The sequence below is a fragment of the Aulostomus chinensis genome, chromosome 2, assembly GCF_037954235.1.
Source record: "Aulostomus chinensis isolate RoL2024-O1b breed Wild chromosome 2, RoL_Achi_v1.0, whole genome shotgun sequence".
Taxonomy (NCBI): Eukaryota; Metazoa; Chordata; class Actinopteri; order Syngnathiformes; family Aulostomidae; genus Aulostomus; species Aulostomus chinensis.
In genome coordinates, this window is record NC_141321.1 from 24682571 (window position 1) to 24825576 (window position 143006).

Genomic DNA, 143006 nt, shown 5'->3' on the forward strand with positions numbered 1-143006 from the left:
TTACCGTGGATTTGATGGGTCCTTATTTCCTGTATTCATGTTTGATTTGATAGGATTTGTAACGTGCTGAGACATGGAAAGTATCTTCTGTCTAACAATATTTCTAACATCAAGTACATCAATGTATGAATGAATTTGTAGTAATTGATACTTCCCTCTACATCTCCAGTACCATAAAACTAGGATGTACTTATCAAATGTACTTGTTGTGCCTGTGGTACTACACATATATTGGACTCATGCTTCTGTGTGGTAGTGACATCACTGTGTGCTCTGGGCGAAGATGTCCCGCAGCCACGGTGAGTCCTCGTTGAGGCGAGGGTCCCCCAGATACTCTGAGGTCCTTTTGTAGAGGTAGAAGTACAACACAGAAGCTGTCAACAAATATTTCAGGAGGTTTGCAGATTTCAAAAACATCAAAGTGCAGGAAAGTCAGCGATGTGGCTCATTTAAAGCTGCAGGAACGATGTTGATGGTATTAATCGGTGCTGAGCTCTGAGCCTTTTAAAGTATTTTTGGACAGTCGCCATCACGACCTGTACACTAAGTTGATGAGTATTTTGTTAACCTTTCCACTGAGGTGGAACCATCCTGGGCAGAAGGAGAGGCCAAAACTCTCACTCTCTCTCTCTCTCTCTCTCTGGCATATGGCAGGAATTTGGAATTTTTACTTTCCAAATTCCAGACACGGTGCATTGGCACCAGATGAAGATCGCAGGCCTCCCCTGCAATGACTACAATCCTAGAGGTCCCAGGTGACAGGAATCCTGTACAAACAGGGTTGAAGTTGGGATTCAGCACTTTTGGTTTGAAAGACTCGTCGTCGTTGGAATCGTCCCGCGCTCCTGGGTGAGTTTAAGCTGACGTCTGTTAAACACAACCTGCAGATGGATGTTGTTTTTGACCCAAAACACTTACAATACTTCAAATTTGTCCCTTAAGAGGAACTTTACTCTTAAAGTGGACAGGCAGACAAAGATCAGGGGAAGGTTCAACATTATTTTCACTCATCCTACAAGGACAACAAAAAGGAATGATTTCTATGCCAGCAAACAACCACTAGGGGGCAATCCAGCAGTGAGTGAGTGACCTGCATGTGTTACTTTCTGAATCTGGAGGCTCTTATTATTAGAAGTTATTCATCAGGACCCAGGACCTCTACCACTTTGCAATATGCTGCAATCCATTCATTCCGGACTACAAACTGGACCACTGGCCAAGTGAATCTGTTGCCCACCTCCAAGGACGGTTAGAATATTGTTATCTTATTTACAGATTCAGAACTGGTAACCCTACTGACTGTACACAAGATATTATACGGTATTACTGCCATCAGTAACTTCTCTGTTGTGGGACCAGTCAAGGGTAATAGTGTTGGTAATTGTTTGGTTGGTCGCACAAGAGTGAGAGAGAGAGCATAAACCATAATAACAACTTCAATAACTGTAATTAACAGAAGTAAAACATGGATGTAATAAGAAAATAGAAAAAGCGCATTTTGCCTTCTCAGTGGCGGCCTGTCACAGTGTAGGCCTGTCACAGTGACCTTTGACCTTTGACCATCACAATGTTTGTACAAGATTCAAGAAATTCCCTCAGGGTATTCAGGAGATATTGCTGTCATATGAGAAGAGAGTGACTCTTATGAATTTACATTTATGAATAGTTTTGCTATGTATAAAACTGTACAAAACTGAATGCTTTTAAACACCAGGGTTTTTTTTGTTTTTGTTTTTACAAGTTCGCTCCTTGGCCAGCAGCATCTCATACTTATATAACTCCTCTTGTCTGAGCTTTATGTAACATCTACTGGTAAAATCTGGTAGGAAAAAAAAAGTGCTGCAGTATCAAATGGGCCACTCAGGGCTCTGAATCGTACTAATTTAGTCAAAACTAAGCACATCCAATGATAGAAACCACAGAACTTAATAAAAAAATATACGTAGTAGAAACAAGGATACAGCAATTGATCTATTTCTATTTTGCTCCATGCAGGGTCATGGGCGTGCTGTCGTTGGGACAGGAAGCAGGGTAAACCTTGAACAGGTCCCCTGTCCATCATAGCCATGACCTCATGAAATACTTTTAAAAATTTTCAGAAATATCACAGCACGAGTCTCAAATCCAAGAGAATTCTCGAGTAACTGGTACTCGAGTCAAAGGTTCGGCCCTTTTAAAGAAGGTATGTGGTATTTGAGGTAAAAGGAGTCACTTTTTCACCTCACTCATGGTTTGCATTTGTTTCACATCTGTCTTTCACCCTCTGGAGTAACGCCAGACCTACAGTCAAATTTTTGAAACTAGAATAACTGTGTTGAGATGCCAGCACAGCAGCAAAGAGAGCATGCGCACATGCACACACACACACACACACACACACACACACACACACACACACACACACACACACACACACACACTACTCTGCCCTCAATAAGAATGACAAAGCATGCCACTTTTTGAGGCTCATCCCCAACGGATTCACTGCCCTCTGAGCTGAGAGTGACAGCATACCAGAGCTCCATACAGATCTCAGCATTTAGGGGTGTTCATTGGTCCTCGATGAGAAATATTTATAAATTTGATTTAGAAGTTCTCATTTTAAGTGTAAAAAAAAAACCTATACAAAAGCAGTGACCACCCTTATGTGTCTGAAGTGTGTCTGCATGCATTTTAGACAGACAAGAGACTCAAAGAATCCGACAGAGGAACTGAACTTGTTAAAGATGAAAAGAAACAACTTCCAGATACAAAACAAAACCACACTTGTACACCTGCAGTCAGAGACACCTTTAGAAGGGTCAAGCAGGGAAGTGTTAGACATCCACAGGAGCTGTGAGTGACCGGAACCAGTTGCATCTTTACAACCACACACACAGCAGCGCGTAGTCACACAACTACCAAAACGCTCTCCAACAACATCTCTGTGCGTGACTCCCCGAGTGGCTCAGCACACTGGTGGCTCATTATTTCACAGCTGGTTGGTATGAAAACATCCTACTGACACTCACTTACAGGAAGAAAGATTACCCTGTAATTGTTAACACAAGCTCTACAAAGAAATTGTGTGTGTGTGTGTGTGTGAGTGCGTGTGTGATGGTAATGCATTTCATTCAGAAAAGACTTTTCATCCTTGTGCACCGCAGGCAAAGACATGATGCAGAAAATTGGATGGTCAGGCAGTGAGGTTGTTCTTATCTCTCAGTTGATCACAGCACACAGACTGTGCTGTTGCTGTTAACGCGAGGGAGACTCCTGCTGTCCTCATCGTGTGTGTTTTTAGTTGGAAACAAAAAAACAGTGCAATGCTGAGAATAATGAGGTTGATTGCGCTGTAGGATGATGTGGCTTCCAGGACCTGCAAACAAAACAAAAAAAAAAAACCCTCCTTTTTTGGTGCCTGATCTGTCTGTTACACTCTTGATTCAATCATCTTTTACTTTATCGTACAAAATCCTCCCAAATCCTAATTTTCCGATGTGTCAATTAGATCGTAAAGACATTATTTATCAATGTATACACACCTGCAGTGTGAACTGAACACTCACAAAATGTGCTCATACCAAGGGCACAAAACTCGATCAAAGTTAAGTTGATCCTTTTCCGATTACTAATTTACATTTAGCACAATGAAGGATATCTCTTCACAAAATAACTCGCGTTGTTTCTGACCTGTTCTGTTGACCAAACCAGATGAAGGTGAACACTGTGTTGTTGGGGTTTTTTTTTTTCGGCCATGCGTTCTATTTTTAAACACTCCTTTTTCCTCCTGTGGGTTCTACTTTGATCATCATCCCTGTCAGCGCAGATGGCAACTCTGCATTTTAAAACCCTCTTTCCCCTTTCCTGTCCAGTCCTCACGTCCCCCCACTCGTCTCCGTTCCTGCTCCCTCAACTCTTACTATAATGAGAGGTGGATTTCACTTGGCAAGATAAAGGAGGGAGCGAAGAGAGTACAGGAAGTAAAGAAGAGAGAAAAAAAAGACAGTTGTGACCCATATTTGAGGTGAATATAATAGGGAGCAGATCAACTTGAGGGGGTGAAGACTAGAGCTCGGTATTCAGCGTCGCTAGTTTAATAGCACCAACTGAGTTATCTCAATAATACGGAGTATCTGAAGATGCCTCGGCATTCAATACCCGAGTTTTATGAGATTGTGCTAAAAACCAGCAAGTTGATTTTAATCAAACTTAATGGAGGGGTGCAGCATGGGCCAAGGAGGAATCCATCACATTTTTGGATCAGATCCATTCATTATTACTGGAATAAGTCCTGCGTGAAGGGAGACAGAGAGAAGGGTAATAGCTAGAAAACACGGACAAATGTGATGACTGGAAAGTCGTGTCTCATCATCGCTCAGGCTTAACATCAGAGGATCTCTCCCAAAGCAATATGACACATCAAAAAAGACAAATTAAGGGCATTACAACGGGACAAAAAAGAATAAATCAGTACGTGAGTGTTAATAAGACGTGCTATGTAAAGTGACAACCAGAAATTTCCACTGAAATTACACGTTTGTACAGTCAGAATAGACAAGTCCTTCTGAGGAGTTTCAGCACTGTTCGATTCACAATACTATTGCAAGATCTCTAGAAAATGTTAAGATCTAATGCTGCAGTTGCTCATTTTAAAACCTGTGTATCTCTGCGTTTGTCTTTGCTTTGTTTGAGTGTAATTATTGACAATGTTATCATTCACGATAACCTGTATTTTTTGCCTCAGACCGACAACGTGGACGTTGCCTCAAAAAATGAGTCCTTGTGGCCTGTTAATGTGACGACTGCTACACTTTCACCTTCCCAGTCATGGAGGAGAGGGAGTGCATTTGCAGATATTCCATATTCCGGCTTCATTTCGGGAAAATTTTTTGGAAATTGCTTCTATTTGGAAAACTGACAGGATTTACAGCTGTTTGCTACACACGGTGTTTTCTGTTTTCACTTCCCAGTAACGTGTCACGCAACTACAGGCTCTTTTAGTTCTCAGCATAGCCCAAGTGCATTCACGTGTATACGCGCACATGCACATACGACACACATACATGCACCGGTCCCATTGGGTAGCCTCTGCTCTATCCAGTTATGTAACAAGGATTAGGGTCCACTATTTTGTGGCCCCAGCCGTCACAACCGTGCAAGCTATTTTTAACTCTGGACCCCAACATAATATCAACAGATGCTTACCCTAATAATGGCTACATGAGCATTAGCATTGCTGCTCATGTGAACATTGATATTCACTGCAGGGGCCTCACATAGCAACACACACTGCCATTGTCACCTCATGGATCCATCTGAAGCTGCAACTCAAAGCTTCGGTACTCGGCGCCGTGTTACACCGGGAGATCTGGAGCTATTTTAAGCCCATCAATGATTGTGTTTGGACTTCTTAGTGTTGAATAAATCAGTATCGTCTTACTGAATTTAATTTCCAACATAGCTGCATAAGTAATAGATAATTGTCTACATTATTATAATTATGATGTCTACCAATAATAATCATTGAAATCAAAATACTGATGATAACAACAATAGTGGATAATGATGAGGATCGTGGGAGTAAAACCCCAAGCCTCTGGGAGTGCGGCGTTCTGGTGAGGTATCGAGGTACGATGAGCTCCAGATACAACGCTGCCTGAAACTTCAACTCGTGAGGTTGCATCTTTCATCATGGGAAGTTGCGTGCACATGCTTATTCATGCACGTTGGAGTCAGAACCTTTTGCAAGGCTGATGACATAAATGGATGAGAACTTGCTGACCTTTAAGAAATTGTGATTTTTTTTTTTTGTATCTCAACTTTATGAGAAGGAATAAGAACCAACAAATAAAAAAAAAATCTGAAAAATGATTGAGCCCAGTCATTTTGAAATGTAGGTTATGGTTTACTTTGGCTTGTATTTATGCAATTGTGTATTTGACTTTCTGCCTGCCCTTTGTGATGTCGGTTGATTGAATATCAACAGTCCACTTGAAAGGCAGTTTGCGGTGGATGAATGGGTCATTTTCATTTCTGCCTGTTTTCTACTGCCATAATGTTATGTGACATGACACCAAAATTCCTGGGTTAGGTTTAGGAGAAGTTCATGGTTTGAGTTAAAATACACTGACAATGTGAAGCGTGCAGTTGAAAGGTTCTGTGGTCTGCTTTCTGAAAGACTTTCTGGCAAATCCACAGGGGCAAACATCTCCCATGTGCCACAACCTGAACTCTGAAATGTCCTCTGAAGTCTGACGTGAGCAGAACATGATGAAGCTTCACTGGAGAACACCGTCTGCGCCGATATGATGTCATATAAGGAATGTCTCCTGACTTTACTTTCCAACATTTACTGTGTCACTCCAAGAGAGACATAAGCTACATTGTGGTTAAAGAAAAAAAGGTTTTGCCATGGTTGAAATATTCTGTCATTTAATTCACATACCCATGGAGGTTACATGTTTGACACAGATTGGAGAATTTTGAATTCATTAGAATATACAAAAAGCTTTTCCCAGGATTTGACTTGATCTGACTTCTTAAGAGACAATGCAAAAACATCAGACTGAACTAACTCTGAAAGCATTTTGACCAAACAAAGCATGTCAAACAGTTTTTTGGGACCCCACAATTGTAGTTAATCAGGGCTACACACACTCACAACCACACACTCACCCACCCACGTACACAAACACACGCGCGCGCGCACACACGGTTTGTTTGAAATAGTTGCTGTCACATTCCACAAGCTAATTCTTGTGGGTTTCAGGTCATTACAGCTGGAGGACCACAAAGCGCTAATTCTGTGACAGCAGCTACGCACGCACACACACACACACACACATAGTTTAGTTTCTTCTCACGTCAGACTGTCACAGGGAGGATGTTTCTCTTGCACATGGGCAACTCTACTGTACTTTCTGTTCACACACACACACACACACACACACACACACACACACACACACACACACACACACACACAGTGAGAGGGCAGTTCTGCTTCATGGGTGTCTAATTGCAGCCTTCTGTCCCACCAGGACATCATGTCCCGACAACCCTGGGTCATTTCTCCACAGGTATCTGAGGGGGCACCATGTCAGGACCAATCACCAGTGTGAGATCACCTCTGCTGCTTATTAATTATAAATGGGCCATATGTACTGTATACAGTGCATGTATTAGTACACACGTACCCTGTAGCATTTACACAGACTGCACACACACACACACACACACACACAGACACACACACGAGTGTAGATTTCTACTCAAAACACAGGCATACAAAGGCACGTACAGAAGCAATCAAGGTTTTTAGTGATGGAAAATTCTGCGGAGACCTTCCGTGGTAACTGAAACGGTCGTGTTATCATGGTAATGTTAGAAAAGGTCAGAAGGGATCAAAGCTGTTTTCCAGATCAGAGCGAGGTGAATGTTTTCCTCTGGTCCCTCTTCTTCCATCAGCTCATGTTTTTGAAAGTATAGGCTTCAGTAAATATGCACCAAACACATGAAATAACAAATAAGAACAGAAGGTCATTCATAAAGTAAATAAAACCGCCGGAGAGCTCGTGTGGTACAGCGTCTATCTCTCTTTAATGGGAGGGTAACAGTCTGATCCCATGGCTCCACAGAGACCATGTTGAGGTGTACTTGCACAGCAGCCTCCGCCATCATGTGCGTGATCTACAAATGAGTTTCCAGCTCAACAACAAGAATGTCCAAGTCAATTTTTCCAGTTGATTTTAAACAGAAATATGTATGTGTTTCTGCACTGATGAACTTTTGAATGGTTGATGAATGTGCACAAATACAGCTGCACACAATCACAGAACATCCTCATCCATTTTTGTTTTTCTTTGTTAATTTGGTATGAGTGAGTTTAATAATTGCCAGACATAACCAACAGTTACAAAGCTGTCTTGCCTTTCTGAAGGACTTCATAACGACGATGACTGACGATGGGAAAACAAGCTGAACCCTGAGTTCTATATTTGGTCTCTGCTGTGTAAATTGACTGTGACTGAATAACGCCATTGAGGATGATGACACACCAGACTGACTGCTATAAACAATCAATTTCTAAATTAACCTCTGACACGCAGGCATGCAAGCCACAAATTAAATAATAATACTTTATCATGGGGGCAGCATGGTTCAGAGGTCGAGCGGCCGACTAGCAACCGAAGGGTCGCTGGTATGATCCTCATTTCCCACGGTGACCATGTCCAAGTCATCCTTGAACAAGATACCCAGCCCCTAATTTCTGTCCTGCGATGGAATGGTGACCCGTCCAGGGTGAACCCCTCCTCTCACCCAATGTCAGCTGGGATAGGCTCCACCCCCCACCCCTGCAACCCTTAATGGAGAAGCAAAAAAAAAAAAAAAGTGGTCTAAGCAAATCATCTAAGCCTTTAGTTTAGCATTGCAACCATCTCATCTTGTGTTTTTGGGCCAGAAGTGACCATATATGGACTGAGACCAGTGTAGTAGTCACTTGTCAATCATAGTCATGCCCTCATGCTTACTCTAATTTATCATACACATTCTAAATGGGGCCATAGTTTACGAAATGACCATAAAGCTCGGTTGAACAGGGCTTGAAACTAATGACTGAGACCAAGTTTTGACAAATGCTTACTGAGGAAAAAGAAATCTTTTCTCATAAACTTTTATACCATTTTCCCGACTTGTAGCCAGTGGATTTCGGCTCCTGCCGACCAGAAGGACAAATACAGGCTTAAAGCTCTTCTGCACTGGCCTGCTTTCTCAGGTTGTGATGCTACGGTTCTATATAGTCTTACATGTACAAAGGGTCCACCATGGTGCACTGACTTGGGTAAAAGCTAATATCCCAGTGCATCCTGGTTATGATGCATTCTCTCAGTGTCTATACCTGCTTAAGACACCAAGCTCTTTCTGAATCTCTGTGGTTAAGTGGTCAACATTGACTCCTCCAAGAAGTAGTCGGTGACACAGAGAGTCCAAGAATGTCCCTAAACCGTCCGGCTTGAAACGGCACATGGCTTCGGTGCAGTGGTGATTGCAAGCCCAGTCAGCGTTAGGAAGCAGTTGACTGATAGAAACTTATTGAACTTGCAATATTGCAATACTCAAGAATACTGATGAAAGAATAATGCACACTTCCACAGAAAACTTTCGAGCTTGAGCAAAGAGCATGCAGCAGCTTACCACGACTGAAGTGCAAAAACTTATTCGCTACTCACTCGGGGTCTCTCTCTCTCTCTCTCTCTCTCTCTCTCTCTCTCTCTCTCTCTCTCACACACACACACACATCTATATTTAGCTATCTAAATAGGCATGCAATTAGTGTTTAGATGTTGGAGTCTTGAGGTTGGAATGTGATTCTTTAAACTGCTATTAATTTCTCGTCAGGGAGACAGAGAGAGGGAAGGAGGCAGGTGGAGAGGGTTGGAGGCACGGAAAGACAGAGAGAGAGAAGAGAGCAAGACGAATAGAACACTGGAGATTTCCTCAATCAATATGGAAATTGGAAGCTGATATCAAACAGCAGCAACAAATTATTTCATATATTATTCAACAAAAACCCATTTAACAAGCAGCACATGCACAAGCAGATTTGTGATTCATCCAACAGGTTGTTTCCATCACCAGCATAACAAAATATGTTAATTAAGATGTGATAACCTCTGCATAGGAGAAAGTGATCCCTTACACGTTTTCTTTTTACACGAAAATCTTGATTCTTCTGCTTATAACTAGACAGGTTAAGTGGTGTAGTTGAATGGTCTCCCTTTGCTGTTCAGAAAAACAAATAAAATACAATCTTTGCTTATACAGGTCAATATCCTGTTTCCATACTGCAGCCAGTGGGATAATAAACCTCTGTGTTCATGTCGTCATTAAACATTTACAGAACATTTCCACCGGACAAGTCCAGACCAACGGTATCAGCACACAAGATCAACTCTGGTTTGTTGTTTTCCACTGGACAACACGGTAAACAATCCAGCAAAATCTCAGATATCAAATGTCAGATGTTGAGTATCCAGACAAGACAGACTCTTGTCAATAATATGTGATCGTGTTTTGTTTTGGGTTTTTTTGTTTTTTTTAGAATTTTTTTTATTTTGGGTGGTTAAAAATTGGTAGAGAGAGTTGTATCTTGCGGTCACTCCTCGGCTACGTGAGATTCATTCAATGCGTATTCAAACAGAAGCGGATGACGGTTTGGGAACAACCCCTCAGTGTTCCGAGCATCCACCCGTCCCTCCCCTTCTCTCTCCACCCATCTACCCCCCACCCCCCTCGGTGTTCTCCCATCGATCCACCGGCGCGCTCAAAAGCGAGAGCGCAGGCGGAGCAGAGTGGATGTCGGCGAGCAGAACCCGCTGCGCTCCGGGACATGTGCAGACCCTGAGACCGCTCTAGTAGCGTGGCAGCGGGGCAGCAGGGAGGAGCAGAAGACACACGGAGCGATTGTTCGTCGCAGGGAGGAGAGACGCAGAGGAGGAAAGATTCCTCTAAACGCAGTTAGAGCGTCGGATGAGGAGACAAGGAGAGCGGAGGGCATCGGATAGGCCGCACCGAGTAGTGAGTACAACTTCACTTATGGTTAGTGGAGGAGTTTTACAGCGCACTTACGAACATGGATGCTTTACTTTTGTCACCTAAGTGAATTTAATACGACATTTACATGCGAGTGTGAATACACAACTACATGATGAAGGGTTAGACGATCGTCTCTCACGGCGTCCCACTATCAGTGTGAGGACAAGATCGTTTGAAACTTTTGTAGTGGGAACGTTGAAGCTTTCCACAGGCCGGTTCTGAATGAGGTTCAGGATGAGAGCAGAGGTTGGGTTCAGTCATTCAGTCCTGATGGTTGCGGCTGGTCACCGTAGGGAGACCAACGTGTGTGAATAAATCTGAACTTTACCAAAATGTTTTAACTCTAAAATGTTTTAACCCTAAACTGAAGCAGTTGTTACAATTATCCAGTGACCTCAAATATTTCGGCGGCAACCTGAACCAGGACAATTAGACTGAAGTGTAAATTGAAAACCAACATATATGAAGTGCAACCACAGTTTATTTGCAGTGGACTGACCAGAGAGAGATAGAGAGATGCTCTTAGTTCCAGCAGCAAATAAAAAAAAATCAATTCATCACAAGGCTATTCTGATTTAATTTGTTCTCAAATATAAGATTCGCTTTCTTGTCATCCAAGACCAAAAATAAAAAGTCTTTGAACGCATCACAAATGTCTGTAGGAGACACAGTAAGTCCACGAAGGCGACCTGATGAAAGCTGTCACACTGTGAATTACACCAGCAGCTTGGGCAGATATCCAGTGTATGTGATATCCCAACCTGTTATTTCTCATTAAAACCAATAATTCACATCTGTCCATTATGCTAGCTTTGTTCAGATGTAATCTTGTAGATTTTTATTTCAATTAGAGTTATTGTGCAGTTTTATATTTCAACATAACCTTGTTTCTCATTTCCTTTCTGGTTAGCTCACAATCTCACCTTCGCACACATGCTCCGCGGTGACGGAACAAGTGTTGTTGTAATGTTTTTGCTTGCAAATTATATGCGATGGTATGGGAGTTAGGTGATGTCTGCCATTGCTGCCTTACATCTTTGAATGATTTCTTTTCATGATGACGGCGGCGTTCGTGTATATACACACACACACACACACATATATATATATATATACACAGATGTAGCGTACATATATTTGCCCCCCCCCCCTTATTAGATAGCCACCTTCTATCATGTTTGGTTTCAATCTGATTTGAATTGAACAGAAATACAACAATTTCCATTCGAAATATTGTGCAAGAAACAACTTGAAGTACATTAAGCATTACGTGACACTCAGGATGCCCTTTTTTCCTCATGTTGTGACATAAAGGTTCCTCAACCTAAATGGGAAAAAAGCGGAGGACTGAATGCGAGTGTGTGATGGATGCTTGTGCCTGTCTGGGTATGAAGGCCGTGTTAGTCAGTGAGTTCTCAGCACCTCTGAAATCAACAATCACACACCCTCAACAAATAAGCAAGGAGGGCCAAGAGTGAGTTGAAAATAAAATTCAGTCTAATCTGTCACTGGTTTTTCTCACACAGTGGCAGCTCCAGACTTATTGGACCCTAAATCCGCCACTCACAACACCAAGCCCCGCCTCTCCTTCTCCACAAAGCCAATCACACTGACTCCCCGGGAGGAGAGCGAGGTTAGAGACAACACAAAGAAAGTCGTGACTTTAACCTTTACAGTGTTTGCCATCAAATTTTCCCTCAGCACATTTTAGGTTGTTTCAGGTCTCTGTCTGTATGTGTGCGGGTTGACCGATGAGTTGAGGTGTTTCAGGTGGTCGCCACAGTGATGAAGAGGAAGACAGTGACAGCCCTCTTTCTCTTGGTGGTTCTGTACCTGGTGATGGGAGCAGCAGTCTTCAGATCCCTGGAACAGCCTCACGAGAGGTACTATGTGTTCACCTGTTGGCCTCGCGTCCCCAGCACCCGTCCTCGGCGTGCAATACGTCAGTCCTAATAACACAGACAGTGGTAAATGTTAAATATATTCATCCAACCATCCATTTTTTACCGCTCATCCTGTCAAGGGTCGGGATGGGGGGGGGGGGGCTGGAGCCTATCCCAGCAGCCTTCGAGCAAGAGGCGGGGTTCACCCTGGACAGGTCACCAGTCCATCACAGGGCCAACACATAGAGACAGACAATCATTCACACTCACAGTCACACCCACAGTCAATTTAGAGTATCAATCAGCCTCGTCCTCTCTTGATGTCTTTGGACTGTGGGAGGAAGCTGGAGTACCAGAGAGAACCCACACAGGAACAGGGAGAACATGGAGACTCCACACAGGAAGATCTGGAACCTTCTTGCTGTGAGGCAACAGTGTTAACCACTGCACCACTGTGCCCCAACATAGACAGTGGTAGATATTGAATATATCCTTAATAGGAAATGATTAAGATGAGGTTCATTAAAAATCACTGCATTATTCCCATTCATCCCATTCAATGTCACATTTGTGTGTGGAAATCTTACATGAATTGTTTGTATTTTACCTATAAATGCTAAATAACGGAGTTAAACTGAAAGTTTACACTTAACCATGCCATGTTATACCAGTCACCAGCGATACAGCTGAATGTGGATTATTGAGAAAACCTCACAGGCTGATATTTTCCACTAAAGTTAAGTTCTTGCGGCTGTGTGAACTATTATTTCCCGAGATTTACTCAACTTTGTGGTTTAAATGAGTTTGGTGCCTCAGACTGGCTGTCAGTTCTGGAGAAGGTAAATTCTTGAGAGGAACTTCCCTCAGTTAATTAAAGTGAGACTGGTTTATTTAGTTGACAGAAGGAAAATTGCAATTTCTTAAAGCAAACTTATACTCTGGAGGCGTTCTTTTTCTAATCATTTTTTAAAAAATATCTCTGTCTGTGTTTCAGTGCCCAGCGTTTGGCCATCCTGTCTCAGAAGCTGGAGTTTCTGGCCAGACACTCCTGTGTCAACCAGAGCCAGCTGGAGGAGCTGGTTAAGGTGAGACAGATGTGAACTGTGTTTCGGTGAGAGTGTAAGAGTGCGCACGCTTGGAGGTCAACGCAGCTACAGTGCTTTCAGCACCATGGACAGCTCCCATGTCACTCCTCTTTGTTTCTGCTGCTAGTCCAGTGCTGAAACACTTCTGCATCAGGTCAGTATCTTAAAGTGATCCTTCACCCTAAACATGTATTTTGGACTTACAAATACATCTCTTGAGCTCACTCAGATGTTTTATTTAATTAAGTTTTTTTGACTCCAGAGTGCAGAAAAAACAGCATGTTGGTTCAATGGGATGTTGGAGCTGGTAGCATCGGTGCTGCTGTGATTGAGGGATGAACCTGAAGGTTTGTAGTTGGTTCATTTTTGGCTCAGATCAAAGTGTTTGTGGATAACAATGGGGGGGGGGTGATAGTTTGTGAGAGTTCTCAGAGAATGGACATTTTGCTGGTTAGTAGTTTGTGGCCATGGTGCACCTTTAGCTTCAAGCTAAATATACATGGCTGGCTCTTTCTGCACCCCATAGTCACAAAGAAGTGATGCAGAAGGAGAAAAAACATCTTTGTGAGCTCAAGACATTGAAATACTTGAAGGGCAAAATCTCCCTTTCGGTTCGGTGAAGTATCGCTTTAATGCATTCAATTTTTCATTTTCATCCGAAATTTGTTAAACAAGGAAGCATCCAGAGTTCCTGCACCACGAGACAAAATGCGTCCTTTACTTGTGCCTTCTTCATCAAAGAAGAATGTTGAATTTTCTCAAACTTCTCTGCCTCTCTCTCGTCTCTCTGTGTCCAGCAAGTTGTGTCTGCTATCCGATCAGGAGTAAACCCTGCAGGAACACTGACCAACCACAGCAGCCTGTGGGACCTGAGCTCTGCCTTCTTCTTTGCTGGGACTGTCATTACAACCATTGGTAGGAAACACACACAAACACACACACAAACACAAACACAAACACACACACACACAAATATTTTCATTTTATTCAGTGTAGTTGAGATTGAATACAAGTAAAACCCCAGAGCACATTTCCTGGTAATGCTGTGTATTTCTCAGGTGTGTGTGTGTGTGTGTGTGTGTGTGTGTGTGTGTGTGTATAATGCTTTGTATTCATTTGTGAGCACGCTCCCTCTGAAAGATGCTGTTATGTGTGGTTATGTAACAAGACTTAATGCTATAAGAAGTGGAGGAAGTTTCTTTTGTCATCAATTGTATATCTGCTTCCTGGATATAATCAAACTAGTACTCAGCACTTCTCTCATGATCATAAATCTAATGTATGTGTGTGTGTGTGTGTGTGTGTGTGTGTGTGTGTATGTGTGTGTTTGCATGCGTGTGTGTATTCATGTGTCTCAGACTCTCTTAGCAGTTTTTTTTTATTGTGTTCACATTCACTGACAACAAGGAGCATGAGGAGTTCAGCTCTGTGTTATGGCAGCAGGGATGGTGCTCACTCAATGGCATCTATTCAGGCAGCTTTATGAATCTAACGAGGGGCAACACACACACACACACACAAAACAGCATTTAGCAAACAAATAGCTTACACCAAGAAGCTAAATGCAGTAAAAAAAAAAAACACAACAGGTGAAATCTAACTGTTGCTGAAGCGGTTCTGAGGCTGAAAACACTTTTCAACTGATTGTATAGCTGTGGCAATTTAATCTTCATGCCCTTGTATGACCCTACGTATGGCAAGCCAGTCCATCCCTCAGCACATTCACAACCTCAACACACTGTGTCCACAAACCTGTTTTTCTCTGCAATATCAAACAAAACTGAACTATTGATTTCCATGTAAAAGAAGTTTCGCTTTTATTTGTTACACAGCGATGTTGCACGTGATGGTACAAAAACAATATTTACTGGATGCAAAGTTGCACGTTTCTTCATCAAGTTTTTAAAAAAAAAAAAAATTTCTTACATTGTCTGTCACTGCCAAAAAGAAAAAAGGCCCTGGTGGCACAAGCCAGTCAGAGCCAGGATGATCTTTATGACATGAAACAGGCTCACGAGAAATCATGTTTTGGTAAAACACTACCCCTTTTGGCCAGAGGGGTCGCCAAATTTAGCACAAACTGAAAGTTTATAACAATCAGAAGTAACAAGTGCATCACCTCACCAGGGAGACTACATGGCTATGGAATATGAACATCTATAATCTGTTCCAGATTACCTCCAAGAGTTAACATCTTGCTCCTTGTTCACACCAAATTGAATTAAAATTCCCCCTTTGGTATGTGAGACAAACTAGCACACACTGATGATCACAAAGTTAAAAAGATGCTTTACACTCAGTCAAGAAATTGTGAAATGAGGTACTTCAGCCGCATTTTGGCTTTGTGGTACACAAACTGCTTTGTTTTGGAGGAATATGCCAGTGAGTCAAAAAGACAACAGAACAACAGTAAAACTTTAAAGGTGTTTAAGTTCACTCAGGTGCATCCCAGATAGGAAGTATATAAGAGCATACAGTATAAACAGCAATCGACGGAGAGCAAATGTTCTCCCTGACCTCTGGTGATACATGTCGGCAGGTTTTGGGAACATCTCTCCTCATACAGAAGGCGGAAGAATCTTCTGCATCGTCTATGCACTGCTGGGGATTCCTCTGTTCGGCTTTCTTTTGGCTGGGGTCGGGGATCAGCTCGGCACCATATTTGGCAAGGGCATCACTAGAGTGGAGAAGATGTTTGTGGTGAGTCTGGAGTTACGAACAACATGTAAACACAGAAACGTAGCACACAGGTACGTTGAACAGACCCATCCCTCCTCTCTGTCTTGCTCTCCTGAAATGACAGAAAGTTGCTCACCTGCAGGCAGCATGCTCATGCAAGCTGATTAAGTGATTCATAGAAAAGCGCTCTTAACAAAATTCTTTTGGTTCAGCTACATCTGATTGAACTCCTGCAGCTGAGCGGCTTTGCAGCACTTTGTTTTTTTTCACCACTTAACGATGAAAACAAAGCAGATGATGATGCGTCAGGAGAATCTCTCCAAGCTGAGCTGGTTTAGAAATTCATGAGATGAATCAACAAAGTCAACTGTAGAAATTCTTTGTGGAAACACATTCTGTGGACTATAAAAGCTTTGTGTTATATTTGTGTAAATGACCCATCTTGAGTAGTGGACAGCAGGACTTGATAAACCCGTGAACGGTTAAGACTAGGTAGTTTTACTGTAGTTGAACGTGAAACAGTGATACCCCCAATTGGTCTATTGCTGTGAATATTTTAAAGATATTGGCGACATCCATGTAATTTGAATTAATTACAAGATAAAACGAGTCCTAGAAAATGATTCAGTGTGTTTTAACAAAGCCTATAGTCAGTGTGGAAGTTTTCAAAGTTGAAGTTACTGTGGTGAATAATTTACTCTGTAGCCTCGAATCAAATGAGCAGAAACCTGAGTTGAGGATGTGTAATTTAGAGTGATTTGCTCCCTCTGCGGCTCTAAGGGCGCCTGTGGGACTCTGTAATGAATATTATGATTAAAGCTGAGGATGGAGGACAAAAGTTCATTGTGTAAGTGTGTGTGCGTTTGTGAAAGCCTTATTGATCTGTGCTGAGATTGTGTAAGACTGCTGTATTATTCTCAGTGAGTGCTATTAAAGTCTGTTCTGTTCTACCCGCCCCAAGGGAATAATGAAAGGAATAATAGGTGTGTCTGTGTGGCAGTGGCGGTGGACGGGATTAGGGGAGTTAATTGGGGTGGCTTGTATAATTGGAGACAAAAGGGGTGTCCCCAGTTGTTGAAATGTTGAATTTTTGAGCATGTTTACGGGGTGGCATAGCTCCAGAGATGGAATAATGGCAAAGTTACTGGTTTGTTCCCCAGGTTTCCTTGAGCAAGAAACTGAACGCCTGTAGCAGCGAGGGGTTGACATCAGTGTGTGAGTGTGGGCGCATGTGTGAATGGGAGAATGAGGCAACACTGTGAAGAGATATAAAAGGAAGCCAGTTTCTCTGTTGCTTTTGTGGGGGATCAGAAAAGCTGGATGAGGTCTCTTTGAGTGATTAATTTCAAGGCAGGTGTCACAAAGGGCTCGTGCTAGTTGGCTGTGGATTAGAGGGCAGGTCGCTGCAGGTGGATCAGTCTCCGGTCCAGAGTGTGACGTATTTTGACAACTATCAGATGGACCACCATGGAATGATGCTCTGACAGTCATACACCCTAGAGTAAACATTCAGCTGGTCCGGTGCCAGGTTGGTGTTTGTGGTTTTGAGTGAAAAGCTTCTTTAAATCCTGACTGGATTGCAGAGAAGTTTTCGTCCAGGTTCCCCTCCGGATGAATTGTTCAATAAATCCCCTTTTCCATCTAGCACCATCATTAAAGGTTGAAAATGACACGCTGTCCGAGACTTTTGTTTATGGTCCAAAATCTGCAAAACGGATGACATTCCATCACCTTCAGCTGCACTCTTTAGCGTTAACTGGCACGGATCAGCAGTAAAAGCACGTTTCCCAAATTATTAGACAAACTCTTCCCTCAGAGGAAAGTCGTGTGTATATTAAACCACAGCAATGACTGGCAGACCAAACAACAGATTTGTAGAAGGTGTAAATGCACCACCTTGGTTTGTCCTCTCTGTCCCCCCCGCAGCACTGGGACATCAGCCAGACCAAGATCCGGGTCATATCCACGCTGCTGTTTGTGCTGTTCGGCTGCTTGCTGTTCGTGGCTCTCCCAGCGGCCATCTTTAAACACATCGAGGGCTGGTCTGCTCTGGAGTCTCTTTACTTTGTGGTCATCACCCTGACTACCATCGGATTCGGGGACTTTGTAGCAGGTACAAACACAGTTGCTGAATGATCGCACCCACTCCTGTCATCATGTGACTCCCCGTATCTTTGCGTCTGTGTCCAGGTGGGTCAGAGATCGAGTACCTGGACTACTATAAACCAGTGGTATGGTTCTGGATTCTGGTGGGCTTGGCGTACTTTGCTGCCATCCTCAGCATGATCGGAGACTGGCTGAGAGTCATTTCTAAAAGGACCAAAGAAGAGGCAAGTTGGTATCGTCACACGGCCGCTCCTTTCTGCCATTTTTCCTTTTTCTCTCTGTATACCTCTTTGACAGCATATACACTCCTCATTCACCTCTCTGTCTTTGAGTACAGTGACACATAACTGACCTCTGCACCTACTTTAGTTAACTGTGCCATGATCTGTGACCTTTCATACACCCCTAAACACAGTCTCAGTCCATTGCTGGGATTCCCTCCAGAGAGCAACAGGGAGAATTTGGATGAGTCGTGATGATGCTATCTGGCAGGGCAGCTGATTTCAGAGAAACCTTCTTGTCAGGCTTCAAGTCGTTCTATCTGAACATGAGTGGTTTGATGAATCGTTGTTCTCTGAGGAGGGACAGCACTGGCGTGATTTAGGAGTAACAACAGGGAGAAGATCAAACTAGTGATGGCTCTTGAAGAGGTCTGCATAGATGCAGCTATGGCAGGAGTTGTACCAGAACTGGAAGTATTTCTGCCTTGAAGAAGAACACCACTGAGGGGTTTTCTCTGTGTTTTCTCTCTTTTTCCAATTAGCTTCAGTTTATTGATCTTACCGGCTGAAGTTAGCTCATGATTGATGGTGATGGACAGATGATTCATCCAATTATCTGCCAGGTTTTTGAAATCGTCCGCCATTTTCCAGTTTCTATGGGTGACTTCTCTGATGCGTCAGATTAATGATGATAAATGAGAATGGTGTCCTAGTCAGAAGATGTACCAACCCTGTTCTCCAAATAGAACAGGTTTCAGGTAAATGAATGCAGCTTTCACTGGGATACTTGTGTGTTTACTAATGACCCTCACATCTCCTCATGCTGAAGTCCTGTAATATTTCTGCATGTGTGTGTGTGTGTGTGTGTTGTGTATGTGTCATAAGGCTGTGTGATATAAAGCCTGAGTCAGTAGTGTGTGTGTTCTCTCTTACTCTGAATGGCTCCAAGCTAAAGTCAGTAAGTGTCCCATTATGACACATAAATAGCCAAGTAGAACACACAGTCAAAAAAAGTGTGTGGGATAATGAAAAACTCCTTGGGCTCCATTCACAGCTCTGTTCTTTACAAATATAATTTTGTATTAAAAATGCTGTTCTGATTGTGTGCATGCCACATTTTCCATGGCTGATTCATGTTCTGCACAGGCCCGTTTAGATGCAGATGCGTTGCTTGAATGCAGTTAACTTGACTTCCTGGTCAGTGACATCATCTGCCTCCTCCTTGCTCTCACTCACCTTTTATTCTCTTGAGGTTTTCTGATTGCATCTAAATTGAGTTTTTTTTAATTTGGGGCATTAAAGGCTTTGAATATGATATCCTTTTTGCACTGGCGATCTGTTCAGAGGGGAAAAAGTAAACATTGATGGTGTAACAAGGATAATGTTTCAATTTCATTCATCATGTAGTTTAGAGGCAGATGTTAGAGAGTCCCTGAATGCACCAGGAAGCATTACTCAGTTCTGTTCCTGGTCTGGTAAAATGTGTTGCAACAAAGTTTAGAGTCTCTGCATGTTTATCCCATAATGTGAAGTAAATGAAAGGGAGTGGCTGATGAGGATGATGTCACTCTGACCCTGATATGGGAGGATACTTCAGGACTTACAGTTCAGTTATGGTACTAGCAAATGCTGTGTAGGTAAACTGTAATGAGCCAGGCTTGGCTTGAGCCAGATGTGGGCCGTATGAAGTGGACCTGTGGGTACGTTTAGGCTGCCACACATGGGCCATAGGAAGACTGAGCTGGATCAAAAGATGTGGGCCACATTTGGGCCAAATATTCATCCAGAGATTTATTATTCAATGTTTTACTGATTCCTAACATACTATGTCTCTATATTAATACCTAATATTATTTTTTATAAATTCATTTTAATCTAATTTTCAATCTGTATATCAAATATTCTATACTTTTAGGAACTACTTATTTTGCTCGGCTGTAAAAATCAAATTCTTCTGCACGTGCTTAACTGCTCCCTTATTCATCTCACAGGTCGGAGAGATCCGGGCTCATGCTGCAGAGTGGACGGCCAACGTCTCAGCAGAGTTCAAGGAAACACGCCGACGTGTCAGTGTCGAGATCTACGATAAGTTCCAGCGTGCAGCGTCGATTAAACGCAAACTGTCTACAGACCTGGGATTCAGCGCTGCCCCTGAGCTCACGCTGCCCAGGCGGTCTGTGTCAGCCAGCGATGAACGTGAGAAGAACGAGAAGGAAACTGGGCTGCAGGGCTTGACCACGCCGCTAGCTAGAAATGGCGGTCTGTTCATGAACGGTTTGGACCTTGAGAGAGGAGATATCTCTGTCGTAGAACACCTCAAGTAGAAGACCTTGGCAGGCTTGTCAGTTCTTCAGTGAGAGAAACATCCTCGTGCTGCAAGTCATCTCGTGTGGCATCAGAGAGCAGACTTGCTTGATGTAGTTACTCAGTTGTGCTGCTTTGTGACTCCAGCATCTTCACTCCTCTACTACCAGGAGGCTGGAGGAGGTGCACGGAACCCTGCTCAAAAACACTCCAGTGGATTTCTAACGGTGGACGACATCCTACTTGAGCTTATTGCCCGATGAGCTCTCGGATAGAGTCACAGGACCTGGTGGAATTGAAAGAAGAAAAAAAAAATCTTGGAATAAAATAAATCTGCCCGCTGATGCTGATTTGGATGACAGGAACAACAGAAAGTTACACTTGCAGTTTGCTGTAGGGAGGCCCGAGGTTTTTTGCCTCCAAATTGATGACAAATTCTCCATTTGAACGAGTAGAAATCCAGCAGTTACGCCACCAAAGGTGACCTGTAAACAAGTTTTTAAATTAAACTCACGATGTTGCTGCCCAGAGTGCTACATCATTATACTGCTACTCTCTGTCACATGGTGCAGGTCTGTCAAAATAAGCCTTCACACCAGCACCGCGTTACGTGATTTCAAGAGGCTGGGATCATTTTGCATGCTTCTCTGAGACCAGGCGAACACTTTCATACGACTGCAAAACACAAAGCTGCTTACTGAAACCAAGAGTTTGGATGTCATTTGAAGTCATTTCTTGGATTTCACTGGCAGCAGGTCTTTCATATGACTTAAATGAAAATGTTACTTTTTTTTAATCTTACAAAAGGAAGCTTCACGAAAGTGAAATGTTTGTATCTCTGACAAAACAAACTTTACATGCCAACCACTGCAATCATTTGACATAGCTGAACGTATTTTGGATAGTTTTTTTTGCTTATTTATATCATTCCAACAACTATAAGCCATTATTTTTATATCTGTCGTAATGAGTATTTTTAATCAAGCAAAATCTCTTTCCCGCCATTCAAAAATACTCATGACTAAATGACGACTTCTATATTTGCGCTTGTCTCTCTTAGTCTGCAGAATGTCTTTCAACTGAAGGGTCAGTAGTTCCTGAACCAGTAACAAGCCAGTACATGCTAGCGTTGCAGTGCTTAGCAGCCATGACAGTGTGGTGAAGAGCTTGGTACTGACTCTAACTGTAGGACATCTCTTAATTATGTTGTTGCGATACATCAGCAAGTATTGCATTTGCTGCCAACTCCTCCTAGTTGGATAGCAGAGGCAGTACGAATGTGCAATTTCTGATTCTGGACGTGGTTTTAAAAGAAAAAAAACAAAACACAGTTCTGTGAGGAGTTTTGTTAAACCATTGCTGTGCCTTAAACTCTTCATTTTGCCAAAAGGCAAACACACAAAAATAAATACATTTAAAAAAAAAAAATCTGTCAGCAGGACAACCCATTTGACAAGTTAACCCATTTAGACCCAAAAGGCCAAGACAGACTGTGGACATTTTTCTAAAAAAATGAAAAGATTGTCCACTAAAACCTGACTTAAAAACTACAAAAGTTAGGACCTTCTGCATCTCTGTAGAGGAACTTCGCTCTGCCTCACTGTTGGTGGATTGAATCTGGTCATAAAGGTGGAACAACCTATTTGCTGCATTGGGTCTAAATAGGGTTTGCAAAGCTATCCGAACAACAATGTGGAGACATGAATTTTCTTTCAGTACTGCTTCCTTCAACTGAGGGGAACTTTTAGAAAGCCGTGGCTACATACCACCATGGAACGTATCAGCCGCTTGAGTTGAAATGAAAATCGTAACTGCAAAGGTCCTTGCTTTCACGTCAGATGTTTACGATCCACCCAGCTGACAAACTCAAAGTCGATACATTTCCTGGATATTTCCTTTGATTGTAGTCTGCACCAATGAGAAAGAAACATCCTCAACTGTCATTTATTTGGTGCCGTGGAAAGAAATCTCCAGATTTAAGGGACTTAAAGAGAACGTCCTGGGCCTCAAGGATCAGCCAAAATACTGGTGTGATGATGTAAATGTCAACGAAGCTTTCCGTGAAACTATTTGTAATCAATCATGGCTGACTGTGTAACGACATGCACATATTAGCTCAACCAGGGTTCTCTTACACCTGCAGTTTAAAATGCACTTTGATTTAACAGCATCAGAACGTGACAGCGAGCTCCAGCTGGTACGACTGAGGGGTTTATCACACTAGCAGATGCAGACTTTATGTGGAGTTCATGCGGAGAACTACATACTTTGTAGTTGTAGGGTTATGACAGTGACAGCGAGTGTGGCACCGCTCACACAACGTGGAACATCTCTTTGAAAACAGTCCCTCTGTCAAGCCATGAGGACTATTTTTCTCAAGTCCAGAGTGCCGGCTGTGATTTCTCTCAGCACATTCTTCACCTGCAACAATCGTGAAACATGAGAAGAATCCAGATCTGGATCTGGGCCCTTCAGATGTTGTAGGACTTGTAGAACTGATGTCAAATGATCTTATCAAATCAGCAGAAAGATGGTAAAAGTCCTGAGGGTTTTGCTGCTGAAGTCTCATGAAAGGTTTAGTCTTTCTGTAGTGTCATGGCAAAGTAGAGTTTATAGTTCTGCACTAACTCAGGCTGTTTTCTAGGAACTAACAAGGACTGGAGATGTTGGTAACCACACACTGTGACGGCTGGTGGGCCCAACTTCTTCTTGGCAAATGTATGACATTGTTACACAATCATCACCTTTTTAGCTGTGCTAAAATGAAACTAACTTTGAGAAATGTTGCTTTTTCTGCCAGATGTGCCGGATATGTTGATGCTTTTTCTGACAGTTTCATCAAGGCTGTGCTTTTTCTACTTCGTATGCTTGTGCTTGTAGAGGATTTCTATACTGCTGTCAGTCTGAACAAAATGTAACAACAGTTTTGTATGATGTACAGCTTGAAAATTAACCAGTTTTTCCATTCTTCCCTGGTGTACTGTGTCATTCATTCAACTTAATCAAAGTACTTTAGTGTCACATTTGAGGTAGAGATTGAGATCATAGCAGACAAGAAATGTAACAAAGACAGTATAAGTATTCCATGGATGCCTGTACTTAAAAAATACTTTCACTAGATCTTGTTCCTCTATAATACCTGATTGTTGCTCCCTTGTTTGTAGTTTTTTCATGTAATAATGAGGAGGAACTAGTAAGAACTATATCAACGATTTCCTACACAGACTCATATAAAGCACAAGCTGCACAATGACCGTGTGCAGTTTGCTGAGCAGTATTTACTGATGTGAGTAGCTGTTGGATTCTTTTTCAAATTTATTATTTCTCCAGTTCAACTTTAAATATATGTTTCATAAACTATAATACCATTATTTAATTGCTAAGATCACACAAGGGAGGCAGAACCATCATATAACAACAAAAGCCAAATCAGAGAGTCGCAATGACGGAGAACCAGTGCGACAGGAGGTCGTCCCCACCCGACAGAACCTAACTGTACCAAGTGTTTGCAAACACAATACTCGGTAAATTCTGCCTCTCTAACTGCTGAGTAATGATTAAACTTCCTGGGTGATAGAGAGGTCTGATGAGAATGACTTGCTAGTGGCTGGAGGTCTTATGATCCGTGAGATAAAGTTAACCAAACAGGAAGTGCAGACCAGAATCAACACAACACAGTTGAGCAATTACAGTACACAGGCTCAGTTCTCCATTGTAAGAACCCCTATAGCCAGCGGGACCGGTCCAGAGAGGAAACGCATGATGACACACAGATAAGAATCTGTCCTAAATCAGAGGGGGAAATGATGGCAGGAGTTATTTTTTCCATTCACACCACTGCAGGCTCAAGAAAAGACTAAGAGCGCAATAGGCACAGGTACAGGAAGAGTGACCCTGCCACAGGTACAGGAAGAGTGACCCTGCCACAGGTACAGGAAGAGTGACCCTGCCACAGGTACAGGAAGAGTGACCCTGCCACAGGTACAGGAAGAGTGACCCTGCCACAGGCACAGGAAGAGTGACCCTGCCACAGGCACAGGAAGAGTGACCCTGCCACAGGCACAGGAAGAGTGATCCTGCCACAGGTACAGGAAGAGTGACCCTGCCACAGGCACAGGAAGAGGAAGAGTGACCCTGCCACAGGCACAGGAAGAGGAAGTGTGACCCTGCCACAGGCACAGGCACAGGAAGAGTGACCCTGCCATGGGAAGGGTGATCCTGCCACAGGAACGGGAAGAGTGATCCTGCCACAGGCACAGGAAGAGGAAGAGTGATCCTGCCACAGGCACAGGAAGAGGAAGAGTGACCCTGCCACAGCTACAGGAAGAGGAAGAGTGACCCTGCCACAGCTACAGGAAGAGTGACCCTGCCACAGCTACAGGAAGAGTGACCCTGCCACAGGGCACAGGAAGAGTGACCCTGCCATGGGAAGGGTGATCCTGCCACAGGAACGGGAAGAGTGATCCTGCCACAGGAACGGGAAGAGTGATCCTGCCACAGGCACAGGAAGAGGAAGAGTGATCCTGCCACAGGCACAGGAAGAGGAAGAGTGACCCTGCCACAGGCACAGGAAGAGGAAGAGTGACCCTGCCACAGGCACAGGAAGAGTGACCCTGCCACAGGTACAGGAACAGTTCTCCTGGTACAGGAACAGTAACCCTGGTACAAGAACAGTAATCCTGGTACAGGAACAGTAACCCTGGTGCAGGTACAGGCTACAGGTACAGGCAGACTCAGGGCATTAACAGATAATCAGGAAAACTTTGGAATTTGGTTGAACTGACCTGTTGAGTGAGCAGACTTCACAGTGGTCCAGACAGCGACCTCACTGACCCCACTTTGTCCGGCCACACAAAGACTCTGGTCCGGCAGAGGTTTGTAAGGTGGAAGGTCTCTGCAGATATGAACAGCTCTGCTCTCAAAAGCACATTGTGCAGAAGAACCTGGCAATGATTGTGATTTAGTTAAAGAGTTAGTTCAGAGAAAGTGTCATTTTGGAGAATGTTAGTGCTATTCCAAGTAGATACCATTCTGTCTTCTGAGACCCAGTGCTAATTAGCTTAGCCCAGTGAATGGTAGTGGGTGGTTAGGGCTTAGCCTTAAGGAGGCATTGCAAAACTGCAAACTTCTTTTTTTTTTACGTAACTCGCGATCTTTCCGGCCCAAGATGACTAACTTACACCTTTCAATGTCATCACGGTACTCAGGCTGACGTTACAGTACACTACTGATATTTTCTCTGTCACTGGATCTGCTGCTGTTGACTTTTTCAATAGACCAACAAATGGATTTGATTTTCTGATGTGGTTCAAAACCGGTTCAAGTCCTGGTAATTGTAGATAAGAACTGCTCCCGGGTACCACAACGTCCAATTCTTGGACTTCTGTTGTTTGATGTTCATGTGTATTCCAATGATATCTATCTATCTATACACACACACACACACACACACACAAGAAGAAAGAAAGAAAAAGAGAAAGTTAAAGTCAGTACTGAACTCAGGATGGTCACTTATGTGTAAAACTCCCCAAACTTGTAACTTTTGTTGTCCTCGATTGAGACCTGAATTTCAGTAGTTGTATAAAGGCAGTCAAAAAGAAAAAAAATATATATCTGAAAAAAATTGACATACTGTGTTAGTACTTGTACATATCGAGCAATGCTAGCACTAAAAGTGGGGCTGAGCATCTTAAATCCAAATTTAAGAGTCCTCTTTGGGTTTAAAAATTTAATTATTTTAGTTTGAAAAAAAAAAACTTATGTTCTTCTAGCTGTTCTTGGTGGCCTTAATCATGCAATCATTTTTTCCCCCCTTCTTCTGTGGCTTCATTTCTACAGAGCTCTTAGGGTTGCCATGTGCACCATGAGGTGTTACATAAATAAATCTGCCTTGCCTTTTTGCAGTAGGCCTCTATGGCACTGTCCTTGTCCAACCTGGGTATTTGAAAGCGATTTCCCTGAGGGGAACATGATGTTTGAAAACATTGTAACTATGGAGGCCAGATGAACTAAGCACCCAGGAGCTTTTCTGTGCATTCTATTATCTCGTTTAGCTATTTTTAGTTCTGTAAATGTAGAGGCAATTCTTTGCTGTAAAAAAAAAAAGCCAGAGGACACTGGTTATCAAATATTGCTCACAATTTGTGTGTAATTGAACTTAACAGGCGCTGTGTATCGCCATCCATGTGTACAGGGAGGCGAGTCATAATATACAGGGAAATGACAAATTAAAAAGGAAAACACTGAATTGTTATATGTCAATACACCAGATCTTTTAATGCTTTGGCAAAAATGTAAAGGATGTGAATCATTTGCTATGATCTTTGCACTCACCTGATCTCATCTCACCTCCATGGTCAGAAGGCGTGTTCAGCAGCATCAAAGCTGTTCTGGTGAACTTAGTGAAGAACACTGAAAAAGCACAACACGCCTTAAATACCCAAAGAGAACCTGCGTGATCTTCAGAAAGGCCCAGCAGCACTTCTGCTCCATGGCTGGAGGTTTTTGGCACTTTGAGCACCACAAGAACGACACTTTTTGGAGAAAAGGCAGACATGATTATGGTTACTGGTGTCTCCAAACTTTGGCATCTCTTGCCTAAGTGATCTAACACTACAGGCAAGATGATTTATTGTATTGTGAGATGAACTGCCCTTTAAGATAAATAAAATGTAGCACCATGAAATGAGTTCTTCTCTGCCAGTGACTCTCTGCTGGCCCAGAGAGGTGCTGCTTACATAGTGTTGCCGGGTAAAAGAATGGGACAAATCATGCATACAGCAGGGGGATCGGCAGAGAGTCAGTCTGTCCGTTTAACAGACGGACAGACACACACACATGCATGCATACACAAACACACATTCTTCAGTCTGGGTGCCAGTGATAACATAGCTCAGTGGACCCATCTCTGCATTTCCCGTGTCCTCGGCCACAGTTGGTTCTGGCATTGCAGCTTCCGCTAGCAGCTCCAGCCAGAGATATCAGAGCAGGACTGCATCCGCTCTGAGGTGTGTGACTGTATCATCTCCTCTCAGTTCCCATAACCCAATATGCCCTACTGTCCCCTCATCTCCCGACAGCCACAAGAGCCACAGCACGCATCAACCAGCCAGGTGGATGCACGAAAAATCATTTGCTTCCTCCTCCCTTTGATTAAAACTGTTGTTGTCTGTTCTAGTGTGCACTTATTAGGTTTGAGCAGGGCCAGAGGTCAGAAGGCCAGTCAATACTGCTAATGCTTATGTCTTTACACCAGAAGAGATCTATGCTATTGATCCAGAGGGGTGTGTTAGAATCACATCACAAAGGCTCACCCAAGAAGTGAGTCTGTATCAAGGACGCCCACAGGTGTGCAGTGGTCACCTCTTCAGGTAGACTGTACACACTCGTGTCCTTGGAGATCATTTTAAATGATCACTTTTTTGAAACGTCTCGGGAACAAAATGCCACATTGTTACAAAATCGGAGGTGTGCAACAACACGAACATCTGCTGTTGGTGGAAGTTTAAATGGCGTAGACAGGAAGCAGCTGTGTGTTACTGCGGTACTGTGATGATTTATGAATTTTACTGTTAAATAAGTGTTATTATGTTGCAATGAATTGGACACTACGTTTTTAATTAAAACGTGATTTTGTGGTTTTTTTCGCATCTGAAAGCTGAGGAATAACCCAGTACCTGACCATAGCAAGCAATAACAAACCCACTCTTAAATTTCGAATCCCCCCAGACTGTTCAAGCGGTCCCGATACAGCTTCAACAATTTGATATTGCAGTCTTTTGAGGTGTGATGATTTGCATCCTGATTTTAGTGTTTAAATGTTGCAACTAGTGGAAGACAGATTCATGTTCTGTTTGAAGACTTGGACAAAAAAAAAGAAAAAGAAAAAGAAATCACACAACGAAGCTGTGCTTGTTTAATAAAAAGGTGTTTTCTATGTGCTAGTCATTATTAAAAGGTTTTCACTTGTGAGATTTTTTATTTTTATTTTCAAAATAAGGACAATTCAACTCCACGCTCAAGCGTTTGTCTCTGGTTCTCCACCTTGTGGTTGGGGTGGTGTGTTTGACAACACACTCATCTGTGGTGTCACTGGAACAAAGAAGGTTTTTCAAAATGGTGTTCCAGATTCTTGGTGACACTGTTACCTTGACGCTGTATTTTTTTTTTTGTTTTTTTGAGGATTTGCGAACCCTTTTTTTCCTCCTGAGGTCAGAAGCTCTGGCAGCAGAAATGTAATGAAATGTGACGAAGACCACACACACACACACACCCATTGAAAAAGGTTTAGTAGAAAAGGGCATCCTGACATGAAATACTTACAATGATCGAAACCCTGAAATGCCTACACAGTAATGGTTTTTCCTAAGAAAATAAAAGCAAGAAAACTGATAAAATGCAGAAATGCTGCGAAGCAAAGATTAGATCAAGTTAGAAAAAATTAAACATAAATCCAGTTATAAAACTCTAAAATACCAAAAGAACAGAAATCTACACAGTAGTAGCTGCCATTCTCTATCTGGTGACGAGACAGCTGGAGCATCGTGATCATCTATGTACACGCCACGAGAGACAAAAACATCCGAGGATGACAACAAAGTTGAGATGCCACATGAGACATAAGTTGATCATAAAGCGATTTGCTGATTCAGCTACTTTACTTAGAACAGCTCAATGAAATGTGGCGCTATGAAGAAAATCAGCACAATGAGATCCAGGGGAATGCAGAGAGGAGAAATGAAGTTTCTTGTTTTCTGTACAAATGCATCAGTTTTCCTCATCAACATCTCTCCAAATTTTAGAGCAATTAAGTGGTTTGGTTTCAGTTCATGAAGGGAGTTGAACTGAAAAAACAAACAAACAAACAAAAACCAAGTGACACAAAAACACCCACATAAATGAATAAAAAAACGGTGCACTGATGTGAATTAGAATAAAAGTTTTGTTATGACATTGAGTCTTAATCTTTAGTGGATTTGAGTGCATTTTCTACAATTAAATTTCAAGTGCAAACTGTGTGTATGTGAGCGAGAGTGTGTGTGTGTTCTACTGAATGTGACAGTTTTCTCCTTGCTGCTCTGGTTCTTTGACACCTCGTGTCTCCTCCAGTTCTGTCTGTTTCTGCAAACTGAGTGAGGGAGGGCTGGGTTTCTGCTCACTGGAGCCGTCTGCTGCCACGAGAGCTGAAGGACTCTGGAGGACTAAAGACCCCAAAACCTGGCAGACAAAAACAAACAAACAAGAAAGATGAGCTCAGCTAAAGAGAATTCATGAAACAGAAGTTAAAAGGGAAGAAGGTAAAACAGTTACATGAATACATGTTAGCACACAGCCGGGCATCGGTCAAACGTACTTGTGGAACATTCTTTGCTCTTGACCTGAAACCTCTACATCCCTCAAAATTGACAAGTGGCGAACCTCTGTTGCTATGTAGCTGATCTGACCTGGACACTCCAAAGTGGGAGGGGTCCGGATATCCTGACAACATATCAAAGGGACTGACAACCTACCTAACACACACTGACACAGGAGGCTGGTGGAAATAGTTGACTCCCCCACTGTGCATTCATGTGAGCAGGCTGCCTGATAGTGTCTGTATAACTGGGTCCACTGTAAAGATCCATGACGCAGGAACCCTCATTTACATTTCATCCAGACTTAATGGTGCATCATCAGCATGTAAGCTCACGTCCCTTTTGCACAGCCTGTTTCAGTCAGGAAAACTGTGCCTCACTTACACATGGCTGCCTTAATTAGAACAGCAGAGACTTAATGACTGACACTTGGTTCTGAGTAAACAAGTTGAGTCATTTCAAGATATCCTTTCTGTAGGTGGAACTTCAATTTGCAAGTCATGAACAACTAGAAACATTGGTACAAACAACAGTCCAGTAACAACTTCCAAAGAGTCACGTGACTGCATTAATGACAGGTGCTGTGACGACCTCTGCTGGAACAGCCTGTCCTCCCCAGTTACACAGATGACGAGACCCATCGTGGCAATATTTTCTCAACTTGTAAAAGAGGCGGTTAACTACAGACACCAGTGTTACAGAAACTGACAGCACATTTATTCCTCACTGTGCCTGAAGCAAGTTCAACTCGTTAATGAGTTTTTTTGAAGTGTGTTGATATTAGTGTTGAGTGTTAGGCAGCACAACCCCTTGAGTGTATTCTGTGTGTGTGTGTGTGTGTGTGCGCACGTGCGTGCAAGTGTGTGTTGCTCACCTTGCTGTCTGATGCAGATGTGGCGCAGCTCTGTCTGGCAGCCAGTCGAGGGCTGCAGCGCCTCACTGTGGTTCTCCTCAGGATGAACGGACTGGCCTCCCCCAGAGGAATGTCAGCAAAACCTGACGGCAAAGAAATCATCTTTTTTTTGCAACAAACTCTTATTCCCAGCAGAAAAGAACATTTGATCATTTGTGCTGGAAATATTTTCTACTCAGGGATCCTTTGTGATTGCACCTATTCACGTCTTCAGAAATGTGAGAGTCTTTAAAAACCAGCAGAGAGCGGTACTGTGATCATCCCGGGAATACGATCACCTGAAGGTTGTTCAGATGAAAGTTTTGTCTACGTGCAGTCAGAAAACTAGAGGTGTCTTCTCTGTCTGGGCACGTGATTTCTGAGCACACCTACATACTAATCATTTATTTAGCAGATGGCATTGTGGTTATATAATCAACTTACCTCTCTGAACCAGCTCTGGAAGTCCCTCAGGCCTAAACTCCTCATCCTCCTGCTCAGTTCTTGGTTTTGGTGTGGTCACAGAGTTGGCTTTGATCTTCTTTGTCAGGTTGTGAAGTGCCTCTTGGACACCGTCTTTATCGCCGATATCCCCGTGACCTCGCTTCCCCGAGGACAACCCCTGAGGTGTTACAGGAGCCATGTTTTCTGAGTTATCATCTAACTTTACTTCCTGATGTTTGGAGGATTTCCTTCCTGAGCGCCGGCGGTTGTCAGTGTTGCTTGTTTGGATGTTTGCTTCATTAGCATGTCTGCTAGCTGTCATCTGCTGCAGCCGAGTGGTCAGAACCTCATTGCTCTCTTCTAGTTTGTGGACTTCGATCATCAAGCTGCAGTATTTATTCATGCTCTCATCGGCCTCCCTGCTTTTCTCCTCCACAAGTTGGTTCAGTTCTTGCAATTCGCTGTTTGCCTCCTCCAGTTCTTTCTTCTTTTCATCGAGTGCAGCCTGAAGTTCTTCCACCTTCTTGTTTCTTTCTTCAGACTCCAATCTTTTCGCAGTCAGGGCAGTCTTCAGGTCCTCGGCTTCTTTCTTCCCCTCCTCTGCCTGGATTTGTAGTTGGTTCACTTCTGCCTGCACGTCTTCATCGCTCCTCTCATCTCCTGCAACACAAAATCAAAACAAAAACTGTCCACTTAAATTTACTGATTTTATTTTCTCTGGCAAAATGCAGTGTAACTGTAAAACTGTCAGTGCATTCTTTCAGAAAATGACTTTATACAAGAAAAACCATCAGATTCAACGGGATAAACAGATGTGAATCTTTTTTCACACCTGGGCTGTTGATCATCATTTGCTTTTCTTGCTCCAGCTGTTTGCAGGTTTTCATCCAGAGGTTCATCTTGCTGAGGGCGGCGTCTCTCTCTTTAGACAGACGAGCAGCACGAGATGACAGCTCCGACACCTGGAAGAGGCAGAGAGAAAGTGAAGCGGTAGTTAAAGAACATTTGTCACGCTCACTCGTATCATCGGCTGTTATTTGGTGTTGCTGATGATTCCTCACAGGTGGCCCACATCAGAAAACTCCCGTTTCATTACATCCATTATGTCAAAGGGAAATAATTCTGGGAGGTTGGCAGTCTGTTTGCTGTTAGCAAAGTCACATAACTCCAGCTTTAACTAGAAGACTGACTTTTCTTCAGCGCCTGTTATGTCGTCAGAAGCCGCAACATCGTGCTTGGTTAGTTTCTTGCACACACAAATGCATTTTCATTGCTTTATTTTGAAAAGAGAAAAATAAGAGCACAATTACCACAGAATATTTTTCCTCGTTTGAACACGCACCTGCTCATTGAGCTTTGAGATGGACAGTTTCTGAGTTTCCTGCTGCTTCTCCATGGAGGCAACTGTCGACTGAAGGTCCTGTTGTTCTTCAGAGAGGTTCTGCTTCTCTTGTTCTAGTGAAGACAGAGCTGAAGACAAGTTCTTCTTCTCCTCTTCAATCAGCGACAGGGAAGACTGCAACTTCTGTTTGTCAGCCTCTAAACTCTGTCTGTCCTCCTCAACTTTGTCTTTCTCTTGTTTCAGTGCAGACAGCATTTGCTGCATGCAATTAGTCTCTTCACTAAAATGAAGCTTCTCATTCTCCTCTGCCAACATCATTCTATGCTGCTCAAGTCTCTCTTTTTCCTCTTCTAAAGTTCTACTCAGGTTATCTCTCTCTTGTTCAACTAACAAAAGGGTCAATCGCAGTTTTTCTTTTTCCTCTAACAGCTGTCTATTTGCTCCTTCAATCCGTTTTTGCTCTTCCATAATAGATGAGGCAGATTTTTCTGAGGCTTGTCTCTGATCTGCCTCCTTCTGTTTCTCCATTTTCAACACTTCTTTCTCTTCCTCTCTACTCTTTAAGAGCGTTTCAAGGTTGCCAATTTCCTCTCCGAGATCCTGAATACGAGACAGAAGATTATTTCTCTCAGTCTCCCTCTCCTCCACTTGAGTCCGGAGCACCTCTCCCTCTGTCTGCCACTTCATCAGGGAGTTTTGCAGACATAGTTTCTCCTTCTCCAGCTCGTCGAGCTGAGACTGCAGCTTCTCCATCTCTCCAGCTGTTTCTGCACTCATCTGCTCCTGGGAGATCTCTCGCTGCTGAGAGGCCTCCAGCTGTGCTTGGAGGTCATCTACTTGTCTCATTTGCCTCTCCGCTTCCTCACGCATGCCTTTCTCCAACTCATCCACCCTACACTTCTGCCTTTCTTCCTCCTCTCTTCTATCCCTTTCTGCCTTCTCCAACCCTCTCTCCAGCTCCTCTTTAGCTGCCTTCAGCTCCTCTATTTCTCTGGTTTTTGTTTCCAGCTCACGCTCCATCTGTTCTTTCTCAGCTCTCAAGTTGTCCAGAGTGGCAGACAGCTGCGATAGTTTCTCATTGAGCTCTCGCTTTTCCTCCTCCACCTGAGGGCAGGAGGTGACAGATGAAGAAAGATGGCAGAAAAGATTAAGTACAAGTCAGTAGAGTAGAAAGGAAAGTTAGGATGACAAGGAAGGCAAGAGTGTGAGAAAAGAGGGAACGCAGGAGAGACTTGATGAATACACTGCCTGGTTTACAACATTGTATTGTTAAAAACGTAGATTAATATGAAGGCACCTTTCTACTTTCCTCTTCCAGCTCAGCCTTGACCATCTCAGCCTGTGTCAAAACATAGAAGATTAGCAACTGTAAAGAATTAAACAATTTTAAATACTAATACGCTGTGATGGAAAATATAGCTGTCTTTATAACGAGTATGGCTTCTGCAGGGATTCTACACATTTTACCAGAAAAATTCAACAATTTTCCCCCGTGTTTTTCATGACAGAATAAACCCTTCTGTTGTGTTTGTCCGACACGTAAGTGCTTTGTTAGATTACCTGTAGCACTGCTTGTTCCAGGTCTTCCTCTGCTTCTTCTTTCTCTCGCTCCAGAGCATCAATGCGGTCTTGGAGTGAATCTGATTTTCTCTGAGCATCTACAAAGACACAGTGTCAAAGCCAGAAAATGTCTTAAAAAAACTCAAGAGGGGATGATATTTCCAAAGATATGAGGAGGTCACCTTTGAGCAGTTCTCCCATCTTCTTCTTCTTCCTCTCATCAGACTCAATGCGGACCTGCAGCTTCTCAATACCACTCCTCATCTGCCGGACCTCATCTTGTGTAGAGTTCAGACGAGAGGCGATCTCTCCTTTTTCCAGTAGAGAAGACTCTAGAGACTGTGACAGACGGCTCACTTCTCCCTCTAATGCCTTGGAAAGGAAAACCATGAATAGAATTAAATTATGTCGCTACTGCATCAGTAGTTATTTAAAGCTTTTATTTTTTGGCTTCATTGATAACTTCGTAACAGTCTGCATTTCTCATTATCGAAACACAAATACACTCCACAACAAGTCCACTGAATCATTTAAGTTTTGTTTGTTTTTCACTCACACGAATCCAAACTTTGAAACAAGACTTCAACCAAAACATCAAATGGAGCCATCACTCACGTGTTATATAATCAGCTGTTTGCTCCTGCTCTGTTATCAAGGCTTTGTTTTTACCACCAAATGTATTCATTATTTATATGTTTTCACGGCGGTGTGCAGTGAAACTGAAGAGGGTTTTATTTAAGTGACATGCAAAATCACAGGTACGTATCACAATTCATTTATCATCAGACTGATAATATGAGATGCTTTGAGTCCCACCTGGATTTTGCTGGCCATGGACTCGGTGTTCTGATTGGTGGAGGTGCGGTCTTCTCTGATCCTGTCAAGCTGCCCAATAAGCTGCTCTTTTTCTCCACTCTGCTGGGAGATGTCCTGCTCCAGTGACTTTATCTGCTCCAACAGCTTTAGAGAGGAAAAAGTTAATTAACTATTAATAAAGAGATCAAATCAGTGAAAAGAAAAAAAATAACTACGGTATGTATCTAACATATTAGATATGAGACAGACACGATCATGTTTTTGTCATTTTGGCTTGTGATTTGCCTCATCACCAGGACTCAGAATCCCATGCAAGTACCTGCAGCTTCTCTGCCTTCACTTTCTCCATGTTGCTTTGTAGAGCTTCGTACTCCTTCCTCCCTGCTCTGATGTCCTCCTCCAGGATGGAAATTAAGCCTCTGGTGTCACAGTTTGTCTTCTCCAGACTGCGAACCTTCTCTCTCCACTGGCCCAAAGACTGGTTCAGCTCATCTCGTTCTTCAGTGCAGAAAACCAGTTCAGATCTCAGCTGGGTTACCTGGAGAGAGAAAAAAGTCAGAATTAGGCAGTGAAGACAAATTGCAATCCCAAAACTGAGAGTGTCATTTCTGTTAAAGGTCATCTTCCTCACAAATAGATGGTTATTATATGCCAGCAGACAATGTCATAACTTAAGGGCCTGGCACAAAGCTCTCACCTCAGTTGAAAGTGTCTCTATCTGCTGCTCCATGCCTGAACATGTCCTCCTCTGAGTTTCTGTCTCGCCCTTCAGCCGGGTCCTCTCATCCTGCAGGGTTTCGAGCTCTCCTTCCATGCCCAGGATGTGCTGCTCCAGATTTGCCTTTTCTGAGCGAACCCTTTTCAACTCACTCTCCTGCTGAAGGAACTTCTCATCCCATCCACCTACAGAACAAGGACAAATAGCTCAAAATGAGCAGAATACAAGATGGAATAAACCTTTAACCCAGTCATGATATGCTCTTAAATGCGTCCTATAAGCACAAATTTACCTTTGGCCATTTCCAGTCCTTCCAACATCTCCATAACATCAACCAGCTGGAACTTGGATGTTTGCAGCTGCAAAGTTAATGTTTCCCTCTCCTCTGACAGCTGAGCCAACTAAATATAAGCACACAGTATTGGTCTCAAAGAAATTCAGTGACAATTACACTCAAGAGGTCTCTGGCAGTCTCTCCACTACCTGATCAGCGAGGCCTCTCTTTTCCTCCACGGCACTGTTCAGCTTATGTGTTGCACAACGTGCCTCCTCCTTTGCTGCATGGACTTTCTTCTCTAAGTTTTGAACTTGGACTTCCAGGTCAGATGTCAGCTCCTTTCTCAGTGCAAGGTCAGAGATCAGTAGGTCATACTCAGAGTGCAGGGTCTGGAGATTAAGTTCTTGTTTTGAGATTGTTTCCTTGAAGTGTTCAAGGCCATGTTGTAACTGGACTGATTCCATCACTGGTAGAATGCAAACATACAAGTTATTTAATTAAAAATAACCACGAAACTTCTCCCAATCATGTAAATCAAAACTGAAGTACTCACCAGAAGAAGTCAACTCCCTGGGCTCATTCAGGGCAGACAAAGGCTGAGGCAGCTCGCAGTTTTCAGGTGCATAGTCATAAATGCCCTCAGGGCAGTTATCCATAGAAACCTGACAGAGAGAAGACAAAACAAATAATTCAAATTGTACAATTAAAGAGGGTTTTTTTCACCTTATCTAAATAGTGTCCATATTTATCATAATTTATTTTAGAATAAAAAATGCTGAAAAAACAAAACAAAACTTTGTGATGTAGAGCATCAAGTTCTATGATTGCATTAAAAACAACGTCAAGGTCACTTGTTGAAAATGGAATCAATGACAGGATTGAACAACCATCATGGTCGTCTCTTCTACCTGCTCCAAGGACTGCTGCTGCTGATCCTCCTCATTTCTCCTCATTTCCTCCACATCAGCCATGCATGCATCCTTCTCCAAAGGTTCCTGGATCACCTCTTGTTCGACAACGTCCGTCTTGACAAGTAGTTCTGTCTCACTGATGGGTTTGAAGGTGACTGGTTGTATTTAAACCTTGAAGACACTGTGCAACTGTTGACTTCTAATTAGGATAAAAGTCTTTGTACCTGAGAGCCTCGTCAGACTGGTGGGAAAGTTCACTCAATTCAGACACCTCAAGGCTCAGCTGTTCCTTTACTGGAAGAATTACTTCCATGCTGGGCGCCACATCAGTGCTACTTGCTGCTTCAGCTGAGATAACCAAGACAGAAAAGGAAAGAAAGTCTGAAAATGTCTTGACGAGTATCTGCACTACTTCTGTTTCGGGTTACACTCACCACTGATTCTGGTCTCTTCAGACTCCATGCAGCTGAGCGTTTCTCCCTGACTCTGGGTTCCCTCCGACAGTGACAGCTCCTGTATCTTGTTATGTTGTTGACCCACCTGCTCCAGCAGGGAATCGTACAGCTGTTTGAACGCAGTCAGCTCTTGTTGTAAAGCAGCCAACTTCTGATGCAGCTCAGCCTGCCCTGCCTCAAACGGTTGGTTCCTGGGACGCAACATAAAAATTGTGGAGTTATAATTCAATCTAATATTAGAAATACAGAACAGCATAGCTCAAGTTCAAGGTGGCAAGCAGATGAAATTGTACCTGTCTCTGCTCTCTTCCTCCACTCTCTTGTCTCTCATTTCAAGCTGATCCTTCAGCATCTGGTGTTCCTGCTCAGAGGACTGAAGCGAGCTTTGGATGAACTCTTTCTCCTCTCTGAGTGAAGACATCTCATTTTCACATCTCTCTACTCTCTCTTGTAACTGACACTTCTCCTCCATGACTTGATCCAGACTGGACTGCAGTTTAATGTTCTCTTCGTGTAGAAGGCCTTTCTTCATTTCTAGCTGAAGCTTTTCTTCAACTACATGATTCAGTTTCGATAGCAATTCATCTTTCTGAGAAGTGAAAACACTCATCTTGGCTTCAAGTTGAGATTTTTCCTCATTTACCAGATTGAGAGCAATATTTAGATGGTCCTTCTCCTCAGTCAGCTGCCTCAGGGTTGACTCAGCTTCTTTATTTTCTGCAGATAGTTTCTCCATCTTTGCTTCTGCTTGCTGCTTTCCTTCAGTCAGCTGTTCAATGTTGGCCTGCAGGTGTTTGTTCTCCTCACCTAACATGTCTCGGCTGGTTTCCAACTGCTTTTTCATTAAATTTACTTGAATCATGTCAGTGTCTACTTGTTCTTTCTCATCCCTTAACTGTTTCAGAGTGGTCTCAAGTTGGTTTTTCTCCTGGAGTAACTGGTTGACATAACTGTCTTTTTCATTAATCATCTGGCGGAGAGCTGCCTCTATGCTGGTATTTTCCTCTGTGATTTGACTTAGTTTAGACTCCAATGTGGCAACTTCCTCCTCCAACTGGGTTCGTTTGATAGCATCCTCTCCAAGACGAGTTATTTCACAGCTCCTCTCCAACAGCTCCTCCCTAGCTGTGAAGTATTGTGACTCTAGCAAAGAGTTCTGACACTGGGCCTCCTCCAACCGGGCTTCCAAAACAGAAACCTAAAAGACATTTGTGTTTTCAATTAAAAACAATACTTAAATCCAAATAAGATGTTTGAGCCTCTCTTTACGAAAGACAAGGAATGAGAAAATCAGACCACTACATCAAAACTCTCAGTCTTTAATCTGACTGATGATTTTCTGCCCTTACTTGCGAAACAAATCATGCAAACAGATTCAAATCACGGAATGCTGAGAATACTCTCCACATGGAATGTTACACAGCTGTTTAGACCGATTTTGTGAAAAGCACTTGGCTCACCTGGGCTTTACTTTCATCCAGCCTGGCCTCCATGTCGGACATCTGGGTTTGGTTCTGAGCTAGCTGTGTCTCCAGCAACTGTATAGTTTCCTTCAGCTCCTCCACCTGACTGTCAAAAACGTTAATGGCTGTCTCGTTGTCCTCCAGATCCATCTGAAGCATCTCCAATTGCACCTTCACATGAATAAATATTTATTAAAGATGATTACACAAAAACATTTACCTTTTAACTCATCTTTACTATTCATATTATACCCTGAAATACATTATACTAGTGTGCAATAAATGTAAAGTTTACATTCTATGCATGGAGATGATCGATGGGAACATAACAAGAATGCATTATTGAGCAAACCTTGATTTTGTTCATGGAAACCATCTTTTCTTTTAGAAGATCGGATGTTTTGACCTGCTCCGCCTCAGCTTTATTCAGACTCTCCTTCAGACTCTTGATGGTGTTGTCTCTCTCTTCCAGGCCACGTGAAGCCGCAGACAGTGTCGTCTTCATGGTCTTGAATTCCACCCGAATTGAACCTAATTCTGCTTTGCTGGCCATTACGGCTCTTTCAGCAGCTTCAAGTTGCTCCTTAAGGCTTTCCTCTTTGTTCACTGCACTTTCAATCTCCATCACATGTCTCTCAGAATCGTTGCTCATCTTCTCAGTGATCATTGTGATATCATCTTCTAAAGCAGAGATCTGGTTAATTTTCTCAGCCAGGGTCTTCTCCAAGTTGGACTTGATTTCATTGCAGGAGGAGTGACTCTCCTCAAGAGCTTCCAGACTCTTTTTAAGGGCAGCATGGGATTGGTTGACTGTGTTTAGTTCATTCATCAACGCTGGAAGCTTCTGTGTGGCGTCTTTGCTAGCAGTCACTTCCTCTGATAAGGAAGATATCTGCTCCACAAGGTTGTTTATCTTGTCTGTGTGAGCAAGCTTGAGGAGCTTAAGAAGAAAAAGGGGTTTAAGCTTATTTGAATTAGGAGGAGTGCAGCAGTATATGCAAGAAAGTTGAATTATGTGATATGGATAATGAAAAATCCCCCACCCCTAAAATGTTGATTGGATTATATAAGATAACCATGGTTCACAAAACAACAATTTACCTCTGCTTCTGTCTTCATCTCTTGAACAATACTTTCCAGCTGAGCATTTTGTTTCTCTAGAGACAAAATATGAGCTTTGTTCTCACTGAGCTGCATGTCTTTCTCCTCTGTCTGTCCATGGAGAGACTTCAGCTCCTCCTCTAGCTGTTTGAGCTTTGCTGATTTTTGCTCAAGCAAATTCTTTTGTTCCTCTTCACTGTCTGAAAGCGTCTTGATTTGTTTCTGCAGCTCAGCTCCCAGTTGCTCCTGGACCTTCTGGAACTGGTCCATAGAGCTGAGCTGAAACATGAAGGTGAAGCAGATTGAAAAAAACAAAAATCAAACTAAACAAAATATCTTGGTATAATGTTTCTTTACATCTTAAACAATTTAATCACACCTATTTCCTAGTGAAAAGATCGTTTCTAACTTAATACTGTAAAGCATTACAACATAATCAGAATGACAGCTGGTGAAAAGGTACGAGAGAATCTCTCTAATGGATTCAGTGGATTGCATGACACTGTAAAAAGTATTCTATTATTCTAGATACTCTGCAAGTTTTGTCCAGCATGTTTTTAAAATTAAATTCAAATTAACTGATCACCTCAAATGCTTACATAATAGACTGAATGATGAGAAAATAAAAATTAATAACAAATTAACAGCCACCTGATGAAAAGTTCAGTCCAGTAAAACCGACCTGGTTTTTGGTGAGAATCAGCTCCTGCTGAGCCTCCTCCAAATGCAACTTGATCTGCTCCGTCTCCTCAGCCTTGGCTGTAATACTCTCCTCACATTGCTTCAACAGGGCTGCTTTCTCTTCCACCATTCTAGAGAGAAATCAGAGAGAAAATACAAGGAACACCTCTTAAATCAAAGTAACTTGTTTCTCAGTGGGAATAATGAGGATGCAGTATTTGAGATGAGCCGAGATTAACGTTATTGTCCCCGATGGTAAATTTGTCTTGGGCACATGGTGCAAAGCTGTATGGCACATAGACAGAAGAAGAGACATAATCACTGGTGAAATAATACAGAAGCAATTATCTGTTTATCATTCCTTGAGCCGTTTGGCTACATTAACCCTTTAAGCTCTGTGAACTCATGTTGCACCATGATGACAAATGAAAACAACACAGTCCTAACAACAATGAAATTTCGTTCGTAAGGGAAGAAGTACAAGGCTGTTGTTTTGGACAAAGAGTTAAAATAGTTATCTAAGTGAACATGTATAAGTAAAACTCTCACTTGATATTTTGCCCTTCATGCTGTGCAGTGGCCCGAGCGAGGCTCTCCCTCAGATGGCTAATTTCAGCCTGTCCCAGGTCAACCAGTTGGTCTTTGGAGCGGGCCAAGTCGCAGGCTGCCTTGTGCTCATCAAGCAGCTGGGAGTTGGTCCTTTCAGCCTGCTCTGCTCGAGTTATTTCCTTTTTCAGCTGGAACTCCAGGTCTTTTACCTGTTAGAATTTTTTTTTTTTTTTTAAATCACCGCAAAATCAAACCAGAGCTTTCATTCTCAGAGTTTTCCACTCTAAAACAAACTGATCTTCAATGCAAACCTTTGTCAGATTTTGGTAACTTTTTGGAATACAAATTAGTGGTGCAGAAATGAGTGCATCACTATATTACAGCACTATAAGCCACTCACTGCACTGTAACAAGGACAGCATATACATGATAACACATTGAGTCACCTGTGCTTCAAGCTGTGTCACTTGCACACCAGTGTTCTCCAGCTCTTTGATGTGCTTCTGTTCAGCCTCAGAGACTTTAGAGCAGAGCTCCTGGAACTGGTGCTCCCTCTCCTCCAACTCTGTGCTCTTGTTTAAGAGATCTCCTCTCAACTGATCAATGCGAGTAGTAAAACTGGCATTGTCTCCCTCTGCACTCTTGAGCTGCTTCTACGATAATGTGAGAAAAAAACATTTCTTAAAAAATTAGTTCACCATTCGTGTTGCTTGGACATGGAGAGTCAATCGTGTGATTTGTAAACACACAGGACTGATTATTTTACCATCACATTGCATCTTACAGATAATTTTTCCCAAATAATTGTCTGTATTTCAGCAGTCTAATGTTATTAAAAATGTATTAACTCTTCTCTTTAGCGAGAGATACGACAGATTTTGAGATATGGACAATATAAAACCGATTCTCTTAATGTTTTTGCCTCTGAGCTACTAATATCAGAAGAGGTTATCAGTCTATCAACTCGTGGTTTTTCTTTCCTTGTACATCTGTTACAACTACAGTGCCTTACCTTAAGTTCATTGTTGGCCTCATTCAGTGAGCTAAGGCTACTGTCCAAGCTGCTAATTTTTTCCATGAGCTCCTTTTGCACAGCCTCAGCATCATTAATCAGGGTGTCCTTCTCTCTCTTCCACTCCAGCAGAGCTTGGTGTTTTTGTGTCAGCTCCTTGCACTCATTCTGACTCTCAGCCAGGCCTTTTTCCAACTCGTGATTCTCCTTTTCTACAGCTGTCAACTTGTTGGTCACCTTCTCGGTCTCTTGCTTCTGTTTCAGCAGGTCGCTCTGAGATCTGCAATGGAACAACAGAGATTTATTACTTATTTTCTTTCTTTTCAAATATGAGACTGTATGTTCTTTTTTAAACAGTAAAAATGTCTACCTGTCATTTTTGGTCTCTGAATCAGAAAGGGTCTTCTTTAAATTTTCCAGCTCCTGGGACGAAGCCTGAGTCTGCTGCTCCATTTTAGACTGAAGTCTCTTCAGCTCCCCCAGCTGCCCCTCTGACTTAGCTGAGCAGCAATCAAGATGGTCGTGTTAAACATCACCTAAGCTATTTCACTGTCATTGCCAACACTACCAGGTTACCTTTGAGGTCATCCAATTGGCCCTGGGTACGTTTGAGACTCTGGTCTAAGCTCTTTTTCTCATCCTCCAGCTGTGACAGATGCCGGGAGCTCTGGTCCAACTGTACAGAGACACTGTTCTTCTCTCTCTGCAGCTCCTTTGAGGAAGGGAAAGAAGATGGAAATGGAAGTCATCTTGATATATTGAAGTATCTTGAGTAACAACTATAATTTATATAAGGTCACAAACTCTGTAAAATATATGCTTTGCAATAACAAAACCACCAAACTTTATTTACTACCGCATGCAGTGTGTGCACTACCAAAAACTTCCAATAATGTTTGACTTTAATGGACTTCATGTTCCAGAGACAAAGTAGAGTGACCCACCTCCATTTTTTTGCGGAGGTCCTGCTCTTTGGTCTGGCTGGCCTGGAGGCTTTGCTCTGACCTCAGCAGTTTCTGTTTCTGCTCCTCCACCTCCCTCTCTGTTTGACTCTTCTGGAAACACATCTGAAAAAAGGATAGAAGAGAACAGAAAAAAATAAAAACAAGTAAAAACAGTGCTGATAAAAGTCTGACAAGCACTTAAGTCCAAGGTGACCAAACAAGCTGACAATTCAGTGACCTGTCATCCAAATGTGTGAAGAAAGAATCGGAGGTGGTGAACTGAGGGTAGCAAAATACAGGGCAAAGGTTTGCAGTACCTTCTCCATGTCAGCCTGCAGTATGTTGTTGTCTTTTTTGTACTGTTGGAGCTCTTGTGTTAACTTAGTTCTGGTTTGGGTCAGCTGCTGCTCCAAAGCCTGATGGGAGCCTTGCAGCTGCACTAGCTCCTACACAGAACACACACACACACACCTTTGATTTAAAACACATACATGCATTTTTATCTCTACCATTTGATAAACATATCTAAAGTAAAGTGATGGTGTGATTCCATGTTGCTGCACCTTCTGACTGTCCCTCTCCTGGTCCTTGAGTTTCTGCTCCAGGGCCCGTCTGCAGCTCTCAGCATTGTGTCTCTGACAACCCATCTCCTCGGAGACTTGTTTCAGCTTCTGTTCAACTGTTGAACACTAAAGAAAACAAATGTCAGCCACCTTTACAAAGCAAATCAATTTCATCCTCTTTTATCCATGCTTTCCTCTGCCAAACTATATAATAAACCAAAAATCCATCATGCAATTAACCAATCCAAAAAAAGTCTACCTTGAGCTCAAGTTGCTGATGTCTGTCTGAGGCCTGACTCAGCTCATGGCTCTTCTTAGCCAGGTCCCGGTCCCGTTCAGACAGGTCTTTGCGGGCCTGGTTCAGCTGGGCTTGAATTTCCTGCAGCTTGGAAGCCTGGTTACAAATGTCTTTCTCCTGACTGGACAGACTTCTCTCCAGTTCTGACACACGGCTGCGCAACTCTGACAATCATAGTATAAATGAATTCTTGAAATGTTCAGGTTTTCTAACCCAGAATGTGACATTTTCCTGAAACTCTAAGATTTTATTGCAAATATGCCAGACTATTCAATGCATGAACTGTAATGCGCATTATAATCAATCCACCTTGGTTGAGGTTCCTCAGCTGCTCCATTTGTTGAGAGGATCCACCTGGACTCTGCACTGCCCTGGAACTGCTCATTCGCTGTATGGGTTTGATGGGAGTCTCCTCGTGGGCATCCCATAGTGACGTCCCTCGCCTCTTCAGAGGCGTTTCCATTGGATCCTGGGAGTTTCGGGAGAAGGTCTGATCTTGCTGTTGCCACGGGAATATGGAAGATCCAGCCTGGCGGGCAGCAATGTCCTTGTGGCTCACGCTGACTGATGACTGGCTCAAGAGCTAAAAAAGTGAAGAAAAAAATAATACAATGAAGCCAGAAAACGCAAACATACAACATACATACAACTCATAAAACTCACTTTGACCTGCAGGGATTTCAGCTCAGTCTCCACCCTTTTTCTTTCTTCTACCTCCTGGCTGTATTTCTCTTGAAGCTCTTCCAGTCTGTTATCTGTAGCACACAAGCACAACGGAGAGTTACATTGACAAAACTCACCCATAAACTAATTTAATCAACTACAGCATACAGAGACACCATGGATAAAACCAGCTGAGATACCCTGCTGCTGTCTGTAAGCTGGAACTGGAGTAGGGAAACTCTTCTGTGGAGTGGTGTAGGGCTGGAGCTCCAAGGAGGAGGACGAAAAGGAGGAAGAGCCGGCAGGTTGAGAACGATCGTGTTCATTTTTATATCTGAGCAGGTACAAAGGCAAAGGACACTGGTTTTGAGCACTTTTACTTACAGTAAATGTCATTTATATTTGTTCAGTGTATTACTTAGTCAGTGTGAGAATGAACAGAATCAGAGGCAACATTTACAAATCCCTTCTGTTTACACTGAATAGCATATCTGCAGTTTCTACTTCTGAACATACTTCTTGAGCTCCTGTTCCAGTCGCTCTATGGTCTTCCTGCAGGAGCTGAGCTGACCCTCCAGGTACATCACCTGGGTTCAAGAACAAGGTTCAGTCAAGGTCACAGATACACAGTTATATAGTGATACACCTACAGCACAATTCATTACATTTTTGTTTTTTTCAAGTGTAAATTGCATTCAATTCAAACACATTGCTATTGCATTTACAATCCTCACTTTGGTTTGTTTTGTGAAACTAGAAACACACGGTGGTGCGTCACTCTCACGACGCATGTTTGTGAAAGGAGGAGTCCAAACCAGCATCCTACAGGGAATAGCTGTATTTCATCTGCAGGGAATAATACCTCTAGGAACTTATGACTTGATTCATAGTTACTCATCAAGAATAATTTGGAAACTTGTTGACTAAGAGGTCACAGTGACCAAAGAATCTAAAAACAGCTGTTAATAAGCACAGCAACGGTTGTCTCTCCCAAAGGGTTTGAACATTTTCAAACTGAATACAAACTATGCACATTAAGAGATATGCATTATTTCTCCCTTCACTGAACTGACCTGCTGCTCTTTGACCCCCAGGTCGTGGATAGCCTTTTGACGAGCTTTCTCCACAGAATCACATGATTCTACTAAGGATTGGTTCTCTCTTTTCAAAGCAGATGCCTCATTGCGCTCACTGTCCACCTGGAAAAAAAGCAACAGTCAGGTAACGGACATCACACTCCCTCTTAGTTCCATCCATGACAAATAATCTGTGTTAAATTCCTTCATTATTTCCTCTTAAATACTAACCTTTTGTTTCTGTTTCTGCAGGGCTGCCTCTAATGAGTCCAACTGAAACTGTTTTTGGCTTCTTTCCTTCTTCAGTTTATCCAGCTGGACTTCCATTTCCTGGATCTTCTGTAGGGCTTTCCCTGGAAGTCCATCCTTCCACTCCTCCACCGCCCAGCTCATGGTTCCTTACCTGACCAGGCAGGTAACAGGATCGTTAAATTTGTGGAGAAAAACAGTAGCAATCTGCATGCACACATAATTTAGTAACCCTATAATCATTAAGCCTACTAAGATAAGAAAATCCTCTATTAACCCCACAAAGAGGACATTTCTAGACACACATTTCTATCATTTTGCCATTGAAAGCAACAAAATATGTTGGCTTGTATGTATTGTTCTAGTAATTTGATATCTTTTTTTAAAATCTTATTCTATTATCTTCATTCTATATAAACCTTTACATAACTTTTTTTTTCCAAAGAGCTTAGTAAACCGGAGTCAAATTCCTTGTTTGATGTTACAAACTTGGCCATTAAAGCTGATTCTGAAAAGGACACAAGACCATCAAAAGTTTGACAGTTAAACAAGCCATCATAAATGTGAGGACACTTACAAAAATATGAACGAGGAAGCACAAATATTTTGAGAAAATATGAAATGTAAACAATACATACATACAAATATATAAAGTTGAGAGGAGTTGATTGATTCTAAAGGTCATTTTGAAGTCTCTAGTTTTTAGGGCTGTTGAGGGAGGATTTATTGATGTTTATTATATTCTTGTAAGGTTGTTGTATCTAACCAGATGCCACAAATACGTCAGAGGATTTAATTCTGTCTGGTGGATATACAGTGCAACAACCAAAATCTCATTGAAATTACAAATATTTAATGAAATTCTCCTACGTCAATGATGGCTCCACTGCATGGTCTCATCAGCCATATTGATAACGAAGTGGATTTTGCGAGGACTTTGCAACATTTTTTCCATTATCAAGTGAAAAAAAACAACTTTTTTCCCCCGAAAATAGCAGGTGAGAATCAGTGATGACAACTCAAATATCAAATGAACTCACTGTTTAGAAAACGTTCCAAGTTCGACACTCATTAGACACTCCAACTACATTAGAGCAGCGATGCCTGTTTGCCTGATTAATATCACGACGTTCACGCACAGCACAACGACTCCAACTGGACCGTAAACCACCGAGGAAACGTTGAGATCGCCGTTGGTGGAATTAGCTAATCCTGTTAGCTAGCGTGCGTTTTCTGACAACAGGTTAAACTCGAAACCCAGCGGGACATTGAGTTTTTATGTCACCGTCAGAGAAATGAGTAAATTAACCAGCAACTTCAACAAATATTTAAACAATTATGTTTACCCACATTAATAACGTGAGCATTGTTTGCTGGACAATTACTATACGTGGTTACAGAATTTGAACAATTTACCAGTCGAGGAACGTCAGCCAAATCTAATATTCATTTGTCAACGCAAATCCACACGAATAAGAATGACTACATGTGCTGTGGGACGGCAAAAGCCTTCCTGGGAGCGTTGATATTAAAGAATTTGCGGTCTAACCTTGGCGCGATGCTCCTGCTGCTGCTGCTGCTGCTACTGTTTTATTTAGGGCTGCTGCTCTCGTTACAAAATTCAAACTCCACCGAAAGGAACCGCAATTCATCAGCTCGATGCCGATTGGCTAATGCACATGACGTCATACAAAAACTATCGCTGGATTGGTTTAGTGTTCGCGTTGCAAGAGCGCCTCCATGTGGTGACACTTTATTGTAACTGATGATCACAACATGGACACCTTCAGCTAATATTCTCCAAGAACATTTTCCTCCTTGATTGAGTCGAACGCGATCAGTCAGATTTGACATTTGTTAAACTGTATTTCCTGTTGTATCTCAACCATATAAGCTTTAAGTGTTGCATAGATTTAAGTTCATATTTAGAATGAAGAAGACATTTTGTTTTTGATCAAGTTTACAGGTTAAAAAAACAAACAAGCTCTCTCTAAGGTGATGCTGGAACAGCGCCCTTTATGCCACTAGGGGTCAAATATTGGCTGAAGCAGCACAGTTGCTTGCTATCACATTCCATCCATACCCCAAGCACAGAGAAGTGGTTCTCCTAATAAATAGTTCAAGTAAGGAAACAAATGTCATACTGTCATTTATTGAGATTCACCTACAGGGTACAGAAAGAATCTGAGAATCAGGATTTATTTTTGCATTCCATTAGAATATCATTCATGCCTGATCACATAGACGTTCTTTACATAAATTCATATGCTTTTGTATGTGCAGCATCAATATGGACAGTCATATTTTAACCTTTGTGCCACAGATTTGATCATTTATGACATCACTGAAAAATAATACAAATGTTATGCATTTTCATTCTGTCTGGCCTGTGCTAAAATCTTTTTTTGTGTCACTGCTTTGTTAAAATGGAGGTTAACATGCTGTTTTTGGATAACCTCTACAAAGTTGTAAGGCAGACGCTTACTGAATATATTTTGCTGTCACATATATCCAGATGTTGCTACAGATTGAAGTGGTGCATAAAACTGGATCCACATGTAGAAGCTACAGGCTTGAAAAAGGAATTGTGACCAAAGTTCTTCTGACGGTGCACAAGTAGTGCACAGGTGCTGTTCCCTCACAGCAATTTGTAACAGAACAAAAACAAAAATCAAACCAAACACGACACAAAGTTTGCATGTCAGTATACAATTGTCAATAATTTGAGTGCAACATGAACCCTGGTAATTATCTTTGCCCTATCACTCAAATTAAAGGTGCTCACCACCTTTTTGGGAAATGGATGGAAACCCTTCTCCTCACCAGGGCATCTATATCTTTTGTCTGGTTCTGAGGAGGATGGCAAGTAAATGTATTTCTCAAAAAAACTGGCATGTTCCTTTAAAACTTCATCACACACTTAACATCAAGACCAACAACAGACACAAACTCCCATATCTTATAATTTAGTATCTCCAAGCAATCATGTTAAATAATCAGGGGCGAGAAGAAAAAAAACAGAAGTTTGTCATCCCTAAAACTCCAGCTTCCCCTCCTCCTCCTTATCACTTTAGGGTTTTGGTTTTAAAAGCATCCAATCACAACAAAGTCTTTACTTTATCACAATTTTCTTAACCGTAACCTGCCAACCGCAGACTTAAAAGTCTGTTTTTAAGTTTGCATCCCTGCTGAGGCAAGACTTCCTGATGGTTTGTAGGTACAATGGTTACTCTGATCACATTTACCCTACAAGTGTGTAAAAATGCAGTGAGCACTGCTTAAATGGGCAATGAACATCATTCTTGATCCTAACATTTAAGTGCATCTTGCAAATGATAATTTTAACAAAACGTTAAAGTTTAAGCTCAGTCTTATGTTAATCAGCGTGCTGCTAAGGTCACTTGATGGTCCGTTCCCAGCGTGCTGACAATCTGGATTCATGAAGCTTTTGAGAAAACACGATAAAGGGACAATATTGTCTCTTGACAAAAGGTAATAAATGTAAGCCTTTTTTTCCTGAGAGCATCGGGGCTCTGACCCCTCGTCAGGTCGTAGAACCATCTTCTTTGTGACTTGGGAGGCTAACTGGTCTCAGATCAGCACCCCGTTTAATTATAGACAATGCAGGGAAGATTCATTGTAGCTGGTTCCTTTCCATTTCAGCCTCTGGTGCTTTTGGTCAACAAGCTTCACTTGGAAAAAAACAAATACGACTCTATAAAACATGCAACACTTCATGTATCATTTCTCTTAACAAGCAAAAAGTACTAAGACAAGCCATACAAATGACAGTAATAATGTCAGGAATAGTTGTTTGCATTCTCCTCTTCCTTGCTGCAGAGTGCCTGATGCATGGTCCATCGTTTTTCTCACAGTTTAAAGAATCAATAAAGCAAAAAACTCTGCTGCTTAATATTAGATATAATTCAAATGCATTGGTTGTGAAATAGGAAACAACATCCTACAGGGTTGAAATCCAGCATCAGCTCTGGAGCAAGGCTGCGCAACTCCAACTGACAAGAGATCTCAAATCCACAAAACACAATGAAGGATGTCAGACCCACAAGAAAAAAGAAAAAGAAAAAAGGGCAACATTCCCTCCAGAAAATGGCCTCCTGTTGCTGCCCCATGAAAGCCGTGCTTCATTCAGAAGGCAGCTTAAAAGGCAGAGTCAAAGAAAGTTCTTTTTTTTTTTTTATTCTCCCCCGCTGATGATCCTTGTTTCAGTTACAAAAGAATGCTGAATGAACTCCAGACATAAATTAGCTGATAAAGAAATAGAAAAAGAAAAAAAGAATGGCCACCTGCAAACATGAGGATGTTTTACCAAAGATGTAATTTCATTGCTTGAGGTGGAAATGAGAGATACTTGTAAAGCTTTTAAGTGTCTCGCACACCCTTTTTCATTTAAGCTTTTTTTTTTTAATGCAATTCTTTTAAGTTTAGATTAGATAATTAAACAAAGTTGTAGGTGGTACTCATCCTCAGCCAAAATAGAAAACAGAGAAAAAAAAAATCTGATTGAGAGGATGAAGTGGAGTGGGCGACAAATACGGTTAAAAAAATGCAGAAGTTTAAGACGCATGCCATGCAGTCATGGTGTGTATTTTTGTTGTTGCTTTTTGAGAGCTTCCATCTCATTCTTGGTCTCCTGATTCTCCTCTTTTACTTCTGCTCCTCAATTTCTCGTTTGACTTCAGCTACATAATGGTGATCTTTCCCATGTGCAACCTCCATGATGGCCAGCGCCTGGGCACAGAAGAACATTTAGCACAGAAGCATTTTAGTCTCCAAAACCATATTCATTTATTCATACACTTAAACTTCTTCCTCCACACATTTTTTTGTGTAGGCAGTCAACTCTTGTTGAACGACATTGTCTCTTATAAACTTAGGGAAATGTGTCTTGGTCAACTCATGCATCATCGTCATCATCATCATCATGACAAGACTTGGTTTTTAATCAAACAGCCTCCAAGTGCAGAGTGCACTCACCATTAGAATGCCATGTTAACCAATCTCCCTCACGCCTGTTTTGCTACTGCTAGCTATGCTTTCTACATCTTTTAGTTCACTGCAGCTTTGCATTCACATCGCATGTTCTGCAGGAAACGCTGATTCTAGTTTTTATATCGTGCACGAGGTACCTTTTTTGCATATTATAACATTCGCGTATGCGCCGTCACAACCACGATGCAGCCTGGCCTCGGATCGCTAAACCTCTATACGTTCATGAGTTATTCTGACTGATATTGATGGAGCATTATTTTAGATTTTCTTTCTGCATCACATCAATATTGTACTTGAGCAGATGTCTGCACTTGTACCTTCGTCAGAGCTTTGACTCCTTGCGTCTTCCTCTCCAGTCCCAAATATAGACGTCCCAGTTTCAGATACATCGATGCCACATTCAGAGAGTACGCTGGATAGTGGACACTGCAGAGAGAATATGATTTATAATTCAAGCTAAGAAGCGAATGTGAGTGGAAAAAACATATGAAGATGCATCTATAATTCATTGCTTTAATTAAATAAATAAATACGTTTTGTTGTACTGACATAAAATGTCAAAGCAAATGAGAGTGGGAGGTCTTCAGATGTAGCAGATGCGGCCGAACGTTGAACACTAGAGAACTCCAATATGTTTAGGAATATCAATTTGGAAACTAAAAGAAATTCTGTGAATTCTTTTTTTTTCTTATGACATACTTTATGCTTTTAAATGTTTACTAACATAGCTAAGACCCTAAATTACATAGATGCTATTGTGGATTTGAGTTCCTTGTGGCTTTAAATGCTTAAGAAGGTCAAAAGGCTGACCAGATATTGAATTGTTACTCTCCATTTGACAACCCCCCTCCACGTCTCTGCACTAAGAATGTCTGACAGCAGTGCTGCTGTACGATTGATTGACTCCTTCAAACACTTGATCGTTTCCCTGCAATTCCCACATGGATCAATGTACCTATACGGCTGAGTGATCTTCTCTCCGTAGCTCATGGCGCTGTCCCAGTCCTGCATGTAGAGACAGACCCCCATTGCCTGATACATCATGTGCAGCATGTAGACGTTAGTATCGGCAAATATAGCGCCCATCTTCTCCTGGCTGAGTTCACACATCTCCAGCAGCTCGCTGGGGGGTGCCCAGAGAGTCAAGGAACAATGACACAAGAAAATGGAGGCTGGGAAGTAAAACCGAATCAGGAGACAAGAAAAACTGACAAAATGGGGAGAAATATGTCTGGACAGCAAAAAGGGGGGAAAGGATATTCTTGTAGTGTTTGGCTCTCCTGAACTCCTCAATTACGTTCCTGGCGTAAAGCACCATGGACCGAACTTCCTCTGGCTCTGGTGGAGTACTCAGCTTCCTGATCGCCATTTTTTCTTTGTCCTAAAGAGATGGAAACAAATGGAATGTTCTACAATTCTTCAATTCTACATGTAATGTAGATGTAATGTAAAGCAATTATATAAAGGACACTCAAAATCACTACATTTTTGAAAGGTTTAAGAAAAGAACATATAGCAGTAGTATAAGTTATACTAAGTACACATATTGGATTGGTGTTGGGACACAGTGCCTCAGGACGTGTAAGAGGGCTGCACTTTCAACAAAACATTGTTCATGATGCCAATGGTGTTGACACACTTGTCCGCAAATCAGTAAAGCAAAAACATTACCATCCCATATACAAGCCATGTTCTAAGAATGCTTTGAATAACACCTAGAAATCGCACAAACTTCTGGAAGAAACTGGTACCTTAGACTTGGTGGTGCACTCAGTACACTGGCACATGAAGAAGTAGGAATCTAACAGTCTTTCTTTCCTGTCCTCTGTAGGATACAGCAGGTCAATGTAACTGTTGAAGATCTGAGGAGAAAGAACACATGTGAGATAAGATGAATGACAAAAATAAAAGACACTGACTGTTACACGAGACAAATACAAAAACTATTTGTATTGGCTCTGGAAGTACTATGTTGCTGGATGCTTACCTCCTCTCCTGGGCTGATCTCTTTCACAGCTCTGACCTCGGCTACTGTGCCTTTATAGGTCACTATGACATTTGGACTACAGCTATGATTCATCAGTGCTACACTGGAAGGAATAAAAAGGAACAAAATAGTTAGTGCAGTCAATGAATAGTCTACATTTATGTTGTGTTGCAGATCATCTTGACCAGAAGGCAGCTGTTCCAGGTATTTTTTTCATTTCAATGATGAAACAATTACCTGAGCAAGACTCCATCACTCTGAGACTTAAGTTAGCTAAGAAACTCCAATAGTTCAAATAAGACCAGCTCACCAACACATCGTGCAGCATTAAATACCTTTAACAAACTCTGAGGTGGAAGGAAATAATTTGAGGTGCAATAAAGCCACATATTTGCGTACTTAAGTGCATCACACAGATAATTAGTGGTATACAGATGCAGCTTTTTTATGTCAGAGAATGTTGGAGTTTGATTTTTGAAACCACTTTCTAAGCAAAAAGTCTGAGGTCAGAATTGTTGAAAAGGTACCGATATGTAATAATATAGAACATTTAGGATGTGCTAACACTTCGGGGTCAGTGAAGATTCAACAACAGCAGTAGCACCGACTGTATCTAACTTTGTTAAGGGACGATAATTTGCTGACATGGGACACTTACTCGGGAAAAACAGCTGATCCCAGATGAGAGAGCTCCTCATCTTCTATGGTAAAACCATTACAGTTCACCTGTGGACACAAACAGCAGTGAGGAGAGGGAGGAACGAGAAGACTGAGATGGAGCAGACAGGTGGAGAGAGACACACAAGACAATAGTATGATTGTATAAATTGCATCATCCCGTAATCTCATGTGCTGTAACAGTCCTGCACTGAGGAGGAGGATGGAGTGCAGCAGTGAGATAAGAAGCCAAAACCCCTTAGGCACAACCTGTTCAATGTCGGCTTTACCTCGCTGTCTGTCTTCAAATACACAGGGACAGAAGAGGGGCAGAAACTACAGAGTGGACTCGATGTCTGTGTGAATGGATATAAATGCCAGTGTAGTGGGTGTCAGCTGGAGTTGGTAAGCAGGGAGATGATGTGAAGAGTGTAAATACAGACATTTAACATGTAAACACAATGCAGAAGCTAACGGTTTTTAGAATGATGCCTGCATGAGTGTGTTGCAAACCAGCATTCCGAGAAAGGTCAACACTTGTCTGTGTGACAGCCAAGGCCCACCTATGCTCCCCTAACCAACCTTACGACTTCACCAGAGAACACCCAACCCTAGATCCTGGATCCTTCCAGAAACAGGGTGATTTTTTTTAATCAATGGTAATACGTGCCCCCTGCTGAAGACCATGTGCAATTCATGTGTCATTCATGTGTCATGTTTCTCTCTGTGACATGTATGGGGTTTCACTGATGGGGAGCAAATGCGTTTAAGGTAACAGGAACATTAGTGGTCACTCTAAAACCCTGTGAGTCCAGTAACTACCAGCAGTCCTGACAGCGTGATCATTTCTACTGACACCGAAACAATTGTACCTGTGCAAAGAGCTCGTTGAGAGCCTGATCGTCTGGAAGGTCACTGATGTGTCTGGAGTAGAAATGGCGCAGGGCTGCAATATCTGCCTGGTTCATTTCCTCCTTTTCACTGTCCATTTTATCTAAATCTGGAAGAGCCAATGAAACACAGACAGGACAAAGAATAAGGGAGACAAAAGAGACATCCACAGCCATAGAATAAGGTGAGATGTAATGCAGCATTAGTGGACTGACACTTTTACTGTGGCCTTTGAGGCAGGAGAGACTATAAATGTTAACATTCTCAAATGACACAGTTGCCTTACATTGCAAGTAAGTTCCAATTGCTCTTTTTGTGTTGGGGATTTGGAAGTACGTGCTTCATGGGTGGGATAAAAAGTCACGGGATTTTAAAGACTTTGGGAACCCTGCTTTTCCATTCCATCCATTTCTCACTTCTAGCATGACCCCCCAACACATGGCTAACACAGAGACTCAGCACATTGCTGCAGAGGACCACATGTCATTGTCAGTCACACCAACACACAGGTGGCAATGGACAGCTGACGACCCATCGGCTTTGTTTGCAGGAGAAACAGGTGGGACGGTTAATTCTGTGACAATCCCCTGATGACACATCTGAGCCTGCAACAACAGCATGGACTAACGAATTAAACCAAATGGAGCACAGAGTGTGTGTGCGTGTGTATACTTAGTTTAAATCATTTGTAGCAGATAATTCTTCAGAGGACTTTTAGCTCATGTAATGCACATACAATTACAGGTTCAATTATCATTATTCAAAAGAACCACAATGTGTAATGTAAATTATATTGTTGAGTACCTTGCTCAAGGGCACATGGCAGTAGTTTTTGAGGAGAACATGAGATTACAGCACAATGAGGTTTGGGATTTAAATCCCAGAGCTCTGCAAATTTGGAATGAATGAAAAGAGACAGAACCAGGACTGGAGGCTACTGGAGTCTATTAATACATGCACGCGCGCACACACACACACAGTATTTAACTAAATGTGCTCGCATATGTAACTAACACACATTTTTGGAGGCTGTAATGTGTGGTGCTGCTAAAATATTCTGGGTTATATTGAGAGGTGTTGCTTATATTTAAAAAAAAAAGAAGGAAAAAATACACCATAGGAACACCTCCCAGTATTAACCCATACAGTTCAGCAGCACCAGTAATTATAATAAAACAAATAATCCAGACCTCTCTCACAGAAGCTGAAAAAAACAAAACTGAACTCATGAGCTCAATATGATATTAATGGTAGGATTTATTGCTAGACTGTTGGATTAATATTTATTTGTTTTCGGTTAATCTTATAAACTAGCAAGTGAGTATCATCAGACACACACACCTACTTACGGGCTTCAAACTCTTTGAGCAGTAGCAGTCTCTCTGAAGGGGTGCGCTCTGTTGTGACTCTCTGCAACAAGAGATGACATTAATTCAGTCACCATCCATCCAAATATATGGAATTACTTTGCTGTACCAAGCGGTGTCGTTATGGAGTCATTATGATGTTTATCTGTAAATGAGAGGATTCTGTAGGTACGCCTTAAAGTCAATTAACTCAATATATCTCAGCTCTTAAAGAAAACAACGTAGGGTTGTTGCCATAAGTTGTTTCATCAGTGAGGTTCTTAACCAGCTCTGCCTGTGCAGGTAGATAAAGTTGTGATGTCTCTAGCGGTAACAGTCACAGTGAGCTTCGATGGCTTTCTGACAGGGTCAAATACACCTGTGACGGTGAAGAGATTTCCTCTACATTGTACTCACCTGTTTCATGATGATTCTGGCCACCAACCTGACGGTCTCTGAAGGACACCAGTTTTCGCCATAGGCACACATGGCTACACACTCGGGTTTATGCATAGGCCAGTCACCTCTCTGTGCACATACACACAAGAAACAAGAGTGATTAACAGCAACGCTCCTCTACTACAGCAACTTATCCCATTCAATGAGAAAATACATGCAACTACAGTGTCAGAAAACTGAGATACAAAAGGACAAGAATGAAAAAGAGTATTAAATGGACACAGCTGCTGATTAATACATAATCACAAAATAATTTCTCCTTAAATAATGAGCCAAAGCATAAACACTGTCTTTCTCACACACAAATCCTCACTTACGCAGCAGTGCCTCATGTGTGTTTTGTATCATGGACCTTGAACTAGACGCAGAGGGATGAGTGGAAAGAATTGTCACAGCAGCACTTGTTCTGGAAGACAATCTAGCTGCCTCACCCAGTGTGCAGCCCTCGGTCCCAGTGTCACAAGAACATCAAAAAAAATTTTTTGGGAACTGTTTCCCACCAACAGTTTTTGTGATGGCCTGAATTGGTTGATTAGCAGATGGTCTTGGAGCATTGCCTTCATGGTATGCTTCGTTCTGGTACACACAGAAAAATCCCAAGAACCAAAATGTGTGAATGCAAACCACCTTAGGTGTTAATGCACCTATAGGCTGGTTTGCTAACTACTAATATACCTAAAAGAAGAAAACAAATATGAAAACATTCTCTGTTCATTGGATGCTCTGATACTTCCATAAATGCAGAGTACCTCTGGCTGTGTGATTCCTTTACTGGTGGTTGGGACATACTGAGACCCCAAACAGGTCACCAGTCTGTCATTTGAATCGTTTTCCAAAATTACTCACAATACACACACTTATTCAGAGATGCAAGCCCTCCAAGGAAGAACACAAAAAGAATCTGACTTTTTTAAACTTATTTATGTCCCTGGAACATGAGGAATAAATGGTAAACACAGACACACATTCATTCATAAAGAGCTGTTTACCTGGCAGTCAACGTTACAGTAGTATGCCTGCTTACATTTGCCGCACTTAAAAAGATCTTCTTTCCTGAAACAACATGAAGACACAACACATTAGTCTGTTACCACTGCACTGACATGAGGTGTGACAGTAAACTTTATGAAAGTATTCAAAATGACAGATCTTCTCTCTTAATTTTGAGACACTGTGTATTTATTGTTTAAGTAATGTTGAACGAGACTGATGGTGTCAACACCAACAGAAATGTCTTAACTGCTTAAGCGCAGTTTTATTCCTCACTCCCTCTTGTATCTGAGATTAAAAACTCCCAAAATTGAACCATAGCTACAAATTTCGAGTCTATTTTTAGACAAAGACAATAATTCTGACAAACTCTTAAACATCGCTGCATGCTTAGATGGGGTCGAGTTTTTCAATGTACAGACAGACAGAAATTAAAGTCCCAAACGCAAAGCATGCACCTTTCCTCTCTTGACTCCTCCTCTCTTGGGACACATGGACATCTAAATTTAGCACCCTAACCTTTTACTGCTCTACAAACCTTAATGCAGCTTGGGTAGTGTGTGAGTGACTGTGTCAGAAAGGACCAGAGACCTTTTATCACTACACAGCACATCAGATCACTACATGAGAAATCGGCAGACTCAACTTTTAAAAGGACTATTTGCTCCTTTTTTCTGTGTCTGAACACACAGACACACCCTCTGAATAGTACAAATGTTGGCTGAACACCACTAAAGGGATCTCACCTCCTGGACAAGGGAAATCAATAAAATAGTACAGTTTTCCTCTCTACTGCTGAGCCTGAAGGTGCATAAACGAGGATTTTGGTGCTGTCATATTGAGGAAAAACAGGCGAAGCGCTCCTTTAACGAAGCAAAATGCCTAGCCCTAGGTGACTACTGGGGCTAGGTCTATCAGAGCAAACAATTTACATCTCCGCTCTAAAAATCAACAGTGAGACTGTTGAACGTACTGGTGGCGTTTAAAATAGTATCTGCAGTGGGGCCAACTAATGCTGCAGTGTCAGTCAGGTGAGCTGTCTAACCGCAATGACCCATTTATTTCTAGTCTGCACCAGCTAGGTAGGTGTCCAGAGGTCTTAAAGCTAACCTAGCAAGGTGCTGGCGGCGAGGTTAGCTGGGGCGGATATGGGCACGCGACTCGTTTAAGCAGGCAATTTAAACTATTCACAAAGCCTGGAACAGTTCTAAAAGAGGGTTTCTGGAGTGTTTCGGAGCGATGCGAGGTGCTGTGTTACCTGGCGAAGCAGTGATCACAGTGAGCTCCTCTCTCATTCACTGTCAACACGTAGGAGTAAGCCGGACAGGCGAACACAAGCTCCCCCACCGCGAAGTGTCTCACCGCCCGCAGGCCTCTGCCTCTATCCGGACTCAGGAACCTCTCCGTTCCCTCGATGCCCTCGTTCTTCATGGTTTCTTCTGTTTACGGTTCCTCGGTCAGACACTGTCAACCACCACCTGTGTGTCTGCGGACTGGTGGACTGAACGGCCAGGGTTGCCAGATGACGCGAGAGAAACAAGGAACAAAGCCCAAAGAAGCGACACCCCCTCAGATACACACCCTCCTAGATCACCTTCAATACAAAAACATAATAATAAGTAAAATACCTTTAATCCACTCCATCTCTCACAATGTGTTGAGTCTTTCGGTATTTCACCCACCAAAAACTGTTAACGTTACCAAAATCCCCAAAGAAATCCTTTAAACACGCGATTCCGATTTAAAAGTCAAGTCTACGGCATTTATAACCCGACTTGATGAAACGTACGCGACTATCAACATTTGTTGGCTACTTTGCAGCAAAGCAAACCCGAATTCCCTTGTAATAACCGAACTTGGCAACACCGTAATCCGCTTCAGGACAGGCTGAGCCCCTTCTTCTTCTCCACTGCCTTTCGTGTCTGGTGTTGCTCTCACCGCCCCCTGCTGGGCAGACGACAACATAGCTATTTAGAAACCCAACCCAGTTAGTCAAGTACATTTGGTTAAATGCAGGAAGGTGCTTGTCCTCACTGTGTGACTGAAATGAGAGCAAATTCCTGCAGTTTGTTCCTGAACTCTTATGGAAAGTTTACACAGAAGAGTAAAATAGATAACTATGATTTTGGAACTATGGTTCATATCTGATTAAGCTTGTGTTCTTCTTCTAACCATAAATTTAGTCTTACAGACAGGAAGCAAAGCCTGCCAAATATTTGTAGTTCTGTTGTGTATTTCTTGCAGCTGTCAAACATCTGTATATGCAAAGATTTTAATGTTACAAGAAGTACATAAGATGTCAGAGGTAACTGAGCAAAAAGCTCCAGGACACCCTCCTCAACACCTGTAACTAGAGGGATTTTATTAGACCTTCATCAGATTGTCTTTGATTTCAAAATAATCTGACAAAGGTATGTGTACTTAAATCAATTTTTGCCCTGGGTTTTCTTCTTGTGCATCATCAGGTCCACACCAATTTACGACACAACTTAAAATTTGAGATCGAAAGCAGCAGAAAGCTATTTTAAACTACGCATTTAATGTTTAGAAAAATAATAAAATAAAATAATGTTAAGTTATCAGGAGGCTGATTTGTTATCACAGTTCAAGATCCAGGGCTGTAAAAATGCAACAAACCAACATAAATATCAATGTACTCAACAAATGTCTCTGACTGATTGAATTAACATTCACAACATGAGGTCCTAAATCAGACCAAAACACAAAGACAATTTAGTTTATGTATATAAATGCATTTATTTAAGTTAATCATTTCTCTTCATTCAAAGTTGAATTCTGCAGAATCTATAAAACAGGGAACAGTTAGAAGCGCTGTACAGTCTGACAACAAAACTAGGAACCCGCAGCTGAGTACACTGTGTATATATGTACATACTGTACACACACTGATGTAGGTATATACAAAAATATACACTTTTACATGTGTGAATCCTCATGCTGTCTCATCCAAACTCATTTCAACATCATTCAAAGACGCCACATTCCTTTTAGAAAACACATCATTACCTATTTAATTATTGCCCCTCTCGGTAGATTAGTTTCATCTTTCTTTTTTTTTTTTTAAATGAGACTAATTCAGAATGTTGTGTATTTTAAACCCTTCATCTGATCAGACATGTAGTACTTTCACTTGTACTAAGAGATGGTGAACTGAGCTTTAGCAGTCCTGAGCTGGACGTCTCAGCAGGGCTCTTCACATGTCGGAGAGTCTTCTTCTGTTAATCCAAAGGAGTTTTAGATGGTATGAGAAGTTAAGATCCTCTTCTGAGGACAAAATATGATAGAACTGGTAACCCTGCGCTGATTGGAAGATGCTCTGAGTGGTGTTTCTGTATATAAGATACTCATCTGTAGCATTTACAGTTTCCCTCTAGTCGAAAAACACATTCAACCATTTCCACAGTGCAACACACACCCAGAGTTGGGTCTGCATGCTCAGTTTTGCCTGAAAAGACACCTTTTACACATTTGGATGCATTACATCGCAGGTGTTTGTCACATTAAATCAGGAGATTGCGAGTTTTATACCCCTGGTCAAGAGTAAAACTGAGACCAATTCAGCAGCTAAGAGCCGCTGACGTCGAAGCAAGTCACAATGAAATACACACCATACTGAAGGTAATGTGACCCAACACTGAATGAGTTCTGTTACCCTTCGCATTCTTCCTCATACAGAAAAAACAGGAAGGGACTTTGGCACATTGTGCTAAAGATGTAAACATTTAATCATCCAATCAAACCAGGCGCTGGACTACTAAATTATTACAGTCATTTCCTCTGTGTAGTAACATAAAAATATCAAAATAATAAAAGAAACTAGCACACGTTTCATTTTCACAATAATAAGACAGGTTTAAAAAGAAAAGGCTTAAGCCAACCGTTGTAGCAGACAGTATCGTCATGGTCAATCAGGTGTGTGCAGTTTGGTTCTTGTGCCTGTTCGGTGGCATTAATAGACTATTTTCCACCATCTGGCCACATCAGCAGGGCTGAATAACAGCTTATAGAACAAAAAAATGTGAAGAAGAATGAAATATGAATCTCTGCTGTGGTGTATCACAGCTTTACTACCTTAGTGCCCCTTAGATGTGCCAATTGTGATGATAGGGGGCGCTATACACCACAAAAACAACTTGTTCAGCCTTTACTGACAAAAGGTGCTTTGGAAATTGAAGACTGTGTTATATGAGGTCACAGTTTTCCATGGTGAGGAAGATCAGAGGATTTCAAGACAATATTAAGAGATTTTTATGTGCTCGTGTCACATGGTTGGATATCTGTTGAAAAGCAATAAATCAGGACTCTCCAATATTACGATGATCCCTTTACTGGGCTTGACACATTCTTTTCATGCTAGCACAGCTGGAAAAGAACAAGAGACTATTAAAATATTACTACATGCACCCAAATGACTCCAGAGGATGTAAGACAAAAGATCTGCTCTTAAACAGCTGTGCTATGAAGCTCAAAGCACAAAAAAAACCTGTAAAATTAACACATTTTGCTTGAACTGAAACATTTGCAGCCTTCTTATAGGCCAGGGGAGGTACGTCTACAGCACAATGCAGCAGTCAAGGGGAAAATATGTGAATCGGGAGGCTGCCACCTTCACACATTTGGTCCACTTAATGATGGATGAGCATTTGCCTTAAGTGGAGTGTAAATTTATTCTACTGCAGTTTTTCTGAACACCAGACGCTCAACCGAGGAAAAATAAATTTGCTTTGTTTTCTTTTTTAAACATCAGAAAATTGTGACAGTGTCAAAATAGGTTTAATTTTCTTGTGCACTTTCCAAACAGAAGGAAAAATAAACACAACAAAAAACCTTTTCCTTTTTTAACTTTAAAACCCTAAATCAGATTTAGGCCTTAGAGTCTAGTCACCATGGTTAAACACTTTTCCTCACATTTCAGCTGGCCTGTGGACACTCTCGCCTCACCCCCGCGGGTCCTGTACCCTGCAGCACAATGCAGCAACCTATCAAGTCACAGGATAGGCTTTTCAAGCAGCTGTAGTTTCAGCTGACCCCCTCCACTTCATTCACTCTGCTAGCAGTTGGATGAATGTATAAGACAAGGCAAACAAAGGAAAGAAATGGCAGAAAACTGACAACAAAGCAACAAGCTGTCAGATTTGGTAGTTCAGTAAGACAACAAAAACACAATGAAACATTTACAGGTGAGGATTTAAGTGCGTGACAGAGAAAAAGACCAAGAAACAGGATATTTGATATCAAAGAACACTTGAGGCTTCAAATTCTTTCGCTACAGTAGGAAAACACGAGATGGGATTTTTAGGCAATTTGCTGTAAAGTGTTGAGAGATGTTTTGTGTAAATGTAGTCGCCTCAAAGCTGCCAAGTGACGAGTCCTAAAAACTCCACCATGGTTATTAAGTATCACAGCAGTGACTATGAACCAAGGATGAAGCCAGGAGAGACTAGCAGTGCATGAAACAGACTTGAAAACTGATGGATGTACAGTTAATGGTATCAGTAAAACAATCCGGTACCAAGAAACAAAAAAGTGGGACAATGCAGTGTGATGACATGGAAAACAGTTGGAGGAAAATATTAAGAAATATGAGGATTGATCTTTTAAAGTAAAACCTTGAGGAAAGAAACTAGGTTGAAGTAAAATGACACTGACTGAGTCCAATTATGGGAACGTGTTGGTGATACCTATGCTTAACGTTTTCAGTACATCGATTACCACACATTCCTGCATGACGTCTGCTTTAAAGCTGTCGCTGACCCACACTGGTTTGTTAAAGTAACGCACCAACATTTTGGGAAATAAACTTATTTGTCATCTTCCCCAGAGCCTGACATGAAGACAGGTTCGCCTCTCTCCTCTGTGTGTGCATTGGAGAGCAGAGACCCACGGCGATCGCTAGTTAGCTTAGCGCAATGAATGGTAGTGGATGGGACGTGTTAGCATACCTCTGTCAAAAGAAATCAATCACACTTTTCTCCAAAACAGCTGATGCTCACATATTAAAATGATTAATAATAAAATATATAAACTTAAGAAAAGCAAAATAAATTAAAACATATAAGACATTCTACTTTCAGAATCAGAGTCATATTCAGAACTACTTTGTTGACTGTCTGCATCAACTTGATGCAACATCTCAAAAGCGTCATTATAAATTGGGCCAACAGAACAAAATGTTTGTTGGTGACTTGTTAAGTCCCTGCTCATCTTAGTCTGTGGGTCTCAACTTCCTGCGGCACACACTTCTGGTCCAGCTCTGGTCAGGATGGTGAATAAGCATATTTCCCCAAAAAGCTGACGAGCTCCTTTAAGGCCGATATCAATTTTGAAAAATTGTTGCGTTATTAGTAGTGAACTTTTCTCAACTACCAATATAGATCGACGTATCAGTGCTGTGTGGTGGACAAATTTCTTAGTGTGACACCATTTTTATGTTTAACTTTTTTACTATTTTGACTTTGCTGTGTTACACTTCTATCTGAGATAAACACAGACACTCGTACCTGCATTCACCTAAAATCAGCCGATGCAGCAGTCGAGCTCTGCTGCGATCACAGGCTAAAATAAACATGGTTTTGCTTTGTCTACCTTTATAATCTCTACAACCACTCCACATACGCTTCTGTTTGTTCCTCATAGACCTTGTGGCGCTTCATTCTGCTGTGTAACACGCGGCTCCTCATACTACATCAGATATTTCATAGTATTGATATTCTAAATGTCTGTGTTACCAATTTCCTGTTAGAGAGAGAAATCTGCAACATTATTTCATAAAAGTCAATTTGGGTGTGATTATCAGACAGTAACTTATGATGAAAATATAAATGTAGCCGCTCCCTAGGGAGCAATCGGAGAGTAGCGCCACTAAAGAAAATAAATCAGACCGATTCTCTGGTATCGATTCAAACACACAAATAAGTCCTTCTGCAACTGGGTTCCATTTTGTGACAAAAATGACAGATAAGAGATTTCTTGCTGTGTTGTGTCTTTAGAGACATAAAGGTGTGAGAGTGAGGATGCTGTGGTGTAGCCGCCAGTGCTACAGCCTGAGGACGTACAGTAAAATCCTCATTGGGCTTCAAGGTACTCGCAGAACTCCACTGCTCAGGCCAAACTAGTGTCAGTCTCCAGCAACAACAGGGAACCTCCTCCCTTTTAACCCCTTCCTTTCCCAGAGACTTTGGATAGGATTGATAGGAGAAACTGGAGAAAAAAGCAGAATTTTTCTTTCCACTTCTTCGCTCCTCTCTGTTGATCCTGCGAACTTAATGAGATTAAACGTAAGGAAAAGCTCAGGGAATAGAGTCATTTTCCTCCATTCAGAACACTCCAACTCAAGCAAACCCCACTGACACCACACAGCCTGAAGAACCTGAAGGCCGTCTGCCGTGACAGGCTCTCGCTCGGAGAGAGGTGCAATGACATGATTCTTTCAAGAAAGAAAGAAAGAAAAAAGCTCCTGCAAACCTCCATGGACAATTAACTAAGAAATAAAAATATCAATAAGAAAATAAAATAATTACAAAGTAAAAACATCAAAGAGTTCAATTTCACCAGCATTAGGAAATGCAAGAAAAATAATAAGAGAAATTAAAAGAGAATTCACACATTGTTTTCCTCTGGAACCATCAATGAAAGAAACACTGAGGTATGTAGTTTGGATGGAAAGCCTCTTCATCGCCTTTATCCTCATCATATCATCACCATCGCCCCCTCCCACCAAATACAGTCGGGTACTGCTTACTCCATTACGTTCTACAAGCTCCTCCCCCAGTGGGTGCGGCTCTTTGCTGGGAGGGGTTAAGTGGGGGAGAGGGATATAGACGTGACCGATTGCACCTCTGACTAATGAAGAGCATGACCCAGGAGGAGGAGGAAGAGGAGGAGGAGGAGGAGCATCAAGTTTTGTCTTTCTCCTTGAGTCTACATCCATCTTCTCATCCATGTCTCAGAGTCTGTTGGTGTCTCTATCCATAGTCCAACTCTTCATGGGGTCTGTAGCGCCCCCTAGGATTGTAAATTCAGGGTGAACTTCCACTGCTGGTTGAGGCTGGGGCTGCAGACCTCCACGGTGAGCCCACCCATCCTGGCACTGCGGCTGTCCAGACACAGGTTACTGCCCACGTGACGAAGCTTCGAGTTGGATTCAATTTGCTCCCATTTCTGAAGCGAAGAACATGGCCATATACGATGGAGTATCAGCAAGAAACCCAGACGTGAGCATACAGGTGTGTGTTGTTTGATAATTGCTCTCATACAGATAAGGGTGTGTTGTGTTTTTTACCTGTCGGCTGTCATTCTCTCGACAGCCTTGTAGTTTGATGAGGGAGCCGGCCGCTCTGTCCACCACAGTCAGACACAAGTCCATGTGTTTGACCGACTTGTCCTTAGTCAGCGCCCACTCCTTAACAAAAATAAATCAGAGAAAATATTCGTAAAAACATACAGCAGCATACTGTTGTCTACTTCTAGAATCTATATACAGTACATATGAAATAGCAAAACACATAAAATCCAATAATAAATGACTGGAAAACAAGATACAAAAAATAATCACACACCCAAGTAATTAGTAACACTGAAACACCAAAATGAAAAAAAGAGTCGTCACAACACTGCAAGTTGTGAACAATGTTGACATCAAATGACTGAGTCTGGGATTTATGGAATAATTTTGATTCATTAAAATGTGGCAACATTGTTTGAAAGAAGTTAATGTTTATTCAAACTGAGCATTTCTTTTTAAGTATTCAAGGAGCAAAACACTTATCATTTCTTCATTTCCTCTTATCCTTTACGATCAGGTCGTCACAGGAAATGCAATGTGTGTCAGTGAGCTTCACACCGAGTCCTTTTGATCACCACAAATGCATTGAGAACACGGCCATTTTCAGACTTTTCTCTTTTTTGACAGCAGGAGAGCGATATTAAATACTGCAGGTGCTGGTGAAAAAGAAGGAGCAGCCACCGTGAGCAACTTTTTGAAAAACTACAACGTCCAGTGTGAGGTAACAAACTACTCTGACTGGTAGGCTCGTGCCTGCATAAAATCATTTGAGAGATTGATGGAGAAATACCAATTATTGCCCGACTCCTTAACGAAAACTACTTTGATTTACTGCCCTCAGAATTCTGGGATCAGGATCCACAATATTGAACCATGCTTGCCGTTGCCACCGTGGTTTCAACCTGAAAGATTGTAGGTTCAACAGGGCACAAAAACTAATGTCCAACATATCAAGTACCGGCTAATAAAGGACGTTTTTGAGTAAAGATGTCATCTCATTCAGAAAAGGGATGCAAACAAATTGTCTTTCATGTCTTCTGTGTACCTTTCTAGATTTAACAGTAAATCCCTCTGCAAAGTTTAAAAAAAATTATTTCACGGCAAATTTTGCAAAAATAGTGGGGTTTACCAGTGAAGGCTCTGACACTAAGATGTTGCTTTTCTCTGGTTTCTATTAGAAAAAATGCAGACATCAACACACTACTACATTCCTACTGTATGTGTGTATGTATGTACACACACACACACACACACACACACACACACACACACAGCATGGCTCCACATGTAGACCTCATGTATTACTGCAACTGCGTGAAATGTGTAAAAGCAGCTGACCTCCAGGTTCAGGGTTTTGATGCTGCTTGTATGTTCATGCTAACTAGATCCATCATGTCTATTTGTTTGAGACGTATTCCTCATTGAATGTGTGTTCTTTTGTCCAATACGTCAGACAAAGATACATTTCTTTGTCTCCTACATCACATACCTGTTGTATGGATTTTTTAAAATTTTGAGGCTGTGAAGATGCTGAGAGAATAAGTAACTAGTATGTCCCCTTTATCACAAAAAAACATCAGCAACTCTGCACCAGCTAAAAATAAAATATATAACAAAAATAAGAATCAGATTTACACTGCCTGACCCCACATGGATCTGTACTTACAACTTCCCTACATGTTGACTTTCAATTCCAGAAGAGAGAGACAAGAGTTAGACACTAGAGCTTTAAATGAGCCACCAAACAAACTTTAACAGGGTGACACGCTGCTAACCTGCAAGCTAAAAGCTAATTGGCTTGACACAAAAAAAGAGCACTTCTAATGTTTCCTGGGAAGTCAAGAGGCCAAACAAGACCACATCTCAACAGCAACAGTCAACATGTGAATGATGATCACATGTCTCTTACTTCCAGGAGTGCCCACGTGTCCTCTCACCCCCAGTGACACCACCTGCCACCTAGGTGTCTTAAGAGCAATGATAAGAGAAGCTGACCTGTGTGTGTTGTCGTGGTAACACTACCTGGTTTCCCCCAGCGTTGTGACACTCGTAAACGCCCACCACCCCGTCAGCAAAATGGCCCAGCGTGTCTAGACAGTTTCCTCCCTGCTGCAAAGCTCCAAATGCAATGTCCTGGTGATCTGGGACCCTGAAGAGGACCGAAGTCAGGCGGCAAAAGGGAAAGAGTCAAGCAGTGAGGAGCATGTTTTACTTGTAATTTTTAGACAAAAAAGACACAAACCTGCGAGGATGTGGTGTGTGTGTGTGTGTGTGTGTGTGTGTGTGTGTGTGTGTGTGCAGGATGTTGCAGTAGCATTGTCCTGGTGTGGCAGAGTGGCCATCTAGTAACCAAAAGTTTGTTACTTTACCCCTTACTTCCCCTGCTTAATGTGTTGAAGTGTCCTTGAGCAAGACACTGACCCCCAAACTGAATGAGCAGCTTGGTTCATGGTCGCCTCTACCACAGAGACCTCGATTCCATCCGCAGCTATTCGTTGCCAGCGATGTTAGCTGACACATCAACTAAAGGTTTAATCGATTGCTTTTTATAGCCAAACAAATGGAGGATACTGTTACGTGGGGTTTGATTAAGCAGAGTAGTGTACGGCCTCAGCGGAGTTAGGCACTCCACTACGTGCCCTTCTGTTTAGATATTTTCACTCATATTTGTTGGTTTCTGACTTTCAACAGGATTAAGCAAAAACTAACAAACCAATCATCATGATCATGTGAAATATATCCAAACAAATATGATGAGTTCAGTTTTGGATTGGTGAAGGAGCTAAACTTGACCAAAATCAGGTCCACAAACCAATGGGTGATGTCATGGTTGCTCCATCCATTCATTTTTTAAAGTCTACCGGAACCCTGCCCTCCGGTAATTTGACCTCTACTCCTGCTGGGCTGAAAGGTTTTGTTATACACTGCAATACATCATTGCAGCATCTCGTGCACTCTATCATATTACATTAAATACTTTCACTCTCTCACCGTAGCTCAGGGTAGACATTCTCCAGGTACCATTTGAACGGCTTACAGCCTAATCTCTTCTTCATCTCCAAACGACTCTGGATACTGGGGGGGGGGGGGGAGACAGACGGACAGACAGAGACAGAGACAGAGACAGAGAGAGAGCAACAGTCAGGGATCAAGAGAATGAGAGGGTTGCTTACTTGTGGTTCTCAACGTTTCCCAAAATGTGACTGAATTATAGGCCTACTGAGAAGACGGATATGACGTATCTGAGGTCGCATCTTCAGGGAAAATATTTGCCGAGGTTGGCACTGAAGAGAGATGCCAAGAGAATTTCCACAAGCAGTTGTGGAAGAAGTTCTCAGATCTTTTATTTTAGTAAACATACCATTAAAGCAATGTGAAAATACTTAATTACATGTAAACTTTATGCATGAAAACTCCAGTGTGACCCAGATTGAGCCTAAAAGGTTTAAAGTTAAGCACCAGCTTGTATTTCAAAAGCTTGTCATAGCATCAACTGTGTAAATCACTATCTGTGGAAATTTTTATGATTGTCATGACATGTAGTGTATAATATTTGCACTGAAATGTAGGGGAGTGTATTATAAACAAATGTAAAATGAAAACTACTCAAGTTCTACTACTCTACCAGTACCTCAGAAGTGTACATAAGCGGAGCACTTGGGTGGATCTAGGAAGTGTTTCAACTGCTGCCGACTACCGTATGAATCTTGTTGCGTAAATTATTCGAGCAAAGTGAACAATAAAAGCAATACACAGATCAGATCATATAATTAGAAGTAATATATAATTACACGATGACAACTGTAGCTGAATAATCTGTTTCCAGTAAAAATGATGAGCAGGTAAAATGATCACCAACTCAATCAGTCTGATTTATAAAGCCACACCTTCTAATTAGTGATACACACATTTGTTTGGCTCATTTACGGTTCAATTCACTTGTGATGAACTGAACTGTAAATGAGCCAATGGTGGCTACAAGTGTCATTGAAAACCACAAATGTCAACCTCATGGGGGCACTGTAAGAAAAATCAAGAGATTAACGGTCTGCTGGATTCAACTCATAGCTGGTGAGATATCAGTCTGGACCAAAGCAGCTAGCAAGACTCCAACCTCCCAGCTCGCTCATTGGCCAGAACTCTGCAACCCAAATGCTACACTGCATAGCATGTAAACATCAGGGAGAGGAGTCTAAACAAGCTGGGTGGCTGGAACCCACGTCACCCTGACGCTGCAGAGCGTAGAGAGCTGGAAGTGTTTTAAAGTTTTTAGCTGATAAAGTGTTTATAAAGTCTTGAGAATATGATTGGATAAAGAAGACTCTGATTGGACTGAAAGATTGTATTTGTACACATATGTTCTGTGTAGTATATTTGTTTTAAGTTTTAGTCTCCATTAGCTTCAACCAACAAGTAATACAATTATGTTTTTCTGAATTCACGAAGAAGTCATGCAGATCATAATAAAAAAAAACCTTTATGAATTCATCCAACGGAACGTATTTGACAATTTTTGGATGAAATATTTTCATTTGTGCTTACATGCCACATACTTAACGAAAAGCTGTCATATTTCCTCTCTTCCCCTCGGCTTTTCAGATAACATGACAGCCTCTTGATCAGTGCTCATCAGGAGCCCACACTCTGGTTCCTGAGCCACATGCTGCCTAAACAGAGTAAACAGCTCCTTTTTCTTTTTTTTTTGTTTTTTATTTTTTTACAGCAGACACACTCTTTAATTGGCAATCCAATTAAAATGCCTATTCATACTTCTGTCTTTGAACATTTCTTATTTAGCCACATTGGCGTAACTCCGGTAGGGTTCACTCATGAGGGTACTTACTTTCCGTAGGGCACGTTCCTCGCCGAGGGGACAGCAGCATAGTAGAAGTTTTTGAACTCATCCATCCACACCTCTGCCGCTCTCCTTGTGTTCCTGGGGGAGATTTGAGAGAAGCAAAATAAGGGAAAAGGCAAAGAGGGGTGAGGAAGAGAGAGGGCATGAGGGATTGAAAGGACAAAGAGCTACAGTGAAACACACAACTCCAAATTCAGTTTCAGCATGACTGGGGGCGACACCGGATGCTGTTTAATATTTAAACAGAAATTTCATTTCTCAAGGGATAACTTCAGGATAACTTCACGCATGAAATGTTTCTTCTGAGGAAAAAGTCTGAAACAGAACCAGCATAAATCTGCCCCCAGATAGTTAAGCAATAGAGAAAATGTCTAGTGGGACTTTGATGTGTCTAAAGGGGCATTTCTTCACACTGGTTCCAAATTTGGCTCATCTGAGCATGTCAAGTATAAGTTCAATATTTGGGAAACTGTGCCCCCAGAGAAACAACTACAATGTCACTCCATCAGATGAAACAGGCCCCCCCTTGGGTGTGCACCAGCAGACACGGCCGGGGCTTTCATCAAAGCAAAGGGCGAGATGCTGAACTGACGCTGCCCCCAGCGCTTAGATGAGTCTTCATTACTGAGGCCGGTCCTTAAGAACACCACTCCACCCATCAATTAATAAATCATATGTTGAATTGTTGGATAGAGTTATGCAACTACTTATGAGACTGAGACCATCATTATATAACCCACAAAAACATAATGGGACAGCGGCCCACAGGACAGCCAAGTCACATCCCAGGCAACATGTCGTGAAAAGCTCGTCAAACAGTTTGATGCTGTTTCATATTCACAGGTCTGTTCTGAAGGATCATCGGTTTTAATCCTATTCAAGTGATTACGAAGTACTGTGTGTGTGTGTGTGTGTGTGTGTGTGTGTGTGTGTGTGTGTGTGTGCGCGTGTTACCTTGCAAACACAGTGCCGCTGCCCCCGGGGAAGGTATAAGGATGTTGCTTTCTGAAGACATGGCCAACTCTGCTGCATGGGATGATTTCAAGACTTCCACCACACTGCCACACACGGAAAGAGATCTCTGAAACACACACACACACACACACACACACACACACACACACACACACACACACACACACACACACACACCATATATATATATATACAAATATATACATATCACAGCTGATTATCCTAAGCAGTAAGATCCTTTAAGTGTTTCAGTGTGTTGATGGCCCTGTTCCCTCCAACATTTCCTGCATCTGAATAAATGATGAAATAAGTGCAAACCAGTGTTAGAATTGAAAAGCCAGTTTTGAATCATTATACCTCCTGAAAAGAAGCATGACTCATTCAGCCAGTGGTGAATATGTAACAAAAGTAGGAGGGAGACACTGGTGTTATTCCAGCAGTTTGATCATCATCTAACAGACCAGACTCATTATCACATTAATCAGCGAAGATAAACTGTACTCTGTTTTCAGCTATTCATCACGCCCTTGGCCTAGAAACACACATCGACACTTGATCACAGTGTGAGACACATCTCCAGTGCAATATTAGAACCAAATCTCACGGGAGTTAAAAGTGGAGCGGGACTCCGGATATTTTTGAGTCAAACTATTCCCCAAAAACAAACAAACAAATGGCTGAAATTAATGTAAAATGTGGGCTGCTTTCAGACCAAAAGCATCTTGAAGGACTGTCACAGCTTCACCTTCACAGTGAAGGAGGATGCAGAGTTTCTGGTAGAGAGCATGGCTTGGAGGTAGAGTTGCTGTCTAGCAACCAAAAGGTCGCTGGTTCGATCCTCACTTCCCCCAGTGACCATGCCGAAGTGCCGTTGAGCAAGATACTGAACCCCTAATTGCTTCTGATGAGTGGGGTGGCGCCTTGCATAGCAGCTTCCATCATCAGTGTGTGTGTGTGTGTGTGTGTGTGTGTGTGTGAATGAGATGGCACTGCAAAAAGCTTTGAGTGCCGCTAAGGTAGAAAGGCGCATTATAAAAATGAATCCATTTACCATAAACACTGAATTCTCTGCGTTTCAGAGTTTCCACTTTTCATACTGTTCTTTTTAAATCATACATATGCGACATACTTCTGTGCTCACACTTATAATACCCTTGTTCCACCCCCCACGTGTAACAGACCCACTGCATTTCAGCTGTTAGACTTCCTGCTTAATTGTGATATTGGCCTCTGCAGTGTGGCAGCACTCACCCAGGTTTTCTCCTCCCCACACGTCCATCATCATATCATACTTCCCCAGCTGCTCAAAGTACTCCTTATCCATGACAAAAAGCCCACCTGCGATCATGGGAGTCCTGGACGGGCACAGTGTGTGTGTGTGTGTGTGTGGGGGGGGGGGGATAGTTAGTAGAAGTTGGCAGCAATACAACATTTTGTCAGTTTTGCATGAATACTTGTGAGGATGTCTTAAGAGTGTGTGTCGTACTTTATAGGGGCGATGGGGTTGCCTTGTCTGGCTCGTCTCTGGTCCAGAGTCATGTAATCCCATTTAAACACCAGATTCCAGTCAAAACCTACACACACACACACACACACACACACACACACACACACACACACACACACACACACACACACACACACACACACACACACACACAGAAAAACAAATCATTATGACAATTTCCTGGGATTAATCTACTTTCAGAAGGATTCTTATGGTTGACAGGTCACAAACACACTGTAGAAGAAGTTCATCTCAGAGAAATTTGTGTGCCTAAGTACATTAACTAGATACTGTCTTGAACGGGTATGATTGCTGTGAGAAGGAAAACTGAACCTGAACTAAGCAGTGCTTGTTCATGTACCTCCTTTCAAATCAGCCGAGGCTCCCACATACTGGAAGTTGTCCATGTTGATGACATCAATTATGGGAGAAACTACTCTGGTCTTATCCTGGGAAAGAAGGAGAGACGGCAAGAATAATTGACCTAAATCTGAATTGAGAATCATTAAAAAATATTTACTACAAATCAAGAGTGTGAACTGAGCAGAGCTTACAAACCCTGATGAGTTCTTCACACCTTCAGTAGAACATCAGAAAATAAAATAAGAAAATAATTCCCTCAGAACCATCCATCAATTTTCTACTGCTTATCCTGTTCAGGTTTGTGGGGGGGCTGAAGCCGCAGTGCCTGGAGAGAACCCACGCAGGTACAGGGAGAACATGCAAACTCCACACAGAAAGATCCCGTGCTCGAGCCGGGACTCGAACCTGGAACCTTCTTGCTGTGAGGCGACAGTGCTGACCACCGCACCACCGTGCCGCCTCCCAGAGAAACAGTGATCTCAGAATTACCGTACTTCCTTTAGTTCTATGTTTAATTTATTGCTGTGTTTATGAAGTAAAATCAGCTTTTTCAACACCAACTGAAACCCTCACAGCCAAATTACAGTTTAGAGAGGATTGCACAAGCGGCCACAAGAACAATTAAACAAACATGGCTCCATGTGCTGAGTCACACTATTTATTGAGGGGCTGAGACATTTTTCATTTGACACATGAGGTTTCGCACAGATTGCATTCATTCTCTAAGTGTTTTAACATTTAGAAATACAACAAAAGCAAAGTAAAGTTCATTCATGAGACAATACAACATTTTAGATTTGAATCCAGATATTCAACGATACGAGGGGCGGGGGGGGGGGGTGTTTGGCAGAATCCGTTTCAGAATCGTGATCTTTCCATATCTTCATATTACTGCACTCCCTGTTACACAGAGGGTCCCTGATCAGATTAAGATAGACTTTAATCAAGAAGCTTCTCCTGAGGTCATTTCTACAATTAATTGCTTCACCCTAAATACAAACAGACTTTGAAACTATAATGTGGCTCTGTTTCTCTTTGTTCCATACAGGGAATTTTCCTCTACAGTTCGTTGATAGAAGAGAAAGGTTCATCTTTTTAAAATTTAATAAAAAAACAAAAACAAACAGCATCCTGCTTTGAAAACAGTAATACTTATTTCTTTCCAAAGATAACACATAATAAAACATCCAGGCAAATACTCCTCACTTGGGCTTTAACATCACTTTTTCATTTTGATCAAACTTATTTTCAAGCACACATGGGCCAGAAAAGAGAAGCAGTTCATATCCAAGACAAAGTGGCTCTCCTACAAGTATGAGTCTGAGCATTCCTGTGTCGTGAAGACATGTTACAAACTCCTTGTTTTACTTATGCATCTTAACAAGACACGGACTGCTAACCAGCTCCAGGGTGCATAACTGACCTCTGAACTGTGTGTGAGGGAGAACAAGACAGCAGAGTTTCTACAGATATAAATAACCAAACCGTATCTCCATTATGGAACCGTTTCAAGCGCTGTGATCCTTGTTTTATGATACTGACACACAGCAAGCGAATCATCCACTGTGAAACAACTCTATTGTGTTATTGACATTTCTGGGCCATTTTGTGGTTGGGCTGCCGTGTTCTTTCTTACTACTGCCAACAACTTGATAAATGCAGGCCAAATGAAAAGGTGTCACACCCATTAAAACACACCAGAACAGTAGAAGGCTCTACTTAATAGAAGCCTGATGACTTCCTTTTAAGAGTGAAAAAGGAAAAACCAGAGTAACGTCACTAACTGGAGAGAAGCTTTATACAGTAGCAGATGTAATATCCAAGAGACGAGCCTTTTAACTGCCCTATTGCATGTGAATGTACACAAAAATAATAAAGAAATGTTCCTTCCAGCTGAATGTACTACACTTTTCATTAGCATGTCGCACCAATATGATGATCAGCATTAAGACGAATTATCCAACTTTTCATACCAAAGCAGATACCCTGTTTTACATCGATAAGCCTGAGTGGCCATCAACCCGTCAATCCTGAAAGCTAAACACCATCCCGTTGGGTTTTTTAACATTTTTTCCGAGGGGATATAAAATGAAATTGATGAGAAAAGTGACTCATGGCAAGCAGCAGTAGAGGTGATACGAGGCACACGCAGCCTGAGGCGCGTTTCACAGCCGTCTCCAGGAACTGCGTTTCAATGGCTGACTTGCAACTTGGAAGATTTTCTGCAATTCAACTTAAACTGATCAAAATAAATGCTGAAATAACCCCACCATGACTGACGAGACCCTGGGAACAGCAGTACTCTTTTCCTCTCCTTCTCTTAACAGCCTAATGCTTCTGTAAGGGTTTTGCCTTTGCGTGGAGTGAGCGAGACTCCCTCACTCCCAGGTCGCCTCCTTTGCTTTGTGTTCCCTGTTGACGCCAGACTGACTGAGCCTAGGCACATGGACTTAAGAAGCTCTTCGATATCCAGCTGTTTTGTGAGGGAGGCAGGATTGAGCGAGCTTTCAGTGGAAATTATTTAGTGAATTGCATGCTGAAATAATTCAAGCCGCAGACTCCCTATTCATTCCTGTTCACCTCTAATACCCTTTGTCCTCTGCACGCCACCACACACACGCAGGTTTTACAATTGACCTGATTGGCTTTTCTGTTGTGTCTGTTCTGGTGTGCTATGTTCTCCATCATGAACTCCATGGACAACAGGGTAAAGATGGAGCGCTTCCTCGGCCAAGATGACAAACAGTTGCATACGTTACCGGCGCAAACACATTACAAATAACCTTTTTCACACAGGTTTTGAGTTCAGTGAGTTAGCAGATAAGTCCACGAGGCTCGTGCAGGGCCGTTTCATCTGAGGTTGAATGGCAATTAAAATTGTTGCCATTGTAGAAAAAAGCCAGATCTTTACAGGTACAGCGTATAGGAGAGGGGCTTTGTCAACTTTTTTTGGGGTTGTGTGCAGAAATAGGAAAATATACCGGAACATGTTTGTGTTGTGAGAGTGTGTGTGTGAGTGTGTGTGTGTGTGTTTACCTCAGCCACTCTCTCCAGCAGTGGCTCTAACCAGTGGTCATTACATTCACAGTGGGAGTCCAAGAAGGTGAGGACTGGCGCCGTGGCAGCATCTGCACCACGAACCCTCGAACGCATCAGTCCTGAGGGAAACACTCATTTATAGAACCACATCCACAATATTTCTGCACAACAAAACGGTCAAAGCAGATGGCGCAGCATCGGGATATTTGCTCAAGATGGCAAAAACAAACAAAGTTCTCCCCTTCTAATTACCTTCTCTGCGGTCATTTCTCAGCACACGTACTTTCTCAATCTTCCCCAGAAGCGCGCCATCCTCCGCTGGAATGAACACACAAAACAGATAATATGTCATGTATGGTTTTACATACATCTCGTGTGTGTGTGTGTGTGTGTGAGCGTGTGGAGTACTCACGGTTATCACTATAGTCATCAACCAGGATGATCTCTTTAACTAAGTGAGCAGGACTCTTCTTCAAGACGCTGAAACAACAGAGACAGAGGTATGAGAAAGGAGGATGTCAGGGCCAGTTGTGACTCTCAGGCCTGCAGCTCAAAACATTTGAGATTTGTGGATAGCACACACCATTAACTCACCTGACCACAGTCCGCAGCAGAGCAGACCGGGCTTCATTGTGGAAGGTGATGACGACACTCGAAGCTGGCAGGTCAGACTTCCACTGTTTATGTCTGCAACTACACACAAAAAGAATAAAACACCAGGTTAAACATCCAGAAACAAAGTATAAGGTCTTTAAATAAATACTATTAACTAGAAAAAAAATACACGCACACACACACACGCACACACACACACACACACACATATATACATATTTGTGTGTATATATACACACAAATATATACACACATATACATATATAAAAGTGTGTGTGTGTGTCTTTTTCTTGTGCTTGGGAATTTTCTCTGAACGTTGTATCAATTTTTTTGCGTCAGCGGTCAATTTAGAGCATGGATTAACCTCGTCCCCGTTTGCATGTCTTTGGACTGTGGGAGGAAGCCGGAGTACCTGGAGAGAACCCACGCAGGCACAGGGAGAACATGGAGACTCAACACAGAAAGATCCCGCGCCAGGGCTCGAACCCAGAACCTTCTTGATGTGATGCGACAGTGCAAACCACTGCACCACCGTGCCGCCATTTAAAAAAAAAAAAAATTTAATCATTTTTTAATAATTATTTTAATTGTTAATTAATTGATTATCTTGAGTATGTCAGTATATCAGTGATGCTGGATCAGATCAGTTGTGTATGCTTGTGAAAGAACACAAATGCAACCATGGCTAAATCCCTCCAAATACGCGTTTGTCACTGAGAGTCAACTTGGACGTCCAGAACATGAAACATTCCCAGAACTCCAACATCAGTGCACAGCTGAAAGTGAGTCAGGCTGTGAGTTGCAAGCAAAGCCTACACCATTTTTGATTGACACAAACACAATAAGTAAGATTCAGTACACACTGACACCAAGATACATACACACAGGCAAACACACACACCGAGTGTAATGCTCTGCTGAAGCTGGGATTGACAGTGGGTTTCACAGACTGCAGGGCAAAATCCCCTGAGATTGTGTGTGTGTGTGTGTGTGTGTGTGTGTGTGTGTGTGTGTGTGTGTGTGTGTGCATGCGTGTGCGTGTGCATGTGTGTGTTCAACAGAGTAAAATCTTGCCTCGACTTTAAAGTAAGGAACAGGGGTGATAGGACATGGAGGAAGAGAGGAGGGGGAGAGGACAGAGCCAAGGCGAGGATGAAGAAACACTCATCTAGCAGAACATCCTGGCCACCCATGCACCCGCCTTCCATCACATCTGACCTGACTACTATCTGTCAAACGCTGAGGTAAAAGCCTTTGTATCTACAGTCTACACACACTGCTTATGAGATGAAAGTCTTTATTAGTATGTGGCAGCTATAAGTGCAACTAAGTTTGAGACTGTGCCTGCAGTCTTTCAGCTGCTCCTTAATTGCTCACACACACACTTGATGTACAGCAGTATTTGCTGTGTACACACAGTACTGAAACCATATCCTGAAGGTTCATGACAGACTGTCTTTGAATTGTCTGAAGTGAAAAGTTTGTTTGTGCCTGTTCCATTGGGAAAAAAAACAACAGCCTGGAAACAGTCAGTAAGCAGCCGCATCAATCTTCAGATGACATCTTCCTGTACATTCACAATCTTGGCAAATAAAAACTCCAAAAAACAAAACAATATCAGGTTGAATTATTTCTCTGTACAATAAGCCTCAAGTTCTTTTGATCCTGTGATGAAAAGACAAAGCAGTCCTGGCCCTGGAAAACTCCCCAAACATCTATCTTCTCCCTTCTCAGCCAGAGCTGCTTCACACTGTGTGAGATGACACACTGCTACCAAATCGATAGGAGACACATTCATGCTCTTTTAATAGGCTTATGGCTTCAGTTGTCCACATTCAACAACCCGTCAATGGGGCCAGACCTCTGCCTTTACACGTATACTCGTTGTCACGCAGTCCAAGTATCTGGAAAGACACTGACGGAAAAAAAAGGTTCTGAATAAAGTCACTATTGTATTTTGAGTGTTCGCAGCACACTCACGTCATAGTGTTTGTTTAATTGGCTGTAAATACAAGTTCAGAATCACTTACATAACAAATGAATAACAATGTAGTGGAAACTTGGATCAGCTATGAAATGACTATCAATCCTCCTGCAGAGGAGGACAAATAGGAAAGTGATCAGCGTTTACATAACAGAGGGCACGAGAGGTGTATCGACTTTTAAATCTGAAGCAATTATTTGCATTAATCAGTGGTCCTATCTGTCTTTGGAGCAAGTTGAGGTGAAGCCAGAAAAACGAGGGCGTGTTTCTCTCACTTAGGCTAAGTAGTATCACTCTGTTCTCTGTGTTTTTAGCTTCCTCGTTGGCTCATCAGCACAGAGAAATGATCACAACCTTTCAGTAGGTAATGAGCCATTTGTAAGCAGAAGAATCACAAAATTATGATTTGACAAATAAACTCAACGCATTCACATTCTATGTCTTTTAATCAATTACATGTGATGACTTATTTTTGTTTAAATTAGCGGCTTTAGGCCAAATTACAACCTGGTCTTTTCTTCTCCTCTCATCTGTTAGAAATCCTTTGAAGTTTTCAAGCTATAAACTTGCTGCTGTGTGAATACATAGCGAAGAGTTCTTGATGGGGCAGAGGCAAAGCTAAGGATAAATGGAACTGGAAAAAAAAGTAGTAAAATCAGAGATTTTCTGATACTACGTCATTTACGATTCTGATACTAGAACATATAACCTATATTTTTTTCCCTCAATACTGATGTTGTTTTTGGTTTACTGTTTATTGATTTTGTAGCTCTAGCACCTCTTTTGTGGCAAGGTAACAAAAAATTATCATCAAAATAACTGAGTTAGGTCTTTCACACCAAAACATAAACATTGTCTACCGCCTTCTGTGAATGCCACTGAACTTCCCCATCCACTGATGGCGGACACGTTCCGGTAGTCGTACGTGACCGACATCTCAGAGCCTCCCTGCTATTCACCCTGTCTGGGTGTGATAAGATTCACTCTGGCTCACATTACATAAAACATCAACAAATAAATGCAGAGAAGGAAGCCATAGAACTTTGGCTTAGCTTCTTTGACTGTCGCAGCTCTGAACTACAGCTTAACTTAACTCTAACTTGTAAGTGAGATTTTGCAAGCACCCTCTGATTAATGTTACATACCAATCAGTTCTTCGTCACTATAAAACGGTTGCTGCTGGTGGAAACACAGCACAAACTCCTATTTTGGCTTGGAAGGGTTGATTTCCTGTGGTTATTATCAGTCAGAGATAAACAGAGCTACATCGGAAATAGCACGGCGCCGCTTCAGAGCTAATAAACTACGTGATATATGTGAGTAACGTCACAGACTTCCATAACTACCAATATGAATCACACCTATTTTGCCAGTATCTGGGTTTTTCTCTCAATAGTGGATTCTGAACAATGACCAGTCGTGTTTGCAAACCCAGCCATAGCCGTCAACCTCAATGTCACGGGGGCTGAGGTATTTCTGCTTTATTCAGTGAGATGTGACATGACGACATTAAACTGGCAACTGCAGAGAGCTTTAAAACACACAATGTAAATTTACACGAGCAAGGATTAAACTGGATTAAACGGGGCTGTTTATTTTTGCGTATGACTGCATGTATCCTGCACTAGATCAGAGGGGAGTAAGTAAATCATGTCGATGAAACAATCAGGTGTACTGAGACACGGTACTCTAATAAAGGCATCAACCCTTTGATATCTTGATTTGGCTTAGTTTTGTTCCTTCATTTCAAAAAGTAGAACAATGAACGGCCATCGCCCAGAGGTTGGGTTATGAAAAGAGCAGCGAGTGAATACTGTGTTTGTGCTCTGCAGTGACTTCCTGGTGTCATCTGATAGACCACAATAGAGGGAGTTTCCAAGAGATGCTATCTATTCTCCTACCAATTAGTCAAACTGACAGGTAAAAAAGGGCTGCATGTAAACACACGATGCCAGAAATCACACATGAATCAAGGTGGAGGGCCCAGCGGTGAGACTGACAATCAGATAAACTCTAGCACGTGCGTGTGGACACGACAGGTGCTCTGTGCCATAGAGAAGATACATACTGGTCGTGTCTGGTGTCGGGCACGGCTCTGTCCATGCGAAGTTTGTCACTCTCCACCTGGTTGAACTTGTTTCTGGCGTACGGGTCCTGACCCGGTCGTACCACCGTAGCTCCAACATACAGATCCTGGTCAAAATCCTGCCAGCGCACTTTACCTGAAAACACACACGCGGATACATTACAGACTAAAACACACTGCTGTGCTATGTTGCAGCTTCTCTGATTGACTGTAACTTCCTTTCTTACACACACTGTGTGTATATTTCTGCACACAGTGATTTTAAATGTTTCTTTGTTCAGCCTGGTGTGGTTGGTTTAGCAGTAATTGGACAAACTGGTTTTCAGAAAAGTTCTAATTTGTACTGTTCATTGAATTGGTTTGAGAGGTGTTGACATTAATGGTCTGTTTCCAGGCTGTAATTTGTGGCGCCGCCCAACTGTAATGGGCTATACTTAGCATGGCTTTCAGCTCCTGAATCTGAATTTTCAAATGTTTGACGAATGAAGTGAAAGTGCTATTCAGTCCCACTGTCAGGCTTGGTTGTACTGAGGTCTTCTTACTATTTCGACAATCCAAATTCATATTTGGGTAACACATGTTCACACATAATTTTTTGTTGTTGTTTTTACATTTTTGTATCTTCTGTTTTTATTTCAAGGAAAATGCCAACTTAAAAACAAAACAAGCCTATTTGCTATCCCAGACCCTGTACTTCCCCCAAAATTTGGCGTGGTCCTTTGAGTAAATACAGCATAACCAAAATATAAAATTCACAGCTAAAAAATGATGTATGAATCTATGTGGCTGAAATGCATCTCAGTGGGATTATACATGAGTGGGACTGTCAAATGTAGACAGACTGATGCAAGAATCCTTCACTACTGACAGGATGGAAACCTCGCTACCTCAAGCTGCTGCTTGACGAGGCGGCGACATGGTTGAGAAGAAAGCTGACATGAAATTTATACTAAAAGGCAAAAAGACTGCTTTGGAAAAGTGAGAAAGCACACAATATTTATTTCATGCGGTAAATTTACTCATAAATTGCGGTTAAAAAAATATAAGTTCATAGTTTATAAATTCTTTGAGAGACAAATCAAACTTCCACACTCTCAGTGCACCTTGAATCTGTCTGTCCAGATTACATGATCACTGCACGCTAAACAAAGAAATTTGTCATGTTTAATTTCACAGTTTATCACCAACTACTGAGACACAGACATACATGGATAATAATGCAGCTAATTAGCAGGGTGCAGCTGCTATGTTAATGACTTGTGTTAAACATATGGCAGCGTGAGATTACACTATCTCTCAGTATGGATGAGTGTGTGCATGACAGGCAGAGATAGACAGACGCAGAGGGAAACGGAGCCTGAAGAGGAGGAGGAGGAGGAGGAGGAGGAGGAGAGCTGGGGTGCGTGTGTGTGTGTGTGTGTGTGCCTACACTGACAGCATGTGAATGTGTCGGGCATGCTAATTAGCTCAAGCTTGCAATGATCTGCCTGCGGTGCCTTGGAGACATGGCTGCATGTGTCAGAGTGTGTGATGTCCTTGCTGATATCAATGCTCAGTGGCAGTGAGTAATTATCATAGCAAAATTAATGTTTCAACTTCTCATTTTGCCAGTTTTTAGCTGGGACTTCCAAGATGGACATCTTCATTAAAGACTCTTTCAATCCACCTGCTCTCTTTGAATGCCCAAACGAAGCACATTAACTGTGCACTTCCGCGGTAGGAATTCACATTCGTGTAACTCTGTTCCAAGTCTCTCCGAGACCACTTTATCAGCTACACCTATCAAGTCTCAGCTGGTGTTTGGCTGCTTTAGACCCCTGCAGCGTATCAAGTGGTCAGCTGGAGGTCTATTATGTTGCTCTGAACAATCTTCCCTCCTCTCCTGCGGTCTCTTGGTCACTGAGCCATTTCCACCCACAGTTGCTGACTGGTTTTTGTTTGCATCATTTGCTGGAAATCCCTTGACCTGGTTGTGCTTCCATGTGACGGTAACAGTCTGGAGGGACTCTTGTTCAGTAGCATTCCCTCAGTTGGCTCTGAACCATAAACCCTCTGCCAAGCTGGTGTGAACACACACGCCTGGTTTGATTCACTCCCTGAAAATTCACTTCAATTCAAACAACTTCTTTTTTCCTTTTCGCAGGCTGTACACGAGAAACAAAACCGAAACCTACACAGCATGCAGACAGCACGCTCAAAGGGAGAGCTTCAAAACTTTGACGGAATTCAAATCATATTCACAATTATTTATTTGTTAACTCTCAGCTGATACTTTTAGTCCATAAATAAAGTTTAACCAAACTAACTGTCATCTATTTGTTTATCATTTAGCCAAAAAATGGCAACATCATTGATTTGGTTGCTGAATCAGCATGATGGAATGTTTTATTAACTGAATCCAGTGAGCTGCCAGTAATGTGGAAGCAATTCATTTCTCACAGTAACTGTGGGCAAACTGATGTACTGTTAACACACACGCTGTTGAACGCCTCACATGACATCAACTTGCTGTGCAGCATACGGAGGGTAAACCGCCACATTGACCAATAACTAACTTGTACTTTTACTCAAGATGACCGTCTTCCTTCGTGCGTCAGCTCAAAATGTGTGTATAATTGTGAAATGCTACAATAAACATCACTTTTCCCCACATAAATGTGACAGGGAAATTCAAAAAGACATAATGACAAGGATTTTCCTAAAATATAAAGTCTAGACAGACTCAGAATCCCTCATGAACCAGTGGGAGAGTGTGGCAGTGTGAGCATTTGCAGAGACTCCACTCTCTGGCTGTATTTTCTCATTTTGTTGTGTTTGGGATGTCTCTGGGTGTCAGCCCTTGAGTGGTGGGTGTGTAGCCTCCAGCCAATAACAGCCAGACCAGGTGTCTCGGGGGAAGACAGTGGGCAGCAGCAGCAGAGGGGAATGGAATGGCCTGAATACAGTCCATGCACTTATTTCCCACTCTCTCCCATTTTGTTTCATTTTCCTCTCTCCCAGTTTTTGACTACCATTTTATATTTGAGAAAAACTGAGAAGGGGAGGGGTGGCATGGCCTGGAGGTAGCAAGGCCGTCTAGCAACTGAAAGTTTGCTGGTTTGATCCTCACAAATGATCCCCAGTGACCATGTCAAAAGTACCCTTGAGTAAGATACTGAACCCCTCATTGCTCCTGATGGCCCTGTGACGGATTGACGACCCGTCCAGGGTGACTCCCGCTGGGATAGGCTCCAGGCCTCCCAACTCCCCGACCCTTAACTGATAAGCAGTTTAGAAAATGGATAGATGTATGGATGGATGGATGGATGGATGGATGGATGGATCTGTGTAAAGGGTGGAGGAGCCCTAGAATCTTTAATTGGCTTTCACCTGTGAGCACTGAAGAAGCGGTTGGTGAGACGGAGGGTGACACACCAGGGAGGAGGAGCTACATTTGAAAAGTCCTTCTCACTCTACCCTTAAAAGAGTCTCGCATACACAAAGATCAATGGTTAAAAAAAAAATTTAGGTTTTTTCTTCGGTGGAGAGGAGGGAACTTATATTTCAACAAAGCAGCACCTCTTAACTTTTTCAAGAAGGAAAAATTAACAGAGAGCGCATACTTCAGATAGACACTTAAATTCAACAAAGCGTTCACACACTTCTGACGAGCTGAGTGCTTCCTCCATCACTCTTTTTGCTTTTAATATCCTTTTATGAAATTATCATCCATCTTTTTATCACTTACTCACTAACCTTCCCTTTTCTCTCTGATCCCCCCCCCCGTGTGTGTGTGTGTGTGTGTGTGTGTGTGTGCGTGCTTGTATTTGAGGTAATACTGTGATACACTGCCATCGTTAAACGTAAAGTCACCCTGAAGTTGAAATGGTCCAACTTCAACATTCAAATTGCAATCCATTACCACTGCTGGATCAGATAAGAGAGTGTGTGTTCAGCTTTCGCAGGTCACGGGCTTGTGAAGGAGGGGTGGCTGCTTTGAGCGAGGCAGACGACGGGAGCTGAATGAGAAATGACTTCTCAGACAGGCTGTGAGTTTTCTACTTCTGCCGTTGGACTCAAACTGTTTCTGAGAGAGTGGGCGGGGACGTAGAGTAGGGTTAGGAGGCAGATTAGAATGGATTTTCAAGTATCGTATTGCTGTCTCTGGTTGTTTAAAGCAGTAATTTTTTGAGCCACAAACCCCAGCGTGTCCTCCTGGCTCTGAGGCGTCAGTGACATCAACCCTGTTACTCCGAGGGACACGAGGTCACTGTGACCTTGACACCAAAATATGAATCACTTATCCTTTTGTTACATATTTGTGAAAAATATGTGCTGCTGGGAATAGAGGGTCCTTACAAAGGATTTATTGTTTAGTGTTCTATTTCCTTCCGTCTCCATTTCCAGCACCGAGTTGAAATATATTGAAGCAATCAATAAGGAAATTGTGTATGTGAAACAGGAATGTGGTACTGACAAGCTTTAAAGTCACGATAACACAAAAGAGGAGAGTATTCATACGAACTCTCAACAAGGCTTTTCCAATGCAGTTGTGGTGCATTATGGGTAGTAAAGTTTCCTACCAGGCGGCAGAGTCTCCATGCTGTTGGCCTTATCGTCAGGGTTGTGAGCTTTGTTTCTATTGGATGAGTCGCTGGAGCCCCAATCATCCTGGAAGACATGCAACACAAACACACACATATTAGTACAGGCACTCAGAGTCAAACCTGAGAGCCAAACAGGAGTCATCGTATCGTGCGGACAATGTCAGAAACAGAAAAGTGCAGCTGTGGCAGACTTCCCATCCAAGACACACGAAGACACTGTGCTGAAACTTGAAATATTTCTCCAGGAGATGTTGGATTATTAAACAGCACGCATGGTTGACTCATCCAGCCTGACCTGCCTTTACATCCTTATCCAAACTCAACAAACAAAACTTGATTTTATAAACTATATCCATCAAACCCATAACTGAAAAGATCCCCTCTAAACAGGCCTTCAAATATATAAAATAATCAGTTTTACAGCACCAGAGCGCTTCCCTATGACGCAGGTTATCCAGACATAAATGGAGCCAGGCCTTTCATTTACTCATTCAGCTGACTCAAACTTTCTCAGTTCATCAGATCAGTCATCAATACATCCTACTAACTTCATCAGTGATCGGTCCTCAACATTTACACACATGGACAAAGAGATGGCGAGTCGTCCTTGCCCCCGTCCATCTAGGTTACCATTAAAACCCACTGGATCAATATCAGGGCCGGCTCGGCTTTTAGTGCTTTTCAGATCATAAAGTGCAACTCTCTTATTTACTCTGTGGTTCTCTCTCATCCTCGGCTCCTGTGAAATTACAGTATCGCTCTGTTTTTTTTTTTTACTTTTTAAGTAGCTTAAGTTCAACTTACTACAATGTACTGCAGCAAAGTGATCAAACAGTATTTGACAGCTAATTTCTATACCTTTAACACCAAATACATGTGATTTGTCGATTTAAGTTTTCGTGTTTTTCCATGGACAAACTAAATAACTTCTGTTGTTTTCTGTGCTTGTCGCCCATCATTTCTCTGTATGCCAGCCGCTCCATTCATCTGCTGTGGACACTGAGCCAATCTGTGACTAAAATAACACTCTCCTGTCCAATATCCACATCCACCAAGAAAATCAATTTCTCTAAGTGTTCATGACAGCTCAATATGTGCACAGTTGGATGGTAATGCAGGATGAAAACTAAAAAACTGACTGTATTTCCATTGACAAAATGCAGCTCAACGGGATCTTATGAAAAACAGGACACACTTTCTGCTGAGATACAGTTCCACATTGGCTTCGGACTTTTGCTTCAGTGAGCTGTCGTAATGTTTAACTAGAGTTGACTCTTCAGACTGGGAAGCAACCTGTCCGTGACCAAGTATCACAGAGGGACATGGGTAGAGAACTTGTTCCATTTGAGAACCCGTTCCAAATGTTCTGATCCACGTTTGACAATGTTTTAATCGATTTCTGACTGTTGCGCATTGCCAAAACAAACAAACAAACTAACCCAAACCTCTAATTTATACATCTATGCTGTGGGAAACTCAAAACTTTGAGGAGACATGAAGAAGCTTTGTTTCACCATGAAAGATGACAACAACTCTGCTTATAATGACTTTACAATCAAGGAAGTGTCGAAAAACCTGCAATATGCTGTTTGGAACATGGGCTTCAGTTCCAGGGGTGATGCTGTCTCTCTACCTGAGCGCCAGTGGGAATCTGTTTCAAGGGGAAATAATATCCTATGATACAATAACACTAGCACAAGGGTCAGATTTTTTTTCTCTCCCAAAGAGCAAATACATGAACATTAATGCTGTACAAATATTCTCTCATTTCATCTATTTTGAGCTGCTTCCAAATCAAACCGTTAAACAGGAGAGAGTTTGCACACCTGAATCACTAATCTCCACCCACAGTGACTCAGAAAATTAAAACAGCTGCAACGATGCCAAAAACCTGCATTGTCCTACTTTTTCTCCTTCCAAACACAGGAAATTGATCAGTAATCAATAAGAGAAATTCATACAAAATGAACGCCGACACTGGTATCAGTATATTCCTATCAACTCCCTTTCTCACTCCCTTCAAGTGCCATGCAGCCACATCCGATGACGTACACCTGCTGACAGACAGGTGCTTGAGGGCCTGAGACGTCAACTAAACTAATGTGGAAAAAAACAGAAATATTTGTCATGTTAAACTGATCTGCCCCAAAGCATCACGGGTTCTTCCTTGATCCCTGCTGCAAAGCTGTGACCCCAAAAGCCTGACAGCCATAAATTACTGAAGTCAGCCAAGCACCTTTCCTCCTCCTATCACGTTGATTCCATCTTTCGTCATGTCATTTCTGGGTCTAATCCAACCTTCTACTCCGCAAGAGGTGTCAGCTGCCTCTTCACACGCCTCACAGTCCACAGCTCAGTATAGTAGCAGTGACATCTAGTAACTGTTGTGAAAACTCTGCTTCCCAGGAGAAAACACCTCCCCCAAGCATCTGGACATGTACGCGCAGCTTCCAAAAGCACTCTACTAGCACAAGCATTCTGTCCTCGCAAAGCACTGACTGGCAAAGATTATCTGCCTCATCATCTACTGTAATGTCTGTGCAACAAACGCAACAGACTCGTTTCAGCCACAGCTGCTAGCAGTTACTCCGGTTACAATGTAGTACAAATGACCGTCTGAGTTTACACAAAAGTCACAATATCATCATACTAGTCCTCGTCGAAAAATAATGGTATCTATCTCCACAGCTGGGTTTGATCATACCAGTTCTTTAAGCCTGTTGAATGTTTGAGCACCTGCTTCTTAATTCAATAATTTAATAGAAAGTCAATTTAAAAAATAGATCAGTGGAGCTTAACTTAAAACAATACAAGGATAATCGGTTTATGCAAATGTTGTTGGCAGCTTTTGAATATCAATCAGTACTTTGAACAGTGAATATTAAAAATTTCAGTGACGCTCTTTGCTTCCATTGAAAATGTAGCAAGGTGTTAAATCTATTTTCAACCTGTTGAAAAAGGCACAATTCATATCCCTTTATATATTTGCACAGCCTCGAGAAACTTGCGGAGAGACAGTTTTGGGGATAATCGTTTTGCTACTGTGCTTGTGAAAACCAAATGTTTATTTTATGGATGCAGGATCAACTTTGTTTAAATATAAATGCAGAACAGACAATAGAGGGAGCAAGAACAAGGCGAGGGAAAGGTGAATGAGAGGAAGCAAAACTGAGACGGCACAAAGAGAAAGACAAACAATGCGGAGAAAAAAAAGAAGAGAAAAGCTGCCAGAATCCTGACTCATCCTCCCTGAGCTTCATGGGACTTGCAGTCCATCAGGTCACTCATTGACAGAAGGCATTAGGAGAAGATGGGACCCATGGAGGGCTGTAAAGGCCAGTGACCCTGATTGAACAAGAAATGGCTGCTGTGAATAAGATTTATCAGTGATGGAAACATGACTTACAGGGTTAAGGAGAGAGCAATGTTGGAGAACTATCGTTATCATTCACCCATTCAACAGCTTTTACAACCTCTCAGTGCAAATGGCCTGTAACCTTCCACCTCTCCTTGAAATACAAACATGAATTGAAATGTGCAAATACAAAAGACATTAAACACACACCTCAAAGCGCCGGCTCAAACTACAGATAGTAGAGGTTTAGTTTTCAGAGAGACTGTAAATCAGTCCAGTGAACTTATTTCTTGTGTGCTTCGGCAGCTTAATCAAATCAAGAATCAAAAATAACAACCGTGCTATAGGATTTCCAGTCGAAACCCAGAAATGTGGGTTGGAATGGAATTTGTGTGACACTGGTGGCAGCAGGTTTGGAGGCCGTTGACGGTTGTCGGTGTGTAAGCTCTGCAGAGACTATCGGAGTGCTGCTGATCTTCTCACCGTGGCCCGCACCTGCTGGAGCCACAGCTAGCTAGCTGTTAGCGACTCTGTCAGTGCCCTTTGGATTTTAACAAGACAGAATAAAAAGCAGACCTCGCAGGATTTTCAACTACCAAGGCAATAACAAAAGGAACACGTGAGAGTGACAGGTAGTGGCTCAGTCGATTCTACTGTCAATCTCCGCTGGCAAAGACACTGAAGACTGGACATACACAGGTATTACTCAGTATCGATTTGGATTTTTCTTGGATGCGTGCCTCTGCCAGTAAACTGTGCACATGGTCAGTGCCTCTCCTGCTGGTCCAGCGCAAGCTCATGTGCTGCAGCACCGTGAAGATTTGGCTCATGTCTCAAAGGGAGATGGGACTTTTCAAAACAGTACACATGATATTTCTTGTAGTTTACGCTACCATGCTTCTGTATGTAGCCTCACTCTTTTTAGTTTGCCAAGAATGGAAAAATTCTTGTAAAATGATCCAGTGGCTCAATACCCCCCCCCCCGCCACACACACACACACACGCGCACACACACACACACCTCAGAAGAAGGTGAATGACAGCAGCAGCAGCAGCAGAGGGAATGACAGCATGAGGAAAGACAGACACTGACTGATGTCTTTGGTTTTCTTTTTTTTTTTTAGACTTCACTCGGTATTTGAATGTTAGAAATATTATTCATCTTACTGACATTTTAGATTTGAGAGAGTATTGAGTGGATATAGCGACTTTACTGCTGCTGCTGCTGCTGCTGGCGCTTGAGAAACATTTTGTGATATTTAAGAAATATATTTTCTAATACTGCCTTTGATTTATTCTCATTTGATTATTGAATAAAACAAGCAGGTTATGTTCATTACATTTTCACGACTAAAGAAAGAACCAGTAAGAACATTGATTAGTCTCCTCTAGAGCCGATTAGTGACCTGACCCTGATTAAGCAGGATGAGCCAATCAAATCCCTTTGCTTCAAGTCTTGTTAGACTAATATAGATGAGATTCTTTTTCTAATAAATGGAAATGACTAAATTGTGCACACTTCCTTACTTCAGAACACACACAGCTCATTCAGTAGAGTCATCAGTACTTGGCTCTTTTGCCACAGTGGGATGAAGGCTTGTTAGGGATTGACAAAAAAAAAAACTCACAGTTGTGGGCTTTTTGTGTTATACTGCTACACAATGTGGCAGAAAATGAAAAAGGGCCAGTGAGAAAATGAAATCTGACAGGTCGTGAGTAACAGTCCCCCCAAGTGACAAGTACATATGGCACGTCAAAACACCTGAACCTCAACCAACAATAAACACACACTGATGCTGTCAGGATGAATTTCTATATTTAAACAAACAGACAGATGTCAAATGAGTGGAACACATTCAAGCTTGAATCTGCCTGTTGCACACAACAAAAAACAGCAGTTTGTTTCACAGCTGGTCCGACTGAGGACATCTCACGCTCCCAATCAGCTCTTCCCTTCTGCTCCAAGCCAAGATATCCAATTTCCGTTTAGTAAAAGGCAAACCACACCAGACCAGATCCCACCAAACACAGAGGAAATACACACCCATTTGCCAATTAATTAGGATCAACTAGGGGATATGCAATGTTTTATAACAACCCTTTAGTAAATGCTCTCTTCACAAGGGTTAAAATGTCCTTTACTGGCTCTGATTGACCAGTTTTAGTGGGCCTTTTCAATTCTAACCCTGTACTGGGTCTATGTGTGCCAAAGATTTCGTCATTATTTATTCATAATTGGGTTAACATATTATTCACTAAAAACTTCCCGCTGTAATATATTGGACCTTAGGTGTAGCTAATCATAGTGAATGTGTTTATGTGGGCATGGCCATTGTATGGGAACCTGTTAATACAACTGTTTCAAACAAATAAATTAAGAATTAAACCTGCCAGGACCTGCCAGGACCTGCCAGGACGCATCTTCACTAGAAGCTTGAACCACAACAACTGGCTCTTTTCTTCACACATAACGTCTCCTAACAATCTCACACCCCATCGTCCCCTGACTCGAGAGCAAGACCCCGAGATACTTGCACTCCCTCACTCAGGGGAAGACTCCCTACTTGAACTGGTCAATCCATTAGAGTCCTGCTGAGAACCATGACCTCAGACGTAGAGGTGTGGATCCTCATCCCACCCGCTTCACGCAGTCAGAGTTGAAGATCACCGACCCATGATGCCGTCAAGGCCAAATTATCTGCAGAGAGCAGCAATGCAATCCTTAGTCCACCAAACCACAAACCCCACCCCGCCCCAATCTCTCCATTTTAAATCAACTCAGATTAAAATCATAGTATATTTTTAGGGAGTAATGACCATTTCTAATAAACGTTTTCTCCTTTGCTGGGCACAGAAGAGCTCTCACACCTGCTGCTCCGATAATGGGATGGACTTAAAAAAAAAAACAACAGCTCAAGATGAGAGCGTGTATGTGTGTTGTGTGTTGGTCTGGTTGGCTTTGTGCGCTTATCTGCAGAATGCCTCTGAGTGAATGTGAGTGTGCCCTTTATCTTGTTCTAGCCTCTAATAGTCAGAATATAATCCACGGTAATCTGATTACATCTTCTGATAGATTAACTCACATAGGAGCCAAGAGTCCACCAACACACACACACACACACACACACACACACACACACACACACACACACACACACACACAGCCTAGGATAAATGCAGTAAGTTCACACTCATTCAGCAGCAGCATGTGAAGCTGCACGTTACGTGGAGCATATTTTTATTTTTACAGCAATCATTTCTAACTCAAGCCAAACTTGGTTTTGATTTCACAGAGTAAATCCAGATTAAACCATGTCTCCGATATAAGAGCTGCAGCCAATGATCTGATTTGCTCTGCAGGCTTAAATCATCCTAAATTCACTGAGAGATAACAGTTCAGTACATCAGGCATTAAGAGCAGCAGGAGAGGAAGTCGTGAAACACACTAATGGACAGCAGCACACAAAGATGACACAATTACTGAGAAGCCTGATGAAATAACCAGTTATTTCTCTGTTATATCCTGTCCTGGTTGCACGCCAAGAGTCAGCTGAAATTACCTTGAAAACAAGGTTGTTTCCCGACTGAGAAGAGTCCCAATTTAGTCAAATATATTTATCCGCTGTATTAATATACTTTGCTTTGACGATACCAACTAGGAACAAAACAGCATATTGTGCACCTTAACACAAACACACACGTTGATACAAAAGTGCATGATGATTTTCCAGTCACATGTTGCTTAGCATCCCAGCAGCCAGAACCATCCCTGACTGACTGACCATTCTTCTCGTTTAGGTTCAAGTCCCAGTGACAACCAGCATCTCTGCTGCTGAAGTGTCTTTTAGCAAGACACTGAATCCTGCCCTGCTGCAGGCCTGCGCTGGCAGACTGGATCTCTAAGCTCCCAGAGGAGAAGAGAAGTGATGCACTTCCTCAAGGGTTCACATGAATAGCTCATCCTAGTCTTGGCTTGACGGACTCAACTCCCCCTGTCAAGGTCCCTCACAGGCAGCAGAAGAGCAAACTCTCTCATGTAAGCAGCTGCTGAGCTTTGTAGTTCACCGAGTTTATGAATGTGTAAATGTTGATGAGAGTCACATGACCCAGTGCAGTAACATTATTTTCACCTCCAATTCCATTTCAGAGCTCGATACGCCTGCACCTTGGACAGCTGCATCTTGATGGGCAGATACAACAAGTTTCAGACACGGTTTGTTGAAGCTTGTTGCTTGTTTGTGTATTACAAACATTTTGAAACTAAAAGCTTCTTTCCTTTTCTTTTTCCTTTGAGAGTTTCATCTGTCTTGTGAAGTTTATAACAAGAGTTTTTAATTTCGTGGTTTGGATTCCACACAATAGTTACTGCAGGGATGGCACACATGGAAATATTTACAATGACTGAAAGCAGCCTCTCTAACCTGTAAATACTTAAAGAAACAAGAAATCACCCACAAAGACACACGAATATATGAAAGATTTTAAATGAAGTTATGCTGCTGTTCCTCTGGAATAAATCTCAAACAAGAGTCTCACTGATTGGAGTGAAACACTTATTACCTCCATCAAGGACAGTATGTTTTCAGTGTCGTTTGTTGTTAGCAGGATTACAAAAACCACTGAGGCGGATTTTTTACCAAACTTGGTGGAGGAGCGCAGCATGGGCCAAGGACGAAGCCAGTTCATTCAGGGCAGTTTTGTTTTGTTTTTTATACCAGATTTGGCTGAGGTTGCCTGGAACGAGGTATGCACTCTCCAGCCAGTCTCTAGGTGTTAATAAAGGCTTTTTTTGTTTATGCAATCTAGGAAAACTTTGGCTGGGGGGGGGGGGGGGGGGGGGGGGGCTAAATGGATGTCAATAAGCAGTAGCAGCAGCAGCAGGAGCAGCAGCAGAACATCCTCCGTAGCCTGGTGAGATCATCCATATGTGGAGCTCCAAAGCTGTGCTCCTCAGGGCTGGGATGCCGCCTATCCAAAACCACTTTGAGAAATTAGAAAGAGAACGAACCAATCACAAATGCATTCTAAACTGCTCTTCCGCTGCCCAACAGCAATGTAGCTCCCGATTGGTTGCAGCATTGATTACTTGACAATAGCGTCTCTTTAGAGCAACAGTTGTAAGATTAAAATCAGTAGAATGAGCACAACTGCAAGTGCACATATTAGAGAAATAAACTAAATAATATGGAACAAGAAGAGGAGTATGCACGAACAGAGTTTCTCAGAAGAAAAGATATTTTTGCTGTTCTTCTTCATGGATTTGGTGTTTGATGGCCTCACGCATTTAGGAAAGCTGATTGACTGAAGTAACTTGTCGATCAAAAATCAGTGTGACAGCTATAGATTCAGCGAGAACTCACACGATCACAGTGTGACCCTACTAATATCCGTGATCCAGGCTCCCTGTGGTCACGCCATCCACTCCGGCTCACACAGAAAGATGTTTATCCAGGAAACACAAGAATCTAGAGCAAGCAATGTGTTCCCAGGCCACACAGGCGCAGCATCTTCTGGCAGTTACACAACAAGTGAGGACGAAAGGAGCGAAGGAAGAGAGATTTACGATTTTGAAATTGTGGGTCAAACCAATGTTCAAATTAAAAACAGAGCCAACAGCTGATATCCAGGTTTTGTTTTTTGTTTTTTAAGTTGATATTTATGTGACATTTTCACTCATATCCCCCCCCCCCCCCCCCAAAAAAAATTGCAAGGAAAGTTCAAGTCTCTTTCTGGTTTAAAGTTTCTAAGCCCTTCATCACACTCTTTCAGCGAGCTATGGTTCAATCACACAGTTCATCCGCAACTGCAGTGGTGGAGACAGGCAGACGGGAGCCAACGAGTTGAGTATCAGCCGATACTGATCCATCACTTAGAGGTCGACCAGCGGACTTGGAGCGAAGCCGCGGTAGACCAGATTAATCAAATTAGCAATAACGATTCACGAGTACAAACAACAAGCAAATAATAAACCACCTTTTTAACAAGTATGAACATGAAGAAAAAGGTCACAATCCCACCTTCTCTATCCACTGCTCCCAGCATGTTTCACAGCACCACCGCCTGAATGAATTGTTACATGCTATAAACATGCTAAGCTGTCTGCCCGGCAGGTCAGGAAGTGCTCATTGAAGTTGGGATCCTATGCCACCAGTAGGGGAACATCTTTCAGTTTCCCACAGTACAATAACAGACTTGTCAAGCAACAGTTACTAGGCTGCCCATTGTTTTGATTACATACTTGCAGATTTCTGAAAAAAAGTTGATTTTTTTAAAAATTAAAACGGAATAACAACCAAAAAAAGGGCAGTTGGGGGAAATGTCTGGAAACAGCACACCGAGAAGCAGCCTCAACTTCACTCAGAATTCAAACATCCCAGAGCAAACTGTGACAAGTCACACCGAGGTGTGTGTGTGTGTGTGTGTGTGTGTGTGTGCGTGCGAGAGAGAGAGAAAGAGAGAGAGCAATAAAGACAGAGAGACCATTCCTAATGCAGCACCATGTAATTTCTGACTTTGTGGTTAAAATGAGAGTTCAGGTGTGAATTGATGTTAGGTTCAGGTTAGGATCAGGCTTCAATCGGTTAGGGTTGGGATTAGGATTAGGATTAGACTGAGGCTGTCCACATGAATAGAAGTTAATGGAATGTCCTAATAAGGATAGCTGTGCAAACCTGTGAGTGTGTGCTTGTGTGTGTGTGTGTGTGTGTGTGTGTGCGTGTGTAAGTGTGAGCAAAAGAGACCCTGGGGCTCAGTGGCGCAATTGTGTGTGCTGGCTTCCTTCCCAAAAACCCATCTGCACCTTACAAACAGGGAGGGAGAGAGGGAGAGAGGGGGGAGAGGGAGAAAGAAAGAAAGACAGAAAATGTTCAATCCCAAATGAAGATCAATAATCAGGTTCACACCACTCTGTCAACAAAATGGCCAAATCACTCAGGGAAGGTTAAGTCTCACTTGCCAAAGTGACTTTGCCCCCAGACTGGGAAGACAAGCCTGTAACTTTCACCGTTTTGTATTTGAGTATGATTCCTAGAAAGAGCAGAAACTATTTCTGTACTCAGAAAATGACCACAGAGTGGAATAACTTCCCCAGAGGTTTAAGCACTGGAGCTCTTTGGTGCTGGAATTCTCTGAAATCACTGCATCAACTGGCTGAACATGTCCAATCTGGGGTAACTCGAGGGAGCAGAGCAGCCCCAGACTATTGCTAGTGAGAAAGTGGTTCATTTCTTGGAAAATTTGAAAACAAAATCTGAATTGGCCGGGAATAATGCAATCATCACTAAAACACAAAGTTATGTTTAGTTTAAATTTGACTCAAACACAGTTATGTGAAGGTCAGACGCTCTGGACTACAACCCTCGGTTCATCTGCTTCTCTCCTTGCCCATGACGGCCCCATAAAAGGAGATCTGGTTCAAGGCTGAGGTGTCTGTTACATCTACTATTGTATCACTGAAACAATCCATTGAGTGCACGCTCACACACGCACACACGCACACACACACACACACACACACACACACACACACACACACACACACACTTCAGCTCACTGCGGAGACTCAGACAAAACCCTCTATGTTTCTGGGAGAAAACATGAAACAGCATCAAAAGCGTATAGAAGAAATGCAACAAAAGGAAAGCAGGGTAATAGTTGATTCCCAGCTGTTGACACAAACAGTAATTATGCTCACATTTAATAGTCAAGGAAATTTCAATCAGACTTCAGAAATGTTGCAAGAAAAGGAATGTATGGCAGAAGATGAATGTGTACCCTTGACCAGCTGAACCATCTACCAGTGAAAAATCAGATCTTCAGGAATAAGTGTCCGCTGTTCTTCTGTGCCAGCAAGTATCGGCCATTTTGCATGCTGCCCAAGAGCAAAAAAAAAAAAAAAAAAAAGTTGTGCACATCCAAAAAAACCTTGGTAATCAAAACAACGGGGGTCAGTCTCGGAAGTTAGACAAAGCTTCATTTTTTTTTTTATAGAAAAACATTTCAATCTTCCATTCTGCCCGTTTAAACCTTAAAATAAACCCAAAAAATAACACGAGAGCGTAAAATCTTCTGCTTTGTGACTTTTTTTTCTCTCCGAATGGTAAATCAACCTTTCAATATGCTGACAGAAACACAGCTAGAGGAGACAAACAGCTTCTTCACAAGTCATCGCTTCTAAAGATGGAAAACTATCCAAACAAGGGCTGCAGGGACGGAACTGCGGTCATTTTGACTGGTAGTGTTATTGCAATGTGCTTTGCGAAATTAGAGGGAGAGACAATTTTTACAAGATTTTTTTTAATCAATATCATTAGAAAAAAAAACCCATTCAAATGATAATGGCGTGATTTTTGTCAGGATCTGTATTCATAATAATGTGTTGTTTGTAGGGCACGATGTGGGGGAAGGACATCGCTGCAGCACAACAATACTTTCTCTACAATGGTATTTTGACTCACAATTAGCCTCCCACAAATATTGCTCTGTTCCGGGACTTAAAATTTTTGAGGAGCCGTAATGGAACAAGAGTAGAGAAATCTGTGGAGGAGAAAAACCAGGCGACACCTCTTTTGTGTTCCTCCACACTGTAAAGACGATTCTCAAGGTCCTCAGGAGACTCTGAAAGCCAAATGTTTCATTTCAATTCCTGAAAAGTTTTAGAAATGTTTCATTTTCTTGTGGCAGTAATGGCTGTTTTAGACTCTAAGGATACTTATTCCCTGGTGGTAGACAGCAGGAGTTTCAGACTTAATTTGAACAAATGACTCTTGATAATGGGCAAATTCAGCTTCGGTCCTCGGGGGGGGGGGGGGATGCGGAAGGTGCTGCAGGAGAGAACGAAAGAGGGAATGCAAAACAAAACAGGGAAAGAAGGAGGAAGGAGGAAAAAGTCGGCAGGAGATGGAGTGAAGAGCTGAATCATCTGAGTGTGTCAGCAGAGGGAAAAAGTAGGTCAGGGTGGGTGGATGCAGAGGGTGGGGATGTTAAAATCCCAAATTCAGTCGCACAAACTCTTTCATCAACCACTTGCTTCCTCTCTTTTCTTTCCCTACAACCCCCCTCTTCCCCCAGGCTGTCTTTTGATGCCCTCCGCCCTCCTCCTTCTCCCTCCTCCTCCTCCTCCTCCTCCTCGGACCGTCCCCCCCTTGCCTCAGTGGTGGTCTGTGATTACATTGACTTGAAAAGTGTGATCTGCATGTTGAGAAGCGCTTTCATTACAATGTGTGTTAGATAAAAATAATGGTTAATACTGCACTGAAAACAGGAAAAGCTTCAGGAGGAGCAGTTGGACCCTCAAACAAGGGTGAGGTCATGAGGGTTACAGCCACTGAAATCAGAAGACGGCATGTTTCCTCCTGTAGGAGTGTGGAGACACTTGGGTTGGAACAGCGAGATGCTGAGAGTCTATAAATATTTCCTTTCCCATACAAGGAGAAAAGTTTCCTTAAAGCCAGCAGGGAAAGGTGTGTTCTCCTGAGTGTGTAGTATGTATAGATGTTGTGGTGTGTGTGTGTTTGTGTGTGAATGTGTTTAGGCTGAACCACAGCCAATAGTTTCTGCAAGTTTCCTCCTACTGACTATAATGTTGTGTGTGTGTGTGTGTGTGTGTGTGTGTGTGTATGCTGCAAAAAGCATTACGTTTAGTCAGACTAGACAGAAATATGTTGCTCTTTGTTAACCCTATTCCCTCTTATACATCTGCTGTTACTAATTCAAGCACATGTGCACAAGCCTGGTGGCTGCTCCCACTCTCATGTATGAATGGATGGAGACAAACTTCTGTTTGGACATGAACCAGACTGGCTCTGCCCGCCGCCTGGCATCAGCAACGTCCTCTTAGAAAGCCAAAATAACCCGACACTTATGACTGTTATCCATGATCTACTGCTTTTCTTCTACCATTACTTCATGTGCATGTTAATGTGACATCGACTGACCTAATTCTGGCTCTGCAGACTTTCTTCAAAAGTCCCATCCATTTTCCCTTAACATCCATCCATCCATCATCATCTTCCGCTTATTCCTTATTAGTAAGGGTTGCGGGGGGGCTGGAGCCTATCCCAGCATCTACGGGCGAGAGGCGGGGTTCACCCTGGACAGGTCTCCAGTCCATCGCAGGGCCAACACATAGAGACAGACAACCATTCACTCTCACATTCATACCTACAGTCAATTTAGAGAATTCAATCAGCCTCGTCCCCAAATTGCATGTCTTTGGACTGTGGGAGGAAGCTGGAGTACCCAGAGAGAACCCACACAGGAACAGGGAGAACATGCAAACTCCACACAGAAAGATCCCGCGCCCGAGCCGGGACTCAAACCCGGACCCTCCTTGCTGTGAGGCCACAGTGCTGACCACTGCACAACAGTGCAGCCCTTCCCTTAACATCAGTAACTTTATTTTGTAATGTCTCTTAATACATCCAGAGGCGAGAACTCTACCAGCTGAATCATCAAATGTCTGATCTGTGTGGAAGCAGCAGATCACGGCTCACGTCTTTGGTTTCTCCGCATCACAACACAAACTGCTACGCAGCTGCAGGCAAGCGGAAGCAAACACGTTTGGAGCAAACTGGCACTACATTCAGTATAAAAGTTGATTGATTCATTGGCTACATCACTTCCTTTTGTTCCCAAATGCAACCGTTAAGTATTCTGTATTTTGAAACTCTGACTTACACAACTAACTACCGTTGTCTCCGTAGCAACAGTCTGCGTCTGTTGTTCTAGGGGGGCTTGCCATCCTAGACGAAAGGACAAAACATCACTCGTTAGAAACTTTGTCGGGCCATTAAAACTGGTGGAGACAACATGAAATTGAATGATTACTCAGCAGAGTCTTGTGTCTCTATGTCGTCGTCCCCACTGACCAACTAGAAGCTGAAACACCAGCTACCGTCAGACTTTCATCTGCAAAGGCAACATGTTTAATCAGCATTAAATCCCTGGTCAAATGGCCCCGCAGTAGACGGTTATTTACCGGCTCAGGCTTTGATCAGCATCATTGTTAATGCAGTAATTTGCAGGCTGCTTCTGATGCCTCCGAACTCGGACCCAAATACGCAGAGCGGTTAACGCTCCAAAATCAACTCTATGGTGCAAGCGCTGACGAAAAACTGACTGCAGCTAAAAATACAACAGAAACACTGTCACCATCCTCCAGGCTGCTGTTGCTACAGATGCCAACGATTGTACATAAGTCGAAGATACCGCACACTTTCTGGTGTTTTGACTGTATTTGTGACATTAAATGAGACAAACCAGAATTTAAGACAGAAGGAGGACACTCTTCATCTACTTGCACCCGGACAAGGACGATTCTGCTTTTTTTTGTTTTTTTTGCGGGAGTTAAAAAGTTCAGTGGGAAAATAGGATGGGGTAATAGAAATATTTGAAATGGGAGTCCAGGATGGGGAAGGAACATAGCGTATCACTTACAATTATTGCAACCTTATATGATGTCCTGCGAAGATAAACAAAGCTAACCACATCAAACCCAAGCACAAGTCGACGTCTGAAAAGGGGCGAGTGATTCATGTTTGTGAGTCATTTGGTCTCGATGCGTCCCGTTTGATGTGTGAATGTGATGGTTTCTCTATTTGTGTTGGAACACAGGGAGCACACACACCGCATGCACCCAGGTTTTATACCTAAAAAATTCACGGCCATGTTCAACGGGCGAGGTTACAGATGAGGAGCAGATGGAAGATTTTAAATGAGGGCTAATTACAAACTCCATCTCTTGTTCTGTAACTTTTCTGGCACACAAAGGGTTTTTTTCTCCCCCTTTTTTGTGTTGTAATTGGATACAAGCCCTTTGAAAGAAATTGCTACTTTCATGCGTCTCTCCCCGGGGAGAACCACACGTCTCATTTTGAGTTATGACCTATTGTTGAAGTAAGCAGACAGTTACATATTACAGACCTTTACCGAGGAACGTTTTCAGGCTGTGTTTTTCGCAGTTTGATGCAGTTATCTTAAGAGCAGCGGGCACTAAAACAACACTGCATCAATGACCTGCCTGACAAACAAGTTTTCTGTTCGTTTCTTCATCCAGATTTTGTAGAATTAAACCGTCTCAACAGAGGTTCATAGTTCAGTTTGGTCATGTGATGGAAAAACATAGTGCCCTGCTGTCTGCTGATTGTTGACACTTCCTTTTTATGAATGCTTCATTTATCTACATAGATCAGATTTTACAAGTTAAAATTTCATTTCAGACATTTTTGTCAGCCGTGACTGATCATCTCATTAAGAATCCCTCTGACAGTACAGCTGAACTTGGGTCGACCAGCTAGTTTGAACGTGAGTACGCTGGTTTCACAGTAATTGAACTGAGTCGTTTTAGTGGGCGTTGCAAAATATCAGGTCTGTATCAAGTTTCGTATCTGTCAGAAGATAAATATCATTGGTTAATTTCCAGACCTTGTGTAGCAGCTGTTGTCCGTCTGATTGGGTCAGCCTATGATGGAATGCACCATTTCTACTTAAAGTGAAATAGGATCTCTAGAAACGCAGCCAGATCTGCATTTTAACAAATTATTGCAAAACTTCACGAAAGACACAAGTTTAAAATGTTGCACTGTTAGCTTTGGTGTCTGATTTGTCACAGCGCAAGCGAGCAGTGCTGTAGTCGACAGGAAAAAGCCAGTTGGTCTTAATGACCTGGCCTGGATTAAGTTTTTAATATGGCTCTGCTCTCACCTCTTAATACACGATCACCAGCAATGAATTACTTATGTAGTTTATATGTGTCCTCTGGGCTGCATATTTGTGGCTTATTTCCCCTGTTAACACTGTATATTTGTCCTTCTGGCGTCTTGAATCGATGCAGATTGCTTAAAGCTGTGAGAGGATTAGGATGGTGTGACCATACAAGGGTCTATAACCTGCTCCTGTCCCGGAGTTCAGCTAAAGATGTTTAACTTCCCCCCCATTAGAGGAGGCGAGGCCTTCAACAGCATTTTAGCTTCTTTTTATATATGTATCTGTTACAGCAACACCTGCAGTTTGTTTGCTTGGTTAGCAAGAAAGACAGATAAAAGCTAAGATAAAAGATTCTTTAGCACAAGAAAGTCGCTGTGTCCACACGGACATTTCTTTATTTAGCACCATGTTGGACAACTGCAATAATTGCACAAGTATGATTTCATTTCTAGAGCGCTGCTTTTGGAGGAAATGTGGGAATTCTCTAACAGAGAGTGAGCTCGGTAATCAGAAACAGGGACAACACAGGCACCGGTCCAAACAGAATGCTAATTCTCCGTTGCCACAATTTATCTCCATCCTGGTACTACAGTTCAGAAAATGTCATTTCATTTCGCTGTGCTCATACATTTTAATAAGTCAGCTGAGACGAGCCATGCTCAGCCATGTCTTCGGGCTGTTTATGGCATTGCTCTGCTAACACGCCATTGGTCAGTCATTGACAGGCCGAATGGGACAGTGAACTCTGACCTCTTGAGGACGTCTCACACTCTTCAGCTGCCATAATAAAAGATGACAATAGAGAAGAGAGAGAGAGGGAGAGAGAGATTAAAAGGTAAAATGAGCAAATGACGCTGATGGACAGCAGATTTTACTTAAATCATGAACACTTCCATGGAGTAATCAAGAGAAGCAGCCAATGGGTGGACCATACAGCAGAACGTACACAGTAAATGCCGACTTGGCTTCATCTCCAACATGACCTCAGACTACGGAGCATGCAGCACAGAACCCCTTTCAACCCTGAGATGGTACATTTCCAAGCAACCCCAGATGAGGTGTTGAGTACTTTTGACTATTCTTAGCCTGTCTTGATGGGGTCTGACACAATCATATCCACTCCACCCCCACTGAGCTGAAAGCACAGATAAATCAAACCTACCTTTTAAGGCAGAAATGCACAGGAAGACACACTGAGCCCGCTGGCCTGAGAACGCTGAATATTCTGATCCCCTCTTGATACAAGCAGCTTCTACAACTGTGGCTTACGGCCCAAAATGAGTCAGAGGCCTGCTACAAGTGGGTCCATACATGAGGAGAGTATTTGGTTTTCATAATTCTCCTTTAAGATGATGAATTTTATGACCCAATTCAAAAATATAAAATCATCTGACATCCAGTTTCACCACGTGGACTATGGGGTCCATCTAATGCACTAGGCCATTCATTTCCTATGGAAACTGCTGTCATCTCCACTGTGTTTGCTTTTGACTTCAGAGGAGAACGTTGAAAATTATGAACTTATGCCGCACATTGGAGAAACCAATCAGTTTGTTAGCTAAAAGAAGCAACTAGTGAATGCAGTAATAGGCTTTTGCTTTATTTGCAGCTGTACCAAAGGCATATCTCAAAATAGCACACAGATTTTTTCATTATAAAAAGAGAAAAAAAATGTGCCAGGCATGAATATAGAAAGCACAATCAGGGAAAAGATTAAAGAGAAAGAAGAAAGAATATATGGGCTGTTGTACCTAAGTACATTTAATTCAGTAATTTCAGAGCTGTATATACTCTGTTTTAGCATGCTTGTAACAGTTTTCCACTCTCAGACACCAGTGTCCTATATTTCCCACCTGTACCAGCAGAGGCCTCTGGACATGATGATATCACTTTAATCTGCCGACCACCACAAACACGGTGCTGCCAGTTTTGTTTGTGGTTTCGTTATGAAGCTAGGTAGCATTGTTTCACTGTATGTGTATTTGTTGTTTTTGAATGAATTCAGCTTGACAACAATATCATAATACAGATACATCATTTTGGTCACAATTAACCCCCAGGCCATAAAGCTTCTACGTCACATAATTAGCCAGCTAGCAGAAGATGCTAACATTTGTGTCTCACAGCTGGAAAACACATTGTTTAATTCATCTCTTATTCTTTGAGCAATTTGCAATTATTCAATTCATACATTAACGAGTGTTTCCTTTTTTTTTTCTTTTTTTTTTACAAAAAACAAAGAACGAGGGGCGGCACGGTGGTGCAGTGGTCAGCACTGTCGCCTCACAGCAAGAAGGTTCAGGGTTCGAGCCCTGGCTCGGGCACAGGATCTTTCTGTGTGGAGTCTGCATGTTCTCCCTGTTCCTGTGTGGGTTCTCTCTGGTACTCCAGCTTCCTCCCACAGTCCAAAGACATCAAGAGGGGACGAGGCTGATTGATTCTCTAAATTGACTGTAGGTGTGACTGTGAGTGTGAATGATTGTCTGTCTCTATGTGTTGGTCCTGTGATGGACTGGTGACCTGTCCAGGGTGAACCCCGCCTCTCGCCTGTAGGCTGCTGGGATAGGCTCCACAACAGCTTATTTGGAGTAACAAATACTTTCTTACAGTAAATTGTTGTCCATGAACTCATAAAGTTACATTTGGCAGAGGCTGTGTAGTCCTGAAGCAGCACCAGCCTGGCATTGAGGAAACGCTGCTGCACATAAATCTCGGCTGTTAGAGACATTGGGCTGAGTTCATGTTGAAGTGGAGGGTTTATGTAGAAAAGGAGGCAGACTTCATAGTCACGTTAAATATAGGCTTCTATTCAAAAGAACCACTATCCAAGGTTTCTGTCACCGCAGCTTTTTGCCAAAGACGTCTGATTTTAACACCAGTATTGCTGCCTCGTGAGTGTCTTTGTTGGTGATGCAAATTTCAGATTTTTTTTTTTCAGATTTTCAACCGCTAAACACACAACTAACTGTTCGGTCTGCATTCATGCTACATTTGTTTTGTATTTCAACCAACCTTCTAGGTCCAACTCAACCAAAGAAAACTAAACCCTCTGTCTCCTCTGTGTTGTCTGATTATAACTTGCTTTATAAACACAAGACTGTTTGAGACACGAAGACAAAACTAAATAGCAGTCTTATATATATAAATATATATACACACACACACACGCATACACACACTCTTGTCCATTTCATCCACTGTGCAAACTCGCAGGCTTTAGTGCACAGATAAATTGGTTAATTTAATTTCCCATCATGAGTTTGACTTTTCAAACATTCAAACTTCCAGCCTGCACGTCCACTACGATTCATTCTCTCTTTTTCAACTTGAGGGAGACTGGAATGCAGAGTCGGCACCTTTGCTTCCTGAAACCCATTTCAACACACTGTAAAAGGACACTTGAGTTTACAAGCTTCTGCTTTGCCACTATTGACCAATGACATTACAAATTACTGTGGAATTGTGACATTTTTATAGATGTTAGTGTGAGAATGTTAACTGCAGTTACTCATTTCCCAGCAGCCCCCAGAGACCAATATGTGCTTCCATCTGACACCAGTCGTGATGTAAACCCCACAACAAGTAGTGTGTTGTGATAGCATCTTTGAGTCCCTCTCCTAATGTACACAGACAACAACTTCAACATTTTCCCTTATGACCGCATTCATTATTTCTTGGAATATTTGAACTGTTGTCGGTACAGAATTGGATTCTCTGCGTCTTCTCCCTGTGCAACTGTTGGCAGGGGCAGGGCCTCGCTTATTTATTATGAATGACTGTTATCAGAGCCTGACCTTAAATATCGCTACCACGGAACAAAATAGGCCACAAGGTCGCGTCAAATCTGTGGAGCCTTGAACGACAGTCAGCGGTCGTACAGGCGAGGCTACTGAGGGAAGTAAAAGCATCTGGAAAATAAAAAAGGGGAAAAAAATATGATTACCTGGGGCTCAGACGACTGCCATTTCATTGTTTAATGACTATGATGTGGTTTAGAGTGAGAATTTAACGTCTCCCATCAGACCAGTGTTGAAAAGGTCACACTGCCAAACACTTTAGCAGATGGCCAAACAATTTTTGGACTTCTCCTTCATTTTAAGAAATGAGATTGTCTGCTGACTTTTAAACACAGGAGAGGATTTACTGAGCTGCCAGTCGACACAGACGACTTCTTGTCCGCTCTGCCTATAGTTCATCCCTGCTCGTATTAGTTTAATTATGAAGAAGAAAATATTGTTTTGACACACAATCTCAAACAATACCTGTACATGAATACATACATACATTTATTTGTACAGTCAAACAGGATTTTCCATTTCAGCAGATACACATCTGATTGACTTGAAGCAGATGCAAAATATCATCATGATATTGTGACCTGAATACAACAGATCCGCTCGCGCTCTCTGCCCCCCCCCCCCCCCCACACACACACACACACAGCGAAAGTTTCAAGATGAGAATGAAACAGGTTGCCAGGACGTGCATGTACAGTACCTCAATCTGTTTCCTCTTATATTTGTTTCATAAGTAACAAACAGCCGAGAGCGGAGCAGACGGGGATTTTGCATCCTTCAAAAGTCAGGCTAAGCCAAAACATTCGCTGCAGAGCCGATAAGTATGACGATCCAGGGCTGTTTTGTCTATTATTCTATTTTAAACAGAAAACTAACTCTCTATCATCAGAAGACGCAACTTTTCTCTTTATTTTCAAAAAGGAGGGGTGAAGAATGTCACTCCCATAGTGTCTCTGCATCATCCGCTACGATGGCATTTTGTCCTTCGGCTGGTTGAATGTAAAAATATTCAGAGTGCAAATCCTGATGAAGATATTCAAATGTGTTTTCAGCCGCTCTATCAACAACAACAAAAAGAAATCCAACAATAAGCTTGTTTTGCAGAAAAACACATTCATTTCCTGATGATTTCCTCTAAGTGGAAATGCACCAACAAGCAGCAGGCACTGCAGCAACTGGACAAGTAACAGTAAAATACTTCATTTCAAATGGTATTCTGACACACATTTAGCAAATAATGCAGCCTCTGAAATTTCTTTTAGATTACACATCTGAATGTTCCTGCCACAACAAGGCTACCAGTGAAACATTGCGGCTGCCACCTGAGCTCTCCATCAGGCCTATTTGAATAGTCGGGAGTGATAAAAGCAGCACTGACTCCTGCTGACCTCGATGTTTCTTTCACTGTGAAGTTCAGAGGAACTCGACGCTGACGCAGCAACGATCATTCAAATCTGTGACAAACTAAAAGAGGGTTGCTTGGTGTTCTGTTGATGTTTGACTATAAAAACAGATCTTCTCTCGTTACTGGTCCTGATGAACGCTGAATATCGTGAACCCTTTCAACTTTTCCAAGAATAAACGTCATCTGCAGGGAAAAACAATCTGAAGAAAATCTGCTTTCTCAGAATCACGGTGGTGCTGTGGTTAACCTCCAGAAACCTATCAATGACCAAGAGGAGGTTCTGCTAAATAAGGAAAGAGTTCTTTTGCAGCATGGCAAGATGACGTGACAGCTTGGTATAAATATGAACGCCTACCTTCCTGGTGCTGCTAACAACTTGCCTTTTTTTGGGGGGTGTCTAACTGTTCCCTGCAGCCAGCCAGTCATCGCTCTCAGCCTGGCACAGCTAACTTCTGACTGGTGGAAATAAAAGCTGCCAAACCAGACACAGCCCGCCATTCTCCTGCACTTCGATTTCTTTTTCTCTACCACCTATTTTCCACCGTCTCATCATTCCTTCCGCATCGCTTTCTCCTTAAATTGCACTGTCTAATCACCACATCAACTGGGAAAATTTGGGGAGGGCGTAAAATCCCTAAAAGTTTCTCTCTCCTCCCTTGATGAACACGGTCCCTTGAGCAAGCCTCTTTGAGGTTCTGAAGAGGAAGTGAGGAATTTTATTTTAAGAGAAGAAATCTTTTAAAGACAACAGCAACACAGCTTTGTTGGAATCTCCCTGAATATGTTGAGCATCTGTCACAAGTGTTAAAGACACATACACAAACACAGTCACTACTCCTGTCAGAGTGCATCTCTGAGAAGGATCCAGTACTCAGCCAGCCTGGTTTTCATTTAAAGCCTTTAATCGATTCAGTGTTTGTTTGCTCTATGAAACTGCATTTAGTTAGTTAGTGATATTGAATGGGCTCGGGGGGTGAAATGACATTGTCTTCATTAGCAGCCGATACAACGTGAACTGCTGAGACTTCAACTTGGTCCACATGTTGTTGAACTGGATGACTCGAGTTACACAAGAGCAGAACACATGTAAATCAGCACAAGTGCAAATCTTCATACATCAAATCTGTCAAATCAACCAGCGTGTGTTCAACAGCGATTCAAAAGGTGCGTTTTTGTGGCAGGGAGTGAGAAGAAATAGCGTTAAGCTAAAACACGACTTCATCGTCTTGTCTGTGCGTGAGCGGTAGGTTTTCTGCATTAAACCAGCAGTGGCGCTCAGAGTCAGTGAGGTCACGCTGCCTACAATGTGAGAGAGATGTATTGATAAAACCAGGGGTTGAAACGTTCACACAGAGGAAGAAGCTAAGTGCCGGGAGCTGCTGAAAACAGAGCCGTTTTATTCACGACTAACCCAGAACCCCTACTGAGCAGATTTTTGGGTATGTGTGTGTGTGTGTGTGTGCGCATGTGCGTATACATGTGTGCCTCTGCTTCTTTTGCTGTAGGAAAAGCACTGATTTCTTCATCCTGCTGCAGCCACAAAACTCTGCCACCGACAGGAAACTAATCTGAACCCCTGGCTAAGCACAGCACCAGGAGATATACTCACAATTCACTGTTCTCATCCACCTTTGGCTGCAAGATGAGCTCCATATCAACAGAGGACAATGTGTGCATTGTTAAGCAATCGTGTGTGTGTGTGTGTGTGTGTGTGTGTGTGTGTGTGTGTGTCCCAAAACACACACACATACATGATTTGCTGTTGCTCAGACACTCCTCTCCCTGTTGTTCTTTGTTGATGTGAATGTTATGGATTACAGTGCAAGAAGTTTGTTGATGCTGTCATACATGTTTGTGCAGGGACATGCAACACATGTTCCTCAACAATTTACCACTTCGATTGTCTGCAGCTTGGCTCAAACAGCTGATAACACTTTTGTTTGCTTTTCCTCAGGGTTTGGTGCCACCCAGCTCCCCCATCACTGATTAGCAGGAGGGTAGACTCAACAGTATGACACCGACATCTCCGGCACTGGCAGGAACGACCCTCTGAAAATGTGTCCGACAATAACGTACTTTAGTGTGGCATCCTGGTGAGCCATCTCACGCCAAACTGACCGTGCATTTTGGGGTTGAAGCCAACGTTAATATTTGAAAGAAAAAAATTAATACGGCTAATTCAGCAACATGTATATTGGATTTTTTTGGTAAGGATCCTGTTGTCATCCAAGCAGTGATGGACGTTAGTGCTCTTCCACATCGTGTTATTCAGGAGCTTGACTGATCCTGGATCTTAAAGACTGATGAATATCAGGAAGTAAATAGATTCTAATATCTATATATCAGCGAAAATTCTTTCAGCAATAATCCCTCGAAAGTAGTTTTCAATAACAGGTTTTCATAACCACACATACAGGTACAAAACGACGCACTTACGGATGCGTGTAAAGAGTCCAGCGGGAGGAAGGCAGCACAATCCCTCGCACCTTCCACTGTGAGTCATTCAGGCCAGTAATCCTGAGAAACTCTTTGTCTGGGTGTACACTGTTAATTAGAATAAAAGAAAAACAAATGCTCCCACTGACAAAGCTCTTCATTTGTGATCGATCCCTGGAACAGTTTGTGCAAAGACGTGTGTTCCTGGCTGTCACAAACACGAGACCACATACACACTTTACTGCCCTATAAAGTATTTTGTCAGACTTCATGCGGGACACTGTCACAGCCCACGAATACAGCCTTCAAAAGTATACTATAAATGTGGCAAACACATTCAAACAGTTTAGACTCTCTTCTTCACAATATACACGTGCACCCCCGGAGAGTGTGAGCCACCACAGTATCACAGTTGTTACGTGATCATCGAGCCGAACTTGCTCCGCTGCCAGAGACGTTGCCCTGCAGAGCATTCAGCAGCGGGCATTTCAACTCGCTGCTATGATAGTGTGAGTCCTACTCGGGCTGGGAGACAACAGAGCTGCTGGACTGGAAACTCTGGATTCACCACAGTCCTCGTCAGCAGCCATGACACAATACCATGGAGCTTTGTGACGGCTCGTGTTGAATGTTGGACAGCAAAGGAGGTTGAGTCCTGTCTGGTGGCGGCCTGCCGTAATGTCCAGTGTTTTCATCATTTAAATGAGTTGCTTTGAAGTTAGTTAACTTGCTTTTAACTATCTGTATTTCTCTTTGATGTTTGGAGCGAAATAGCAAGATAAAGACCTATTAAAATCAAAGGAAGAGACAGAAAACCGTGAGATTTTGGTGGGTAAACTGATCCAAACAGATGTGACTTGAATTGGGATTTAAACAGTCTGAAACAGATTCCAGCTGGCGGGTGTGAGGCGGACAACAGCAACCAAGTTTGTTTCACGACAGCAAGCAGAAACACCAGAATATCTCGACTTATTCATCATTAGGCAGGGGCGTGGAGGAAGACAGCCGTTACCTGGACAGCACCACCAATGTTTAAACAGAACAAACAAACTCTGGCCACATGCAGCCCATCATCCAGGCTCTGAATGGATCCTGCAGTGGCCTCACAGAAAGGTGCTTATCAATGAGTGTCGCTTTGACCCCTTTAACAACCATAAAACACACACAGACATAAAGCTAACAGCCTAATGGAAAAGTAAAAGGACTACTGTAGTTGATGGGGGGGGGGGGGGCAGATAGACCACAGACAGCGGGAATACACACAAACTCTCACACACCAACACGCAGATGGTGACATACGAAAAGAAAAACCCGAACAAACCTGTGAGAGTTCCTACAGGAAAAAATATCAACAAGGCAGTACATATTAATAGAGAGTTCATTCCCAGAAAAGACACCTTCTCCTCAGCCGTCTGGATTTTATTTGCAGAGTCTGATGTCGGGCAAACAAGTGTTGACTGCAAAGTTCGTCCTAAGTCTGTGGAAAACAGGGTTGCAGTCATGAGCCGTTTCACTGCATATCGAAGTTTGCACATTGGTGGTCAGTGCACTGCCTATGCTTGCTTCTCTGGAGTGATTTAACTCGGTGTACACTAGAGGTCGCACAAGCTAGTCGACTTTACTGGCCCGTGGCGACGCTTTAACCCCGACACAGACCAGTTGCTAATCAGGTGATTGCCACTAACAACATGCCTGATCCTGAGGTGAGGGTCATGGCTGAAGAACCAGTGAATGTGTAATAATAGTTTGATTCTCTGGTTCAAAATACAATCAACAGGGTCCAGAAGCAAAAACTCTACCTGAGCAGGATTCCGACAGCGCCAGGTAGGCTAAACTGGATCTTGCATGACTACAATCATAGCTCCATTTAAACACTTCTTCTTGCTGACTGACACGAATGTTCACTTGTGTTACAGCCAATTGTTGTAGAACTTGTTGTGGCAGCTTTGTAGATTTAGGAACTTTCTGGTCTGCATAAAAAGTACATGTATGTGGAATACCCATGCTGGCCGTACACAGTCACAAAGCATTCCCTTCCCCGGTGTTATTTGGTGATTACATCATCAGCAATTAGTGCATGTTGACTTGACTTCCATTTTAATGGTTTCCACTTAAAATGATGAGCATTTATGAAACCAAAAAAACAAACCCAAAAACAAACATTTGTTATGGTTCCTTTAACAGTCGCTGTAGCTCATAATGACCGTGTACCATGAAACATGGTGATATGTTCTCAGACACCAATCACACTGTTGAATACAGCTGAATAAGAAGTGTGTGCACGCAAGACACACACACACACACACACACACAAATCTAGGGCGGTAATAGAAGAGTTACTGTGTACACAACCACCCACACAGAGCACTTCATACATTGACAGCAGGATATACTGCCCCATATTAGCAAACACACACACACATACAATACAGCAATATGTCCTCTTCTAAAGGCGAACACCTGGAGGATATTTACCTTTCATTTTTTGCATGGAACATTGTTGCATGTACAGGCCTGGTATTCCATGACTGGAATCCATGTCTCCACATACACTGAATACTACTACCATGGCTGCCATCCAGTTCCTGGTATGAGCTACTGTACTAAGATAGATGTCTACGCAAAATGAGAAGTGACTTCCGAGTAAAAGAGGGTAACAACCGACGTGAGAGCACAGCCAATCATGATTTACAGAGTTACAGGTGGGCTTGTATTCGGCTCAGCAACCTGTAAAGTACTGCAGTCAGAATACAACAGCCCAGTAATAAATCCTCCCTTCAGGAGGGTTGTTATGTTGAGCTCCTGTTGTAGAGGTGTTGATGATCATGCCTTTTGAATGGTGCTGTGTTACATACAGTTGCACCAAACGACACTGCAGTTTCTTCAGTGTTTAAAAATCACGAGTCGGTGTCCGTTCCAAAACCCAGAGATGCTCAGTTTAACCTCCTTAAAAAGAAAAATAGAACGCAGCAAGCATGTGAAATTGAGGCTGGGTATCTTTCAAAAAATATTCAACCACAGTTCCTTTAATCTTAGTTCCCTGAACTATACTGATTAAAAGCCATCCCAAGACAAAGAAATTTACAGGACATTACGTATGTCACAAATTTTTGGGTTGTGTTTTCAGCTCCTCGGCATTGTCACACCCACAGTAGTCTCATAACTTGAAATAGAAACCAGATTACCAAAATGGGGTTTAAATTAATTCTCTTTAGTCTTCATGCTTTTCCACTCACAGCAGTAATACAGTGCAACAAACACCAACACCACGTTGGTAGATTTACTCCTAAAATATTGAAATGTGACACTGAATGATCAGGAACTGTCTAATATTTCACAGTATCGAAGCGATTAGATGATATCCTGTTTGAGGTGTTGCTCAAAGCTCGGACTGTTTTTTTTCTTAACAATATTGTTGCCAATCAAATTTATGAGAATGAAGTTTCAATATTTGGCCCACCACACTTATTGCTGGGGTGGGCTATCAGGACGATGATGCCTTAACACACGTCAAGCAGCTGAGCAGGCGTTTTATTACATGGTTTAATTAGTTGGAGCTCAGTCAATCCAGAGACCTGACGACCTGTTCATCACCGAAGCCGATGAGAACAGCACCGAGTTTCCTTACTGACGAGAAACTCTCGTTTAAAGCCGCTTATAAACATATATTTCATCCTAACCCGACCGGGACCCGAGCTTGAGCCCGGCCGGTATCGATGCTCAAACATGGCCGGTATCCGTGCTCTCACCCGGCCGGCCGGCGTTCATCACACTTCCTGATCCCTGCTCATCTCGCCGAGCGGCGGCTGCATGTGCTGACGTGCTTTAAAGCCGAAGCCCCCCGGCCCACTGATCCAGGCCAGCAGCTTCATTTTGAAAACAACCACTCTGAATGTTTCACCTTTTAAATCCGCTCTCACGTTAACCGGCGCTGCCACAATGAAGCGGTCAACATGCCGCCCGGTGCGGACGTGCTCCACTCCCACTGCTACGGGAAGACATTCACCGGCACAGCGGGGACTCGGTGCACCCCGGCCGGCCAGCCCAGATATCCTGCGTGCCCTTGTTCTCGCTCATCTCTACAAATGAATGCCTGCCCACCGATACTAGCAGGCCCTTTATCTCACTCCCCGCAGTCCCCGCAACCGGCGCCAGAACAGCACCACATTACACTGCTCCATCTTTGTCCTGGAAGAAAACCCACACGGACACCGAAGTGTGGCCAAAATTGCAGTCGAGGAAGGGAAATCCTACCTTTCTACTCAACGCTGTCCCCGAGTAGAAGTAGTAGGCTATCCCCAGCACCCACAGCACGGCAAAACATAACAATATCCTCGATTTCCTCCGCATGGCTGTCTGATTTTGTCGTCCGCCTGCTTGTGTGCTTCTCCGGAGGCTCGAGTCTGGGTTGGTTGTAGCGGCTCGTCCCGGTCGGCTGTGTCCGTGCAGGACGCTTCGCCGTGCGGCTTCGGCAGGCTTCGTCAGTCGGTCAGAGGGAACGAAGGGAGCAGGAAGCAGCCAGCCAACATCAACGGGGTTAGAGGGCAAAGGCTAACCGACTCTAATCCAATCAAACGCCGGATCAGGCAGCCCTCTAGGAGGCCCGGGGCTGGCAGCGAGTCGAGCCGTGCTAAAGTGGAGTACAGGGGGGTGGGGACACTCACGGTAGGAAATGATTAGTAAAAAATTCTGTTGAGGCTGAGAGAGCTGTGAGCTTCTTACTCATCATGCAACATGATTTAAGAGTATGCAGCAGTACTCTGGGCTTCCGCTAGGGGCGCCAGAGAGGTTAGACTCCGGGTTGAGAGTGGAGAGTGGAAACAAAAGCCCTGGTCCACATCAGGATGCTACCTGAGAGGCTGCAGAATACGCCCACACACAACCTGAAAATTATCCGTGAAGCCACACTTCTCCATTGCTTTGCCTTATTTTAGGCTATTGTTGATCTTTTATGATATGTTTTTTATCCTCTAAATGGGTTTTTGATCTGTTTGGCATCGTTTGAAATTGTGAAAGTCCCCTGTACACATGTATGACAGCATACAAAAACACTGCAGTGTGTCTTGGTAAAAATGAGGGGCAGAATGGTGTTCATCTATAGAAACAAGGTTAGAGTACTTTGATCACATTATCATGTTCTATACCCCAAGTAGTCCTGAAAGACTCCCCAAGCTGGTCCAAAACGCTGCTGCCCGCGTGTTGACGAGAACTGGTAGAAGAGACCATGTCTCTCCTTTACTTGCTTCTCTGCATTGGCTCCCTGTCAAATTCAGAATAGAATTTAAATTTCTTCTTCTAACGTACAAAGTCCTCAACAATCAGGCACCTTCATATTTGACAGGGCTCATAGTCCCCTACTATCCAGCTAGAAGAAGCCTTCACTCCCAGGATGCAGGGTTACTGGTGGTTCCTAGAGTTTCTAAAAGTAGAATGGGAGCCAGAGCCTTCAGCTATCAAGCTCCCCTCCTGTGGAACCGTCTCCCAGTTTTGGTCCAGGATGCAGACACCCTCTCTACCTTTAAGAGCAGACTTAAGACCTTCCTTTTTGATCAGGCTTATAGTTGGGCTGCTTAGTCTGGCCCTGAGATTTGCTGCTCTAGGCTTAGACTGCCGGGGGATCTCCCATTGTGCACTGGGCTTCTCTCTCCTCCTGTATGTGTCATACATAAATCATACTCATATGTGTTTCTAACTCATCTTCCTCTCTGGAGCCTTCAGGCTCCCCGCATCACAGATCCCGGGTGCTGCTGGAGGAGGCTACAGACCTGAAGAGGCTCAAGCGGCCACCCGTGGCACCACCTGCTCACATCCATCCATCAGTCTCTTCCCTTTCTGTCCCTCTTTCCTTCTGTATATCTGTTTTCCTCCACTATCTGTCTTTGTTTCTGCCCTGCTCTCTTTCCCCCATTGAGCCTGGATCTGCTTGTTGTTCTTGCCTGTTAAACGGAAGGTTTTCATCACCACTGTTGAAGGATTGGCTTGTTGAAATTCATTGAAGAGGTGTCGTACTAGACCCCTACTTGTAAAGTGTCATGACATAACTTTTGTTCTGATTTGGTGATATACAAATAAAACTGACTTGACTTCTACATGTAGAACATGATGAAAAATGGAACATTTTGCCCACTGAAATTTGTGTCAAATGTTGCAGAAGAACTTCAATGGAATTGAAATACCACCTACTGCTTTTACTTCGCTAAAAAAAATTCCAGATCAAAGTACTACGAAAATATTATTTTTCATTTCACAAGATGTTTGCTGCTTCACTATGAAGTTAATACACAGGGTTTTTGACCTCTGCCACAGTGGGATGAGAATAGAGGAGGGTTGGGCCTGGGGTTTGCACTCCGACCCTGTAAAAGCCCTCCTTGCTGCAGAAAGGCAGACAATGGAAAAGCAAGAGAAGTTAGTCCTGTAGAGAACAGTTCTTCAGGTCTAAGACTTAAGAAGTCATACAGCAACACTGGGAGTCTGTGACACCTCAGGACTGCCAATCATCTGCAGGGTTTGTAGACAATAGGCTTCACATTTCTTCATCCTATTTTTAATCACAATATGCAGTAAAATGTGAGAAAATACAATCAGTATCTGATAGCTATAAAAAATAAGAATTACTATTTGACTCCTTTGACCAATAATCAGTATTTTGGCCATCAAGCCTTTTGAGCAAAAAATAAACTTTCATGTTAAAATATAGACATTAAAATTTTTTTTAATCTCCAGTGATACTAAATGACACTTATGAGGGTTATGGAGATCAAGTGGCAGATTATTGTTGAAAGTGTAGTACTAGAAATATCTTAAATAACATTTGGATCCATTAAAAGAGGAGCTTGCAGGTGGCAGACGATCCTTTGAATGTCTTTTAATATTCTCTGTAGAGTAACTGACCCATGAATGTTTAACGATTTTGAAAGCACAGTCACATTTGAGCCTCAAACTAAGGGTCTAATACCTAGCAAGCACTGCTTGCTTCATTCTCCCGCTGACTTTTTTTTTTTTTTTTACTTTAAACATGTGATTTTGACTCTACGGAGAGATGTCCTGCAGGCTGAGTAAAAAATACTCTCAATACACACTTTGTGTTCAGCCTCCATGGAGTGTCCCAGTAGTATTACACACACAGTGTGCTACAGTGGTCTGAAGAGAGACTTGGTGTTTATGTTACCTACAGTAGTGTCGAGCATGGATGGGTGGAAGTCAAACTGAGAGAGGTGGAGGTGCTGGAAAGCAGAGGAACAGTCAAGCACATTCAGCAGCACAGATGTCAAAGTGAGTTTTATCTTCTTGCCATTGCTTTGAACATCCTGAGTAATTGTTTTAAGGGTCTCAAATTACCCCTGAAGAGGATTGGTTTGGCTGCAGAGAATTTAACTTGTCTTCCAGAGAGACAGGAGAGGTAACACAGTTCATGAGCTAAGAACCCCGTCGACCATCTCAAATATTGTACTCTCTGTCAAGAATTTTAATGAACTGGGTTTATCTTTTTACTTGAAATAAAAGTTAACCAAAGGCAAATTGCAGTCTGGTTTTGTTGTGTTTTTTTGAGGAGAGTAAAGAAAGACAGGAAACTGGGTTAGAGAGAAAGAGGCATGACATGACTCAACAGAGGTCCTTTGTCAGAGTCAAAGGCCAACTTTGTGGTTCTGTGGTAGGAGGTTACTGGGAAGCCCCCGGCAGTTATTTTTAAAGATTCAAATAAAAACCTTGTAATTTCAATTAAATAAGTTTAGAGCTCATTAACCCTTGAATGAGGACTACAGAGGAATTCCTTATTCACTGATTTAAAAAAAAAAAAAAAGTCTCAGTCTCTGTCAGGTTACTCAGACATTCCTCTTTGCAGCTATGCCCTCCAGGTCCTCCTGGCTCTCTAGGTGTTCCCAGGCCAGGTGAGATTCTTAATCCACCCTTGTGGTTTTCAGTCTTCCCCTGTGGTCTCCCACCAGTTAAGACACTGGTGCAACTCCTCCAACAGGAGGTATGCTAATTAGACACTCACACTGTGCTTCCTCCGAATGTCTCAGCTCCTCACACGTCGAACCCCGACACCTTATGGAGGAATCAGTGACTCTGACTTCACACTGGTCACAAAGACTCCAGGATCGTTGAACTGCCTCACTTGGAGCAACAACTCACTTCCGACCTAGAAGGAGCAACCTGCTGGTCTGGAAAGAGAACCATGGACTTGGAGCTACTGTCGCTCAGCCCAACCACACTGGAGAAGTTTTCATGCAAGATCAAACATGCTGGACGTCACTGATGATGAAATCAACATCATCTGCAAAAAGCAGGGAAGTGACAGTCTCTAAACCACACATTTTCATTCCCCTGGCTGCACCCTGAGATCACATCAATGAATATTTAAAATAAGAATCGATGACAATGGAAAAGATCTGGTACAGCCCACACCCCATGTCCCCAGTCAGGTTCAGCAGTCTCCTCCCCACTAAAATTATTACTTCGTTTTTGCATAATCAAGTCCTGAGTGACGAACTTTAATGTCTGCTTCAACTAGACATTCTCTTGGAAAACAAAACAAAAAACGGTTCAAAAAATGATGAGAATAACTGTATTGAAAGTCATTTGTATTGAATCAAAGTTTTGGCAAAAGCTAAACAACAAAAAGTTCTTTTGAGTACAGAGACAACTGCAACGTAATCCACGTTTTTTTTTTTTTAACAATGTAAAGGTATCATTTGATCGTACATCATTAACATCAAAGCTGCAATGAGAAGGGAATCACTGTGGAAACACCTGGAAACTCACTGACGACCATGTTTAGTCTCATAATGTGGTAAAAATGCATAAATTCCATATGACCATACAGCTTCAACAACAAGAGCTTTTATTCTACTTGAAGTTCATGCAGACCTGAGCTGAACGTTGCAGTTCACACTGTGTATTTGTCCTCTCCTTGTCTCTGGGCTTTATGGTAGTGGGTGTAGCTGCTGTAGAGTTCATTGAACACCTCTCTGACTCCCATCTGCAGTCCGGCTGTCAGAAACTTGATATCCTGCTCCAAACACAGGTCCAGTATCCTGTAGATCCCCTCTGTCAGATGCAGCTTGATGTCTGTTCGTAGAGTCACCTGAGGAGGCATAAAAGATGGCTGTTACAGAACAAGAGAAGAAAGGAAAGGAGGCAGAATAATGTTTTTTTTGTTATTAAAAAAAGATTTTTTTTAAGAAGATATGGCCAAACTACAGATGGAGTTGTGGAAACATTCTGAATCTATTCAATGGATGACGATCTTTCGCTGGTTCGAATTTATTTCCTGTGTAACACAAACCATGAGACATCTCTGCCTCCTTGTTTCCCACACACTTAAAACAAGATGATCTTTCTCCTCTTTCTCAGTAAAGTTGATGGCAACGTGACACTGTAATGTGGGTATCCACATACAGCTTGAGGAATAGCTTGAGGCACAGAAAGCCATAAATTACACATCACAAGAGTTGAACATTTATTTGGGACTTAAAATTATCTCTATAAATGTCAGTTTCAATTGGAGAAAAAGGAGGGATCAAAGGACAGCCGTCTTCAATGCAATTAATTTGTTGACGTAATTATTAAGATCAAACTAAAAAGAAGCAACAATGAAAACTAAACCATTTGTGCAAATTAAGGAAATGTTCAAAAAAGGCCTTTGATATTTATCTTTACAGAGCACGACCGAAATTATGCAAGAATCTTGGATTTGGGGCGTGAAGTGGGAATGAAAGGGTCACCATTCTTTGTTAATTTTTGATGTTCAAAGTTATTCGCAAAACCTACAAGCACACACTGACAAAGAAGACCTCATGCACTGTAAATTCAGTCTTGAGTGTGCTGCAGGTCTGGGTTGTATACTGTACTTATTGCAGTCATTTGTTCTATCAAACATTTAGCTTCAGTTATTTCTCTGCAGCGTCATTCTACCGCTGTCTCCTTTGTCTTTTCTGTACATGTGGCACCCATTGAAAGTTCTCTGCTGTTCTTCCTCTACTTTGTCCCCATTTTACCATATAAAAACATTTTTTGTGAGGCATTTCCTTGTTCAAATCAGGAGGATGGAGGGTCTTACACGTTGTATAAACTGCAAGTCTAACTGCAAAAAAAAAAAAAAAAACAAAACACCAAGATCAGACAACAATCAGCTCTACCTTTCAGCTTCTTTCTGTGGCATTGTGTTCATTTTCAACTGCAATTGCAACTGTGACACATTTTTACCACAACAAAATTAGGAAAACCAAGTACACCTAAATAAGTTTCTAATAGTCCCACTCAGTGTGAGGGTAAGTGGCCAAATTCACAGCTTCATTAGCATAAATTCTGCTGCACTTTGACAGACCAACTGCTGCATGGAAAAGTACATTTCAGACACAGCAAACTTAATTCAGACTTTCACAAAATGTTTCTTTAAAAGCACAACAGCAATCAAATTTTAGGATGATAGGATCGCAGAGCAAAACAGAAAAATCCCCAAAATCTCCTCCTCCTTTTTTGCTGTCTGCCTGTCCATTCTTCTATCTGTCTGTCTCCATCTGTCTGTCTGGGTACACGTCCTCCTCTCAGTGCGTAATTCTGCTGGAAAACGCTGAGTCAGGATGGAGTCAACGACAGTCTGGTAGGAGAGAGGAGCCGTTTTCACCAGCCAGACATGACTCATTGGCTTTGAAGACACATCCGCCCTTAAATTTTATTCCAGCACGTGGAGTTACAGTAATCCAGGACCAGTTCATTAACATTTGTGAACATCTACAACCTGGCCAATGGAAAAACCTGCCATTTTTACATCTCAGAAAGTCTGCTTAGTTGAATCTAGACAACTAAAAGCGCACCAGCATATAAACTGGCGTGGATCAAAGGATCAGCTGCAATCCCTCCGTCTCATACATATTTGTGTGTGTGTGTGTGAGTGCGCGAGTGTGTCACTCACAGCTGTAGTAACACTGAGGTGACAGATGGGTTTGGATGGATGACTGTTGACTCAATGTATGCGTGACTCTGTGTGTACTGGCATGTCCGTTACTCTGTCACCAAGTTGTAAGACATTGAGAAAATTCTAATTTTCCTATGCTATTATTGGCAAAATAAAACACAGCAAGCATTCAAAGTGTGTGTGTGTGTGTGTGTGTGTGTGTATACCTTCTGCAGCTCTGTGACGTACTGAGCCACCATGAAGGCCGACAGTGTGGTGAAGTTCTCAGCGATGGCAGCAATGTGAGAATACATCCTTTCTATCAGTCTGGAGCACTGCAGGTACACGTCACTGGCTGGACCTTGACAGACATTAACCTTTTACATGAGCAGTTGTTCAATACATCAACCACATGCATAGACAAGCACATGGAGACTTTTGGTCTGTTACCTCTGGACTGTGTTTGCTCTAGAAACCAAGACGACCACACTCACCCGTGGTCTCAGAGGCCATTTCCTAACCTGTTTCTTCTATTAAATAATAACGCTGCTGAACCACATTGTAATTCCTCGATGAAGCTTAAGTGTTTTTCAATTCAAATTGGATTTTATTAGAGGAGCAGATGTCATCATGTTCGTGAAAAAAGGGGCAAAATAAATCATACTTGCTAAAACAGCTGTCCTATTGGCTTGTCAAGAGTCATTTTGAGGTGACTTTGCAGAGATTTCTATGACAGATGATGGATTTTTATGACTGTAAAATTAGCCCAGATCGTCACTGTTCCTTGTATTTACAGTGTGAGGCTGCAGCTAAACATCAGGCGTTGCCATCAGGTTTGTTGTGCTGAGATCTGTTCAGGCATGATACTGAGTCAAGCTCCAGAAGATGGACGCAGCAGAAGATGAATAATGAGTCAAAGAGAGCATCCAAGTGACATTTGGGGATGAAAGATGTGCACAATAAATAAAAAACTCATAATGATTATTGCACTATATGAATTTTAGTCTGAATGGGACTTTTCACGCCCCCCCCCCCCCCCAAAAAAAAGGATGTGAAGTAAATGTTGTCTTGCAAATGCAGAATATGACTTGCAGACTGAGGTACATCTGTATCAACACAAAGTTTTAGTTGTGATCGTATACTTTGACACATTTACAATTTGGACAATGCACTTGGGCATATTTCAATGAAGTGTTCAACCCCACGAAGGCTTCAGCAATGACAATTGTTGCCTGCTGTGGTTATCTTTATTACATTTGAAAGATATTGGGATGTGTAAAAATGTGCCAAGCTGTATGTGACAACTAATCAGACATTGAGGTATATCATTTATTAGAAATGTACTTAAAATGTCTGCATGTGAAGGAATACCTAACATCAAACAGGTTAAGTTGATCCTTTTCTCAACTCACTATTTGACTTTATGAAGTTTCAATGTCAGCCCCATATTTGATATTCCAGGTAAATCAAAATAAACTTTTTGCACAGACAGAAGCACTCACTCCATGCAAAACACATTTTACTCCCCTTTAATTCCCAGGAATATCACGACTCGACAAGTGTGATGGTGTCCGCGTTACCTGTGTCACTGTCTCCTCTTTGTCGACCTTCCTGCATGATGGATGCCACCAGACGGTGAAAGACATTCAGGAATGATGGAGCTGCATTCAACATGACCTGAAAGAACGAACACACACACACACACACACACACACACACACACACACACACACACACACACACACACACACACACACACACACACACACACGAATCAGTGTCTTCTACACCACCAGATTAAGTCTTTATGCTGGACTGTTGTGCTGGCAGCAGTGTGCCTGTTCATCATACTGTGTGGATTAGTTTATCTATCTATATCTATCTATCTATCTATCTGCATTAGTGTTAAGTTTATATCAAGTTTCACACACATAATATTTAGTTTAATGTTCATAAATCCTTGGTTTGGCTATAAAACCTGCGTTTTCATTCCTTTGCAGGACATTGTATGTCTTTATTATCATTATCATCAAAATATTCCGGCTATCGTATACAGGGAAACAGTAATATGTTCCAAGCTGTTATCTTGCTGTGAAAACTCCTGTGAGGATGTCCCACAAACCTGACAAGATATGAAGGCTAACTCACAGCTTTTATACTGTAGACTGTTTGGACGTCTCCTCTGCCAGACCTGCACATTCATCTTGTTCTGAGAACAGAGGTGTAAGCCCTCGGACCTGAACATTCTAACCAAGATTCAATGGTTTCCAAAAAGAACATATGTTCAATGTCCTATGAAATGTTTATGAAGTGATAAATCATGCAGAACATTTCCACTTCATGTAAAGGTGCAGCCATGTTGTCTTGATTTTAAAGATTTCACTTTTCCTCTTGGAAGGAGAGAAGATGAGGGGGGATGAGGTCACCAGCGCCAATGGTTTCCATCCACCTAAACTCCATCCATGCCAACTTGAAGTGCATGCCAGCTCCCCTACCTCTCGTCTCAACGTCCTCCCTCCTCTCTGTCCTATCACACCTCCTCTCTTTAGCTCACTCCCCTCTTTCCCTGCAACCTTTGCATTCATTCATCCACCCCCACCATCCGTCTCCTTCACTGCTGTCTTTTGTCCTCTCAAACATCTGATACCAGTTAGCTCCTTCTTGCCCCAAATTATTTGGTGCAGCTGCCCCATTTTAATCCAGCTCTGTCACTCTTAACAGAAATAAATACATAAAACTGAGACAAACTCAGAAAATATCAGGTTAAAAACATTTCTAGACAAACAAAGGTGAGAGAAAAGGCTTTCAGTGGACTTTGTGTTTGACACATTTGACAGGAAAAGAGCATCACACAAAAACCTAAAAATGAGCTTTCCGTGCAGCTGCAGCACAACTCTAGTGAGCTGCAATATCCTTTGGTTTACAGCGACATTCCTCTGGGGCATCATGTGGGCTCGGCAGAGTTTAAAGACACACACCGCATTCTCTAGAAATGATGGATTAAAACCAATGATGTAAGAGAAAACACAAGGTGACAAAAACTATCTTATCTGACATTAAGGTCTTTTTTGTGAGGAAAGTTAATGTTTACCTCTCTGTGTTTATTTGACATGGGCTTTTAAGTTAAGTTATTATTACCCCCCCCCCCCCCCCCACACACACACACACACACACACACCAGCCTCTTCATACCTGAGGATGACACTGGATGATGGCAAAAAGTGCCTCATGAACAGCCAGGAACGCTGACTGGTAGATGAGTGGGGTCAAGCGGTCCAGGGGTACCGACTGAAGCGCTCCAAGGACCAGGATCACATGGTGAGGATTGGGGATGAGACCTTCGCCCTGGCGCAGCAGTGATGTCATCACCATTACAACGGGAATGGTAAAAGAACGCGTCAGTGAGATGTCCTGACTGGATGATCTTACTAGACCCTGTGACAAACAAACAAAAAAAATACATATAATAGGGAGCATAAATATTGATTGACAGAATACTTCTTATGATGTTATTATTAGAGTATTTTATTTTCTGACCGATTGTGTTTCTATTCATTAATTGTTACATCTGGCAGACCAAACCTTAATCTCATGGAGGGTAAATTTTAGCCCATGGACCCTATTACCAGGAAGTCCTAGTTTAGAGGTTATTCATTCAACACCTAATGAACTTGATAAGAAACTCAAAAACGTAGAGCACAAAATGGTATTGGAACAATTAACAATCTCAATATGACTTAGCTAACTAAATATTAAACATTTCCATATTTACTTCAGATGTGTTGTTAAAAATACCAGTAATAATTTACAGATATTTGAATGATTTAAGACTTTTATTTGGACCCAAACACAAGACAACACTGAGGACAAGTGTGTGGAAATGATGTTCATATGACAACCACATGGATATAAAGAGTGTAGGCAGAGCAAACTATTCTGTGTGTGTGTGTGTGTGTTTGTGTGTCTGTGTGCGCGTGCGTGCAGCATCCACCCAGCAAGACTGATGGGAAACAGATTGACTAAAAGCGCCTCAGTAAAATTACAATGAAGAGGCATTCCAACGCAAATCAGCGAGTATGACTGTCACTTGGCTGCTGAGTCACTGGAGACAGCTTTCACATGTCCTTCCAGCACAGGGTCTCTAATTGATTACTTATGAAGGGGCAGCTAAAAAACAACAACAACAATTGGCATAGCTTCAACCTGCTGTGTTATGCATGTTATGTACTTTCAGATTACACATTACAAACAAACATTTTAGAATGTGCGGAGTGGCTCAGGAGCTGGACGGTGGTCCAATAATTGGAAGGTTGCTGATTTGATCCGCGGCTCCTCTAGAGACTGAGAGTACTGAGAAGTGTCCTTCAGTAAAACACGGAACCGCTAATTGCTCCTGATTAGTAGGCTGGCACATGGCAGTGTGAGTGCGTGTTCATATGTATGAAGTAGGCAACAATGTGAAGCACAAGAACATCAAACCCAAAAAACAGCCCCTTTAGTGGCAGTAGGGAATATTTCTATACAGCAGGAGCACTTTTGAGTCCCTTTTTTTCACTACACCCTTAAAAACAAAGCTGGCGTGCTAAAGTTATGCTAATTGCTCATAAGGAGGACCAGGCTCAATGGAAACTCCTCGTGCCAGATCATCCACACCCCACTTCTTCAGCAACAGCAGACAAACTCATCTTTATTATGAGCCAATATAAGGAATAACTGGAGAAGCTGTTTCTCTTTTAGGCCAGATGCCATCTTTAGCAACAAAATGAAGCTGAAATACTGCCATTGAGATTTGATTTGGGAAGTTTTCGGCACCATTTTTAAAAATCAGTCAACAACATATCAAGTGGCTTATTGCTATGTTCAGGACTGATAAATCTTTATTCTGTCTGTCTGATACCGGTTTACACGTCATTTTAAGGGTTTTGGTTTGGCTGTGACAGTGTTATGGGTGCATTTATGGGTAAGACACAGGGTTGGTAAGTTGTGTTTCACTTTTATTTGTGGGTTTGAATGTTTGAGACAGAGGTTTCTACATTTCACATGATGAGATTTTGGAATTCTGTCATGTTGTTCCATTAGAAGAAGCGTGATGGGTTTTTTTCTTTACAGTTCTTTTTTGGGGAATGAGGTTTTTACACCATACTGCATTATTGTCCGAGTGACATTTGCTAAAAATCAGGAGAGACGGTAATTTCCTTGCAGTGTATATTTTCATTGTGAATCTTTAGTCTGAACTGGCTGTGGGTCGAGTGTGTGTGTTTGTTTGAGTTGTTTTTACTGTGTAATGGTCGGTGTTGTTAGAGGCTTTTTCTCACCACCATAGCAGATATGAGCTGTGGTGCGATGAGCCATAAAGCTTTCGTGCAGGGTTCAGGTAACTGACAACAGGACAGCAGCTTAATGATGATCACAGCAGATAGCACCTCCTGGAGGAGAGGAGAGAGGCGGTAGGGGGAGACAGAAGGTTATCTGACCCGTTGCGGTGCTGTCATACAAACATATTCGAATGAAGATCAAGTCTCTTTCTGAATCTATCCAACAACAGGGGTGTAACATCTAATCTGATCTTGTATGACTCACCCTGTAGTTTCCTGCCCTTAGCTTGCTAACGTCCAGAACTTCTCTGATTAGCAGAAGCAGCAGGTTGAACTGATTTGTCGTGCTCTTCTCCACCAGGTGGCGTAGCAGCAGCTGGACAGCCGGCTCCAGCTCGCATATCTCAGATGAAGTCAGCCAAGGAGCTTGAAGTTAAAAGTGAGTTAAGCTCAGGATGAGGATGAATCATCAAACTATCCAGTCTGGTCAAATAAATCAGTCAGTTTGATAAAGAGTAAAGGCAGTAACAGGATGTGATGCACTGAGAATATCCAGCAATAAATTCTGCCTCTGATTTTAAGAGGATTGGGAAAATATTTTGTTTGTTCTTCTGTGATATGCTTAATTTTTATGGCTGAAATAAAAAAACCGAGTGAATAATTTGCACCAGCTTTTACAACTATATCTGGTTGACCATATTTTTTACCTGAAAAGAAATGGAGATTTTGGTCCTGGTCAGACCTGGAAAGAACATGTATCCTGAGTTATCTGCTCACAAGTGGACAGCCTTGATGACACGTATGAATGCAGTGAGAGCTAAAAACGCACACCATATCATAGGTGGTCTAAGCTGACGTGGTCACTGTCCTTGATCAGTGTGAACGCGAATGTATCCTGGGCCACAGGGAAGGACTGCTGATAGCATATTATTCTCATGAAAAACTTTAAATATTTAAAAAACAAAACATGGAGACAAGAGTGTGTCAAACATTTTAGGTGATGTGGTTGGTGTAACACACCAAGGAATAGATCCTACCTCTATTGTTTTGATTTCCCCCACTTCTTTTAATTTCCGACCGACTAGACAGGAAAAGTATCGCTGCGGGCGGTTCTCTCCCTTGTTCAGTCAAGCCAGCTCATCCAGCAGTCGACCCCTTAGTCTCTCTGCATTCACTTAAACAATTTTTTTTTTTTTAAACATGAAGATCATCCAAAGCAAGGGGGCGTTATCTTGAACAGAATATCAGGGATCTAAATGGATGCAAGAGTTGGTCGACAAAATCCACAGCAAGACATTAACATGGATATCTTTCATTTTTCTATAATTTGAGCAATAAACCCCAGTTTGCTGGCTTGAAATCGTGTCATCGCCCGCAGGTAAATAATGATAGTTACAAACAACACCAGTGCTTGCAAAAGGAAATAAAATTAGTGTTTATGCTGTCCACTACGATCAGATCCCTCAGGAGACATGCTGATGCAGGTCTGAATGGGCCTTAATCATTAAAAAGATGTCAGTGTATGCAACACACAGAAGAACTCCAATAACACCGACCATCGGACAATTAAATACTGTTTGCTCTGAATATTTCCTCATTTACCTGTCAAAAGTCTGTGCACATTCTGTAGTATCTGAGTGTACAATGCATCCAACTCCTTTCCTCCCTTGCTCGCCTCTCTCTGAACCTCGTCGCTCTTTCCTCCTGTCCTTCCCACTGTTGTGTAGTAAGCAGACAGGAAATGGAGAGAGGAAACCAGAAAATCCATGGGCCTGGAAGCAGAGCTCATTTCTTTAAGGATCTGCAGGCAGAAGCTCCTGTAGAGGGCTGTATGACTCAGGGTGGGTTGGGAGTCATTCTGCTTGTTCTCATCCTCCACTGACAGTGAGGATAGTTCACAGTGCATCATGACAGTAACAACTTCTACTACAAAGGCTTGACTGAGGACGCTGGCTGGCTGGGTGCCTGGCTGAGTCCTAATGACAGACTCAATGGCTGGCCCCAGTGCAGAAGTTGTTCTTGTGAGCATATGGACCAAAGTTTGATTCATTGGTTTACTTCTTCCAAGGTTGGAGGTCATTGCCTTGGAGAAGGAGGTCAACGAAGCTAGAAGAAGATGAACGGACAAAACAGATGCTCCAGTATCTGGTCGACCTGACACCACAATGTATTTGCTTGTTATGTCCTTGCTCGTAATAAAAGAGGCAAACTGATCCAGATTGAGCCGAACACTGCTGTTCCTGACTATAATTAACTGGACAAAGGATCTGATGAAGCCCTGCACTGCTTTAATTAAATCCAGCCAACCAGAGTTGCTTGTAGAGTGAAATCTTCCGCTGTTGCTATGCCAGAGAAGAGAGGACACAACAGCCTGCAGCAAAGTGCCACCATGGATGAGCTTCAAGACACCTGGGAAGTTTCTGCCCTCCAGAAGAGATGCAAGAATTTGGAGGAGCTTCCCTACAAATACAGCATCATCTCCAGAGCCTCCTTGCCTTCGCATCTGGTCTGAATAACTGGAGGTGGAAGTGAGCATGAAGAAAAGAATGAGAAAAATAGAAGAGAGATCCTCTGAGCTCATTCCATCTGGGTGTAGGCTTGTTAAAATTTGCAGCAAGTTTACTAATTCTTCGGTCTGCGTGTCAGACAACAATATAAACATCTCTCCAGTCTCTGATGATACCAATATATCCTCAACTACAGTCTCCTTTCTCACTAGTAGCTGACTTGCGTCTCTCTCTCCTCCACTTACATTCATTCCTTCCTGAATCTTTTGGAGTGTTGGACAGACTTTGGATGCATGTGCTGCCAGGAGAACCCCAAAAATCCTTTGAGCAAGGGAGTAAACTGTGGGAGAGAATAGAGAGGGCAACTCAGCTAGAAGGGGGCTTTGGAGAAGCTGTGATGATACGAGAGAGACAGACAGACAGCTGGGCGGCAAATCTTTGCCTCTAGCTGGCTGGCGGTCGAGCAATGAGCTGACAAGTACATTTGCTATGTAGCCCAAATCTTCTCCACTCAGGTAGGGAGCAATCACAGGCAAATTGGATGTGACAAGATACCAATGTGCAACATGGTAGGAGCTGGCAGTCACACTGCCTATCTGGCCATCCCACACCTGTTCTTCACCCAAACTCATCTCAAGCTCCCCTTTAGCTAAAATAAATTGGGCTGCCCTGTTTAGTAGCTCTGCAGTACTCAGTTGTGAAAGTAAGGTGGTATCACACAAAACTTTCTTCATCTGTTGCAAAGTGTGGAGCTTGAGCTGCAAACAGCTCATGGGGCTGCAGGAGGGAGAGATGAGAGATGGCTGGAGAGGTACTGAGAGAATCTCGCCAGACAGAAGACTTTCGATGTGCAGTAGAGCTGAAGCGTCGACACTGACTGGGTCTTCACTCTTACTTTTAGCTGCTGTGTGGGATGATGAGTCAAGAGATGTGTATTTGCTACAGTGAATATGAAAGAGTGTATCCACCTCCATCCAGGTGTATCTGAGGAGGAGCACAGCCTCTTGGGTCTTCTGTTCCCACAGTGCGTGTTTTTCAGGGACCTTTTGTGAGTCTTTTTTGTTCTGATTCTTCTTGCCTTTCCTCTGGGTATTTGATTTTATACGCTTCTTTTCTGAAGACAACATCTGCAGCAAGTCTTTGACAACCTGCTGCATCTCCTCCATCAGGCGTTGCGACTGCCTGACTAAGGGAAGAGGAGATGCATTGTCTAGCGTCCTCAGGCTGAATAAAACAACATGAAGAAGTTGGCTGATGGCGAAGAGCCTCAGGGATCCATCGTCTCTCTCTTGATCCACCTTGACCTCTTTAATCGCTCCTACATCATCCCCTGCTCTATCAACTTCCATCTTCGCAACTTCTCTTTGCTCCTTTACCAGGTCAGGTAGAATATATCTCCTAATGTTTTCTAGCAGTACTGAGCAGATCTCAAGGCTCTGGGAAGGGGGGGTGTCTAGGACACAGGTCTTGAGGGAGGCGGTGACCCCGTCAGACAGCAGAGGAGGTCGCAGGTCACCAAGTGCTGGCTGACAGATCACCGACAGGAGCTCAGAGAAGAAGCGCGGCAGTTGTCGGAGTTTCGTGTACGTCTGGAGCAGACTGCACAACAGGAGCTGCATGGACAGGAATACACATTTACGTGTAAATCTAGGAATTAAAAAATTCTGTATTCATTTTAAAAGATCGATCATTTACTGTGTGTTCAATGAAATATGAGATTAGATCAAGACCTGTCTGGCCCGCTGAACTCGTGCATCCATGCATTCAGCATTAATCCAGGTTGAAGAGAGCAACTGGTCCAGGTCCGGTTCCAAAATCAGATGATTGAGAGTTAAAAGCAGCTTCAAGCAGCGGTACCATGCAGGCGTACTGAAATATGAGACAGGAAAGTTGATCAGCGTTTGGTCTATTTGATTTCTACATGACGACGAGTGAACACGGCCAGAGACCAAATCACAAAACAATCCCTGAGATAACGTATCGTATTTCTTAAGACAAAACTTAAGAACTTTCTTAAGAATCTTCAAATGCAATTCTCAAAAAAACAACAACACTTCAATATCTTGAGAACTTCAATATTCTATAATAAAGAGTATATTCTTGAAGTGATATTATTTGGGCTGGCTTATACTGACATAGTAATACTAGTCAAGACGTGTATTCTGTTGCCGTTTTAACTTTCATGCACAAAACATTGGGCCTCATTCAACAAATATTCTTAAATACAAATTTGTTCATTCCCACTGACAGACTTTTTTAGTCCTCAGTTTGGTCTTCCAGACCAGAAGAAAGGCCTGATGGCTACCTGTAACTCCTTGCTCCTGACAGCTCTCATGCACGTATTCTAGCTTTCAATCACCCAAGCTTGAAAACATTTTAATGTTGTTCCTTAAACTCAAACCATGAAGTGGGAAACATTGTTTTACCTTGGCTGGGCCAGGTTGAGGAGAACTTCTGCCAGGGCTCTGTAAAAATTGAGTTGGGCCTCTCCATGTCTTATCCTGTCTGCTGCTACGTTGTAAATGTCAGCTGTCAGCGCCTGGCTAAGCAGAGACTCTACCGCCAGCAAAGCAAGGCTCCAGCTTTCTGGAGGACAGGAGGGTGGAGGACATTTCTCCACGGGGGATGCAGAAATTGGCTGGTCAGCTTTTGCAGATGAATGTCCATCAACACTAACATCCAAGGCTGGGACCAATCTGGTGAGAAAATAGAAACACAGCATCCTCTGCTCTTCCTCGCTTTCTCCTCTGCCTTTTCGGTAGCTTTCCAGAAAGAACTTAAACACCAAAGACACTGTGTTTGATTTCACAGCGTAGTGTAGTGGTGGCTCACAGTACCCTTGGGCACTTAGTTTGCAAAGTACACCAGTGACTGGCTTTAGGGGGCCTTTTGCCCCTCCAGGACCACGTTTCCCAGAATCCCCCTTAGATGGGAGAAGCTCCTCCTTGTAGAACGCCAGGTGCTCAGAGGGGAACAGAGCGGATTGCAGGATGAGGTCAATCTTGACCCGGATGTCTCTGCCAAGTTGCTGACGGAGATGCAGGTGTGTGTGTGAAGGTGCGTGTTCTCCAGAAGTCAGCTGGTGTCTGAGGAGGACTAGTGGCTGGATCAGCTGGTTGGTTACCAAAGTAAAAACTCTGTTTGGATTGGCTTGTTGTCGCTGGACTGACAAATAGGACGACAATACCTTAAGCAACAACTCAAACAGATGAGCTGAACCAAGGTTTTCCTTCGGCTTGAAGGGAACTTTATCTACATCAACTACTGAGTGATCTGGTGGACTTTTAGTGACTGGGTCATTTTCAGAAGAGTACAAATCACTGGCAGGCTGAATCTGAACATCAGTCACAAGATCAGTTCTTGGATCAGGCTCAGAACATCCTGTGAGCAAAGGTTTCTGCAGCTCACAACAGGCAAAGGAGCAGACCTTGGCCAGCAGATTGACCATTAGTTCATACTTGGTGGTGAAGACGGATGAGAGAGCAGGAGATGAGAGGATGCCCTGACACACACTCAGTAGGGTAGACACACACACTGGCAGCCGCACAGCAGCACCTGCACACTCCTGAAGTTGGTCAAGAAGCAACTGGAGACAAAAGAAACAAGTAATCGTCAAAACTCAATTTACCATTTTAACTTTAAAATACCTCGGCACATATTAGGAGTTAGGATATCACGATAGCATGATCACTCAGCTTTTTTCTCGTCGTGGAAAGCTTCAATAATTTGATAAACTGAAAATTTTGAGGTTTCCAATGTGAATTGTCCTGAAATATAGTATATATCTTGATATATAGTATAATATACTCAGTTTAAATCAACACCAAATGTTGTTTTTAACTCAACCATGATCCTCAACAATCTGAACCCTGTTCCTTAAAAATCCTTGTTGCTCTTTACCACTAATATACTCATGTTGCCCCCTAGAGGCAGACTATTCCAGGACTAAACCCAACCCCTTGAATTTCTCAACATTTGTTTGCTCTGATGTCTTTTAGACAGGCTCAGTTCATACAGTCGAAATCACACTCGCCGACAAGGAATTCAGAAGTTAATCTCAACAAAACAAGGTCAAAACCTAAAAAAATATGGCTGGTCGGACCATGATAATGTGGATTCACTGATATCAAAAGCTCTTCTGCAATTTTTTAATTTCTTGTGATGGTCCCAGTAATAATTGTTGTTACAACACAGTAAAATCATCTGCAGGACCATCAGAAATACCTACTATACTGGCTGAAAGTCATTTTATTACTGTCTTTTCCACCCGACTATGTCATTAAATGGCAGCCAGCACAGCCGTTGCAGCTGTGAAAAACAATGACACAGGTGTAATATAATCCTGAAATAACCTTGGCAGCAAGTCAACATCTAACCTCAAATGTCATTTTTTAGTTCACACAATAAAAGGAAAAAAAGCATCTGACTGGTGCTTCACAAACATCTATTGAACCGCTGACACACCTGTGCCATGTTTAGCCTCATGCTGATGGCTTTGCCCTGCTTGAGAGAAGCGTGGAGCTTCCGGCTGTGTAACAGATCATCGAGGTAACACCACAGGCCCTCCAACACATTTTTGGAAAACTCCACCTTCTGATTGTACCAGCCTGTCAGAGCATGGGTGCACCAGTCCAACAAGACCTGCAGACACAGAACAATCAAGACATGTAGGTGGTAGAAAAGGGATATTCCGATCAGGAAAGGATTTTCAGTGCAATTTTCCAACAAATTTGAAGAGAAGATTGTCATGAAAACAAGGTTATTTCACCTTCTTGTGTTGTACAATCATACCCTTGTTTTTCATGTTCTAAATGAAACACATTCCTCACTTACTTTCAGAGTAGTTATTACTACTATATCAACTACATAATCTATCTTCTTCTGAGTACATAGGTTATGTGTGTATCATTGGTGTGAATGCAGGTGAGAGGCAGCGTGTAGAGCACGAAGAATAAAGTTAGCAGTAATGCTGTGAATTTAGCAGTGCAGTGTGTGTTTAGGGCAGCAGCAGTGGCAACATGTCATCACCCTTTTAAAAAGAAAGACGTGCTATAACACAGGACATCAGCACTACGTGAAAGAACTGGTACCTGTTCCTTGTTGGGGAGCAGGCATTGAGAGGAGATCCAGGCAAACCGCGCCAGCTTTAACTTGTCCTCCCATGGAGTGTGTGGACTCTTCAGTTTCAGATGGATACCCGAATAGATGGCAGCCATCGCTGCAGGGGTGGTGCTTCACAAGCCTTAAGAGAGTGATGGGAGAAAAGAGTCAGAGATGAGGAGATGAATGATGGAGTGAATGATGGAGTGATGCATGCGTTTCATCATTAAGATTCGTCAGAGGAGTGACCTGCTAAATTGTACACATTTGGTTCCTCGACAATAAAATACATCCTTCAGGCTAGTAAGATAGGGTAGTTTTATTCACATTCGTAAACTCAACGCTTGTTATATTGGAAAGTAGGACCACTTACCCTCTTATAAGTATCCGCTTACATTGAACACGTACGGACTACTCAAGCAACTTTAATTAATTTTTACAGGCTTGCTCAGCGAACAGCGGGTTCATCTGATCTTAACATTGATACGACAAAAAACTGTCAAACCCTCATGCTCGTCAGCTCAGCACGAGCCAGGTAGCATAACTAGCTAACAAGCTAACGAAAGTTAACAAACGATCGAGTCTGCCTCTTCTCCGGGAAACAACAAACTGACATTGAGCCTACGTTCCTCCGCGTTAAGAGGGTTTACCTGCATTTGCGTAACGTAAACAAAATGAATGAAACTTACGGCTTCTTAGTTCGCACGTGTCTCTTGTTTTCAGATTTAAATGAACTTTCAACTTTAACCCGGGAGCCAGACAGAAGCAATAGATAGCCGACTTGGATCGTCATTCAACGGTTGGCTATTAGCGAATCTTGGCTTAAATTACCCCAACATAACATGCCCTTACTCGACTAGCGGTTCCTCAGCTGAGAATATTTGAATATATCTCAAAACTACAACGATGACAGCCTAGCATGGAAACACGAGTATGTGGCAGCAGACCCGCACAGTGAGGTGCATTGAAGCACGTCTGTGTGCGCATGCGCACAACGAATGCCATTAAACAATTGATAACTGTCAAGTTGCTGGAGCATAGTTTCTCTAATCACTAGCCTCCGAAAAACTCTGTTTGCCTCCTCACTGAGATTAACAGGGGAACTATTCTTTGTAATTTCGGTGAACACGAATATGAAGCATAACTTTCATCCATCCATTTTCTGTACCGCTTATTCGTTGAGGGTTGGGGGGGGGGGGGCTGGAGATTATCCCATCTGACATTGGGCATTCACATTGCTCGTGTTGTGTTACAATAGTTGGTGTGTCGAGCAGATTCGCCCAGACGTAAGAAAAGAAACGGTTTATACATTTCATAACTATTCCTGCTGCATCCATTTACTTTTGAATGTCACACAGATTTCTTATTCTTGAAATTCACTTGCCTCTGCATTTCCATTTAATGTGAATAGTGATGTGGCACTTTCAGCATATCTGTTTATTATATGACTATGATTCTATAACGTCGTGGCTGCAGATGATTTCTTATGTTGTTGTTTTTTTTAATAGAGACAGCCAGTCTAATTCCTAACATGTCAAAATGTCTAATTGATCTATGACTGGTTTTCCAGGGAAATTGCATCGGAGCCCTGTAAACAGCAAGAGCGGTGGCTGGTCAGTAATATTAGAGTGGTGGAGAGATTAAAAGGCGTGACAAGCACATGGTGCAGACGGGTGGAGAAATGGCTTTATTTGGAATTGTCAACAAAGCGTCAGCCAGGGGGCTGGCACACAGACGTCAGGCTGGAGAAGCTTCCCTCTGTAGACTTAAAACAGATAGCAGGGTAGCTACATTAAAGGTTTCTTCTTCAGGGCGTCTGTCATTTCTTGTGTGCAAGTGTAACAAGCAAATTACTTCATGTGTTAAGCTAGTCAATGCCAATATGACAGATCCAGATAGTTCAGGAGTTCACTCATAAACTCCTTCATACCAGCTCTTTACACAAAAGCTATTTTTCACTTAAGGGAACCTTGAGAAGCTTCACTGCCCCACCAGTCTGTAACTAGTAAGTAGTTATTAGAAGGCTTATAATGAAGCCCCTGAGCATATTTTTGTAATTCAGAATGATCTCCCTGGTACCACCTTGAATACAAGTGTTGATTCTATTTGCTTCAGTTCTGTGGTCCCCTGGTGGGCTGGTCTCAGTTACCCTCCATAACAGGCTATGGAGATTCTGACGTTAGAGGCCAGTGTTCCCTATAAGCACCTGTTCCTCCACGTCATGCCAATCTTCCAATATGAAAAGCGTGTGATTGTTTTCCGAATGAGGCAGTGTGCGAAGATAGTTGAGACTGGGAGTATATATCCTCCGTAAATGCTCCTTTTCCCATTCAGCTGCACGCCAGACCTTGTGCACACGGGGGAGCTTTACTGGACAAACTTATTCCTCTTCTTCTACAGCATCATGGAGGTAAGAAGACACTCATATTTGCCTGATACAGAAGAATCCTATAACTTCATTTTTGAACTTTGATCATTAGGATCTTTTTCAATTATTTCAATTCTTGTTTTTAATGTTGCTATAGAAAACTGATCATTTAGTTTCCTTGAAAATGAATGTTTCTGAATAATTTAACCTTTTTGTAGAATATAAAGGAGGGCTGCTTGTTCACTCTTGATGTTACTGAATGAATAAGAAGCAAGTTGGAGGCCAGTGATCCTCAGGAAGCAGAACTAGAGACCAAACCTGTAGTAACACTGGCTTGCTCAGTTGAAGCATGATACATGTTGAGTCACATAAAGCCACCATAGACTCACTTCAACCTCAGCCCTACTTTTATTAAATTCAAAGTCATTTGAGTTTTGTCAGTTCCATTTATAAGTTAAATCTATTCCTCCAAGCAGCTGTTACTTGACTCAGCTCTGTTCTCTTCAGGCGGCATCCTGTGTGAAAGACATTTGTAGCCATGCCGCCTTACTGTTGGCAGGTCTGAACCTGCAGCGGGAAGAAGCTGAACTCTGTGACTGTGTGGTCAGACAGAGGCAGAACCCGGCTCAACTCTACCCTGCACACAAGTGAGGAATATTCACTGGTTCTTGACAACCTCCTGCATCAGTGTTTGCTTATGTTTCCTTGAGATACAAACTTCATTTCTTCATGTTTTAACTAGTGTAATATTTCAACTTGCTAACACCATTACGTGATGATGTTCATGCCCCAAATGACGAAGGCCTGCTGAGCCCGTCTCTGACAATGTAAAAAAACTGTAATCTACTGTAACTTTAACCCAGTTAAAACGCTGTTCTGCATTGACTCTATGGAGACTCATGTCACTGATTGTATGGAACAACAGGCATACCTTTTGAAACGGAGCATGAAGCCAAAGTGAAAATGCTTTTAATCTGTATCTCTGTAACAGCCAGCAGGTGGTGAGTCCATTTTCTAAATTATAGACCCAATTTGAAGCAAAATAGATGATAATTGATAGTGTGTTTAAGGGCATGTCTACCTTGTGATAGACGTATCAGGTTAAATCCAGATTAAACCTGGCTGATATAGTTTATCTCTATGGATTCACAATGCAGCTCAGAGGGTTATTCAAACAATAGTCATGGAGAAACCACAGAAAATGAGCAGGAGCCCCAACTACATGTGTATTTTGGACTTTTTTTAAATTTTTTTTTTACTGTGATTAAATTGCAGCCTTAAGAGCAGTCAGTCTAATAAAGCCTGTACAGACACAAAATTGAACAGTAAAACTGAACTGTCCCCCTCCCCCCCAGGTGTGTCCTGGCAGCTTCAAGTCCGGTATTGGCAGCTATCTTGTCCTCTACTGGTGCCCTGGTGGAACTACAGGCTCCATGTCTGTCAGACTCTGTCCTGGAACTTCTTTTGGACTACATTTACACTGGAGCTTTGCCATACATGTGTAGCCAGGATCAATATTACAGTCTGCTCACTGCTGCCTGCCACTTAGAGATGGATAAGCTGCAGGAAGCTCTCTTGCACTGGAAACAGACTGGGGCAAATGTTGCAAATAAAACAAATGCTTCCATTGGAGCTGAGAGTGCCTCTTGTGGTATTTCAGAAGGACCTGCAAGTACCATCAGTTATAATACTTGCATACAAGAAAGTACTCTAATTCATCAGGAACGAGAAAGAGGACAGAAGGCCAAAGAAGGGGAGCTGGAGAGGACAGTGGAGGAGAGGCAGAGTTTGTTCTTACCTGCCACTGCTGAGAGTCAAGCTGAGAGAATCAGAGCAAAGAGGATGAGGTTCAAAACAAGACAAGAGCAAACCAACAAACAAGAACAAGACGTAATACAGAACCACCAATCACCCCCCCTTTTGTCAACCTCCCTCCCTCCTGTCTGTACATCCCGAATGGACACTGGCTCTCCCTCACAGTGCTCCTCCTTGCCCTCATCATCCTCTCTGTGCTGTGGGGCAGTTCCTGTCATATGTCACAGCAGTAGAGCAGCTCTGCTCCAGCAGCCAGAAGGGTCTCATCCTGCAGATTACCCAAGCTCACGATCAGCAAGCATGGACAATGACAGTATTGTTGACGTTACCACTAAACACCAGAATAATTACAGGGAACAGAACTGGGATTACAGAAAGAACAAGGACCATTTAAGACTACAGAGCTGGGATTATGAGGGCTGTATAGATCATGGTCCAAAACGGGATTCATGCTACAAATCTAATACAGAACAGGATTATAACAGCAGCAAAGCAAATGATTTTATAGAAGACAATCAAGAATATGTGGGCAATGGATTATCTCCTGTTACAGATAATAATGCTCATTGTGATAGTGAGGGAAATCATCCAAGGCTTGATTCAGTGCTTCGCAAAAGGAATTGCAGCAATTTCAACAGAGGAATTAAATATGAAACCCAACTCAGTTTTGAGGATTTCTCCTCCAAATATCATCCACTGGAAAGCTCTGATAGGCAGGATTTATCAGTGCCGACTGAAAAGGAGAAGTCCATTCAAAGTAAAGATACAAGAACTTTAGTTTCACTTCCTTTAGACGACTCATCCACAGGAAACGACCCACACTTTGAAGATCTCTGTCCCAAGACACGAGCCAAAGAGGAGCACAGTTACTCTTGTAGGAGTGCAGATGAAATGGATGGAGAGGACAACCACCATGGACCCAAGAAAACAAACTCAAATAAATCTAAGAGAAGAACAACATATGTTGCCGATGTGCAGCACGAAAAGGACAACAGATATACAGGATATACAAGAGGTGCTGATGTTTGTCCCCCTGTTTCCACAACACCAAAATCAAGTTTGCATAACATCACTGGCCGCCTCTCTACCTCAGAACTCTGCACACCTCTGGACTTTGGACAGGTTTTGAATATTGAGATTACTGAACCACATGTCACTTATGCAAAGGCTACTGACAGCGTTATCTCAGATCCTGCAGACTGTACTGAGGTGCCGTCATACTGTGGACATCTTCATTATCATTACCTATCTGAGAAGGACACATACTACACAAACAGAGAATCCAACCTTGGCAAATCTGTTGATTCTAGTCCTGACCATTCAGACCAGTCGCATGATGAGGATGAGGTTGGTATCATTACCAGTTCAGGTTGCACTCAGCACTTTACCACAGAGACTGCGAACCAAGTCCTACTGCTGGACATTAGCACTAAACCTGGTGAGCTGTTAGTTTCCTACAAAAACAGGGGTGAGGAAGGAGAGAGAGGAGTTGCATTTGGTAAAAAGAATACAAATGGGAGGGGGGTTAGAGATAGAGAGCTCCAGAGTGAAGCCATCCTTGTAACCAGTGTTGCCAAGAGAAATAGTAGTGCTAAATGTGTAGCTGCCACTTTGGCAAAGGCCTCAGTTTGGGTTGAGGAGCAAGAGGTTAAAGAAAGATATTCTGTAACCGCTGGTAAAGACAGAAGTAGGCTGGGAGCCAAAGTGAAACATAGAGTTGGGTCTTTGGAAGAAGAAGGAATACCCAACTCTCGAGGGGGAGAGAGCCAGAACAGTAGTTTGACTGTCTGCACGCCTCCGAGAGTGCCAGACAATGTACAGTCCTCCATGTCATCTACCTTGTCTATACCCTCTACCCTTTCTCCCAGCATGCCACTCAATTCATCAGCTCATCTGTCAACCTCTGCTCACCACCCTTTCCAGTGCTCTCTTTGCGACCGCGCCTTCAGCCAGCGAGGCTCTCTGAATAGACATGTGCGGAGTCACCTCGGTGTGCGGCCCTTCCCTTGCCCCCGCTGCCCTATGACCTTTTCACGCCAGTACCGTGTCACAGAGCACATGCGTGTTCATGAACGCTCTGCCCTTGGGAGTGACTTTCAAAAGCCCCCTGCCTCTTCAATTTGAGACAAGGCTACCAATGGGAGATGTACATCCTTGTGCATTGTTGGACTGCACTGTTCTATTGGTTTGTTTTTGAGTTGCTCCAGATAAAAATGATGTTCTACCATTTTTTTTTTAGATTGATTAGATTAGATAGAATACGATTTTAGATATGAGGTTTTTCAGAATTTGAAACCGTCAACACTCTTCAGATTAATACTAATGATATCAACAGTGTCAAAGAAACTTTTTTGTATTAAAAGTGGGTCACATATTTCATTGTCAAACCCTTTGACAAGTATCTCCCCCTTTGCCTTTCTCCTTATCTCTGACGGCCTTCTTAGTGTCTTCAGTTCATTGTTTAGGTCTTCCAGCAGTTTAACTGTTTTAGCTCACTCACCACTCTAATAGTGTTGTAAACAACACTTCTAACTTTATTTTTAAGTACTAAGTGTAACTTCCTCGACACCAAACTGCTGCTTGAGTTGGCAACACAAGCTGAGGAATGTATTAGAGCATTTAGGAGTTATGGATTTAACAGTGTTAATATTTATTTAATTCCAAATAATTGTATATTTGCAATGCTTGAGTTAACGGTTTACTAAAAATAAAACTTTGGCATATAAATAATAAAGGTTATAATTCTGCATGCTGTGTTCATAGTTTTCTGCTGCCCCATAAAGCCAAAAGCATTATCATGACTAGAGACACCAGCTAGACTAGAACATGATGAAAGAGGAAGAGGGCTCTTAGCAATCCTAGAACACTAGACTAGGAGTATGAACGTATCTGTTCGTTTTTAGCTCTCCGGTATATTGTCATTTAACCTAAAGCTGCAAACAACAACAAAGAAAGTTGCTTCTCAGTTTTTGTTCTAAAACCTTTTTTTTTTTCTAAATTTGCATTTTGTCTCAGTGTTGGTTGCTAATTTGTTCCGAGCTGCATATTTTAACTCTATTCCTTCCTGTACTATACACAGCTTGTACCTTTGCTTGTAGGAACAGTCAGGCCATTTCACCCTGATCAGTTTACCAAACACTGTAGATACCCCCCCCCCCGCCAGGCTTACACCACAATTTACTGTCCAAGCTTCATGGTGGAATACTCTTGGCTACTGTTCTATTTTAAGAAGAGTCCCAGGTTTGTCACCAGCGGGCTACAAATGTGTGGGTATCATTCAGGCATCTGTTTGGACTGTACTGGGCATCAGTCCTAACAGCAGCACAGCATGTGTAGAGAGTCTGGCACTCGAGAGAGACAAACGGGGGCTCATCCTTCTCCATGCCTTCCACTGCGTCCCTGGGGTGGCTTAGTGATGCAAGTGACTAATGTAAACAATACCTACATTAAAGAGTTGTAAGTTTTAGCCATGTTTTATCATGAGCCAAAAAACCTGTTAGATGTCCGTCTCGTTCCATTCCTGCTGCTGTCATTGTTCTTGGCACCGGGTTCTGGCAACATCATGGCGAAGTCGGGCTGTTTTCACACTTGTCGTTTCAGCTCTAAGCAGAAACAAACAAAGCAAACACTCCAAAAAAATCTCATACTGCCATAGGAGCTTAACCTATGAATTTCAATCAAAGAGATATCCAGATCAATTTCCCTTGCGCGGTCTGGTTCTACCCATGTTTTTATTTTCCTCTGGCAACAAATGTTCCTTCAATGGGAATGTTAGTGGCATACTTGTGAAATAGGTCTACCACAGAGAAATTACATGCTTTGGAGCTGGAACACATAGAAACCCCAACACCCACTGGTGGTAAAGCTAGCATAAGGGTTAAATGCAGGTAAAAACAGGCACGTCGGTGATGTAGGGGTTACGCTGTGTTGAGATAGTGTTCCTGCGACTGAGATTAATAAACGGAGAGCGTTGTTCGTCCTCTCCGAAGAGTACATGTTCTTGTGTTCTTGTCTACCTACACCTCCGACGTGGGCGAGGAGCAGTTTGCCTCAAGAAAAAAATGACAACACTTCTCCAGATACGGAATGAAAATAAGAAACTGTTTACTATGTAAATGCAACTTTCTGTCAGCGGAAAAAAAATACCACTGGGTAAAAGAAGAATAAGCAGTCATCTTGTTGTAATTGTAAACTACTGATAATGTAAGGGATTATGTACTTTAGCAGCATTGGTTGGAATGGGGGGAGGACTGTGGCCCCTTCAGAGTTTAAACTGACCAAAGATAGAACTTTCAAATTAACTAACAATCAGGTCTACTTTTTGACCAACTTTTAGAGGACAGTTTGGTTCACCTGAAAAGAACAATGTGAAAAATGTACAGATATGACCTCACTATGAGGTGTGATGCTGCTAGTGCTCACACAAAGTATCATGTTACACTCAGCATCAGATTAAAGTGTCTCTTTTCTTTTTTTCAAGCCTTTCTGACATGGCCTTTACTCCTTTAACTCAGATATTTGTTCATTTTAACAGGTTTGCAAGCTACCTAGCTAGCTAGCTCACTCACTCTGTACCAAGTCCACCTGTTCCTGAGTACAACACAATGGAAGCACTCCTTTGGCAGACACAGGCAATTGCTAAGTTCTCCCTGGCAGCTGTTGGTTCGAAATGAGTGTGCCTGTAGCTTACTGCTGACATCTCGAAGCTTCCATGTTTCTGCAAAAAAAAAAAATGACAGAGAAGCATCTGTATTTGTGTCATTTTTTATAGCTATATGATCAAAATGTCTCTAATAAAGTGTCTTTGCATACACAGCATGTGTCATATTTACAGTCGACTAAGTAGGAAGTTAGGTGGCACAGGGGTGCAGTGGTCAGCACTGTCGTCTCACAGCAAGAAGGTTCCGGGTTCGAGCCCCATCTCAGGCACTGGATCTTTCTGTGTGGAGTCTCCATGTTCTCCCTGTGTGGGTTCTCTCTGGTACTCCAGCTTCCTCCCACAGTCCAAAGACATCAAGAGAGGACGAGGCTGATTGATACTCTAAATTGACTGTAGGTGTTACTGTGAGTGTGAATGGTTGTCTGTCTCTATGTGTTGGTCCTGTGATGGACTGGTGACCTGTCCAGGGTGAACCCCGCCTTTCACGGTAGAAAGGATGGATGGTTCTGAGGGACTACATTCTTGGCTCTGATGTTCTACTGAAGGCGTTAAGAACTCATCTGGGTTTGTAGCTCTGCTCAGTTCACACTCTTGATTTGCAGTAAATATTCTTCAGTGATTCTCAATTCAGATTTAGGTGTGTAAGAGTTTGTCTGGAGCCAAAACGTGAGTCAGTTATTCTTGTTGTCTCTCCTTCTTTGCCAGGATAAGACCAGAGTATAGTTTCTCCCCTGTCTCATGGCCGAAGGCTGCTGAGATAGG

General features: G+C 42.5%; 7 protein-coding genes across 17 annotated transcripts in view; 3 read left to right on the top strand and 4 right to left on the bottom strand.

Annotated features, from left to right (window-relative positions):
* Window positions 1-1785, top strand: part of LOC147269554 (uncharacterized) — a 7128-nt gene extending 5343 nt beyond the window's left edge. The window contains exon 8 of the mRNA XM_086195127.1: window positions 655-1785. Coding sequence (XP_086051253.1) covers window positions 655-734 — 80 coding nt within the window. The 3' untranslated portion in view covers window positions 735-1785. The remainder of the gene's footprint in view (window positions 1-654) is intronic.
* An 8545-nt stretch (window positions 1786-10330) lies between these two features.
* LOC147269555 (potassium channel subfamily K member 2-like) lies at window positions 10331-23824 on the top strand. 2 transcript variants are annotated; one of them, XM_086186941.1, is made up of 9 exons: window positions 10331-10560; window positions 12105-12211; window positions 12349-12461; window positions 13456-13546; window positions 14344-14461; window positions 16086-16246; window positions 18152-18338; window positions 18416-18555; window positions 20544-23824. In XM_086186941.1, coding segments are annotated over exons 1-9 (1251 nt in total). In that variant the 5' UTR covers window positions 10331-10559; the 3' UTR covers window positions 20877-23824. The 2 variants fall into 2 exon arrangements, with proteins under 2 accessions (XP_086043067.1, XP_086043058.1); XM_086186932.1 differs by lacking the exon at window positions 10331-10560 and adding an exon at window positions 11680-11985.
* Window positions 23825-29754: 5930 nt separating this feature from the next.
* cenpf (centromere protein F) lies at window positions 29755-47873 on the bottom strand. Of its 3 annotated transcripts, none has more exons than XM_086186971.1 (38): window positions 47773-47873; window positions 46206-46377; window positions 45972-46097; window positions 45415-45485; window positions 45099-45232; window positions 44905-44990; window positions 44545-44818; window positions 44197-44399; window positions 43938-44063; window positions 43692-43820; window positions 43375-43497; window positions 43007-43142; window positions 42801-42930; window positions 42431-42710; window positions 41865-42071; window positions 41419-41627; window positions 40871-41000; window positions 40189-40467; window positions 39440-40027; window positions 39085-39258; window positions 37918-38822; window positions 37604-37815; window positions 37394-37517; window positions 37167-37305; window positions 36812-36920; window positions 36465-36724; window positions 36274-36382; window positions 35961-36166; window positions 35583-35801; window positions 35264-35407; window positions 34630-34819; window positions 34448-34545; window positions 34185-34226; window positions 32888-33991; window positions 32378-32507; window positions 31546-32205; window positions 31084-31205; window positions 29755-30072 (listed from the first exon to the last, which is right to left on the bottom strand). In XM_086186971.1, exons 2-38 carry the CDS (start codon window positions 46365-46367, stop codon window positions 29902-29904), a joined length of 8511 nt encoding a protein of 2836 aa, XP_086043097.1. In that variant the 5' UTR covers window positions 46368-46377; window positions 47773-47873; the 3' UTR covers window positions 29755-29901. The 3 variants fall into 3 exon arrangements, with proteins under 3 accessions (XP_086043097.1, XP_086043080.1, XP_086043089.1); XM_086186954.1 differs by having other exon boundaries at window positions 44899-44990; XM_086186963.1 differs by lacking the exon at window positions 47773-47873 and adding an exon at window positions 47264-47464 and having other exon boundaries at window positions 44899-44990.
* A 488-nt stretch (window positions 47874-48361) lies between these two features.
* Window positions 48362-59457, bottom strand: smyd2a (SET and MYND domain containing 2a). 3 transcript variants are annotated; one of them, XM_086186990.1, is made up of 13 exons: window positions 59246-59457; window positions 58822-59157; window positions 57563-57626; window positions 56532-56642; window positions 56118-56178; window positions 54750-54877; window positions 53879-53946; window positions 53221-53323; window positions 52985-53095; window positions 52494-52614; window positions 52189-52363; window positions 51551-51659; window positions 48362-50972 (listed from the first exon to the last, which is right to left on the bottom strand). In XM_086186990.1, exons 2-13 carry the CDS (start codon window positions 58992-58994, stop codon window positions 50889-50891), a joined length of 1308 nt encoding a protein of 435 aa, XP_086043116.1. In that variant the 5' UTR covers window positions 58995-59157; window positions 59246-59457; the 3' UTR covers window positions 48362-50888. The 3 variants fall into 3 exon arrangements, with proteins under 3 accessions (XP_086043116.1, XP_086043125.1, XP_086043109.1); XM_086186999.1 differs by having other exon boundaries at window positions 58822-59064; window positions 59192-59457; XM_086186983.1 differs by having other exon boundaries at window positions 58822-59457.
* Window positions 59458-60320: 863 nt separating this feature from the next.
* On the bottom strand, window positions 60321-114304 carry galnt2 (UDP-N-acetyl-alpha-D-galactosamine:polypeptide N-acetylgalactosaminyltransferase 2). Of its 3 annotated transcripts, none has more exons than XM_086187020.1 (16): window positions 113834-114302; window positions 85858-85945; window positions 81278-81431; window positions 77205-77303; window positions 77023-77090; window positions 76863-76928; window positions 76608-76729; window positions 73570-73657; window positions 73188-73275; window positions 72953-73056; window positions 71681-71807; window positions 70712-70804; window positions 68860-68943; window positions 67891-68017; window positions 65866-65985; window positions 60321-65744 (listed from the first exon to the last, which is right to left on the bottom strand). In XM_086187020.1, exons 1-16 carry the CDS (start codon window positions 113927-113929, stop codon window positions 65589-65591), a joined length of 1680 nt encoding a protein of 559 aa, XP_086043146.1. In that variant the 5' UTR covers window positions 113930-114302; the 3' UTR covers window positions 60321-65588. The 3 variants fall into 3 exon arrangements, with proteins under 3 accessions (XP_086043146.1, XP_086043137.1, XP_086043153.1); XM_086187011.1 differs by having other exon boundaries at window positions 67864-68017; XM_086187027.1 differs by lacking the exons at window positions 60321-65744; window positions 65866-65985 and adding an exon at window positions 66355-66524 and having other exon boundaries at window positions 113834-114304.
* Window positions 114305-118151: 3847 nt separating this feature from the next.
* urb2 (URB2 ribosome biogenesis homolog) lies at window positions 118152-134355 on the bottom strand. 4 transcript variants are annotated; one of them, XM_086187040.1, is made up of 12 exons: window positions 134091-134355; window positions 133392-133543; window positions 132766-132942; window positions 130728-131887; window positions 130032-130170; window positions 127397-129914; window positions 126060-126220; window positions 125795-125905; window positions 123672-123914; window positions 122060-122156; window positions 120707-120840; window positions 118152-118667 (listed from the first exon to the last, which is right to left on the bottom strand). In XM_086187040.1, exons 2-12 carry the CDS (start codon window positions 133515-133517, stop codon window positions 118470-118472), a joined length of 5064 nt encoding a protein of 1687 aa, XP_086043166.1. In that variant the 5' UTR covers window positions 133518-133543; window positions 134091-134355; the 3' UTR covers window positions 118152-118469. The 4 variants fall into 4 exon arrangements, with proteins under 4 accessions (XP_086043166.1, XP_086043183.1, XP_086043173.1 ...); XM_086187057.1 differs by having other exon boundaries at window positions 134254-134333; XM_086187047.1 differs by lacking the exon at window positions 134091-134355 and adding an exon at window positions 133775-134084.
* A 1237-nt stretch (window positions 134356-135592) lies between these two features.
* On the top strand, window positions 135593-140189 carry LOC147269560 (uncharacterized). The gene is made up of 3 exons (XM_086195140.1): window positions 135593-135811; window positions 136277-136416; window positions 137125-140189. Exons 1-3 carry the CDS (start codon window positions 135716-135718, stop codon window positions 139706-139708), a joined length of 2820 nt encoding a protein of 939 aa, XP_086051266.1. The 5' UTR covers window positions 135593-135715; the 3' UTR covers window positions 139709-140189.
* Window positions 140190-143006: the final 2817 nt, after the last annotated feature.

Coding starts and splice junctions, on each gene's coding strand:
- galnt2 (XM_086187011.1), bottom strand. CDS start 113,929: ATGCGGAGGAAATCGAGGATATTGTTATGTTTTGCCGTGCTGTGGGTG. Junction 76,929..77,022: donor TGATGACTATAGTGATAACC/GTGAGTACTCCA, acceptor TGTTCATTCCAG/CGGAGGATGGCGCGCTTCTG. Junction 71,808..72,952: donor GTGGGGAGGAGAAAACCTGG/GTGAGTGCTGCC, acceptor TGTGTGTTTCAG/AGATCTCTTTCCGTGTGTGG.
- urb2 (XM_086187040.1), bottom strand. CDS start 133,517: ATGGCTGCCATCTATTCGGGTATCCATCTGAAACTGAAGAGTCCACAC. Junction 129,915..130,031: donor GAGTTCAGCGGGCCAGACAG/GTCTTGATCTAA, acceptor CTGTCCATGCAG/CTCCTGTTGTGCAGTCTGCT. Junction 122,157..123,671: donor TCATCCAGTGTCATCCTCAG/GTATGAAGAGGC, acceptor TCGTTCTTTCAG/GTCATGTTGAATGCAGCTCC.
- cenpf (XM_086186954.1), bottom strand. CDS start 46,367: ATGAGCTGGGCGGTGGAGGAGTGGAAGGATGGACTTCCAGGGAAAGCC. Junction 44,819..44,898: donor TGAAATCCCTGCAGGTCAAA/GTGAGTTTTATG, acceptor TCACTTTTTTAG/CTCTTGAGCCAGTCATCAGT. Junction 42,711..42,800: donor TCAGAGACCAAAAATGACAG/GTAGACATTTTT, acceptor GTTCCATTGCAG/ATCTCAGAGCGACCTGCTGA.
- LOC147269555 (XM_086186932.1), top strand. CDS start 11,907: ATGGGAAAAAAGCGGAGGACTGAATGCGAGTGTGTGATGGATGCTTGT. Junction 12,462..13,455: donor CTGGAACAGCCTCACGAGAG/GTACTATGTGTT, acceptor TCTGTGTTTCAG/TGCCCAGCGTTTGGCCATCC. Junction 13,547..14,343: donor AGCTGGAGGAGCTGGTTAAG/GTGAGACAGATG, acceptor CTCTGTGTCCAG/CAAGTTGTGTCTGCTATCCG.
- LOC147269560 (XM_086195140.1), top strand. CDS start 135,716: ATGCTCCTTTTCCCATTCAGCTGCACGCCAGACCTTGTGCACACGGGG. Junction 135,812..136,276: donor TCTTCTACAGCATCATGGAG/GTAAGAAGACAC, acceptor TGTTCTCTTCAG/GCGGCATCCTGTGTGAAAGA. Junction 136,417..137,124: donor CAACTCTACCCTGCACACAA/GTGAGGAATATT, acceptor CCTCCCCCCCAG/GTGTGTCCTGGCAGCTTCAA.
- smyd2a (XM_086186990.1), bottom strand. CDS start 58,994: ATGAAGAACGAGGGCATCGAGGGAACGGAGAGGTTCCTGAGTCCGGAT. Junction 54,878..56,117: donor GCTCAAAGAGTTTGAAGCCC/GTAAGTAGGTGT, acceptor TGGCTCTTCCAG/ATTTAGATAAAATGGACAGT. Junction 53,947..54,749: donor TCAACGAGCTCTTTGCACAG/GTACAATTGTTT, acceptor TTGTGTCCACAG/GTGAACTGTAATGGTTTTAC.